The sequence below is a fragment of the Pseudochaenichthys georgianus genome, chromosome 21 (assembly GCF_902827115.2).
Source record: "Pseudochaenichthys georgianus chromosome 21, fPseGeo1.2, whole genome shotgun sequence".
Classification (NCBI taxonomy): domain Eukaryota; kingdom Metazoa; phylum Chordata; class Actinopteri; order Perciformes; family Channichthyidae; genus Pseudochaenichthys; species Pseudochaenichthys georgianus.
In genome coordinates this window covers 20,483,471-20,610,660 of record NC_047523.1, presented here as the reverse complement: position 1 = coordinate 20,610,660, position 127,190 = coordinate 20,483,471, and the positions used below count along the sequence as shown (strand labels likewise).

The following is a 127,190-nucleotide window of genomic DNA, read 5'->3' as shown; positions in this document are numbered from 1 at the left end:
CTGCTCCTATCAGGGCCAGTGCGCATCTGAGTCGGACGCGCTCCGAACTATTGGGAGACGCACGCCAAGTCTCCAACTGCTTTCTTCCGACCAGAAACACGCTGCGCTTAAGGAAGGGTGAGAAGAGATAACTTTTAACTCCTCTCGGTCTGAGGTGTTCTTGACCGAGAGCGGACCCATAACTATTTTAATTCGGGCCATGTCTTGCTAGGCTGTCACTGCATGGTTAAATGAACAAGGAGAGTATGGGGTGCAAATAGTGCCACTTGCAGTCATTTGCCCACCAGTGCCAGTGACTGTTCCATTTTACTCCTTAGCAGCCAGTGAGTGGGAGAGCATATTCATTGTGTGATTTGTGTAGTGCTTTCTTTAAATAGACGTGTCATGTGTGTAGTGATTCCCTAATAGAAGTGTCATGTGTGTAGTGATTCTCTAATAGAAGTGCCATGTGTTTGCGTTATTTGAATGCTTTGTGACATTTTACTTTTAGTTGTACCATTCATGGTCCCTCCGGCCAGCAGGGGGTGGGTAGAGCAGTAGCAGCCTGAATTGACGGGGTGGTATATAGGCACTGCATCACTTGGCCTTGTAATACATTTCCATGTGAGAAGCTTGGCTGATATGGTCCCTTACTATTTATTTAATTGCTAATAAAGATTATTGTGTTACCCGATATCTGCCTGCTCCTCGTGTGTGTGGGTCAATAGGGGGATTAAAAGAACTGGGTGCCAGCAAGTGGGCCATTACATAGAGGGCTCACTCGCGACACCTTAAATGTTGGCGTTGTCGGCAGGATCTCCCTTGCACACACGGTCAGCATGTTGGTTGAGGGTAACGAGGGAGTCGCTGGCGCTGTTAATCCAGCTCCCAATGTTGTAAATCACATTATGTTACCTTGGTACATGGGGGGGCCATGGCTTCCTATATTTGAAGGGAAAACCGGAGAGAAGGTGGGGGAATGGCGGGCAAAAATTGAAATGTTTGTACGGGCTCAGGGTCTTTCGAACGATCAGATAGTTGACTTTATCTTAAGTGCTCTGGGAGGTGAAGCTAAACGGGAAATGTTACTATTACCCCTTAGTGAGCGTGACACTTGGAAAAAAATATTAGATTGTCTGACTTCATTGTATGCGGGAAGTCAGTCACTGGCAACCCTGAGGGCTCAGTTCTATGAATGCAGGCAGGGCGCAGGGGAGGGAATGGGAACTTTCATTCTACGCTTTCGTGAGCTCTATCACAAGTGGCAAGCGAGGGAACCACCAGCTGAGGACATTGAAGATGAGCTTCTAAGGACACAGTTCATCAGGGGACTACAAGAAAGCCTGGTGAAACAAGAATTGAAACGACTTCTTCATCGCACGCCGGGAATGACTTTTCCTGCTATCTGCACCGAGGCCAAAGCGCTTGAAAGGGAGCAGGCTAAAGATGGAACTGAGACATGGGCCTGTCGCACTTATGCCCCCAGGCCTCCACAAACCCAACCACCTGCCACTCCTTTATGTTCCTTAGTACCCCCACCTGCCCAGGACAGCCAGGCATTATGGGACTCCCTGCGGGCAGAGCTCCAACAGGACCTTAAAGACCAGATGTTAACACTGGGCAAGTCTCTCATGGAAGAGATGCGTGGTCAAATTGCTAACCTCTCTCTGGGGCCTGCTGACTCAACTGTACAGAGGCAAAACCCACAAGCAGGGCCCGCATTTCAGCCTAGGCCTCGTCAACCACCCCTGGGCACAGCCAGGACTCAGTTCCAGTGGGACCCCCAAGGTCGGCCAATCTGTTTAGAGTGTGGGCAGGCGGGTCACACCCGCCGGTTCTGTTCCAGACGACGCTCTGGACCTTCGGATTTTTAGTCTCCTCGGTCGCTGCCGGGCAAGCGGTCGAGGAGGGGACCCAGACCACACCCCCAACAAAGCCTGCGTTGATTGGTACCTGCCCAGAGTTGGATGTAATTATAAGTGGTGAAAATATTCCTTGTATATTGGACACTGGTTCGCAAGTCACTCTGTTCAGTTATTCTCTGTTTCAGGAGAAGTTTGGAGAAAGATTGGTCCGAGGAGACATCCCCTGGCTCACTCTGAAGCCTGCAAATGGGCTTCACATCCCATACATTGGATATGCGCTTTTGGACTTTGAGATCAATGGGGTGAAGGTAATGGGGAAGGGTGTGGTGGTGGTTGAAGATTCCTGCCTGCAACAGGAATGTGCCTTATTGGGGATGAATGTGATTGGGGACTGTTGGCAAACTATCTTCCAGGATGGCCACCAAGGAGAGGCGGCTTTCAGGTCAACACTGCCACCTGCGGTCAGCACAGCCTGGGGAAAGGCTTTTGCTGTTTGTCGACGAGTGGGCCGGGTTGGATCCCCCACCGAACTGCAGGGGGTTGCCAACCTGCCACGTCAGTCTGCTGTGTTGGTTCCCCCAGAGACATAAATGATTATCTGGACCCAGGTGCCCCAAGCAGTTGGCACCCCAGACTGCTGTGTTATGGTGGAAAATCTCCAGAATGATGACCAGGATTGGCGGGTGGCGAGGACACTGAGCTGGGTAAGGAGTGGAAGAGTGCCGATAAGAGTGTGTAACCCCCATCCCTTCTCCATAGAGATCCCCCAGCGTCGTGCCCTGGCTACAGTGTCCCAGGTGGATCCTCAGGCTGTGAAGACCGAGGAGGAGTTGGTGTTGACCCACACAGGGCCATCTGCGGTGGAGGTAGAGGTGAGGAGTATAAGCAGCACTCCAGTCCCGAATGTTACTGTACCTCCAGATCATCCGGCCCTGGCATTGCAAGGAGAGGACCTCAACCATAACGAGCAGCAGCGGTTAAGTGATCTACTTCAGAGGTGGACCAAGGTTTTTGCAGCCAATGAAGATGATTTTGGCCACACAAGTGCAGTCTTGCATCAGATCCCTACCGGTGATGCACCTCCAATCCGACAGAGACACAGGCCAGTTCCACCAGCACTCTATGCTGAGTTACGAGCCCTACTGGAAGGTATGTTGTAAAATGGGGTTGTAAAGGAAAGTTCCAGCCCCTGGGCAGCACCTGTAGTGTTGGTAAGGAAAAAGGATGGATCGTGGCGTTTTTGTGTAGATTACCGGAAACTTAATGCCATAACTCACAAAGATGCTTTTCCTTTGCCCAGAGTCGAAGAGTCGCTCACCCACCTCAAGGAGTCAGCTTGGTACTCCACACTGGATCTGGCTAGCGGGTACTGGCAGGTTGCGGTGGACCCCCGAGACCAGGAGAAGACCGCCTTCACAACACCAGTGGGCCTCTTTCAGTTTGAGAGGATGCCGTTTGGTCTCTGCAATGCTCCAGCCACATTCCAGCGGCTCATGCAACGCTGTTTGGGAGGGCAAGTAAATGACTTTCTATTGATATACCTGGATGATATCATTGTGTATTCTCCCTGCTTTGATAGTCATCTCAGGCACCTGGAACAAGTGTTTGAGAGACTACACCAGCACGGCCTAAAACTCCAGCCCCACAAATGTCACCTGTTCAAGAAGGAAGTGAAGTACTTGGGACATGTGGTCAGCAAGAAAGGGGTGGCCACGGACCCAGAAAAAACTGCAGCTGTGCAGGAATGGCCGGTCCCCAAGACAGTCACTCAAGTCCGTTCTTTCTTGGGCTTTGCAGGCTACTACCGCCGATTCATCCCTGCCTTTTCCCGGCTGGCAGCTCCCCTGAATGTTCTGCTTCGGGGTACGGCAGGGGTTAAATCAACAACAGTTAAGTGGTCTCAAGAGTGTCAGGGTGCATTTGAGGAACTTAAGCGAACTCTATTACAGGCGCCTGTGTTGGCGTATGCAGATTTCAAATTACCCTTCCTGTTGTATACAGATGCCAGTTTGGATGGGCTGGGTGCAGTATTGTCACAGGTTCAGCAGGGGAGGGAACGAGTTATTGCATATGCCAGCCGTAGTCTAAGCCCTGGTGAAAAGAATGACCAGAACTATAGTTCTTTTAAGTTAGAGTTTCTGGCGCTATTTTGGGCAATCACAGAGAAGTTCAAACACTACTTGTGGGGCACAGAATTCACAGTGTTTACAGACAACAATCCCCTGGTACACCTGGGGACAGCCAAACTGGGGGCCGTGGAACAGAGTGTGGGCAGCCCAGCTGGCAAACTTCACCTTTTCAGTCAAGTATCGACCCGGTGTGGAAAACCGGAATGCAGATGCCTTGTCCCGGCTCCCAGGGGAAGTAGATATCAAAGCAGTCTACAACGTGCCCGGAGCTCAGGGAGGTCTAGGAGTGCAGGGTCCACCAGCTGGACAGGACTGTGATCCAGGGTCTTGGCTGGAGCGCCAACAGGGAGACCCGGAGTTGGAGAAAGTGAGACAATTGACAATTGTGTTTTGTTTCAGTAACTAGTTTTCTCCTTAAGAACTTTGTGGTCTCTGTGTATGCTGTGGATAACATTAGTGTTCACAAGAACAAGGTAAACTCCAGTGTTTTGTTTTAGTTGCTCTTCAGATTGAAGCGGCCAGTTTTATATCGACTATAGTATACTGTATGTGTGATCTCCTTTTACATATCGTTGTGTCATTTGAGTTTATTTGCTGTGTGTAGATTCAAGGGTTTTGGTTATCTTGTCAATTTGTTTGGTTATCTAGGCACAGCTGTGTGTGACTCCCTCTGGTACACTGGTATGTGTTTTCCTAATGTAGAGAGCATTGATTAATTAATAAACTACACACTGAGTCTAGATCCTGACCAAATCCTTTTTTATTGTTGATCAAATGTTTTTCAAAAATGTATTCATACACATTTAGAAAAATACAATGTACAATCACAACCAGTACAACACAAATTACAAAAAATACAGAAAAAACAAACAATAACAACAATCAGACAAGAGGACAAAACTATGGAAAAATAACCCCTCCCACCCCCAGATCCGGACCATCCTTGTATTATTGCTCTTTGAATCTATTATAGCATGCTAACAAACATGGTACTTACTTTATTTGTACAGATCTGCATGGGAGACGATGGCACGATGCAGAGCGCTGTCTGTGATTGTGCACGGGGGATGTACAAATGCAGCCACGCTGCAGCATTGGCAATATGTGCCATATCAGCTCCACAGATGTTGAGTGCCAGTGGAGGAAGCCTGGCACTTCCAAAGTAGTCCAGCCGGTGTCTCAACTTTACCAACAGTGAGAGGAGACATACAACCCACTGGCCAGAGACATCGCCACTCAGGATGTAGACTGGTTCAGGTCTGCACTGAGGGGCGCACAGTGTGGTGTGGCATGGCATGGCTTTTGTCACCTGAGCCAGAGCCGCAGCCTCAACATCAGGCCATTGTCACCGTGCCGGAGCTGGTGAAAGGGCATGGGGGTCGGGGGCTTGAGGCAATGCTTGCCTCAATGCGACTGAGCAGAGACCAGCAAGCTGCCATCCAGACAGCCACCGGAGGACAGCGGACATATCCTCAGTGGCAGTTACACAGGCAGGGCAGGTTGACAGCCAGCAAGTTTGGTGCTGTGCTGCGGTCGGGACTTTCATCCACTCCATGCGCGTCCCTCATGAAGAGGGTGCTCGGGGGGTACAACTTGGACGGAGTCATGGCTGTCAACTGGGGGGTTGTAAACGAGGCCTATCAGGTGACAGTGTTCGAGTCTGGTCTCTTTGTGAGTGAGTCAGTGTTTTGGGAGCATCCCCCGATGGACTTGTGCAGCCATCTGCCCTGCTGGAGGTGAAGTGTCCACCATCATTATACATGATGGTGTATATAGGATATATATATTTGTATACATATCTGTAAATTGTATAATTTTATTTGATTTAAAAGTCTTTTTGATCTCTCTGTCTATAAACACAAACTGAGTAAGATTGACAATAAAGTTGACTTTGAAAAATATATATATTCTTTATGAAAATAGTTGACTGTTGGAGAAATGAATCCAAATGAAATGTTGGACTGAACTACAACTACGCCTTTAAATCTCTACGGACTGTTTTTCAGTGGGATGGCAAGTTCCTATCTTTAAACATTTATTAGTTTTTTCTCAGAACAGATTTGATTTTCTGAAGTTAATTTAACTTTGGCGACCATGTAAGGTCATTATTAAAAAGGTACAATCAATTTGTTTAGGGTTGACTAAAATAATAATAAACATTTCATTTGGATAATTTACTGACAGAATAAGAAACTCAATAATGCTCTACTCACCTGTTCCTTTTTATAAAGTGAAACAGTTGAAACGATAGATTTTAGTAAACTTAAAAACAACCTTCTCCAAAAGCTATCAAGGAATATACCCAATACTTATTTTAGAACTTTATTACATATTATTTGTATATAGTTTGAATGATCCATAATTGACAGAAGCTTGTGTTTACACTGACCTGTTACTCATATATTAATGTCTTTGTAACTTCTGTAAACCACTACCTCACTAATCTCTTTCATTCATCACGGTTCAGTAAACTAAGTGATACATGAACCAGTTTAATCATTATAATAACGTAGGATTGCAACTCTTTGAAACTGTAGGTGGCTCTTAAAAGAGCCTTTGTGTTTGGGTGTGCTGGTCTCGGGTCAGTCTCAGCCCTCTCTCCGCGGATGCGGCGGGCCAGCTGGATGTCCTTGGGCATGATGGTGACCCTCTTTGCTTGGTTCATCTTACTGGGGGGCAGCTACATGGATGTCGGTGCAGTCCACAGTCATTGTGCAGTTGAAGGCAGAATGAATTTATTATTGACTCCGAATGAAGCACAACTTCATGTCATACAATACATTGACTTTATTTGTAATTGTGTAAAAAAATAAAGCATTGATTAGCAAGCAGGACCTGCAGGAACAGAGAATGGTGATGGATGGAGCTGGGAAGAGAGAAGAATAAAGAAAACAGATCAACTTTATTATCGGATATTAAAAATTCAATTTCAAAACAAGTTGCCGCTCCTACAGTTTTCTAGTGTCTAAAGATGATTTCACTTGACCTATGCAAAATATCACACTCAATACATGTGTGTCTCTGGGGGGTGCATTGTGCCTTTGATGTATATAAATAATATACCATAACCAAATACTATTACGTACAGTGGAAATCAGGTTGCCAGGGCAGGTCAGTGTGCATGTTCCTCAGGGTCTCAGCAGTTACAGGTGAGGGAAAGGAAATAAAAGAGAAAAAGGTCAGTAACAACACTTTAAAGTAACAACACTTTGAATAATTATCTCTTCTAATAATTTTCTCTCAGTAATCACTCAACTACTGCCTTTCCAACAAACAGATTGACTCACCCTTACTGTCATCACAATGAAACACGTCCAGAAGAATGTCATGCAAAGATCCCTGCATGCCTTCGACTCTCCCTGACTGCTTCCTTAGCACCCGGTGGATGGCGCAGTAGGCTACTCTTCAAATGTTTCACGAAATACTTACCATCATGACTACTCTTACTGTTTAAAATGTTGGTTTTGTAGGAGCAGACACAGTAGTGGTGGCTTAAAGCCCAGCTCTGCTCCGCGCCGTCCGTTAGATGAGCCTGGTCAGATTAATAAGAGAAGGAGTTCAAAACACCGGCATAAAAGTTATAACAATAATCTGATTTTAATGGTAAAAAGACACAATACGAAAATACAGAGTGTCCTGTAACAGAGTACTCCGGGCTCCCCGCTCCACTGCCGTGCGATACAGGTATCGGGACCAGCCAGTCAGCAACAGGGGGCCCCGTGCATGAATAAACAACAGTATATATGGACATTTTTGGGGCGGAGAGTCACTGCTTATCTTCCACTGGATTCTACTCCCTTAATTTCCCAGGTAAGGTTTCACACAAACTATTCCTTCTCAAACAATCAAACATTGTAAACAGATATATTAGTATCAAACATTGTACACAGATATATCAGTACTTGAGATTATATTGGCCCCAAAAAGAACCTTGAAAAGGACATGTGTGTGTGTGTGTGTTTGGTAAGATGAAGTGTGTGTGTGTGTGTGTGTGTGTGTGTGTGTGTGTGTGTGTGTGTGTGTGTGTGTGTGTGTGTGTGTGTGTGTGTGTGTGTGTGTGTGTGTGTGTGTGTGTGTGTGTGTGTGTGTGTGTGTGTGTGTGTGTGTGTGTGTGTGTGTGTGTGTGTGTGTGTGTGTGTGTGTGTGTGTGTGTGTGTGTGTTGATATCTTGGTCAGGGAGTGTATTGTGTGTGTCAGGGTGTCTGGGAAAGTGTATGTGTGTGTGTGTGTTGATATCTTGGTCAGGGAGTGTATTGTGTGTGTGTGTCAGGGTGTCTGGGAAAGTGTATGTAAGAAGGTTTATATATATAGGATTACTTTAAAACAGTCCCAAATAATACATGTTCACTTCAATACAGTTCAAGATAATACCTGTTTACTTTAATACAGTTTAGAACAATATCTGTTTGCTTTAGTTTACTTCATGTAATAAAATAATAACTTCATGGTAAGGCTACTAAAAGTGACAAGGCTAAGTAATGTAATGCTAACGTGCTCGCTACTCGTCGCTACTAGCTAGGTAGCTAACTTGACTATATATGTTCCATGCACAACATGTATATTACCTGATATGTCTGATCCAGCGACTCCTGGTCCTTTCATCAGACGGGAATCGATAGAACGAGCAAGTGGTATGATCACTTATGTGATTACAACCTGGTACAAAGCACACAGGCATCTTGTAAAAGTGAATTTATTTTTAGCAATCTCTTATTTATTGGAGGGAATAAATCAGTTATGAGATCTTCATCTTCTTCTTCGCTTTAATTACGAGTCGCAACCACTTGGAGCATTATCGCCTGTGACATCACTTACGCGAGCCAGAATGGGATTTGTAGTCTTTGTAGTCGCGTATTTTTCATAGTCTTATATTTCAACAGTTTTACGACAAAATGTGACTTTTTTGACATGGAACTTATTGTTTAAGATTGACAAACATCATATGTGTAGTTCGTGGCACAATTCAAACGGGATCAAAAGATACGTTTTCTCTCTCCATTGAATTCAATGTAAATTTTTCGCTTCCGGGGTCCCATGGGCCGGAAGTAGATGGGCGTGACTTCGCCTCTCTATTACGGGCACTATAGAGCACGCACAAAAGCACTCCCCACACGCAAACACACAGTACACCCACGACTGTTACAATGAAGGCTCGATAATCAGCTCACGGCATATAGGCAGGGGTAAAGTGCTATTTTTTACGAGTGGGGAGCGGACCTCACCTCCTCTAGGGGGGTCCGGGGAGATGCTCCCCCGGGACGATTTTTTTTAAATATTGAAGTTAAAAGCATCAATCTGGTGCACTTTGAGAGCAACATTAAGAGATCGATGGATACATCTCTCAACACCCAGATGAAACACAACTGTAAGCAGATGTTCTTTTTCTTTATGGATATTTTACAAATCACTCCCCTTTCAAACTGTATTCTTGTTTTACTGCCATATAGTATTTCATAACTGTTTTTCCTTTATTCTATTATTTGTTTTATAACGATAATGATCATATGAAGGTGTGCCGTGGAAATAATCTTTTGAATAATTTGTGACCAAACCGTTTGAGACCCACTGAGATAACTTAGACTAAAGTTAACTATCTAAACACTCAGAGAGTCCTTTAGCTCACCCGAGCCTCTCAATCTGAGAGGAGAGTCCTCTCCTCCAGCTTGTTGTGGAACCAACAGCTCTGTATGTCCGTTAGTGCAGCTAGCTAACCAGCTAGCTAACCAGATGCTAACACGGTCCCTGCTGCTGGCCACCGGTCCCTCTCTCTCTATCCCTCTCTCACACACACTAAATGCGCTATTTCCACACACACACACACACACACACACACACACACACACACACACACACACACACACACACACACACACACACACACACACACACACACACACACACACACACACACACACACACACACACACACACACACACACACACACACACACACACACACACACACACACACACACACACACACACAGTGTGCAGGTTAGTTACAGTAGGAAATGGGCTTCTATCATATTATCTTCTATCATTCTATAATTCATTCTTCTTTTATTTTCATTTCAGGTAGTTGTACCTTAAGAGAATTGAAGGCTGGCATCTGTAAATGCAGATAGATATAAGTACTTTATTCTTATTTTATTATCATTATCATTATTTTCTTTCTAATTAAATGAAATCAGAAAATAAGTGGTATATGATGGAAAATATGAAAGTCAATGCTTGAAGGAAAATGGACTTCGGAAATCAGTTTATTTTTTATTTACTGTTCTGTAAAAGTCTTGTCGAATGTAATGTGTTATGTTTAGTGTGGACCCCAGGAAGACTAGTTGTTGTCATGCAACAGCTAATGGGGATCCTAATAAACTCAAACTCTAATGGGCTTCGATCTACCAGGTAGCTAGCTAGCAAACGTCAGCTAACCGCTAGCTAACATAAAGAGTGACCTGTAATTCAATGCAGCAAAAATGAAGAGAAGGTGATGATTATAAATGTGTTTTATTGTATTGAGTGGTAGAAGTAAAGACATGTCTAACATATTCTTTGTTTGAACAACTTACTGAAAAGGTCTGCCACCAATGACAGACTGGTCGCGGTGATTTACACTCAGCCTACCTGCATCAGGAATGCTGTGGGTGGGAGGCAGTTGATCAAACCATTGTGAGCGAAATGGGGGGGGGGGGGTCACAATCTTTGGAAACTTAAAAACTCGCTATTAAGTGTCTATAATCAGCACAAGTTCTTTCATTGCGTATTATTAATTCGATTGAAATTACATACTTATGTTTACAGTGATATATTGGGGGGGACATATCATATTTTTCATATGATCAAAAAGTGGGGGTGCAAAAGCACACGTTTGCTCCCCCAAGGTCAATTGTGGGGATGCACCTGCTCCGCTTGCTCCATTGCTCAGGCGCCCATACCATGCAATGAATGAAGGGAGGAGTGCTCATTCTGTCAAACAGAGTAACAAGCACCTGTTTGTTTCTTTTGTGACGTTTTTTTTTAATACAGGCAATTATACTTTTGAGTCATCTACATTAACTTACTTTAGGATAATAATAAAACCATATTAATAAAAATATAGTGTTCTCTGCACCCCCCCCCCCCCCCCCAGTGCTGGGCCCTTGGAATCATCCTAACCTCCCCCCCAGCTACGCCCCTGCCCGTATGTGTGTGTGAAAGAATGTAGTAGTGTTTATGAACGTTACTTGTTCAGCAAACGTAACGTATTGAAAATGGCTAGCCGGTAGTTAGCATTGGTGGCCTAGTTAGCTTGAGCGAGCGCGAGGCGGGAGAGTAGAACTATGAGCCGGTTAAGAGCTCATGTATAGTTAATAGATAAATAAATAAGATAAAAGAGATACATAATTGATTTGGTTAATGTGACAATATTCGGTAGACATGATTATTGTTTGGATGTTGATGCAGATGTTCATTATGTTTCTGTGTTAGGATAGTGAATACGTTCAGAGAACGTAAACACACTTGAGTGCAGTGGCGAGTTGACTGGTCATTAGGGGCAGGTACAGCACACCTAGTGTCAGCAGAAAGTATTAAAAATAATGATTACAACAAAATGCAAAAAATAAATTAAAAAATATATCAAATATATTTTAAGATCATGTTTAATCATCTGATTCGTCTGTACATTGTTGTTTTAGTCTGTGTTCTTCTAATTAGTGTCTACAGTGTGTGCCTATTGAGCTGTTTAGAGCCATGTGGGACAAAACCCGATCCTGCCCCTCCCTCTCTCTGTCTAAGTGAACGGTGACTGTAAAAACTACACTGCGCATGCTCAGAATATTTTCCTATTTAATGTGTGTGGCAAAAAAATAATGACCATAGGGGCATTGAGCTGCCATTCCCACCATACATCATCTCACATAATTCAGAGCTGATTGGCTGTAAGTATGTGTGCCACGAAAAGTGTGGTGTGTGAAGAGGAGACGAGAGAGCTGCAGTGAGGCGTCCTAAAACCCGGAAGTAAGCTGCGTATGGCTTCCCTCGACAAAAAAGCAATGAGATTTCTCCATAGGATTTTAGAAAATAGCTCCAAATAAGGTCTGTGGGAAACGTAGCTGTTAGATAAATGCACGTTTTGTTGGATAATATCCACATGTCTACCCTACTTTTATAATTTTCGAATCATAAATCTATTGATTAGATTAGATTTATGATAGACTTTTGAAACTACAAGAACATAAGGTGGACTTTTACAAAAAAGTAATAGAGATTTTTGTCCAGAAGGATAGGCAAATGGACTTCAATCTTCAAGTCAAGGTAAGACTGCAATTTGATTGAAAATGGGATCTTACTAAGAGAGAACAATTCAATATTTAAATGATACAATTACCTTTTTTGGGTATCCTTTTGTTAAACTGTCTGTTTAAAATTAATTGAAGCATCAGACAAAAAAAGCTTTTGAAAATAATATTATATTTTGATTTAGGTCAAAATATAATATTTGTAAACCTGAAGAGTCAGTGCCAGTGCCTCACCAGCCATGAACCTCACTGCAGAAGCTATAGACATCTACGTTTTTTGTGCCCCACCACTTTTGTACATATAAAAACGCCACTGCTTAAGTGAAGTCACGGTGTGTGTGTGTGTGTGTGTGTGTGTGTGTGTGTGTGTGTGTGTGTGTGTGTGTGTGTGTGTGTGTGTGTGTGTGTGTGTGTGTGTGTGTGTGTGTGTGTGTGTGTGTGTGTGTGTGTGTGTGTGTGTGGCGAACTGTGATAATAAGATATATAGTTTTGCTCTTTGCAGAACAAAATAAAAGACTTACAAATTAAATGTGTAGTGGAGGGCTACTTCACTCTGTACCACGCTACATATTTTGGTAGCAGAGGATGGTTAGATCCAGCCCCACGCCCAGCCGCATAGAAGCATAGACGGACGAGCAGAGGAGGACCATGGAGGAAAAAAGGGACGAAGTAAGCAGGATACTGCTGACGCTGGAGGAGAGGGAGCTCATTTCCCTGTGTGAGCATCTAAAGTGTAACGCACCTGTTGGGGGGTTTGCCAGCAAAACAAGACGCACCCTCAACAGGTTGGTGGAGACGACGTTAGATGAAATCGAGGAGGATGAAGAGTCCGCAGAGTCGTATCAGCAGTATCTGCAGCATGTGCTGTCCTACCTGGCCTCTCTGAAGCCGACACCGGGGGAAACTGAGGCTGAGATTGTAATTCAGGAGACAAGTGAGTTAGAGAAGTTGAAAATGCAGTACCAGAAGTTACAGCAGCAGATGAAAGAGGAAATCGGGGCGTTGGAGGAAAATATCAAGCGGAAGACACAAGCAGCAGGAGGAGACACTGCGCCTGCCAGCGTGACCGCAAAGGTAGAGGACACAAGGACTGCCACCACAGCACCAATCAGACTGCCCGAGGTGACGCTGAGGTGGGAGTTCCGGATAATTGGACAGATTGGTGATGCGGGGCAAAAGGACAACGTGTCATACACAAGCCTCATCAACCAGATCGAGTCTGGACAGCGGAAAGGACATGGAGAAGTGGAGATCATTGAAGCAGTCACGTGCTGTGAGCCCAGGTCTTTATCTGCGGGAGATGTTGGAAATAAAGCGAGAGCTGACTCAGTGAATTGTTAGGCTCAGACATTTTGTTGGGAGTGGCAGCAAACCAGACTGAGATTCCTTTCATGAGCTGGGTGGAGGTAGAGTTTAGACTAGGGAATGAATCCGCCATTACAAAGCCACTTCTAGTACCTATTTTAGTGTCAAGTGACCCACACGTAGCAGCGGAGCCCATAATTGGCTACAACGTGATAGAGGAAATAACAGGAGAGGGTAGTCAGACAACAAAGACAGAGACCATCCATAATGTGTGTCAAGCCTTCCAGATAACAGTCAAGACAGCACAAGCAGTGATTCAGCTTATCCATGCCCCTATTAGTGAGGAAGATGTAGGAATGGTACACAGAGGAAAAAGAACAATCACTCTGGGCGCTGAACAGATCACCACCGTGTATGTTAATGTCAACACTGGGGCTCAGTATCATGGCCAAGACCTGCTTCTAGTCCCAAGTGAAGAGCCGACATTGCCAGAGGGGGTGGTAATAGAGGAGGGTCTAGTCAGGGTCCCCAGAAAAAGGTCAGGTTATGTACCAGTCCCCATCGCCAACACAAACAAATACAGTGTAACCCTGACTCAGCGCACTGTTGTTGGTCACCTGCAAACAGTCAAAACCGCCTATGCGGCCAGTGTTGAGCAGATAACCGGAGGAGAGGGATTCAAATCACCAACTAGCACCGCATCAGCCCCAGGTGACAACTCCAAAAAACATAAACCCGCCTGGTGGGACCCTCCGGTCGACCTTAGTCACTTAAACGAGGAGCATAAGAGGATCACAAAACAGCTGCTGAGAGAGGAGTGTCACGCGTTCGCATACGACGATGACGACATCGGCTCAATCCCCTCACTGAAACTCCACATCACGCTGCACGACACTAACCCAGTAAGAAAAACGTACATGGCAGTCCCAAAGCCACTACACCAGGAGGTGAAAGAGTATATCCAAGATTGATTGAATCGGGGCTGGATTACTCCTTCACGCTCTCCGTACGCCTCACCGGTCGTGCACGCGTACGGAAGAAGGATGGGACTTTAAGACTGTGTTGTGACTACAGAGAACTGAAAAAAAAGTCAGTCCCTGATCGCCACCCCATACCCAGAATCCAAGACATGCTGGACTCCCTCACTGGCAGCTCCTGGTTCTCTGTACTGGACCAGGGGAAGGCCTATCACCAGGGGTCCCTGGACAAGGAGAGCCAGCCCCTGACAGCTTTCATAACCCCCTGGGGTCTGTACCAGTGGGTCCGAATCCCGTTCGGGTTGAGTGCGGCGCCCGCGGAATTCCAGAGGAACATGGAAGATTGTTTGCGTGGCTTGAGAGATGAAATGTGTCAACCATATCTGGATGACAATCTGGTCCATAGCCCCAGCTTTGAGGACCACATTGAGCACCTGAGAACTGTGTTACAGAGATATCAGGGGCACGGGGTTAAACTCAGCCCCCGCAAGTGTGAGGTGTTGAAGAGGACGGTGAGATTTCTGGGACAGATGGTGTCTGGACAGGGCTACACTATGGACCCATCTGAGGTGGCTCCAGTCCAAGCGTTAAAGGAGAAAGCGCCTACAACAGTGAGAGAGCTGAGAAGAGTAATGGGATTCCTCTCATACTACCGAACATACATCCCAAACTTCTCCAGAATAGCCCAGCCTCTCTACCAGCTGCTCTCAACAACACCTGATCAAATGAACAGAGAGAGGTCAGGGCCACTACCAGGAAGAAAGGGAACCTCCCACCTAACACTCCTATACAATGGACAGATAACCACCAAAGGAGACAAGCTGGTAGAGCCTCCCCTTCTGGGGTACCCAGAGATGACCCAACCATTCGTTCTCCACACAGACGCATTCCAGGAGGGATTGGGAGCAGTACTGTATCAGAGACAGAATGGTAAGATGGTAGTTATAGGCTATGGTTCCAGGACTCTAACACCACCGGAAAAGAACTGTTATGATTCTGTTTAGTTGTATTTTTGTTGTGTGCTTTTGTGTGCTATTTCCTGTCTCACCCCTCTCTTCTCTGTTTTCCTCTGCAGGGCTGGTGTGTGACAGGGAGTTGGCTGGCTCCTCCCAGTAGCAGACGAGGCACACCTGTTTCCACTCACCTCTTTACCTGTAGATATAAAAGCCCGGTCCTCATGCCACTTCCCTGCCAGATAATTCCTCTGTGTTTCGACCCTCCGGTGTGTCTCGCTGCTCTCCTCGTTGTTTGGATTATTGTTTGGATTTTTGCCAGCCAACTTCCTGACTCCACTGCCGTATTTTTTTGTTCTCTGCTTGAATAAAGCTTTTTGTTTATCGACCATCTCTCTCCAGTCTTTTGCTTTGGGGTCCAACATTCTATAGGCCGTAACAGAATTATCTGGCCAAAGCATGGACCCCGCAGAGACTGAGAGATTGAAGCAAGCTATTTCGACACAGGGAGCTCGTGTGGGGCAGCACGAACAAGCCCTACAAAGTATCATGGAATCCCTCCACAACCTTAATACCGGTTTCACTCAACTCAGCGGCCGCTTGGACCAGTCTTTCACCCAGCTCAACACTCTGACGGCTCCAGCTCCTGCGCCACCGCCTCCAGCTCCTGAGATTCCAGTCATTCATCCCGGCCAACCCCGTGAACCATTCATCCCCACCCCTGTGAGGTATTCAGGTGATTCAGGGACATGCAGTCAGTTTCTTCACCAGTGCTCCATAGTTTTTGATCAGCAGCCTTTAACTTACTCCTCTGACAGAACTAGAGTAGCTTTCGTTAGGAGTTTGTTATCGGGTAAAGCAGCTGCATGGGCGGTAGCCATAGCCAAGAGTAACCCAGCTATCTATAACTCCTTTCCTGTGTTTGAGACCGAGATGTATCGAGTTTTTGACCACCCGCTTCAGGGTAAGGAGGCCGGTAATCGGCTCCTTTCTTTACGCCAGGGTTCTGAGTCAGTCTCCACTTACTCAATTGATTTCCGCATTCTCGCAGCAGAGAGCGGGTGGGATGAGACGGCTCTACAGATAGTTTTTTCCCGTGGATTAAACGAGGAGTTAAAGGACGAGCTAGCTGCTCGAGATGAGACTTCGTCCCTTGAGGAGTTAATTTCTTTGGCCATTCGCTTAGATAATCACCTCCGTGAGAGGCGTAGGGAGAGAACAGACAGGCAGAGATTCCCTCTCCCCTTTTCCCAACCCAAGTCACCATGTCCGCCTGGACAGTCTGCACCTCCTCACCAACGCCTGGAGCCTTTCTCCTACCGGGACCCACCCACCGTCTCCTCATCCCTAAGCCCAGAGGAGCCTATGCAGCTGGGGAGAATGAGGCTTTCACCTGCTGAACGGGAACGCCGTTTCCTCCAGAGGCTCTGCATATACTGTGGTCAGGCTGGCCACATTCGAGCCAACTGTTCCGCTCGGCCAAAAGAGCAGGCTCAGCAGCCGGGGGAGGGGCGCTGGTGAGCCATACTTCTGTCTCCCCTTCCCACGCTAATCGTCTCCAGTTAAAGGGTACGGTTTCTAGTTCTCAAGTTTCCCTTCCTCTCCAAGTCTTAGTTGATTCAGGGACTGATGAAAATTGTATTGACTCTGACCTGGTTTTCCAGTCTAATCTCCCCTCAGAACTCCTTCCCGAGCCCAAGAACATTTTTTCCCTTGATGGTAGGCTTCTTGCCCGTGTAACTCACCGTACTGCCCCAGTGTCATTGTTACTCTCAGGTAATCATCACGAGACCATTTCCCTGTATCTCATTCCCTCACCCCTTTCTCCGCTGGTGTTAGGTCTCCCCTGGCTTAAACTCCACAACCCACACATAGACTGGGCCACCTTATCCATCATCAATTGGAGTTTGTTCTGCCACTCTCACTGTTTACACTCTGCCATACCCAGCACTGTTACTTCAAAACCTGTTCCCCCCAGACCTGTTGACCTCACGTCAGTTCCCTCTGAGTATCATGACCTCCAGGAGGTTTTCAGCAAGGATCGTGCCCTGTCTCTACCACCTCATCGACCTTATGACTGTGGCATTGACTTGCTCCCCGGTGCTCCCTTGCCTTCGAGCAGACTTTATAATATCTCCAAGCCGGAGAGGGAGGCCATGGACATTATATCACTGACTCTGTTGCTACTGGTCTCATTCGCCCTTCTCGCTCTCCATTGGGGGCAGGGTTTTTTTTTGTTGACAAGAAGGATAAGACTCTACGCGCCTGTATTGATTTCAGGGGCTTGAATGACATCACTGTAAAGAATAAGTATCCTCTTCCGCTCATAGACTCAGCTTTTGGTTTCCTCCATCAAGCCACCATCTTCTCTAAGTTGGACCTCCGAAATGCCTACCACCTAGTTAGGATAAGGGAGGGAGACGAGTGGAAGACTGCGTTTAAGACGCCCCTGGGACATTTTGAATATTTAGTTATGCCTTTTGGGTTAACTAACGCCCCTGCTGTGTTTCAGACACTCATTAACGATGTCCTTCGTGATATGCTTAACAGATTTGTCTTTGTGTATCTTGATGATATCCTCATTTTCTCTCGTGACCCCCAAGAACATGTCCAACACATGAGGTTGGTGCTGCAGAGACTCCTGGAGAACAGACTTTATGTTAAGGCTGAGAAGTGTGCCTTTCATGTTTCCTCTGTTTCATTCCTGGGTTTTGTGGTGGAGAAGGGACAGGTCAGAGCCGATCCTGCCAAAGTCATGGCAGTGGCCGAATGGCCCACTCCTACAACGAGAAAGCAACTCCAAAGGTTTCTTGGTTTTGCCAACTTTTACCGCAGGTTTATTCGTGACTATAGTCGAGCAGCCGCCCCACTCACCAAGCTCACCTCAGTTAAAGTTCCCTTTGTGTGGTCATCTGAAGCTGAGGCTGCTTTTGCTATGTTGGAGTGTTTGTTTTCCTCTGCTCCTGTGTTATCTCACCCTGATTCTTCAGCCCCTTTCGTGGTCGAAGTGGATGCCTCCGACACTGGTGTAGGGGCAGTCCTCTCCCAGCGCTCAGCCTCCGACCAGAAGTTGCATCCCTGCGCCTTCTTTTCCCGCCGGCTCTCCCCGGCAGAAAGAAACTACGATGTGGGAAATCGGGAGCTTCTGGCAGTAGTCTTAGCCCTGCACGAATGGAGGCACTGGCTTGAAGGCACAACTCATCCGTTTGTGGTATGGACGGACCACAGAAACTTAGCTTATCTCCGTTCTGCTCGCAGGCTCAACTCTCGCCAGGCTCGATGGGCACTTTTTCTGGGCCGGTTCAGCTTCACCCTCACCTATCGGCCAGGCTCACGGAACATCAAGGCAGATGCCCTGTCACGTCAGTTCGCTCCTCCGGTTGAGGAGCCATCCGCAGGAACCATTCTTCCATCCTCCTGTGTGGTGGGAGTAGCCAGGTGGGAGGTTGAGAGGGTGGTCCTGGAGGCACAAGAGGACCATCCAGCTCCTGAGGGTTGTCCACCGGGTCGGCTGTTCGTTCCACCGCACGCCAGATCTTCAGTGCTCCAGTTGGGACATGATTCTAAGATAGCTTGCCATCCAGGAGCACTTCGGACTCTAGGCCTCATCCAACAACGCTTCTGGTGGCCCTCCATGTCCTCTGACGCCAAGAAGTATGTCGCCGCCTGCTCCATCTGCGCCCGCAGTAAGGCATCCCACCGCGCCCCTGCTGGTCTTCTCCGCCCTCTTCCCATTCCTCATCGGCCTTGGTCTCACATCGCCATGGACTTCGTGACGGGTCTTCCCCCATCGGAAGGAAATACAGTTATTCTGACGATTGTTGACCGCTTTTCCAAGGCCGTACACTTCGTTCCCCTACCTAAGTTACCTTCTGCTCTGGAGACTGCTACACTAATCACCCAGCATGTTTTTAGATTGCATGGCATTCCTCTGGACATTGTTTCTGACAGGGGTCCGCAATTTGCCTCTCGAGTCTGGAAAGCCTTTTGCCAGGCATTGGGGGCGTCGGCCAGTCTGTCACCAGGTTACCACCCGCAGACCAACGGCCAGACTGAGCGTGAGAATCAGGACCTGGAGGCAGCCCTTCGCTGTGTCTCTTCTCACCATCCAGTCTCCTGGGCCTCCCACCTGCCTTGGGTTGAATATGCCCACAACTCCCTGGTTTGCTCCGCCACAGGAATGTCTCCATTCATCGCTTCTGTTGGGTTCCAACCCCCTCTCTTCCCCGCCCAGGAGAGGGATGTGGCAGTCCCCTCAGTACAGGGGCATCTTCGGCAGGCCCGCAGAGTCTGGCATGAAGCTCGGGCAGCTCTCGTTCGCACTGCTGCTCGCAACCAGAGGCTTGCAGACCGCCATCGCACTCCAGCCCCGGACTACCAGCCCGGTCAGAAGGTCTGGCTGTCCTCCCGTGATCTGCCACTCCAGACTGACTCCCGCAAACTGGCACCCAGGTACATTGGCCCGTTTGTCATTGAACGGATTATTAACCCCGCTGTAGTTAGGCTCAAGCTGCCTGCTGCCTTGAATGTCCACCCATCATTTCATGTCTCACTTCTCAAACCAGTTTCCTCCAGTCCTCTGACCCCTCCGGCCGAGCCCCCTCCTCCCCCCCGGAGTATTGACAATCATCCTGCTTTCACCGTCCAGCGGTTGTTGGATGTACGAAGGCGAGGCCGGGGGTTCCAGTACTTGGTGGATTGGGAGGGGTACGGACTAGAGGAGCGTCAATGGGTCTCCCGCTCCCTGATTTTGGACCCTGCTCTCCTTAGGGACTTTTATGAGAGGTACCCGGACAGGCCTGGTAGGACGCCAAGAGGCGTCCGTTGAGTGGGGGGTACTGTTATGATTCTGTTTAGTTGTATTTTTGTTGTGTGCTTTTGTGTGCTATTTCCTGTCTCACCCCTCTCTTCTCTGTGTTCCTCTGCAGGGCTGGTGTGTGACAGGGAGTTGGCTGGCTCCTCCCAGTAGCAGACGAGGCACACCTGTTTCCACTCACCTCTTTACCTGTAGATATAAAAGCCCGGTCCTCATGCCACTTCCCTGCCAGATAATTCCTCTGTGTTTCGACCCTCCGGTGTGTCTCGCTGCTCTCCTCGTTGTTTGGATTATTGTTTGGATTTTTGCCAGCCAACTTCCTGACTCCACTGCCGTATTTTTTTGTTCTCTGCTTGAATAAAGCTTTTTGTTTATCGACCATCTCTCTCCAGTCTTTTGCTTTGGGGTCCAACATTCTATAGGCCGTAACAAGAACTATCACATGCACTCGGGAAACTTAGAGTGTTTAGCACTAAAATGGGCAATATGTGAACGGTTTCGGGATTATCTTTATCATGCCCCACACTTTGTAGTATATACAGATAACAATCCCTTAATCTATATCCTCTCAACAGCTAAGCTTAATGCTACAGGTGGGGGAGATATCCGAGTTTGACTTTTCCATTAAGTATAGGCCGGGAAAGAGTAACGCAGATGCGGATGGCCTATCCCGCATGCCATTAGACATTAATGCGTTCATGACACAGTGTACAGAGGAGGTGGGTCAGGAGGTGTTCAGTGCAGCAGTGCAGGGAGTCAGTGTGCAGGGAGACACCCCCTCGTTCTGGGTAGCAACAGTCCCCATAGAGACACTAGACTTAGTGAGAGATGCGAGTGCACACCCTTGATCCAAGTCCCTGACACCAGAACAGATACGAGACAGTCAGGAGAGAGATCCTGTCACAGGCCAAGTTCTGCATTATAAGAGGGACAATCAGCACCCGTCCAGGAGAGCTCTGAAAGCAGAACCGGCGGACGTCAGAGTATTAATGAGACAGTGGGCAAAGTTGAATGTCAATGAGGAGGGAATTCTCTTTAGGAAAGTAGGAGATACACAACAGCTTATCCTCCCAAAAGAGCATCGTCAAACAGTATTCCACGAGCTTCATAGAGAAATGGGACACCTCTGGGTCGAGAGAACTTTGAACCTCATCCAAGATTGATTCTATTGGGCCCATATGTACTCTGACATAGAACAGTTTGTCACCCAAGAGTGTGAGTGTCTCGAGGCAAAGCGACCTCACAAAGCAACCAGGGCTCCCATGACAACCATTGTCACAACACGCCCAGGTGAGCTAGTATGCATTGACTTTTTTACACTTAGAGACATGCAAACAGGGGTTTGAGTACATTCTCATTGTGATCGATCATTCACTGGTTTCGCCCAAGCCTACGCCACGAAAAACAAATCTGCTAAAACTGTTGTTAACAAACTATTCAATGAGTTTGCACTCCGCGTCGGATTTCCAGAGAGAATTCACCACGACATGGGGAGAGAGTTTGACAACCAGTTGATGGACCAACTACAGAAGAGCTGTGACGTGCGGGGGTCCCACACAACATGTTACCACCCCCAAGGCAACGGGAAGTGTGAACGGTTCAATAGAACTATCTTATCAATGCTCCGCACCCTCACAAGTGAACAGAAGGCTGATCGGACGAGCTCATTGACAAAACTGGTGCACGTGTACAACTGCACCCGCAGTGGGGTCACAGGGTTCTCTCCCTACTACTTGCTCTACAGAAGGTCACCTCGTTTGCCAGTAGACTTGCTTTTCAACCTACAGCCCAGAGAGGCAAAAGAGACTTACACTGAATATGTACAGAACTGGCAAAAACGAATGCGACAAGCCTATGAGATTGCATCCAAAACAGCGGCCCGGGAAGCTCTACAGGGCAAGAAAGGCTATGACAAAAGAGCACAAGGAGCCGACCTGCAACCTGGTGGACGGGTGCTCGTGCGTAACCTGTCAGAGAGGGGCGGCCCTGGTAAACTGCTGGGAAACTAAAGTGCATGTGGTGGTAAAGAGAAGGAGCAGTGACAGCCCGGTGTATGAAGTAGCACCAGAGGGAGGAGGTAAGAGTCACGTATTGCACAGGAACCGCCTACTCCCATGTGATAGTATGCCCTTGGGGAAACCGGAACCCGCCCCTGCAAGACAAGAGAGGAAAATACAGACACGGACAAGAACAAGACAACACCAAACTGGCAAACCAGAGGAAGATTCAGACAGCGAAAGCAGTGATGAAGTTGAGCTGGTGTGCCGTTTCCCTTACGACCAAGAACTAAGTCAGAGAGCTGCAGAGTTGAATCCAGCTGCAGATTTGAATCCAGAGGCAGAGCCATTTGCACCAGCTCTGACGATGCAAGACGGAGCTCCAGATCTGGAAGATGCAACGGTTGCTCAAGAGGAGACAGAGAGTGACAACAGAGGCATCACAGCTGATGGAGATGGTGAGAACCGCACGGCAGAGCCTGGGGAAAGTCTACAAGAGTCATCAGAGGAAGATGATCCTGACCCTCCGCCAGTGACCAGCTACCCGCAGCGACACAGGCACCGTCCCCGAAAGCTGACCTACAACGCTTTGGGTGAGCCGACGTGGGAGGAAGCGGGGGCCGAGAGTCTGCACATCGTGAGTATGTCACCAACCTGCAACCCACCGGTCATGTGGCGACCGTGGGCATCACTAGACTTTGAGGTAATGGGTTGAACTCACATTACACGAACATTACCCTAGTTCGGAGAAAATGGACTCTGAAAAGTAGAATGGAGAAATTATATGGACTGTGAAGAAGAGACAATTCCGGAAAAACATATTGCACTGATACTGTACAAAAGAAGAGACTGGTAACAGACTAAAAGCACCGAGGCCGATATGAGTTCTGTTACATTTGAGAGTTGATCTGATTGGGATCCAGAGTACGGTAACTGATGTTTAGTGGTATAGGTCTAAATGGGTCAGATACTTGGATAAATGGGTACTAATTGAATTGAATGTCAAGTGCCACTTTAAAATAAGTAATACCATGTTTTTAGTGTGAAAATTCAATGTGTGAAAAGGTACACTTTGGGTATCTGAAATGTCTGGAGACATTTATTATTGGGGGGGAGAGTGTGGTATACAGAGCCATCAGTGGGTTGATATACCTACATTATTAGTAATTACATGGTTAACATGATTGGCATTTAGTACAGCTCATGTTCAGAGTGTGATGAGAATTGTCTGTGTGTTTTCTGATAAGGAATGGTTGGTTTATTGTTTGAACATTTTCGTGTTATCTAGCCGTATGTAGTGTCTAACTCCGACCAGCAGAGGGCGCGTTCGCTACACTGTGTTGGGGACAAAGAGAAGTCTCGTGTGAATACGTAAACACACATTTGAGTGAAGTCAGGTGTGTGTGTGTGTGTGTGTGTGTGTGTGTGTGTGTGTGTGTGTGTGTGTGTGTGTGTGTGTGTGTGTGTGTGTGTGTGTGTGTGTGGCAAACTGTGATAATAAGATATATATTTTGGCTCTTTGCAGGTAAGAACGGAGAGTTGGAATTGTGTAATTGATGAGTGAATATGTTATGTGTGAGTTTATGATCCCGGTTGGACTTTATGTAGTAGTATTTATGAACGTTACTTGTTCAGCGAACGTAACGTATTGAAAATGGCTAGCCAGTAGTTAGCACTGGTGGCCTAGTTAGCTTGAGCGAGCGTGAGGCGGGAGAGTAGAACTATGAGCCGGTTAAGAGCCCGGACTGCTCGTGTATAGTTAACAGAGATGGGGTCGTTACTAAAAAAAAGTAATATATTACATATTACATATTACTTTTTAAAAAAGTAATATATTACACTACTTCGTTACTCTCTACATAAAGTAACTCGTTACTTTACTCGCAGGGCCGGCCCGCCCCTCCCCTCCCTGCAGGCAGATCACACAGACTGCTAAAGTTTCAAATGTTCTCTTTAGTTCCATTTCCATAAGACTGATCCAGATCCTGAATGTTTTCCTATCTGACCATGGCTGTCCTCTGTCTCCTGCTATCTGTATATTTTGCGCAGTCTATCTCTGCTCACGCTGTTGCATCGGCGTGTTCTCCTGCGTGTTGGCCATGTGTTGCACTGGAACCAGACACCACAAAGACTTCAGCCGAGCACGTACGAACTGCGCATGCGTGAGTGGCAATAACTCTCATTACCAGCAGGCGGCGGTAGTGTGTATTCGTCATTCAAAACAGGCAACAACCGGAAAACAGAGAAGAAAAACAGACGACGTGATATAAACAAACATCAAATAGCTGTGCGTTAGCTTCACCTTAGCATGTGTTCTTTGCAGGTGTTTGTTGAGGTTTGATTATGACTGATTTTAGTAAGTAACGAAGTAACGCGTGTCGGGGCAATGTTAGTAACTGTAGTGTGATTACTAAATTATAAAAGTAGCGCGTTACACTACTCCTACCGACAAAAGTAATATTATTACGCCCAACTATGATAGTTAATAGATAAATAAATAAGTTAAAAGAGATACATAATTGATTTGGTTAATGTGACAATATTCGGTAGACATGATTATTGTTTGGATGTTGATGCAGATGTTCATTATGTTTCTGTGTTAGGATAGTGAATACGTTCAGAGAAGGTAAACACACTTGAGTGAAGTCACGGTGTGTGTGGCGAACTGTGATAATAAGATATATATTTTTGCTCTTTGCAGAACAAAATAAAAGACTTTCAAATTAAATGTGTAGTGGAGGGCTACTTCACTCTGTACCATGCTACACGTGGATCAGGAAATACCTATACACCCTAGAAATTGGACTTGGAAAAAATACACTTTGTAAAGATCAGAAGCCATTCTGCAAATATTCAGCATTAAAACTGCACAGAATTATCCTGAATTCACCTACACCTAACTTAATTATCTATACAGTTTTAACTCATGTCTGATTTTAGTACACTTTAATTGTGTCTAGGTCATGCATGCAGTCATGGTCTATTTCTTCTGCATTTTGTCTAACCCACTTGTTACTAGTGCTACAGATCCCATTCCCTTTGCCTAAATCCAGTCTGCGCTTCTCCTGTTCTGCAGATCTGTGGAGCAATGCTGACATCCAGTGGTAGAGTTTGCTAACAACTTCCAAAAGCTTTCAGAGTCAGTTAACAGTGTTGTTGTGTGATGTGTGTGACAGTGCAGCTCCATATGTATGAGTTACACTGTGAGGCCATATCATTTACCTGTAAATGTGAAGCAGAAGCAATAAAGGCTTTACAGTTTACATTACACACACATTGAAGTCCACATTTGTATATTCATATTGCTTACCAAGTGTTGCATTAAAGTAAAATATAGCTGTTCAGTTTTACACAAGGTATTTATTCTCCACTAACCACCATTATTCTCATTGCTACAGGGCTGATGAGACTGTGTAAATCCTAAGTGTCCAACAGAGTGGCATATTTATAGCAGAAGACTATTTTGGACAAATCAAAAACTGAACAGAAGTTTAAGGAAAGAAGTTGGCTATGCTCAACTAGTCAAGCTTAGTTAAGGAACTGTATTGATCATACTGTTTGGGTAGAGGCTCTGATGATGGGATACACCAGTGTCATGATAAATATGACTCAAAGTTTTATTAGGTTTATAGTATTGCCCATGACATTTGGTGGCAGTTTATGAAAACAAAGATAAGAATTACAAATCTAGTTGGCACATTGATATGGTCTCTACTACTTGAAGAAAAGCACAGATCTGTCTCCATTTTGCAGAGTTGTAGTGAGGAGTGAACACACTCAACTTACTCTCTTATATCTGCAAAATACATTGTATCTGCACACATTTTATAATTTAAAAAAGCAAGTAATACCCAAAGCTTAGATATTATGGCTTTCTTAATGTGTGAGATAATGCTAATCAGTGGGGATAAATGTTTACACACATTTCCCAGACTTTCAAATCAAATCTTATTTCAGCTTCTTTAAAAAAATAAATATTTTTTTTCTATTTTCAAACCCTTGTTCCCTCAAAAAGCCTCCCTAGCTACTTACTGTTTATGATGAATCACATACAGTGGAACATTGTTAAGTGATGATTGTGCAAACATGAGAAGCCAGTGAAATGTACTGTATGACTCTTTATTGAGGGGAGGGCTGTGATTAGCTGCCCTTTGAATCCCTCCACAGATTGGCCGGGGCATGGACTAATGAGCTGCGGTGTCTGTCCTCGGCTGAGAGACCCCAGATTGTCTGCAGTTCCAATAGTGATTTTCAGATGGTGACCAAGCTTAAGAGAGGACGTGAATAGACCGGTGGCTCCCTCGCCTTTCTCTCTGCCAGGTTTCCAAGCAGTTCCGGCCCTGAGATGACAGAAATAATGGATGGTGCTCTGAGGGATCTGTGATGATGTTTGTTCAGTACAGGATTAGATCGACATACCAGATTCAAGATATTGACACTTTATATATCATTCTGAGGCAGGATAAGGCAGGCTTATTTGTAAATCATCTTCAACATCAAGGCCATTCAAAGTGCTTTTGGAGACAAGCTGATGAATAAAAGGTACTATTGTCATTTAATTAAATACAAGGGAATGAACAGCTGCAACACTGGGACCTTTTGACCCAAAATTATTTCAAGAGAAATACAACATAATAGGAGAATTTCATAAAGTTTATTTTTACCTTTTTGCAAATAAAAGTATTCTGATGCTGATTCTAAATATTTATATTGTTGCAGTTAAATAAATTAGGTTCATTTTCAGATTTTCTTTTTTATCTCAGGCAGAGAAAATATGGTAATTTCACCTATATTGGTCACACATGATCATACTGACCACCAGAGATGGGGTAGTTACTAAAAAAAAGTAATATATTACATATTACTTTAAAAAAAAGTAATATATTACACTACTTCGTTACTCTCTACATAAAGTAATTCGTTACTTTACTCGTTACTTTACTTGCAGGGCCGGCCCGCCCCTCCCTGCAGGCAGATCACGCAGACTGCGTTTTAAATGTTCTCTTTAGTTCAGTTTCCATTGTCGCATAAGACTGATTCAGATAGCTCCTGAATGTTTTCCTATCTGACCGTAGCTGTCCTCTGTCTCCTGCTATCTGTATATTTTGCGCAGTCTATCTCTGCTCACGCTGTTGCGTCAGCGTGTTGGCCATGTGTTGCACTGGAGCCAGACTGGAGCACACCGCAAAGACTTCAGCCGAGCACGTACGAACTGCGCATGCGTGAGTGGCAATAACTCTCCTTACCAGCAGGCGGCGGTAGTGTGTATTCGTCATTCAAGACAGGCAACAACCGGAAAACAGAGAAGAAGAACAGACTACGTGTGTGATATAAATAAACAAGAGCTATGTGCGTTAGCTTCACCTTAGCATGTGTTCTTTGCAGGTGTTTGTTGAGGTTTGATTATGACTGATTTTAGAAAGTAACGAAGTAACGCGTGTCGGGGCAATGTTAGTAACTGTAGTGTGATTACTGAATTATAAAAGTAACGCGTTACACTACTCCGTTACCGACAAAGTAATATTATTACAGTAAAGTAAAGTAAAGTAACTTTGTAACGCGTTACTTTGTAACGCGTTACACCCAACTCTGCTGACCACAGGGAATGATGCATATTGGTTGCCTAGCAACTATTATTTATGTTTTTGTTTACTCAAATAAGGTAAAACCGCAAGCAACAAACAAGTGAAGATGTTCCGGAAACCCCACACTTATTTTTCTTTCGTTGTTTTGCTCCATTTACTTCAATATAAAAAAGAAGAGAAAAACAGAGCTTTCTTCACAAATCTAAGGTTACACGGGGTGAGTAATTGATAAAAAAACTATAATTTTTTGTTTGAGGTATTATTTTATCCCAGAAGAGTGTAATTAAAGCCACAGTGGCCCCAGAGTGTATAATGGCTTAAATATGTACACAATTATATCCATCTTTAGAATTGTCCTTTGGTCCCATCCTGATACCGCGCTACATTATGTGCTGTCAAATTACAGAAGAAGAAGACCCCCTCACAGCGTCATCATTCTTGTTTGGGCTGATGGCAGCTTCAGCCTCCAGAGTTGTAAAAGGAAGATCAGGTCATCAGCTGGAGAACGATAAGGAAGAGACTATCTCTTAAGCCCTGGGGTTGGATTCCCTTCCTCTGTAGTGAGGTAGTGTCCCCAGTAAAAAGGGCAAGCGAGTAGCTTTGTTTAGCCTGCCCCATTCTAATTCCTGTGTGGCCAGTGGAGGGCTTTGAGAGAGCGAGGGAGGGAAAGAGAGCATGCGGGCCACACACCCGACCCCTTTAAGGAGCCATGGCTCCCGCTCTTAGAAATCCTAAGAAACTTCACACCTCTCTGTGGGGCCTATAAATAGGCTCCATCTGTGCCCCCGGGCTCAGTTACATTATCATTCCTTTTGGCATGGTCGGAGGGCAGGGGAGGAAGCACTGGGGATTTGAAAAAGGACAGGTGGGGGGGCGAGGAAAGAGCCAGAGTCTGAAGCCTATACTTTCTAGTCATCACATATGGCGGACTGGGTGACCTATATACTGCATTTTTCTTGTTGCAAAGGAAGTCCACTGGAGCTCCCTGTCATTCCCTAGACCAGGGGTGTCGAACTCAATTTCATTGCGGGCCGCATTAGCCTTATTGTTGCACCCAAAGGGCCAGTTGTAACTTTAAGACTATATAAATATATAATATATATAAAATAATGTATTATATTACATTATTGCCTCTGCATTGGATTATTTTCGGATAGGGTAATAACTTCATAATTAACTATGTCTGAAGGCAAAAGGCAAATAATTGCAAGTCTCTTCAGTGCGCATGTCACAAAATGAGATGCATAGTGGGACATGTAGTTTATGGGCAACATGCTTCTGTAAAGTGGCATGTAACCGCGTAATAAACGTATTATATTCTTTGCAAGCTCTTGCGGGCCACATACAATTAAGTCGCGGGCCGGATTTGCCCCCCGGACCTTGAGTTTGACACCGCTGCCCTGGACCCTTCCTCCTGACCTTACTACTCCCCACGGAGGCCAAATGACCCAGGAGCTGCAGCATCTCTGGCATCTTGCACCACATCGCACTCATCACATTATTTTTTTCCCAAGCTCCGGTTCTTCTCATTTCATTAATCATGCTTAGTCCAAGCAGACCCAGAGGTCAGGGCAGGCCATGGGTCTGTCAATCTCTACCCATGTATTTTTTCTTTCAAAGAATCTTGAATTGTACAGTTCAAAATGATTTAGTCAACATGAATGACAATGCTGAAGACTGAGGGTGTATTTGAGAGATCACAATTAAAGCATTGCCGCAAGCATGCAAAAGAGCTTCAGATCACGCCGTCATTCCTGAGAGGAGACAGTTATAGCGCCTGTCCTGAAGCAAACCCCCCTCCCCGCCAAAGGACAAAGCCAGTGGGTGAGGTGGTGACACATTAAAAGATAGTTCCAAGCATACGAATTTGCAAAAGAATATCCCTTAAAAAGACTTCCTCTCATATCAATCTATTCTTCAATCTCAAATGACACAATCCAAGAAAGCTTTTATTTCTTAGCTGATGGAATCAATTTAACGACACTCCTTTCCTTATACCATTAACATATTTTTCATCCCTGCGTGTGAGATCTTGGAGCCTTTAGCTTGCCTCTCTTCGCTGCGATATCTCTACAGAATGCTGATGCAAATGAGGTGAAATGATTTAAATAAAATGAAGTAGCTGGCTAATAATAGTGTTTTGTTTAAATGTGCCTCATTTGTTCTGCTTCCCATTACCGTTTGATGATGCCTAAACATCCCAATTTCCCCTTAGTGATCACTGATGTTTCATCTGATCTTATTCCCGTCAGGCTCAGAGTAATATGCCTGATAATGTTTGCAACACATCCTGGGGAGAGAGAAGCTGACTAAACCTTCGTGTGTGGAAGGTAATGTGGGTGTTATTACTGAGGACTGTTTGCAGAAAACAACTTTAATTCTAAAATAATCTTTCAGTAAGCTGTGTGGACTTTCTGTATACTCGTTGGCTCAACTTTAATGGAAATAATACGGCTGGCTGAGAAAATAACTAAAGAACTGTACTTCTAACAGCCCATTTTCATCAGCTGTTAGGCCAGCCTGCCCAAATAAGGAACATAGGTCAATAACTCTGACAGCTGTCATTCATAGTTTGCCCTAGTCGGCCCTAACTAGGATGATTATAGATTAGATGGACAGTATTGTCTGAGCATGGAACAACACAGACTAACCAGCCCCCTTATGTATTGTACTTAGCGTATATAAGAACACTAATTCACAATAATACAAGATTCACCCTCTCTTTAAGTCCTATTTTTGCCTTATGCTTAATTTAAACATCACTAATTAAAGCTGGCCACTGATTTTAAAGTAATGCAGGTTATGGCTATGCTCTCTTCCCATCATAAATTATTTTTGCAGCATGACATTTTGGTTTTCCGTTCAGCGTGTTGGTAAACCACATTGGTCCATACAGAAAGATCTCAAAAAGTGTTTGATGGATTGGCACAATATTTGAGATTCATGGTTCCCAGATGATGTATCCTAATCTAGTGACCTCTTCTTTTGCGTCACCATAAGATTCACATTTTTTGTTTTCAGAAGAATTATGATTTCCATGTTTTGTTTACAGCAAACATAACCACTCAGATATTCATGTTTCCCTGAGGAGTGATTATTATCACTTTGGTGATCTTCTGACTGTGCAGACCTTTATCAGGCCAGATATTTTAATATCGAAACATATATTTGCAAAAACATACAGTATAAAACAGTCTTATCTGACTCAGCTGTAGGCTGTTAAGTGATAATTAGAAAACGATAACTTGACACCGTACACTTAGCATGCTGACATTAGGGTTTAGTTCACTGCTGTACACAGCGATACAGGATAGACTTGAAGATTATTTTCTGTTTCTTTTATGTCTTCAATTTGAGTACCATTCACTCAACTTTTCTTGCAAAGACAATGAGTGTAGTTCAATCTGGAGCTTTATTTATGAATTAAAACTAAAGATAGAAAATAGAGATGCAAGTTATGACTATTTCAAAGGAGCCAGATCTAAGGCTCTTTCCTTTCTCATATTTCCAGACCGTCAATAACTGACATAGTAAACGTTACATAAGGTGGAATGTACTACTCTGTACAAACCTCATAGGGAATGTCCATCGTAAATAAAGTTACCCCACCTTGAATGCAACTGATATTTACACATTATTTTGGCATTTCACAAGTGAAATATTTAGAAAAATCAATAGTAAAACAAATGTTCATGAATATCGATGACCCCTGCACCCGTAAGCTTAATTTCACCTTCTCTTTCCTTATACAGTGGTGTTGAGCCACGGTGTTTGTTAAAATGGATCTTCACGTGGCATGTGCCCCTTTTGTGGCCTTTACTATAGCCTTAAAGCCCCTTCCCCACTTTTAGGGGCTCTGACCTCACATCTCCAGTATGGCTTTCCCAGGGGAGCTGGACACTGAAGAAAAAATAAGTAAAGGGTTACATGTTTATTCAGAAGGAGATGTTTATCTTCTCTAATGTGATACTGAGAATGAGTAACAGTACACTCCAATGTATTTGGTATTTTTAGTTGGTTCAGAAAGCAGGAGCAAACGTTATCCACACAGAGGAGAGTGACTGTTTTTACGCTTTCTGCTTTTGTCTAAGGAACTATTAATTGGCACTGGAGTTAACAATAACAGAAATACTCTTAAAACTAACTCACAAAAAACCCACCTACCTGCAATGATGCAAAATGTGAAAAAACTGAATGTGTATCATTCACACAATAAACGTAATTGTCAAACAAAGTTGATGTCTTGTTCTTTTGTTTTTCACAAGCCGACATGCTATCACATCTTAATAAAGGCCAGCTCTTCCCTTAATGCTGAATACATAAGAACTTTTTGGACTCCAGCACAGGTGCAGGGACCGGGGCAGTTTCCGTGAAGGGAAGTGAGACTTTCGAAAGGTGCGGTGGGGTGCCGGGTGAGCCCTGATGACAGCTGAGCAACCAAGGCTTTCTCTGGCTTGCCCTCACGGAGATGGGGTCAGCGAAATGGGGGGGCTGGCTGATTGGAGGGGGGGGGGGGGTGGAGGAATTCATGCAGTTCCTACGTCACCAGGCCCTGTCACTGTGGCAGCGCTCCACTACTGGCACTGGGAGACAGATATAGACAAGAATTAAGGAGACTGAATTTGCACTCTTAGCCTTGTCTGGTTTACTGGCATCAGCAGCTGAAAGCCCCTGCAGGTCTGCATCCACCTGTGCTTTTACGTCACATCCGTCTTAAGAGTGGTACAAACCAACCAATTAAACACAGGTGCTTCTCAACCCAACAAACTTTGTGAGGGACTGAAATAAACAATGACTTATTATTAGATCTGAGAGGCACCGCTACCAACCTTCCAGCCTGCTCCTTTACAGTTTCTCAAAGACAAATCGACTCTAGTTTGATCTGTTGCTTCTTTGCAGGTTTCTCTTTCAACAAACTCTCATGGTGCTCATTTCCCCCTGCCTTTTCCACACTAATATATATATTCTAAATGTGTTTCTTTCATTACTCCTTTTTTCCCAATAGCTACACCATTACATCAAATTGCAGATATTCTAGATATGCTATGCATCAGCGTATACACATTTTATTCAAATGTGACCCCCAATTCAGCCAGGCTAATATATCTTATATCTTTGGAAAGATAGTCATTGATGAGTCAAGCAGAGTGACAGTTAGAGATGAGTTACAACCACATCAGTAATAGTTTAAAAAAAAAAAGTCTAACCAGGACAGGGCAATAAACACAAATATAATATATTTCGGAGATTTTACCTACAGCATTTTGAAATTGCTTATGATTCAAGCTGCCAAATTTGAGACATGACTGCTGCAGATATAAAGATAAATTAAGTAAAGTTACACAAAGACTTAACATGTTTACAAAAAAAAGGCAAAGATTATTCATGACTAACAATGTGCCCACATTAGTTGAATAAACCCTACACTACAAATCCAGTCAGAAGTACAGTGAATCAATATAGCAAATGACAACTTGTTTTCTGTTTTGCACCCTCCTGCCTTATTTCCCATACCTTATTTCTGATCCAAATTATTTTTACCTGGCAGAAACTTGTGATTACCGGAGTCAAAAAGATATTAAGCAAAACCACAATAGTTTGGTTTAGTTTTTTCCAGGAGGCTAGGAGTGCCAATTACAGAGTTGTTCATCACGAACTATAGGCTAAAGGGCAAGCTGGGTCCAACCTTATTTGTCTTTAAACATCAACACATTTAAGCGCTAAACCATCCTCAAATAGCCGGTAATGTTTTCCGGATGGGTCCAGATCTTGCGTAATGCTGCGTAAAGCGGTGCGCAAAAGTGTAACCGGGTAAAACGCGTGTCCCCAGGTAAACTTCCACGCACTCCCCCGGTGTTCTCATGTTGATTACAGTTATGTGGCGTAAATAAACACGTTCTGGCTTCATGCCATTTACTCCATCTTTAGAGAGAACCCATCCACAGACACACCCCTTCCTTCTACCGTCCAATCCAAGCGTTAAAGAGGTCAAGAGGGGAACATAGCCCCATATATATACGCCCCAGCGGTGATTTCTTGCTTCGAGTCACCTCCAATCTTTGCTACACTCCTTGTGTTGTCATTCCAAGCAGGAATTGTCTGTACTTCAGGAACAGTGTACTTCTAATATCATCTGAAATGGCACCCAAGAAGGACGTTAAGGCACCCGCCGCCGCCGTCAAGAAGGCCGAACCTGCAAAAGCTGCAGCTGCACCGGCACCGGCACCAGAGCCGGCACCCGCACCAGCAGCACCTGCCGCTGTCGACCTGTCCGCCGTCAAGGTACAAATCACCGTGAACGCATGAGTACTGCTGTAGGGAGGGATGGAGATAGGGTGATGCTCATGAAAAGTTTGGGCTGGACTTATCCATTCAAACTCATGACTAAAGTAGACAGACTTCAGGATCCCAGGGGGATTGTTGAAAGGGGACTCAGATATGTTTTTATTATGATGTTACACAGAATGTGAGAATATGATAAAGGCAACTTTGATAATAAAGGGGTCAATGTATGTTAATGTGAATGCAAAATAATTGTTCCTCAAAGCATAGATTGTATAGTTGTGATCAAGACCTTTTATGAAATGTGGGTTTTGGTTTAATACCCATTAATTGTTATCTTGACATTACTGGCCACGTAGAAAATTATGAATGGACGCACTGAGAGACTGAGAGTAGCATCATGTTTGAGGGACCACAGATGAACAGATGACTGAAACCATGGATAGCTCACCATGGTTTAGACTCCGCCCCCAGCTCCCTGGATTGGACTAAAAGAATAGTGACTTATGTGTGATGGCCATGCAGGGAGACACCAAATGTGGACATGTTAATGTAGCTAAAGATGGACCTCCACAGATCGGGTGCCACTCTGTGAAGCTAATTTTGGCAAAGAGACAAGTTTAATCCCAGTGTGTAGACCTGATTAATTATAGAGATTAAAGCAGAATCCTGGTTGAGTTGGCCTTTTTAATAGTAGTTGTGTTGTTGATTAAATGGCATGTCACTACGCTCGCATTTTTATGTGTGATACTAATGTTTTCTTTTTGTGTTGGCGTCTAGATTGAATTTGCCGCAGATGTGATTGATGGTAAGTACATCTCAATGTACCTTTGCTACCATGTGACACTACACACAAACTCTAAAATTCATCTTCCTTTCAATCAGAATCAGAATACCTTTATTAGTCCCAAAGAGGGGAAACAATCTCCAATTGCCAATAAGGCTGAACTTAAAACAATTGTCTCTCCGTTATAGATGAACATTAGTTTAATGCCAACGTGAAACCGACTTTTTACTGAGTCTTAAAGTGTTAATGACAGATGGTTACATCAGTCTTTTTTCTGTCACATTCCTTGGCTAAAACTAATAAAAACTAAAATGATATGTCACAAATAATGGATCCCTAACATGGTGGTCTTTTAAACAAAACATATTTTTGTCTGAATGCCCTGCCCCATCTATACATTTATAAAAACCTGGAAGTCAAGTGATAGTCAGCAGTTGTCAATTAAACATTTTGAATGTAATAGTGCAAACAATATTAGTGTATGTTGTATCCTCAAAACACCCATTGATTGTGCGAATTGTCACCCTCTACAAGAGTAGTAGATTAGCTTGTTTCTGGGTTAGGGATTGGTTAGCATTTTTACTTTATCACATACTAATCATAACTGTTGAGAGCTCTGTGTAATAACCACAAATCCATTTAACCAATACCTGTGTCATTATGTAAAGTGCATAATGCCTACTGGCTGATTGTTGGTGACATCTCAAACCATAGATCTTAAATATAATTAGTGAGTTAAAGAAGTGGTTGATAGAATGGTAGGTTGTACCAAAAAAAGCGTTATATAAATATAACAAAAAAAGGTGAAATTATGTAAAATTATTTTTAAGGTACAAATCCTGTGCTATTAGGCCCGTCTGACCCTTGACGTCAAGACACCACCTGACTAGACGTGCGTCTGAGCGGCTGCCAGTTACACCGCAGTCAGCATTCCCTACTTTTACTCAGCTCCCCCACAGAGGGCCTTGCCTTTAAAAGGAGGGGGCTCATATTCTCATCTATGTTTATCAATTCCAAGGTGGTCTTTTAAAAGGGCCTACAGCACAGAGGGAGAGAGACAGAGAGAGAGAGAGGGAGGCAGCTGCAATGGAAATAGTATGGGTGGTGACAGACCTGGGCAGGAGTCAGTCCATAATACCAGCACCTAAAGAGATGTCTTGCCCTTGTTTTATGTTTCCATGGACAGTCCTGTACGCAGAGGAGTTGCCTACACCTGCTAGCATGCAACACCCAGTTATGTGAAGTGCAAACCACTGTCTCCAACTGTAGAACAAACACATACTGTACTACAGAAAATGCAGCTCTATTGATATGTATATTTAACAAAGGTAACTAAAATACAGTTGTACTGTAGCTGAAGCTGAATAGATTAAAATACCTTACAAGACATTATTTGCAAAAAAAAGACATACATGACCAACATATTGATTAGTGTAAGCCAGGCTTCTGCAATTTAATGTGAAATGCTGCTAATTTAAATGTATAACCTCAAAGATCTTGGTTCTGTTCTTTTTGGCAACACCTATTGCGATAAGTAGTACTGTGTGCGTTTGGATCCTTACGTAACGTCCACACGGTTCCGTTGCGTGCTTCAGCGGAGACGCTTCCCATTCATTTTGAATGGGGTGACGTCAAGCTTTGCCGAACTGCATTGTGGTTCCGTCGCGTCGCTTTGCGTCCGTTGTTCGCTTCGAAAGTTGAGAAAAATTCAACTTTTCAAGCGTCGACGGAAGCGCCAGCCAAACAAATCATATGCCAGTACAAGCGTGTGCTTGTGTGTTGGGGGCGGGAGATTAATGTGATTGGTTGTTGGTTGCGCCAGACAGGCCCACCGGCAAGATTCAACGCAACGGAACCGTGTGGACGCATCGTTACAGTTTTACCTGTTTGACTTCAGTCAGTTGGCAGTTTTTTTTAGATTTACGATTGTTTTTAGTATCAAATGTAGTTTTTGACGTTTTTCTTTCGGCACCTTTTATTCGCACCTAATTATTACACAATAAAAACCGTACACCCCCTTCATAAACAAGTGAGTTTAAGAGCAAGTATGTTGCCTATAAGCTCTACCTACCCTCTGTAATTAACCAACCACTGACCAATTGTGATGTTTCCCGGTAATGGACACAAAGTTCCTAATATTGAAATGCAAGGGGGAGAACGAATCACAAGGTGTAGTTTGGTTATGTACACACTCACTGCTGAACACCTTACACACAAATCAGTTAGTGAATATCAAAGGTGATGATGTCCTCTCCTCTCTGCAGACTACAGGGAGTCCTTTGGTCTGTTCGACAGGGTTGGTGACAGCAAGGTTGCCTACATCCAGATCGCTGACATCATGCGCGCCCTGGGACAGAACCCAACCAACAAGGAGGTCGCCAAGATGCTGGGAAACCCCACTCCTGAAGGTAGATACATTCAGTTTCATTTTTCAAATAAGTTTAAGTTTTTTGAGATTATGCCAGGGGTTTTCAAGTCTTCCGATTTTGAATATTCTTTGTTGAAATGTTTTTTTGTCCCATTTGTCATGTTCATTTTGATCATTTCAAGCAAAATGATAAAATGATAGTATAACTCTGTAAACTATTATATACATTCTTATTCTGACATACTACAAAAACTGCTTTTATTCTTGTTTTTGAATGAGTGTACTAGTCATTAATGGCCACACTTTGTAAAACACAACGTTTAACCAATCATTAGCTGAACAGTATGTTTAAATAGTTTGCAATTACCAGTAATGGCTCAGTTTTCATTAATCTCTGGTGCTGCAAGGGTAATTTCTTTAGAGATAAACATTAGCATCGTTATTAGGTGAAATAAATGATCTGTGGATGGAATTGGTAATGTTAAGTCCAATCAGCAGTTGTTGTTTTTTTTGCTTTTTTTAAATCAGCTCTAAAATAGGATTAAATACAAAATGACTTTAGTCATCACAAAGGAAGTTATTGCTAAAAAAAGCACAAGAGTAACAAATATAAAGTGTACATGAAGTAATACCAATACCATTTCACAATGGATTAGCAATAGGAGTAATATACAAAATAAGTTAATAAAAAAAAAGCAAAGTAATATTTCACATGATATAAATCTTTATAGTTTAAAAAGACCTATGATGCCACAGAAGTGTCTGAAATAAGGCAAATAGAGAGGGGGCAAAATGTTCACATTTGTAGAAAGAGTAGACTGTTAACAGTAGGGGGGGGGGTGGTGCCTATTGTCTACAGAGGACACATGTAGAGAATAGCTAAAAGATTATTCTTGCACTGCAGCTGTATCTTATGTAATCAGATTCCTGAATGCAATGTTGGTTCATACACTGTATGTCATAATAAAAAGAGAAGTGTACCTTTGAAGTGTGTCTCTGATCTGGTCTGTGCAGACAGGCGCTGCTGCAGGTGTAAATCTCTGTAACCTTTAAACCAAAATAGCAGAATGACGCTCACTCCTTACTGTGGCACGCTCAGAAATAGCAAATGGGATTATAAAGGACAAAGAAAGAAAAAACATTCACAGCACCTGATGAGAGGTAGCACCTGTAGCAGAAAGGTGGAGTTGAATTATTGATGGTGAAAATGTTCAGGCTGTGTCTCAAACCTGCCTGGGTTGTTCACCTCTGGATACAATGATTAATCTCTGTCTCTTTCCATGCAGACATGACCTCCAAGAGAGTAGAGTTTGAGGGCTTCCTGCCCATGATGCAGACCGTCGTCAACAACCCAAACAAGGCCGTATATGAGGACTACGTTGAGGGTCTGCGCGTGTTTGACAAGGAGGGCAACGGCACAGTGATGGGTGCTGAGCTGCGTATTGTTCTGTCAACACTGGGTGAGTCAAGGCCATGAGCACCGCTGTGTCTCTCCATGAATGTGTGTGTCACTTTGTGTGTGTGTGTGTTATTAATCCTGGTTGTCCTCTGCCTCCCCCTACAGGAGAGAAGATGACAGAGACCGAGATTGATGCTCTCATGACAGGACAGGAGGACGAGAACGGCTGTGTCAACTACGAGGGTGAGCTGCAAATACCAACTTTACTCAAATAACTGTATTTATATTATAAAAATCCCCGGCACCATTTTCATTCTTGAAGTCCAGTTAATTTTAAGAATGTCAGTCCGCTTAAGCTCTGACAAGTATCTTAAAATCTTGAGATTGTTTTATTAAAATCTTCCTGATGATGTACTCATGGGGAAATATGCTGTTGAGCTATCTTATGAGAAATATAGGATCCCAACTTGACCAACACTAGGTACTTATAGTCAGTATATCTTGACTTTTGCTGCTTTGATCTTGTCCATAATTCAAAAGAAATCTGTTTTTTATGATTCGCCTATCATTTAAAATGCTTTCAATTCCCCTAACTTAAAAATGTTGGCGTCAATTTGCACTTTCAGCAGAAATTAAGTGAATTCCAAGTATTGGAACACATGTTAATGTACTCTTATCAATATCTCAACAGTTATGTTATTCTTGGTTTTTAACGTCCTTTAAATGATTTTATTTGATAGTGTACTGATTGTTCTCCTTACTCACTTATTTCCCCTCCCCTCTGTCCTGTGTGTGCTGCCCTGGTCTCCATCTGCAGCCTTTGTCAAGCACATCATGTCTGTGTAAGGATCCTATTTGTGCAGACCCCATGGTGTCGCGACATCTTCTCGCTGTTTCTCGTACCACCTGAGGAAGCAGGGGGAACAAAGGACTATGAGATGTCATTTCCTGAAGCCTTTTGTTTTGTTCTACACATTTTTGTCCAAAGTGGTGCTTTTTTCCTCTCCTCCTCCTCCTCCCACTGTTCGGGAAGTCTTCCTTGTTCCCCCGCAAGATGTTTCTTTCCTCATATTCACAAGTCCCACTGTTTCATTGGGGATTTATATCATCAACTGTTTCAAAGTGGAGCAGTGATGGAGGGGAAGGTGGGATAATGATGACCCCCCCCCCTCTTGCCACAGTCTACTGGCTCTCTATCTGCCAGTGTAGGGACTGCTTTGGCCCAGGAGTGGCCATCAAAATCCACTCCACACCCAACCCTTCCCCTAGATCTTAACTTATTGTATCCTCTGCCACAATAAACTTTTCACAATCACCCATTGCATTTCCAAATGTCTGACTCTATTACTGTAACTAGATGCAGATGCATGTGTAAAGAATAGTTTGACTAGAGTTAGATACAAAGATTGATACAACTCTTAGGTCTGTCTGTCTGAAGCTACAGCTAATAGCGGATTAGCATAGAACATTCATTTCACTTTTAGTTGTTGAAGGTTAACTAATGAATGAGTGTTGAGTGAGCCTTAAGGGTGTTGCTAGGCAGATTTTGTATCACCTTTTGACGGAGCAAGGACGGAGGAGTCTTGCTGCCAAGAGAGGTATCGATCTTCTAATCTTCCACAGAAAAGGAAATAAGAGTAATTCCAAACTTCACTGAAACATTACAAAGAAAACAGTACTCCTGTATCACTTTTTCTCCTTTTTATTGTCATTAATTATTGTAATTGGTGTCATATCAACAAGAGAAAAACTGCGTACATCTACTAGACCTTTTAAATACATTTACAGTTGCTGTAGGGTGGAGCAGGAGGTGGGGAGGGGGCACACAGAGATGTGGTATGCAGAAAAAACACAGAAGCAAACAAACAGTCGCAGGTGAGGGCAGATATTAGGCAGGAGGCAGGATATACCACAAATGGTGTCTAAAAAAAGAAACTAGATCACCCAAACACTTTTATCCTAACAGATGTAACACGATACGAGTTCCCCGGTCGCTTTTTCTTTCTCCATGAATTGTCTTTTACATTTTCAAAATATTTTTTCTTCCACTTTCATCTCTCACATACAGTATTGCAACAAAACATCCAGATACATTAGCGTACGTCGTAAAACGGCATGGGATCTGCACCCAACGCGCACACACAGACAGATTTCAGAGTGGCTTCAACTTCTGCTCAGTCTCAGGTCGCATTTGTAGCGTCATCCTCCGTTACCCAGGCAACAGAACGTCCTCATGGTGCAACCTCAGCCTGCGTAGAAATGTGTGTACTGTTCATTCACGCAAGCTCAACATCTGCAGCTAATCATTTAAGCTGTCGAAAGCGGATTAAGCTCCAGAGTTTACCAATATTCTGATGTATAAACAGGCACCTATATTTAACTACTGAGCAGGTACAAGTGTGTGATGCTGTTCAACAGGACTGAGATGCATTCCTCAGTAACACCAAACCAGCTGTCCAACATCGTCACCAAGCATTACACCGTAAACAACTAATAACTACAAAACATGAACTTTTTTAATCTTTATCCAATAATTGAGCAAATAACTTACTAAAATCATTTTTTTGGTTACAAAATAGCCTCTTTTCATATTAGAATCAATACATGCTTGTCATAACGTGACCTAGTTCTTGCAGTAATGCGATTTTACAGGTTCATTTTATAGCCATATTGTCACTTCCTTTTCAAATGTTTTAGGACAGGTGGATGGCAAAGACCTTTGGTTTTTATACATTTTTCTATATATATTTGTTAAATATTATATTATATTGGTGGACAAGAATGACTTGCAGTAAGGATGCTTGGTTTGTTAGGGGGTTTGGCGTCCATGCACATGAACTGAGCGAGAACAACGCGTGCTGCATGGTGTGCTGGCCACATTACTTCTTATTGAATGTAGAAAAAAGGCTGTAGCTTCTTAAAAACACTGATCCAGGACCAGTAAAGCAAAAGACCTGGTCCCCCCACTTAATGGACACTGACCAGTGCTCAGACTGAACTATTCTATGCAACATCATTCAAAAAGAGAGAGGCCAACCTAATGAATCAGAAACAGCAAATATTTGTGAAATAAAGAAGACCAAAGTACAGTAGCTCCTAATTCGAGTCTCTACTTAAAGTTATGTGATGGATGTTGAAGTTGAGATGTTTAGAGGCTGTCGTTTAGCTGAAGTTGGCTTCAGGGTGGTAGGAGTGGGCAGAAAAGTTTCTGGGGATCGTGATGGAGATGCCCGGGTTGCAGAGCAAGGATCCAGAGAGCCAGTGTTCACAGACCCTGCTTGGCCAGAGCCGCAGTGACGTCCTCAGCCAGCGTGGCTAACTGCGGAGACTCCAGCACGTTGAGGCTGCCAGAGGACGAGAGCTGGCTGTCCCTGGGGCGCTGCGGGGACACCACGCCCGACAGGTCCGGCGACCGGACCACGATGTCAGCACCGTGGTCCACCCTGGCCTTGGCTTGGTCGCGAAACATCAGCTTCTGACTCTCAATCTAACAGAGGCGGGTGGTGTGATATGAGATGTGGATGGGAAAGAAGAAATATATCATTTGTGTAGAATTATTATTATGTGTGTGAGTCTCTGTGAGTCAGGTTCAATAAGTAGCACTACTCCAAAGGCTAACTTTAGAGAACTGCGCCCTTCTGTTCCAGACTTTACTCAGAGGGTTTAGCTTGTATACAGTGTTGCCTTCAGAGCTTAACTGGCCGCAACATTATGTATTGATGGCATTGTATGCTACACGTCTGCGGCTACTTTCACATGCAGATGAGGAAAACAATTGGCTTTGAAACACATTCTTTACATATATATATTAAATGCATACTTAATCTACTTAAGGTAACTGTAATGCCTATGCATCACGCATCGGTTACATGGCAGGCTATATCTAGACGTGGAGAGCACCACAATCTCTCAAATAATTAATTTCCTCTAAATCATTGATTGGATTATGAAGCTGACACTCACCGGGAGACGGGTTTCACCAGGAGTGTGTTGAGTATTATCCAGGGAACCCACCTTGGATTGGGCTTTGTCTTTGAAGTCCAACTTCACTGTCTCTATCCGCACATGACCGCCCCCTTGGGAGAAGAAAAGAAGGGTCAAATCCTTACAGAGTATTGGCATGAGATATTGAATAAGGTTCCAAAGTTCAAGGTGAAAGCAAAGTCTAGGTGGTTGGAGAGTTTGCTTGTACAAAACGTTGGTATGTTGAAACAAACACCATTTGATAAGTACATGCCTAATGATGTCATGAAAGAGCAAGCAGTGCATAAAGGATATCAAATGGAAAGACCCAAATAGACCAGTAGATGGAGCTGTAGACATTATCTGACTCCATTTACCACTTTTTCATTAATTAAAAATCCGTTTTTCAAGGGTTACCTGGCCGATGATGGATGTTGTCTAGTGAGCCACACTTGGAGGTCACGTGGCTCAGATCTATCTTCTTGTTCTGTATCATCACCTTGAAGAAGCAAAGTCAGGAGAAGGTCAGAGCTTACAGTGCACAACGAGGTCATAGACTCCCACTGAGATTAAAAGGTTCTCTCATAGTAGATCAAAATAGTATCTTCCCTTTTCTGTAATATTTCACATCGGATTCACATTACAACACAGCGGTCTAATTTCATGTAATTATCAGAAAACATAATCATGGAAGCACAAGAACATAAGACCACGGTTAAATCAAAGTACTGTGTTCTGCCGTGCAGAATAAAGATGTTTGTTAAACCAACCAAACCAAGATAGAATACAATGTGCTGTGACTGTCTTCTTGAGATACATTTGTTAATCAGAAAACCTGTCAATAATGGACAACAGTGAGAAGGCAGTACAGAACAGTTCAAAATGGCCACAGGCAGGGGGGGTAAGGATATGTATCTATGGGACACATCCTTGGGACCTGAAGAGAAAACTACAGAGGGATATCTAAGGAGTGAACCGGCTAAAGGAGCAGGAAGAGATACACCACGTCCAGAGGTTATTAACCGCAACCTGCCTGTGGTCAGCTATCACTTTCAAGTCAACAATATAGTTGATAGTCTCCTTGCTCGCAGAGCCTCAGAAGAAAGAAATGACAGTAAAAGTGTCTCACTTGTACTGATGCTGAACAGGGCAGATTGTTGATCACAATAGGAAAGCACAACAACGTGTGCACAAAGTCCACAATGCACCATAGGCTGTTCATCTACCACGAGTCCCTTACACAGGCTTAACACAGAAATGCAGCATGAGAGATGACGTGAGGTTTGTGTCAACTGCAGGTTGGCTCATCCCTTCAGCGATGGTATCTTAATGTGATGGCATTTATAATTAGTTAAACTAGTGTTAGTATAATATGAATAAAAGGTGTTTGTGGGTTTTTTTAAGCCTCGAAGGGGTGCCTCCACCCATTCTTGTTAGTGTCATTTCAGAAGGAAAATTATGTTATTGTTAAAATTCCAATTGCTCACTGGACACAAACCACTTCTGGAGAATGATGTGTCAGGTAAACAGCACCTGCACTGCTGGTCCAATGAGTGAGGGACTTAAAGGGACATTTCACCTTTAATATTTATTTCCAATCACTGTTGACGATAAAGGTTGATTACAACTTTAATATCCTCAGTGTTTGCTATATTGAGAAAGAAAGCTGAATTTTCAGCTGTCATTCTGTTGTTCCGCCCTGCATGTAGCGCTGTCATTTAAAGTGACAGTTATGAAGACGCAGGTAAGAAATAACTTATGTCCTCCTTCAGCTGGGATATCTAGTTTCTCTTCCTGCTGGTACCCTGGGCCTCTGTCAATATAGCACACACTGAGGAATTGACTGCTTCAATTGATTAAATTGACCTTCAACACTGATTAGAATTCCATATAAAAAGGTGGCACATGTTTCCTTTGACAACATAATGAAACACTGACAAACACAACACAACAGAGGAATCTGACATGAACACTGAGACAATGGACTTGCGGCACAGGACTCACGTTTCCACCTCTTGCAGAGTAGCCCCGCCTGTCCAAGGACCCACACCTAGACTGAACATGGCTATAGTCCAGTTTAACATTTGGGATGAGAACCTGCGGGCGGAGGCGAGGAGTGAGGTGGGAGAAGGCTTAGGCTTTCTGGCACTTCATTTTATTAATGTCTCTTGTTTAAATATTCTGTTCTAGACACCCGAGTTTGTCTAAGTGTAACTGAGGCATTGATATTCAATGGTTCCCCTTTTGCTCTGGACAAACAGCTTCGATAGATACCATGGCTCTAAGCTAAGAGGCCAATTAGATTCATCTCACAACCCAGGATGAGCTTCATGTCAGCCTCGTTTCTGGACATGACCTATTACTCCTAAAGAGGATCCTCTTTAATCCCGGCACACCTCCAGAAAACAATCTTACCTCCTTCAAAACACTGGATTCCATATAATGGCATATAAGGGCTATTGTGACTAAGACAACTTTATTACAGAGCTTGAGTGAGGTTGATATTTTTTGCACATCCTCTGTTCAGACTCAAGTAGATTCCATATTAACCAGTAAATATTTAAATGATTAATTGAGGGGGCGAGTATGATAAAATATGGGAGTGCTGCATTGGTAATACCTCTTACTGCAATGAGAGAAAGCAGGAGTGAGATGCAGACACAGCAGAGTTGGTACAGTACATAACACGAACGAAGAATACATTTACCCCGCAGCACAATTAAAGCAGTGGGAACAAGACTTACACACCACATACGTATTCGATACATGTTGTGTACAGAGCACTAAAGAGCTCTACAGGAGGAGAGAGAGACCATGAGGAGATACACTTGAACACTTTAAAATGCTTTGAAATTATAGTATAACACCTTACGATTAAAAAACAAAGTCTTCAATTAGAGTACAGATCTGTGTCTCAAATATGTAGCTATTTTTGTCGCTGTAAACTTTGGGACACATTTTAAGCTGGAATTAAGGTACAATAAGTGAAGAATGGTGGGCAAACCAAAATCAAAAGCCATTACCAGGGAAAGCAAAAGCTAACATTTCTAACACATTTCACTTAGTGGTAGATCAACTTCTAGTCTCTGGGAACATCCAAGATAGCAGCACCAAGACAACTAACTACCAAACAAGAGACATTACACAAGAGATATAGTATTAAAGGATTACACAGGAAACTAACCACAGCTAAAAAGATGCCATTGAACCCGCTCCAATTAAAAGCCACATTTGTTGGATGGTAAGTGACTTGCTGAGGGCATTGAGGGCAACAGACATTTGCCAGCATATGGTTTTGGTCAGCTGTAAGGCATCTTTGGTGCCAGACAGTTGGTTTATTTTGGGCTTTATGGCACTGCTCTCACAGCAAGACGATGGCTCAAATCAGATGCTGTCAAACCAGCTGCTACGTTTTTATTGGCTGCTCATGTGTATTTCAGGAGAGTATAACACTTAATAAAGAAAATGGTGACACTAAGTTTTAAAAGTGACTTTGGTTTAACAACATGCTAAGTGTGAACAGTGAGACAATGAACTACATATAACAGAATTAAACAGTAGTGGAAATATAGGTGTGTGCAGGGAAGAGACAAACTAAGGTACTATGATAGAGGACCTAGCACTGTATCCAGATCAAGGCAATGTGCTGCATGTCTCTTAGTAGGACAGAAATATACTGTGAGAACAATTCAGAATGAAATCATAGTCTTCAAACTTTGAGGGATCAAGAGGGGGAAAACCACTAGATAGACATAATGGTACATACATTGCCTCCACGGGGAGAGAGCTTCAGATTATCCTTGGAGCTGCATTGTGTCTCTATGTGAGTGAGGTCCGGCTTCTTGTTTAAAATATGACTCTATGGAGAAATACAGAGATAGTATGGGCCTCTTACATCGTGAAGGGGAATGAATGCTTATCATACCGCCACTGGAAGAAATACTTCAGAGGGACAAACAAAACATTTATATAAAAAGAGGAATGCCCTCTGTTGCTGACTAGAATTTTGATACAATAAAAAAAGCCTTTCAATCTTAGTTTGTTTACAACAGTCTCCTGCTTCACTTTGCAGAATATATTTGTAGAATATCTCAACTGAAACTTTCTAAGAAACTTGTGCCCCATGAGGAAGTGAACCAGAAAATGTGATTATCATTGTGTTCCCATCATGGTTAAGTTAAGTCTTTAGCGTGGAAATGCAGACTTTCCTAATTCTATCACATATTCTTTAAGTGCATTAATTAATACAATTGTTCATCAATTAAAATGTAGAAGTATCGTTTTGCAAAATGAAATACTTTTAAACATACCTCTTCTCATGGGGCTGACTATCATATTCATACATGATAGAGTCATGTGTGGAGGCACGATCCACCACAGATGACTATATGATATAACAACTGTCCAAACAGCTGCTGCCGTGTGAGTTGGACTTCATTAAATATAAAAAAATCAAATATCCATTAATTTTACAAAAACAAAATGAACAGAATTATTAATTTGTAAATTACTTTGGCTTTATTAAGCCTTATTACATTTGTACACTTATTCAACCAACAATTCTTTATAAAATGCATTAATTGTATTAAGTGATAAGGTTTAAAATGAAATGAAATGAGGTTATTAATTATTTAAGTGGCACACTCTATCAAACATGCAGTGTCATAATTAACAGTGCTCAGGTGTACCAGCAGGTCTTTTGTCCAGGTCACACTGTGCGCTGCTGACAGGCACAAAGTGAGGGAGACGAGGCGCAGCACGGACTTCCAGATCCACGAGACCCTGTGTGTGGCCTCTGTGAGGATATTTTGTTCCGTGTGTTTCTATGAGGACAGTAAACGGAGAGGTCAGTGACTGAGCAGTGGCTGGGCAGAGGCCTGCCAAGGGTCGGGGGGGATCTGAACTACTTTGACCACAGAGCTACAAGGCACTAATGAAGGTCAGGAGAGGAGTATCCTGCTGCCAGAATAAATCAGTTGTAAAATGGCTGGAAAGGATTCTACCATGCCTGAGCTAATAAAGGCCAATCACAATCTAGCAGAGTACTAGGAACCATTTTGTAACCGAGCCGAAAACACAGGTGCATGTCTTGTGCAAGCGTCATGGACAACAACAGCAATATACGACAGAGGATTTTTTCAGTAATATTTCAGTCGTAGGTTCAGGACAGCCGGGTTAATTGAGAGTAATACAGCAGTATCATCAGCTTATTTATTCCAACTTTCTAACTGTGTGTGCAGGAAGCTCTAAGATGATCTTACATTTCACCATTACCTTTCAAATGTTCTGCTGTCAAGGAAAAGCAAAGTACACTCCCATCCCGCCATCCTTACACAATTCATCCAGGGGCTTCAGTGCAGAGAACTCTACATGAACTACTAATATCTGTTAGCTGCAGCAGATAAGTAAAAAAAAAGGCTGCATTTTTTGGTTCATTGCATAAAAAGACTTCATGAACTTGAGTGCATCATCTCTCTGAAGTGTAGCATGGCTTGGTAACTCTTAGGGAGCTAAAATGGTCATTATATAACTTGAGAAATATCCTCTGTTCATATTTTCAAGTTAAGTTAGTAACTTATCATTCCGCTCCGAGGTGCTTTTGTCACAAACAGCTGAGTTTGGTTTTGTCTAGAGACACTCAGGACGACCGCTCTGACCAGACAGTCACCCCTGTGCTTAGACGAAAGCTGCCAACATCATTTTGTGTCTGACAGGAGACACCTACTGCCACCCAGGGGTGACACACACATACACTGTGGTGCTGCGAGTAAAGACATCAAATGTATTCTAGACAAAACACAACATTAGCTAACAACTGCAGCCAGAAAAATACTCCTCATTGAAATAAAACATTACAATTTCATGGTTTGACAAGAAACATATTGAAGTGCCAACTGTTCATAAGGCAATATTACCGTTGCTAATTTACACATCCAGAAGTTAGAGAAGCAAATTATAATTAATTTGGACATTAAATGATGGATATCTGATGGATTTATGCTGAGCTACTTTTACCAGCCAATTGCTACCTGTGCCTGTCTTGGCTCCAGAAGAAAAGTGCAAATGTATAAGAAGTACTACCTTTTAAATTCATTAGAAGCTAAATAATTCACTTAACAGATAGGATTGTTTGTGGAAATCCTGATCTGTGACATAAGAAATGTTTAAATAATTGGATAATGTGCTGCATGTATCTCATGAGGAGGTCATATTCTTACAGAACACCCTGTGTTGCAGAAAAGAGATTTGAAAAAAGAAGGGACGAAATTTGCGTCGAAAGGAGCCAGTTGAGGTGGTTCGGGCACCTAGTTAGGATGCCACCTGGGCGTCTCCCTAGGGAGGTGTTCCAGGCACATTCAGCTGGGAAGAGACCAAGGGGTAGACCTAGGACCAGGTGGAGGGATTATATCTCTTCGCTGGCCTGGGAGCGCCTTGGGATCCCCCAGTCAGAGCTGGTTGATGTCGCCAGGGAAAAGGAAGTTTGGGGCTCTCTGCTGGAACTGCTACCCCCACGACCCGACCACGGATAAGCGGGAGAAGACGGATGGATGGATGGATGGATGGGTAATTGCAGGTAAAGACAAGCACACATAATAAAATCTCCCCTCGAGAATTGGCCAACCACAGCCATTGACAAAAGCTAAAATTGAACTTGGACTACATATGCAAGGCAACCTCTTACAAATACTTAACATTGCACAACATGACAACTTTTAGCTGCATTACACCACATAATCACATCAGAAATGTGAGAATACAAGTTTATGTGGTGAGCCGTCGCCCTGTCTTCACAGCCTGCATCCTTATTTTACCACAAGACACCTCCACTGCAAAAAATACTTGCATGCTAGGAACAATACTGCAAGCCATATTGCATAGTAACTGATTATGAACCAGAACGCATGCTTGCACAAAAGCTCTACTCAGGCCGTTTCTCCTGCAGATGACAGGCAGGCATTTGGAGCATGATCCCTCCCTGTTTTGTGGCTGGCTGCACACAGCGGCGCAGAGACCTGGCAAGTCATAAAGATGTCAGGCAAACGCTTAGACTCCTAATCAGGTCTTCAGTGAAGGCTTGTAAGAGCTGATGGCTACAGACAAACTGCAGTTCTTTCACTGTTCTTCGTGTTACAGCGCTGAGTCTGTATTTCATACTGAAACACGATAGTTGTCAAACTTTGGGGTGAACCCTGTGAATGCAGATTATGTGCAGCCATGGTGAAAACAGGATTTGAAGTGCAGATTTCTGTTAGCTGAAGTGCTGTTCTCAGTTCCCAGAGCTCAGGGGGGGGAATCATACTGCTCACTGAGATGTCAAAGCCAGGTCACTTTCTTTTTTATTTAAATGTAGGGCCTCCTGTCCTTTACAGGCGCATATTTGAATCGTAAATTTGTGGTGAAATCCTTCTAAAATCTCCACCTCAGTTGTTATCCTCAGGAACTTACTGATCCGTGGATGGCAAGACCTTATTTGGAATATATTTTGATGTTTTATCTGAGGGATGTCAAAGCTGTGTTGGGCACATTTGGATCACAGGAGAGCAAAGAGGCAGAAAGGAAAAGGCTATATCAACCTCACATCATCAACATTTTTTAATTCTACTTGCTTTCTAAGACAACTACCTACTCTCATGTAGATCCATCACACACAGAGCAACATGGACAGCATGGAGACATGGGGTATTTGGTTAAAAGAAAATAATGCTACACACTTGAATCTCTTCCATCTACCCCCTGTTGTATATCAATGTGATGTTATCCAAAGTAGAGCATTTCAAAGAGTTTATAGAATTTTACTGACTTGGAAACTTGGTGGGAAACTGGCTAGTCAGCAGGATTGAAGGACTAACAGTGGAAAGAGGTTACTAAGAGAATACAACAAGACGATGAGAGTAGAGAGGTAGGAGAGAGGGGGCCATGGGAAATACATTTCTCAAGGCAGAAGAAAAGCCAGAAGACTTTAGACATAAACACTTCTAGTAATTACATTTGCATCAGAACATTTACAGATAAATTAGGTTTCATATCAATGGTATATATTCTACTGTTTGTGTCATGGCAAGTGTGTTTTCTGTTTTAATTGTCCACTTAATCCTTCACTGTTGCTTTAAGGTTCAAAGTAAGAATAAGGTTATGTTCTTGTAGAAGATAATCGCCACGTTTCTATACAGATATCTTACTTAAAACGGCACGATTATATAGTTGTAAATCAAATGTGTTATTATGGGTACCAACAAAAATAGAATAAGCAATAACCAGTATAAATAGGATTGCAACATTGCGTAGATTAAAGAAAATGCACATACAATAAAATAGGAGCTAAAGGTTTTGTGTGAAGTAAGGGAGAAGAGCGTCACCTGTCCTCCTTTGGGCTGGTACTTGATGTTCTCTGTGGAGCCAACCTTGGACTTGATGTTCTTGAAGTCAGGCACAGGCTGGTTGATGATGCGGAGCTGTTTGGGCGTGGTGGCAGGGGACTTGGGTGGGGTGCGGACCACGGCAATCTTCCTCTCTCCGGAAATCAGGCTGAGGGAGCGCGGGGTCCTGGAGGACGATGAGTAGCTGGGAGGGGTTCCTGGGGTGATGGCTGTGGAGCCAGGGGTGCGAGGGGTGGAGTGGCCACTGCGAGCTGATCGGGAGCGCACTGAATCTGTAATTGATGGAGAGGAATATAAGGATGAAGGAAATAGCTAAAGCTGCAGTATATTCAACAGAAGAAACTATGGTAACATATGTTAACTTCAAATGAGAACAAAACAGAAGGGAAGAGTCAATCATTAGTTCATCAGACGCTATGACTGTAAGCCTTTGAAAGTCACTTTTCAGACCACCAGATATACAGAATGACACTGGGAAATTCTAAATGCAGGTCACCGATTCAAATATCTTACCCATAAACAATTGAAGTCACTAGTTATTTTAGGTTAAACATAGCAATAAAGCATCATAGTGTCAGAAGTTTTAAGAATCCCTTCTACCTGTCATGCTAGGGGCTCGTCCTGTCCTGTGCTCCGCCCTCATCTCGGTTTGAAACGCTACAGGAGCAGGAAAGGAAAAGTTTAGTTAAGTGGAGGCTGAGGGTGAGAAATAAAGAAGAAAAGGAGAGTGTTGCATGCTCCAATTAATTCACCTTCACCTGTAATACGGTAAGTAGTAAATAGAACATTACAAAAAATCAATGTGACATAGAGAATGGTTAAAAGGTACTTGAGAGAGCTGGAGAATACTGCTACAGAATCGTATTGAATACTTAAAGACTTATATTCCTATTAATTTCTAGGAGAGTAGTAGATCCTACACAAGCCACCTAAATAAATTTCGAGCAAAGCAGCATAGATTATCAGAAAGAAACCCAAAGATAAAAGAGACATATGGAGGTACAGAGAGTTTTTGGCAGACTTGAGCTCTCTTTAATCAAATGCAAGAAACTACAAAAATAATAATCAGCATTGATTAAAAGAAACTACTTTTATACTGGTAGAATCCATTTGTTGTGGCTTTACTGAAGGCTGATACATGTTGCTGTTGGTTTAATCTAATACCACCTAAATACCGAGACATCGTTTAGTAAGCTGATTAGAGGATATGCAGCCTACATGTGGGTCTGCGAGGAGCCAAGGAGCCGGAGCTGGTGATGGAGGTGGAGCTCTCCTCTTGTTCATGGTGTGCACGGTGACTCAGAATGGAGGCATGCCGCGGCACAGAGGACCTCTTTTTAGGGCTCCATGACCCACCATCCTATTGGGAAACAAACACGGGGTACAAAAAGTAGATCCTTAGAGTAGTGAGGCTGTTATTTATTTTTAATGTTTTGAATCAATAGGGATAATATAGGTTTAGGTGGTCAATATCGCAGATTAAAAGTTTTTTTTAATCCAACTATGAATCTGTTTTTTTATGTCTTTTCTGGGACTCCTGCAGCTAGTGCCGCTCTACCATTCACCTACCTCTGCTATGAGTCTCTGTATTACTGTGAAGCAGTGAGGCTCTGCTGAGGCTGGGCGAGGTCTATCTAATGAGGCAGTCACTCTGGATATGGAGGCGGGGACCTTTGTTAGTGGAGAACGATGGGCATGGCCCTGAGATGGTACAAAGATGAGGCTTGGTGGGTGAGTAGAATGGCATCAAAATATACAACACAGGGTGACAAAAGAGTGGTGAAAATAACAGCGCTAAAACATGCATTATCAGTGCACAAGATCCGATTGTGGTATGAAGAATGAGATATTAGCATTGGATCATGGCTGTTTAACATTGAATTGTAGCTCATCACAACACATCATGCACATTGATTGTGAACATGCCAGTTACATTTGTTTTTTAAATGTATAAAATCAAAATGCCAAACAAAAAAACAAGTATAGACTCATGCAAGATTTCAGTTAGACTGCAAACCATGGTAACAGATGTATTGGGAGACTGTAAATAGAATATGTAAATCAGAAGTAAAATAACATGTGGGCTCAGACTGACAGAACACACTTACAGTATGCAGTAATGACATGACATTTTAGAAATGCAGATGCTATTTTATTTTAGACACAATAACTGTCATTACCATGACGGAGGAGTAGAACGGAGTCACGACCATAGCCGCTGGAGAAATGTCACAGGGTGATCCGACACCCACTCAGTAAAAAAGAAAAAGCTCTAAATGGATCTGCCTTGACTACTTGTGCACAACCCATTAAGCAAGGCAACAATAGCAGAGAATTTACAAAAAACTAAATAAATATTTTTTCATAAAACACAAAAGAAAACAGTGGTGTTCGTGCATAAATGCTATGCAGTGTTGTTCATGCGGGGGTTAGGGTTAAGATAGACAGAGTGGAGACAGCACTTGCTTAAACAGGCAGGTGTTTATCTAAAAAGATGATTAGGTTGCCCTGGAAGTCACAAGAGATAATTTGCAATAAGTTCTTAATAAATCTCAGTTCTGATGATAATTATTCTGTGTAATTAATGTGTTGTTAATTGTTTCTGCTGTAACGATGCATGAGGCAACTTGTGTATTAGTTTCACATTAGAAGAAAGGGGTAAACATTGAAATCCGTTGACTTCATAATGCATTATTAGCAATCTGTAATAGAAAAGCACTTCTTGTTGCACAGCATTCTTTTGTCTACAGATGTATTGAAGATGCAGAGTACTGTTCGTTGCTCTTGAGTAGAATGTTTGGTTTCTATCTGATTGAGGTTTATTTAATTGCCTTTCTGGAAACCTGATTGGTGATTCTGGCTGTTTGTCTTTAAAGTTTCGATGTGGTATTTCGCTGAGTGGTTTCCGAGTCAGATTTCACACCAATGTTGGGTCAATGTAGTTTACTCACCGATGCTCTGTTGCGAGACTGTCTGGCAACACTCAGAGGCTGACAACTGTCTGGTAGCGCCTCTAAGAAAGAGACAGAAACAAAACATTATTGGACACAGACAGATGTTATGACCTTCATATACTGTTTTGTATACCGTTTTCATGTCCTACTTTAAAGGATTCTGGATATAAGAGCATATTTGGGTCTCAATGTTGTATTCCCAAACCTGACATGGTGTGCTATATGAAAATCGAATGTTCTGTGGGAGCAGGTTGCTAAGGGCTCTATTCTGTAAAGATTTGGCAAGATTTCACAGAGAATGGGGGATTTTGTATTATGCAAGGCAACCCTGGAAACTAATCTAATTGGGGCAATGCAGCAGTGTACTGAGCCCTCATCACCAGTGACACAGAATCCAGCCCGTCGGGGAAAATGAAGAGCACCCTGCCTCTGGGACGGTCTACAACATAAGGTCCATAGAACAAAACCATGGATTACTAGTAGCCTGGCAACGATAGGTTGAAAAAAGCTGTAATGTAAAGCTTAAAGAGACCAGTAAGTTAACAGACGTTTGACAGGTATTTTTTATTTAGTTAAAATTATTTGAAATATTTATATAAAGTATATGTATAATAATGTAAAAGCTTACCAAGAACATATAAACAGAGGGCAGGCAATGTTAAAAGTAAGGAAAAATGCCTTTGAGTAGCTTAACTTCAGCGGAACATCTTGCTTTTGCTGACCTTGCAGTAGTGATGTAGACGAGAAGTTGGAAAGAGTTTAGTGAATCCTCAAATCCCAAACTTTTAACTGCAGGACATCATGCCCTTTAAAGAACATCAAGGATGAGCACAACACAAATGAAGGCAAATAAAAACATGTATGGCAGTACTTTTTTATTATGAAAAACAAGAAACAGGACAAAGCAAACCAAGTAACCAACAAGACAAAATGGATGCCATGATCCAAATGAAGCTGGATTTAAACTCGTGGCTATCGTGCCACCTTTCTTTTTTATCTTTTGACAGACCAAGGCAATGTGTCACCTGTGGGTCTCCTTCTTGGACAGGAGTGATGCTGGGTCTGGCGGACGGCTGGTTTCATCCCATTCCTCTTGGATGGCGATTGACTGTGTGTCTGCATTTTTTTTGTAAACTCGGTCCTTATCACAGCTATCAGAGGAATCGAGGCATTGACAAAAGCAGAGAGAGAATCATAAGCAGAGATAGAGGCTTAAACATAAAATATGTAATTCTGCAGAATAATAAAAAAAAAAGTTAGCCAACACATTTGTTGGACTATACTAAAAACAGTTGACTCAAATCACTGTCAGTGAGTTATTATAGGAGTGCAATTGTGTGCATTTGTATCGCGAAGCAATACATTCAAAGATGCTGTGTTCTTTTGGATTTACAGCAGAAAACACTATTAAGGCACATGATGTCTGGCTTTACACAGACAGGACAAAGAAACAGACCAAATACAAATATTCATTGTATAACAATCCCTGCAGATTTCGAGCAGCAAGTATCAAATATTATTTTTGTATCAATATTTATAAATAACTACTTGTTCATCTGTAAAGTTCAAGAATTCAAAAGGAATGAAAAATGGTGAGAACCTTTTTTCTTCTTGTTGTCTTCTCTCGGCACGAAGATATGCTCTTTGCGGACAAGCTTGCGTTCTGGTGTAGAGATTCGGCCTTTAGCCCGTCCGGCCTTTGGTTTGACCGGCTGTTTCTCCGCCTTTCTCTGTTGTGTCTGCTTCTCCTTGACCACAGTAGGCTTTTTGTCTGCGCTTGCCTTAGGCAAAGGCTCAAACTTTTCTGTCGCCATACTCTTATCATCATCATCTGTGGTGTAGCAAAGAAGGACATGGGAAATACAAGACAGTGTTAATGTGTTTTTATTGGAAGCAGAAGAGCAAAGGGGGAAAAAGAACACTTTGAACAGACAAACCATCAAAGAGATCTCACCTTGTGTGTCAATCCAGGAGCTGTCCAAGATGGAGTCGTCCATTGTGGTTTCATCTCTATCATAACTTTCTGTGGGTCCATCGGTGTCAATGCTTTGAGCCTCTTTCAGAGGGAAGGCAGGGGTCTCAGGAACATCTACTACTTCCTCTAGACTTGCCGCCTCCAGGTCAGCTTCTTGGGCCAACTCCACAGACTCTTCCTCTTCCTCTGAGGCTCCTGTTTCAGGTGGACCAGAGAAACGAACGCTGTGTCCCGGCTCATCTGCTTCATCGATGGTCTGGACCACAGTGATGAAATCATCTTCAACGGTGACCACTGATTCGATGGCAGCACGAGTCTCTGGGATCTCCTTTGCCACCGCTGATCCTGCGGCTACTTTCTCTATTTCAACTTCCTCCCCTTCCTTTTGCCCCTTTTTAGCATCCACAGCTTCTACTGCCACATTCTGCTTGGCTGCTTGCACCTCTGGTTGTCTTGATATATCATCAGGCGTGTCCACTGTAACCATTTGCTTTCTCTCTTCCTTGTCTTTCAGTTCCTTTTCTTTATTCTCTTTGTCTTTCTTCTCTTTAAGTTCCTTCTCTATCTTTTCCTTCTCTTCCTTCCCTTTAAGTTCCTTCTCTATCTTTTCCTTCTCTATCTTTTCCTTCTCTATCTTCTCTTTAAGTTCCTTCTCTATCTTTTCCTTCTCTATCTTTTCCTTCTCTTCCTTCTCCTTCTCTTCCTTCTCTATCTTTTCCTTCTCTATCTTTTCCTTCTCTTCCTTCTCTTTAAGTTCCTTCTCTATCTTTTCCTTCTCTTCCTTCTCTATCTTTTCCTTCTCTTCCTTCTCTTTAAGTTCCTTCTCTATCTTTTCCTTCTCTTTAAGTTCCTTCTCTATCTTGTCTTTAAATTCCTTCTCCATTATTTCTTTTTTCTCTCTCTCTTTCCTTTGTCTCTCCTCCTCCATCTTTTCCCTCTCTTCTCTTTCTTTATTCTCTCTTTCTTCTATCTCTTTTATCTCCCGTTCTCTCTGTTCTTTCTCCTTCCTTTCTTTTTCTTCCCTCAGTATCCTCTCTGATTCTTCTTTGTCTTTCCTTTCCCTTTCTTCTCTCTCTTTCATTTCCTTCTCTTTCCTTTCAGCCTCTTCCCTGATTATCCTATCTGCTTCATCTTTCTCTTCTTTCATTTTCGTCTCCGCAGCTTCCTTTTCTTGCTCTTGCCTCATTTTTCTTTCTGACTCCTCTTTCTCTTTGGTTATTCCTAACACAGGTGAAGCTGTTCTTTTAGGGGACCCATAGACTTCTCTCTGTTTAAGTTTTGATGGTGAAAGCACTGGAGAGAGCAGCTTGTCATCATCAATGTTGCTATCAACAGACGAAGCAGGTGATGTTTTTACAGGCCTAGCAATCCGGTCCTTTGCCACACCAGTCAGCTGGTACACATCTTCTGCATCCACTTCCTCATAGGCTTCCTGGTGGACCAGCTTTACTTTCTCTCGAAGCTCCTGCAGTTCCCTTTCCTCCTCCATACTAAGGGGCCTGTCCTCCATTTCTAATTTACGTATCTGCCTCTCATAGTCTGCAATCTCGGTTTCTGAGGCTGATCCCTCGCCACTGGCTTGTCGTCCGGTCTCACTCCCCGCCCTCCCGCCTTCTTCTAAAGTAACAGTGACTGTTGGTGTCACAAAGGACTCACTTGGCTGAGCCGGTGGTGTGTCGCTTACATATTTTTTGGATTGTTCATCTGCAACCTCTTTTCCCTTTTCTTCAGCAGAATGTTTTCTTTCTACTTGCTTGTGGTCTTTCTCTTTAGTGACATCAGCCATCCCTATGTCCTCCATAGACGTGTCCCTGACTGCTAACTTCCTAGCTTGCGCAGCCACTTTTTCCTCAAGGTCAGAGTGGGTGAAAGCCTGTGCAGAAACGCTTGTCGGGCCGAACAGATCTGCAGGTGATGGCATTGGGCCTGAGTATTCACTGAACACACAATAGCCCATTTCTTCTAGCTGGCTTTCACTCTTTCTGGCACTAGGACTTAGTTCTCCTGAAACCATGCTTGCTAGTGGATCATCGGCAAAGGCTTGAAAATCAGCTTGAATTGACTTTCTCCTGGTGATATCTGGTTCAGTGTTTTCTGATGCCAGCCGGGAACGGGTACCAGCGAGATCCAGCATCTCAGGCAAGTCTTGCGACATGACAGCGCCATTTTTAAAGTTGCTCTTAAGGGACTGTGGGGATTCTGGGGACTCCAGTTCAGGGCTGGGTACTGAAACTCGTTCTGTGGTCCTTGGAGGAGATGAAGAATCTGAAGTGATGGAAGCCGCAGTTTCCAATATCAGTGGAGGCAAGGGTGGAGGCTTATCCACAGAGGGTGTAGTGACTGGGAGGTAGTCTGCTGCCTCATCTAGACTTCCACTAGTGTAGGACATGATATCTGTGGCCAGTGGAGAGAAGTTCCTAGGTTTGCCCCGGCCGCTCGGATCAGTTGCTCCAATGGTAATGTTAAGTGAGTAACTCCTCTGCTCTAAGGCCAGTTTACCAGGGGAAAGCCTGCATTCATTACTCTTGTCGGGAACTATGAACAACCTACTGTCTTCTGATGTACGTTCCTTAGTTTCCGGTTTATCCTGAGCTTCAGCTAGTGTGCTGTAGCTGATCTCCGGGGGCCTGTCGTCAACTGCACTCTTCTCTTCACCAGATCTGCTCAGTTCGTAATAACCCTCGGCCTTACATTGGGAAGACTCCTCAACCTCCACAGTTGATGTTTCAAAATATGCTGACATGCCAGATCTGTCTGCAGAGTCCCTCGTTGAGACTTCTACCTGACTTTTGTCTCCCAGTGATGAGAAATCTGAGGAAGCACCGATGCTGATGATCTCCACCACTTCCACTGATGGCTGTTTCTCTGACACTGTGATTGGCTCGCCATATGTAGGCTGAAGTGTGAGTGAGCTGGCAGATTCTTTGGCTTGGTTTTGAACATTTGGAGGTACAAAGGATGGCATATCCATGGTGGGGCTCTCTGGTACAACTCGTTCCCCAGCAAAGAACCCTTGCATCTGGGGCTCAAAAGACTCCTCTGGACGTTTCTCCGACCCAATGCTGTCCGGGCTCATGGAACCACTTTTCTCGCTTCCCTGCTTGTCTGAGTCCATCTTTAAAGCTGAAAGAATATCTGTAAGTTTGCTGTTTTTATCAACAGAGAATAACAAAGCTTTGGCATGCTTTAAGTGAGATATTTATTAAGCCAGGGACTGGGAAAGCCGTTACCACAGAAACAGGCAAAGCTCTCCTTAGAAACTTACAGCACAATGATACGGCCATCGCTGAAGAAGTACGGCGAGTGTATGGGGTCCACCAAGTCACAGATGGATGATAATATGACATGGTATGTGACGGAACCGGCATGAGGAAACTGTGAGGCTGATTTATGGGGAACAATTAATGGGATGGATATTCATGCAAGTCTTCAAAACATCAAATGAAAGAAGTACAACATTTCTGTCATTCGTTCTACAATGGCTACCACAGAATGCGATTTTCACGAATTCAAATCTATCACATAGTTATAAATATATTGATAGCGAATATATCAGTACACCCAAATAGAGAAGAACCTTGTTAGTGAATGACAGAGAAATGCCATACAATGTCACTAACAGTGCCAAAAACAAACAAACGCTGATATGATAAGGAATTTGATGAAACTATATCACACTTAACACGAAACAGCCAACCATGAAATCCTCTGCATATGTACACAGGATCATGATAATAATATGAATGACCCAGGTTTAGTAAGTATGATTCATGGTTACAAAAAGTGCATAGCACTGGCATACCAGCACCAAGCCACGTGTAAACACAACAAGAAACCTGCAGGCTTATAGCCGGTGAAAAAACAGCACCGTTACATTCAGCAACACTTCACTTGATCATACCAATACAAAATGGCCGGCCCCAAAAACAACAGCAAGGAAAAATCATATCAAAGCGCAAAAATAGCTCACAATAGGGAAAAGTTAAAGTATAGGTTAAAAGAATGTGACTCTTTTCACCAACAAGCCTGTGTTGCCTTGCAGCCAGAGCGTAGTGCAGGGAGGGTAACTTGCCATTCCACTTGAATTATAATGCTTATGTTATGTGCTTATATGTTCCTTTTGACACATCTGGCATTTCTATACAGTGGACAATGCAGTAACATGCAGGCAGGGAGAGCAGAGGGCAGGACACACCTGTCTCAGGGCTCTCCCACCCCCCTGCTTCCTCCTCATCTCTGTCCACAGAACTGTCTGTAGCAGCACTAGCTGCTTCTCCCGGCTCCAGGTCTAGATCCTGGGCCTCGTCTATGGCCTCTGCCTGCTCTAAAGGCTCAGCTTGGGGGCAGTCCAGCTCAGGCTCTTCCCCGCTCCACTGCTGCTCATCAAGAGCTGCTTCGGACTCTGCTGCACTCTCCTCCTCTTCCTCCTCATCTTCCACCTCCTCCTCGTATTCAGCTGTAAGAGCCTCCATGGTCTCTTCTTCTCCAAAACAGGGTGAAAGGGGGACACATTTAGACTACAGGCAACACAGACTTGGGTTATGTGAGAACACAACTTACGATGGGACACTTTCATCTCTAGGAAAAGATGAACTAAAGTGTATGTCTGCTCACACATATAGGTATATTACACAAATAGTACAGTGTTGTGTGCAAGTCGTTTTTTATTCTGTTTGTTTGCTTTTCTACATTTAGGGCTTATTGTACCCAGTATGAAAGGAAACTAAGAAGATATTCTTTGGTTAAAGGCATGCAGAGATGTATTTCTTAATATCTGTCTTTTTTATATCAGCACTTACTGTCTCATCAAGAATCATTTTTGTAAAAGAAAACACAAATATATAGCCTACAATTATATCTTTCTCTTGCCTTCAACTCAAGTTGAGCTACCATATTTGACAACTGAGGTTGGAAAATGAAAATATAAATGAAGTCGTAATATTTCAAGGTCTAAAATTGCGCTCTTGTAGAGGCATTTCTGTTCAGAGCACTTCTGAAATCCCTAGCTCTTAAGAAAATGCAACCTTGAGGAGCTGTAGTCCATTACAGGCAAAGCAAAATGCCTCAAGATTCAGGACATTGCGCAGACCAGATTTGTTTACTGTTTAATGGTGGATAAGGGTGTGCAGCTTTGCACATTTTGAGTAAGTTCTGAATGTAACAAATATTCTGTTCAGTTGCTTTGCACCCAGACGTTTCTACATATTATAACTTTAAGCAAAACAATGTTGCTACAAGATTGTTGTCAACGGTGATTATATATATATGTTGCGGGAGGCTGGGGGAGTTAAGAATTAGTCTACAATTATGCTATTTTTTTTTTTAAATGTAAATATAATCATTGTAATGTCTTGTGTTAAAATGAATGAATGCATATGTTGGGGGGGGGAAAGACAGTTATTTTGTGTGTGTTGGGGGATTTCTGAAAGTTTTTTGTGCATGGATGTTATTAATCATGCACTGTACTGACCATTTGGACCTTATTTGAAGTCACAAGAGTAAACCTTGGTGTCAATGGGACTTACTGATGAGAGCTGTAGTGAAAGCTGTAGTGATGTTCAATGAATCCTACTTTAGAGACATCATTGCTATGTGTTGGATTTAACAGCATGGCAACCACAGGTAGCAATGACTTTGGGTGAAATCGATGAAAGAAAAAAAAATATGAAATTGCTCAGTTTTTGAGCAAACAAAAATCACAAGAACAAACAGACACCACAAGGACACACAAACACAACACACACAAGGACAGACGAACTGACGGACGAAGAGACAAACTGACGGACGGAGAGACGGGAGGGATGGAGGTCAAATCACAGAAGGAGAGGCAATAGGTGTTAAAAAGAGAAAGGAGGGAAATAGAGTGAGAAAGAGAGGAATGGAGGGGGAATGGCAAACAGGAACCATGCGTGGTTCACCTTCGATCTGTCTAAAGGCCACAGCCTGCCCTGTGGGGCGGGAGCCCGAGTGCGTCCACTCAGGGCTGAACAATGGGTGCTCATAGTACTCTTCGTCGGAGTGGTAGGGGTCGTCCTCGGGCACGGAAACTGAGATGGAGGGGGCGAGGAACTTGCACCTCTCCCGAGAATTTTGGAAACGGCGGAGAGGGCCCGCCTCCTCCTCATCCCCTACATCTACAAACAAGACAGACACAAGGAGAAGAACTGCAGGGAAATCTGGACACACGGACTGAAGAGAGAGCGAAGAGGAAGAGAGGGAGACAGGACGGAAGGACAATGAAGACGAAAACAATAGAAAATGGAGAACACACCAAAGAATGTCCATCTTAATTAATATTAAGACTCAGATTGAGGTTCTTTCAAAACTTGATAGGAATCCACCTGATCAGGGGTTTTTGCGCAAAATAACTAACAAGAAACTTTTGCACATGTTATTTTTGACTTTTGATTTTTAAACACCCATCCAAGTTTAGAAAAAAATTATTACAAAATAAAATTATTACAAAATAAAAAACTGCACCATATGTTTCTTGTTGTTGTTGTATATTTTTGCTGTTTGGCATCTATTGATGAATATTAAAAAATATAATATATATATTTTTTTTTTGAATAAGGTCCTTGGTTAGAGCTTTCAGTATAGCTATGAGACAATGCCAAACAGGAGGTCATACCAAATGAGTTCAACTGGGGCTAGCTGCCATTCTTGCATTTTCAGCAAATTACTACTTTTTATTATTACTTTTAATAGAAGTAGCCTAAATTGTATTTAAGATGGACATGTCTTAAGTGAAAGGGAGATCAATCTTGAGGTAGAAAAAAAAAAAACTAAGACAATAACAGACACATTTTAAACAAGCAACACAAATAGAGTCATCACACGGGGAGATGAAAGATGAAAATAAAGATTGATTGAGAGCAAGAGAAACACACAGGACATCAACAAGGTGACAGTGAAAAGCAACTCAAAATTCACAATGCTTTGTGGGCCAGCCATACTGTAGTAAAATGTTGCAATGTTTGAGGAAGATAACAATAATCTGCTTCACGTAAGAATGATTAAACCTTAATAAAAGACATAAAACACAGACACTAATAACAACATTTAAACTACAAATGCAGCAATAGTGGCCTAAACAAAACTCAAAGAAACCATCAGCCAATCTTATGGCTAAGTCCTTCAGTGCCTACTTGTTGAATGATGAACTCTTATACAACAACACCACAAAACACTTTACCTTAGAGCACACTATCTGTTAACAATTGCACGATACTGCCTCCTTCTATAGGACACCCCTTACGCAGTCCTTACTTCTAATACTAAAACACAATGTTACCACAACCATCTGATCATCTGGGTTTAGTGCCTGGTTGAACAATCTACTAACTCTCCTCATTATATTCTGAGCAGACATGAAGAGACAGGCCAAGTGTGAGGCAAATGGAAGAGCTTGTTACACTGTAGTACAACCATTTTGTAGCTGCAAAAGAAGTTACTACATAGCCTACAATTCCAATGTCAGAGATACAGAACCAATTAGTACAACAGTGAGAATGGTCAAAATCGAAAAGCAAAGAACATATTGTTTGAAATGTAGCCTAAGTATTTAAGAAAAACAGGTGATGCACGGCAACAAGTAAGCCGACAAAGGGACATTTATATTATTATGTATTATTTCGATAATGAAATTACAGCCAATATTTATTATGGGCTGATAATATGAAGCCAAATTGCTTTGATGTACAACCCATTGATTAACATAGAAGAGAAGAAGACTATAATGCCGCTGGTGTGAACGTTTTTCACAGCTTAACAAGAAGACAACATGATTGCAACTTTCAATACAAGTTAAAAACAAATGAACAAATCAGAATTGACGCTATCTCTTCAGGTTACATGTTATGGGGCTACAATTGTTATCTATAGCAATAAACACTAACAATACAAACAAATAATTGCAAAGAAGACTGACGGGACAATCACAAGAAAACACAACACCATGATAAGACATGCAGAACAAAATACACAACTCAACCAAAAAGACAAACAACAAGAAGTTGAAGGGTTACCTAAATTGGCTGTCATTTAAGTGTGTGGTAAGACCAGGTGTAGATGTTAGAAAGGAAAATGGAAGAAGAGGACGATAAAGAAGAGTGCACTTGTTGTCACAAGGCGGTCATGCGTGTGAGCGCTTCTTTCGTTCAGAGATAAATGACGATGACGATGAAGATACAAATTGTATCGGTTCCAGCTGTGCGATGAGGAGGAAGCAGGATTTAGGATGAAATGGATGTCTGAAAAATGGAGATAATGTTCCTGCTTTAAGCAACTCTGGTATGTAAAGACTTCTTTAGGCGACCAATGTGTGGTTTGTCTCCTATAGGGCATGTCCTGAGGGGGGGGGGTTAAAGAGCAGCCCCAGAGCCAACCAATATCAATACCCAAATGTGTTGGCCAACAAAACATCCCAAGGCTTCAGTCGGGGGAAAAGAAGGAAATCACAATCTTCTCTTTTAGAGACATACTCTCATGAACACACATTGTATTCTTGGCCTACCTTGTTCCAGAGGACCAAAGTGCTCGGCAGCAGGTGAGGGGGGAGGTGAGGGGGGCAAATTTGTAGTGTCTTCAACTTCAAAAGGTATGTGTGAGATATAGGAAGGAATAATTATTATTTTTGAAAATCTTCTTTAATAATTAAGTACATTTATTTATTTATTTCTTATCTATTCTCATTTTCTCCCAAAACAAATTATGATAATCTCTCCCCATTCTCATCCATAGTGACTGTATGCTTACCAGGACTGATATTAACTTTGTTAGTTAGCTGTCGTCCCATGATAATGTTAACTATGATCCTGACTGAACATTAAGAATATAAAATGTACAGAGCATTGTTAATAAGTGTGTGCGTCTTACCTGATGGCAGCCTTTGAGTCTCCTGCTCTCCCTTTAGTACCGCCACTGCCTCCGCAGTCACTTCCTGCACAATCCGCGCTGACACTTGCTCTGAACACAGAAAAACAGACACAAGGTTAATCAACTTCAAGATTATTGCAAGAACAAAAACATTTCAAAGAAGCAGTTAGTAGAAGGAATTTGTTTGGGACAAATCCCAAAACTCCAGTACATCAGGGAGATTATATCATCTGTCAATTTGATTCAAAACAAGCATTACAAACGTGTAATAAAAGCACTATGAGTGAGAATAGATTTTTACTTTGCTGTAGGGATGATTAGGCAGTGAGTGTTGCTATGGAAACCCAGCAACCGAGTGCAGACTAAAGATGACACCTATGGATGTTTTAGCTTCTTCCTAACAACGACATTTCTATACTTTAATTCATACTAAAACAATCCGATCTTGCCAATTCCAGTCGTATCAGCATTTTCTCAAGATTTAGTTTGACATGTAAATAAACAGACAGAAGAAGCAGAGATAGGGACAGGATATGACATGAAAGAAAGGTTCCTGGTCCAATTTGAACCATGGAAGTTATGGTGAGATAAAATCGGTTTGATACATGTGATACTGAAATGCAAAAATCCGTCTTTCAAGACTTTCTGGCTGTCTGACACGGATGGTAAAAGAAGAAAATACAGCAGAAAGTAAGCTCAAAGTGATGTCTGCCAAGAGCAAAGAGTAGGGAAATTGAAGAAAAAATGACAAAATCTGTGATAATTATGTATGCATGTGTTTTCATATAGAAATAGGACTTTTACACCATTGTTTCCCCAAAAGTGACCTTTCACTAAACTGGCCTACAATTTCTACCTTACAGCTTACATCAGGCTGCATGGATCAGTTTTAGTATTGCACGCAGGGTGAACTGTAGAGTTCTAATCAAACAAACTTTCATTTGCATATAAACAGTGGTTATGTGGGATTGGGTGGCAGTGCAATGCTTTTACTGCTGCTGCTGTTTCTTTCTATCCAACAATCGCCCACACATCGACACAAACAAGCTGGCAAGCATCCACACATGCATCTACACACACATGCACACTCTTCTTCCGGGAACACTTAACACTGCCCACTCACCTACTCAAAGCAGCTATTTCACATTTTCAAGAGCACACTGTGATATATGTCGTGTCCCACCTATTCAATGATTCCAAGCCTCTACCGGAAAATACAGCTTAAAGATCAACATCAAACGCAATCAATGGTTGTGGAATCAAGAATAAAAAATGGCTCTTATGGCTTTGCCCTGGTTTAAAATAATGCTCCAAAAATATATGAATATTTGTGTTTCCTGAGTGAGACAACGCTCGACAAATTCCTAAACATTGGGAATGACTTGCTTTCGAAAAACGAATGCATGGCACATAAATCTCAATATGAAATACAAGTGTTTTCAGGAAAAAAAATTTAATCTTCACAAAGAAAAAACATACAGAAACTATTCTTAAACTAACATTTTAGTGTGCAAAGCTAGAGTATCCAGTTGAAATGACATGACATACCTGACCAGTTTTTGGAGTATAATCTTCAAAAATAAATCTATTGTAATATAATATGTCGCATATATTAAAGTTTAAAATGGAATGAAGTAATCTAATGTGTAATGGTTCCAACTGGACTACTCCCTTTGTTGTTCTACAGTTCATTTCTGCATACGCTTTGTGAGGGTTAAATATTAAATTTTCTAGATACACAGTAAAACTGACACATTTAAAAGAAGCATCACAGGCACTGGGTCCAATAAGGCAGTCTGGCTATACAAAATATACTGCTCATTCACAAAGCAACGGCACTGTAAAAAGAAATGACCTTGTAACATTAACAAAGCTAGCCTGCGGTGATGACAACTTGTCTGGTCTGGTTGTCTCAGCATCTCTCTGACAGAATGATGTCAAATGTCAGAGCAGCCGCCTTTCATTGGCTTTGACAGAAGGTACATCCCACATGCACAAATAGCCGCATTGTTAAACAGAATCCTCTGCACATCTGCATTCATCATCTCCAGTACCAGCTTACATCCACATAGACAAACGGTCGTAATGAAGTAAACGCTTGTATTACCTGTATGACAGACAGAAGCTGAAAGCGCTCCCTCTCTGAGCGGCGACACCGACTGGAAGCCCAGAGTCAACGCTACACACCGCCAGACTGACTCGCACACACACACACTCACACAGAGCTGGACTGAGAGGGTACGGAGAGAGCAGGAGTGCCGTTTGGTATTAAACCGGCCTGCACCCGAAATGTGTAAAGCAAGTGGTTGCCATAGCAACACACTGGTGGGCCACTGATTTGGGTCCCAATGTAATTCAGATGCCAGCAACACATCCAGTTGTTTCAGTCTCTCAGTCTGCAGCCTCCAGTATAAATGGAAACAATGGCAGTGACGTAGCCGAACAATTAATCTAACAAAGCCCAGATGTTTGCCTGCTGAAATAAAACCAACATTCCGTAAATTATTTCCTATAACGTCATTGTGTTTTATATATATATTACATATCTTTTTCGGTCTTTTCTGCAACATCTTTTCCATCTTTCTCTGTCTTGAAAAAAGAATCCCTTCTTTGTTACTGTTCCCAATGTTTCTATATTTGTTTTTGGTGAAATATTTCATTATTCAAGTAAAGGGTCTTAGAATAGAAGGTGCCGTATATAACAAATTGTAAACCCCTCCGAGGGAAAGTTGTGATTCAGAAATCCTCCAACTTTGGATTTGTTCCTTTCAGTCTGTGCCTAGACACCAGAGACTCGTTTGGTCAAATCTCCTCTCTGCTGCAGCCAAACGTACGCGTTGAGGCTAATGAGATGGAGGGTCCTTATTAACAACACAAAATCTTGTCCAGTCATCTCAACAGTATGCCCAGATAATTGCCACAGCTCAGTGAAATCAGTCAATGCGATATCGCTAACATAACAGAAGGGCTTCCTCGATTCATGCAAGCCAACTACTCTCCAGAATAAGATGAACGACCCTTTGCATTCTTTCTCCTTCTATTAACTCGATCTGTTTCTCTCCGTCTCCCTCTCTTCATCTTTTTCTCTTGTCCACTTTCAGCATGGCTCGCTGGCTTTTTCAACTTTAGCCTAAAAGGAAAGTCAAGAGTGCAATTTCGTGCTTCAATAATTCCTGTTGTGTCTGAAGAGCTTTTCACAGAAAGGCTTACTGCCGCCCTGCCCTGCTCTGCTCTGGAGCTACGCTAATGTGTGCTGACATCATGCTCTGCAGGCAAGTTCTGTCACTCAGATGCTGAAACAAAAATGTCATTTTTTTATGCAGATGATTATAAAACATCTATTGATTATTGCATATAACTGTCTGTAAAAGGTGCAGGAGAGGGTAATATTGTTTTTATGTGTAGGGCAACTTTCATTTGAAACTCGTTCATTTTATTATACATCAGTGCATCGTTATGAGCAATTATTTTATAATTGGTTTTTTTCTACGTGACTATACCACACATGAAGCAGGCTGGCAACATGTTTTCGGTCTTGAGACAAATGATGCTTTGAAAGGATTTATATCAAGTCAGTTGTATTTACTGATGAGCAGGGGCGCCGCTTGCCGACAGGCAAGGCAGGCAACTGCTTGGGGCCCCGGACCAGAAGGGGGCACCCAAAGAAGGTAGATTAAGAAGGTCCACAGCAACGACAACATGAAACACCCTTTAATTTACTGCAACGACATGTCGGGAAACCCCCTGAAGGCGGCCCCATGCATAGCGCGCCGTAAAACGCTGCTTCTTATCTAGGGTTGGGAACCGAAACTCGGTTCCAGATGAGAACCGATAAGAAAATGCCGGGTACCGGGTACCCATACAAAATACACAATTTTGGTTCTGCTTAACGGTTCCTAAACGCGGTAGACCCTATATTCCACCGGGTCCGTCTGCGCCGCGGTGACCCGGTGGAATACAGCCAGGGTAAGGGAGGACTGGCCATCTGTGTCAACGGGCCGTTGGCGGCCGGCACCGCCCTTCATTTTTTTAAACGGCATCATGTAAGTTGCGGTGACAGAGGTCCACAGTTTCCCCGCAGCGAGGCTCCCCCCGCCCTCCCGTAGACAGTTCATGAGCTCAGTCACTTCATAACACCAAAGATGGATCGCGGTAAATGCTCTGAAGTGAGGCTCCACTACACTAAAAAATAAAAAGACAAGGCACAGTGTAATGCCTGTTAATAGCTTGCCACAGGCATAGCTCTGTTAAAATAAAGCACAGCTATTGTGCAATACATTTGTATTGCATGTATATTTTTTATTTGTAAAAATGTCAGTTAAAGCTTAAAAAAATAAAGATATTTTTGTTATCTAAACGTTTGACCTCTTTCTTTTGCAATTTTGGAATCGAAACGGGGAATCGATAAGAACCGGAATCGATAAGCAGCACCAGAATCGTAATCGATACATTTCAAACGATACCCATCCCTATTCTTATCTTACATTTTGTTGCCTTGCTCCGCTCCGGGAGGGGGGCTATGGGCTGTGGTGGTGATGAAAAGCTGGTTTGAGGGGCCCCCAGTGAATGTTTGCCTAGGGCCCCCACAGACTCTAGAATCACCACTGCTGATGAGGACTATAGCCGCGTTCACACCAAGTACTTTGCCGTACTTAGTTCCCAGCACTTAGTTCCCAGCACTTAGTTCCCAGCACTTAGTTCCCCTATGGAACTAAGAGCCGATCGCGTTCACACCGGAATAAGTTCCCTGGGGGTGGATTAGGCAAATGAAGCCGCTGACGTCAGTTCTTCTTCTTCTGCTTTGGGTTTACTGGCAGGCCGCAAACCACTTCACGGCGTATACTGCCGCCCGAAGTCCCCGGCCGGAAGTCCCCGGACGGAAGTCCCCGGAGTTAGGGACTGGGAGTCCCAGCAGCTTCTACTGAAGTCTTCTGAGTAAATCGCCAGAACGCCTACACCTCCTCATCTCCACCGCTCCCATGTTTTCGTTTGTGTTGCCATAAGTTAGTCTCTCTCCGTTGGTGCGCTGGGCTAATGCTAATGCTAATAATGCTAATGCGAGGATAATAAAATGGCGGCTCTACAAAACATTTCAGAGTTTTACGGGGCGTGGTTTGCAATCGCCCAGCCAATCAGAACTGTGGTACTTTTTTTCCCCAGGAAAGTACCTACTCTCAGCAGGCGCTAAAAATGGGGTGAAAAGTTCCCGGCACTTAGTTATTTTTTTGGTGTGAACGCGACATCAGGGGTACTAACGGAACTAAACGCGAAAAGTACGGGTGAAAAGTACTCGGTGTAATGAGACAGGAGTGAAAGCACAGTGCTAAATTGCTGTGATAAAACTTAGAGTAGATCATTAGCTTTCCTCTCTCGGAGAAATAAAAAATAATGTTTACTTGCTCATCAGTTTCAAGTCAATCCTTTGAAGTTTGAAGAAGGCTGTTTACAGCTCTCATATCTTTGATATGTGCTAATAAAGACCCAGAGGAACACATGAGACCATGGCTGTTGCTTATTATGTCGGCCCACTGGCTTAAAAGGTAGCCTCTCCTTTTTGTATTAGGGAGCCATGCATCTCTAAGCAATGTTCTGGACTCTGGACTCTAAATGTGCCAGATAACATAAACTAGAGATGTACATTTAAAAGAGACTTCTTTTTTAACTGAGCAGATGGTTCGACCGGCATGCTTCACGAAAAAAGTAAAAGTTATATAAAAACGAACATTAACATTTTATTATTTTAGAAAAGTAATTTGGCGCATTTCCACTGCAGGGCCATGCACGGCTTAGTACGGTATAGTTAGGCCTTGGTAGGCCAGGCTCACTTTATGCTGTATTTCCATTACAGTTTAGGAACTGGGGTAGTAACTATAGTAACGCAGTGTAGGCGGAGCCGTGACGTCATCTTCAATGCGAAACACAAAACCAACATCAGCCATTAGCGGTTAGCCCTCAGAGATCATGGCTCCTCATATCTGTTCAGAAACTAGACAAAAGTTAAACAAGTACAAACCACAGACTGTCTGTGTCATGGTGAATACAGTCGCTGGTTTATTTATGTCTGTATAGGCCGTTGTTGTGAGTGTGGACGGTCGGAGCATATACAACGTTAGCTTAGCCGATCTCCATTCAGAAAACACGCATTTTAAAAGGTTTTTCGCCTGCCGTCTGGTCTGCAGACTTGTCAAAGCATTAATTCATGGTTTTTACTAACCGGTATCAGTATGTTGTTACTTTGGCATCATTTTGAAACGTGTATTACAATTAAATCACGGTCAAATAAGTTCATTTTGTTGTAGTTGCCAGCGATTCTCTCACTAGTTTAGCATACTCAGCCCGGTTGTTGGACCGGAAAGATTTAGATTTTGGAGAGCCAGAAAAACTGTGAAAAAGTACCCGCTAGCCGGAGCTACCCCTAGTAGAAACGCAACCAAAAACGGGCCGGGCACGGCATGCTTAAACTGTGCTGTAGTGGAAATGCGCCATTAGTGTCATCCCAATTTGAGGGTCATTATGTGATTTCAGTATAATATAAATATAATGGATGTGTGTGAGGAGAAGAGTCTGAATTATCTGAATCTTCTCCTCACACCCTTTCGGTCACATAAATTTGATCAAGTATGAATGATACTAAATAATTAGCGATAGACATTGAAGGAATAAAGAGGGTCAAATGTCAATGAGCAGCGAAACTTGAAAATACTGTAATCAGCCTTCAAACCGGTGTCAGGTTAAGCTTTAATAACGGGGAGATGGGAGGTTAATTTGGCTCCTGTCATCGCATGCTAAACGTTCTTGTCTGTGGTAAGATACAACAAAAAAATAGCCCTGGCAAACTAAATTATAGGGGAGCCGTTTCCATGGTAACACCATTGGTACGTTAATGTTCTCGTCTCCCGGGTGTGAGTGAGGGAGGGCCGGAAGGGTAAGGGGGTAGAGAGAAAGATTTTTTGTGTAATTATAGCACTCTTAATAACAGTATGCAATTCTAGTGAGGACTCCGAGTGCTGCAAACCCACGCACAAGAAGAGACAGGACAAACACACACACACACACACAAAAAGAAACAACTATCATACACACACATACAACCATATCACATAACATATTAACACTGTCAAAAGTCATAGACAATGCTTACACATGAATGTGCAATCTTTAACACACACACACACACCATATGATTCATGGAAGGAACACATACACAAACACATTCTAACAGTATGTGTACACACTCATTCATAAACAAAAGCCCATCTTACACACATTTACAAATTAAACGCAGACATATTCCTGTTGGTTTGGACTTCTTTCCAGAATCAAACTGTGAGCCAAGCTTGCCATGATTGATACAAACTACAGTACTACTACATAACTTTAAAGCATGGTATGTTTAGTCTTGTACATAATGGACCAAATTTACATGAGAAAAGTTAAAAGTTACACGTTTTGTTTAATTTGTAATGTAATGTAAAACTTAGACTTGACATTTTTACAAATAGGTGAGGGCTCATCTGTTTTACTTTTTATGTACGAAATGGGCTAAGGAAATTATATGACTAAGAGTAAATACCTTTTCCTCATCAAAACAAACCCTAAAAAAACATCAATGCTAATTTGCAAAATGTTGTTCTTCAGCGATTACAATTCCACACTAACAAACCCCATCACGTCCTCTTATTTTAGCAATCCGATAATGCAGTCAGATTCCAGTTAACGCTAGGGGTGTAACGGTTCACAAACATTTAGGTTCGGTACGTACCTCGGTTTTTAGGTCACGGTTCGGTTCGGTACGTTTTCGGTACAGCAGAAAAAATTATCACTTTTTTAATTATTATTAAACTGTGAATAATGTATTCACTCAAATAAATACAAAATATAATAAAATAAATATTAAGGTGCAGCTTTTCGATTAACTGAAATAATCTGTATTTGAACTGTACTGTACTAGTACCTAAGCAGCCTTAATTTGGCCTCCAGTGAGACTGTAAGGAATCTTGGTGTTATATTTGATCAGGATTTATCCTTTAACGCCATACATAAAATCAATTTCAAGGACCGCCTACTTCCATCTACGTAACATTGCAAAAATCAGGCATATCTTGCCTCAAAACGATGCAGAGAAACTAGTCCATGCATTTGTTACTTCTAGGCTGGATTATTGTAACTCTTTATTATCAGGGAGTACCAAGAAGTCAATCAAGTCGCTTCAGCTGATTCAAAATGCTGCGGCTCGTGTACTAACCAGAGTTAGGAAAAGGGACCACATTACTCCTGTTCTGGCTGCCTTACACTGGCTCCCTATAGAACACAGGATAGAATTTAAAATTCTTCTTCTCGCCTACAAAGCCCTTAATGGGCAGGCGCCATCTTACCTTACCCTGCGTTCCAAGAATGCAGGGTTGTTGGTTGTTCCTAGAATCTTTAAAAGTACAATGGGAGCCAGAGCCTTTTCTTATCAAGCTCCACATTTGTGGAATCAGCTTCCAGTTTGTGTTCGGGCGGCAGACACCCTATCCGTTTTTAAGAGTGTGCTTAAGACCTTCCTTTTTGATAAAGCTTATAGTTAGGGCTGATTAGATTCAGCCCCTAGTTTTGCTGATATAGGCTTAGTTTGTCGGGGGACATCTTACTTCTTCCTTCTCTCTGTCTATACCCGTGTACACTCATGTTCCGATTAACCCAGCTTCCCCAAATGTCTTTCTTTTTGGTGTCTATATACGCTGGGATCCGGAGTCATGGATGATCCTGCGGTCCTGTGTCCTGGATCGCGAGCGCTGGATCTTGAGTCGTGGCTGTGGTCCTGGATCATAGGTCCTGGATGGATATCCTCGTGGATTCATCTTCCTATTATACACACATGCATTTCCAAACATTTGGACTACCTATGTTGCAAATGTATTATCTTTTCAATTTACACACGGCATCTATTGCACGTCTGTCCGTCCTGGGAGAGGGATCCCTCCTCTGTTGCTCTCCCTGAGGTTTCTCCCATTTCTCCCTTTAAACTGGGTTTTCTTTGGAAGTTTTTCCTTGTACGATGTGAGGGTCTAAGGACAGAGGGTGTCGTATTGTCATACTGATATTCTGTACACACTGTGAAGACCACTGAGACAAATGTAACATTTGTGATATTGGGCTATATAAATAAACATTGATTGATTGATTGACAGAGGTAGTAGCAGATACAGCCAGGTAGCGCTTTGCTAACATGGCAACATAAGGATATTTGGTGTTTGTAATAGCTTTGGCTCGGTCTGAACTTTTTGCGAGTGGTGGGAGATGGGTCTGGATGCAGACCGCAGCAAGGAGGCGGATCGTATAGGGGCGGATCGTATAGGGGCGTCTCCTAACTTTTTTTATCCAATAGAATAATGACACTCAGCAGAAATACATACTGTAGGTGGCAGTAATGCAATTTAAGGGATTCCAGCTGCTTTTATAAATCCTCGCAGAAGAAGTCATTCGTTCTAGTGATGGGAATTCCGGCTCTTCTTGGTGAGCCGGATCATTTGGCTCGGCTCACCAAGAAGAGCCGGCTCTTTCGGCTCCCAAAGGGCTCTTCAGTTTACCACATATTATACCTTTTAATTAAATCAAATGTAGCCCTGTTTTGACTAATGATTTATATGTGTACACACATATATCACTTACATTATTCAATACATCCTTTGTACTGAAGTATTCAAAAGTAACAATTACATGTTTAATATAAATTATTTGCTGTGGCCAATTGTTTTCATTGCATTTACAGACCCGTGTAACTCTCTGATACCACCCAATGAATGCATTGACTTGCTTGTAGAACCACGCTACACAAAACAGATAGCAACACCTATACAAACTATTTAAAAAAAGGGGCTACTGTATCAACCTATATAAAGTATATAAATATAGTTTTTCTCCCTGCAGGAGAGGGGAGCGTGCTTTGAGATCAGCTGCTAGGCTGCAGCGGGGAGAAGAGGGGGACAAAAAGAGATCTCCGTCCTCCGTGTTTTATTCTTATAGAAGTAAGAAGAGAAGTAATGGGGCAGAAACCCTCCTTTTTACGCAGCGGTCCAGACATAGACATCAAACGGCGACACATATTCAGTTGCCAGTTACTTTTGGCATTAGGGCAGGGATATCTAGATACTTTCCAAGGTTTGACATAATGAATTGTGCTACTTTTAAAGCAAGCAATGATGTTTTCAAATCTGTAATCAAAAAGCTCCTCAAAAACACTATAGAAGCAGTTCCTGCCATTGTTACGTTAGTTCAAACAGTAACAACGGACTACTTTTCTTAGCGGATGCATGTCAATTTAAATCAATACATAAAACAATTTTTTAAATCAATAAAATCTTTTTCTAAATCCATAAAAGCATTTCAATTATTATTGGGAGTCATGTCGTTACTTTGTTGAGAATGTGGTCATGTGTAATAAGCGGGATAATGTCCACATTGTACATTGCATAATGTGCCTTCATGCCGATCTAGATCCCTCCGCAAAAACAAAACAAAAAACGGCTCGTTCGCGGGCGAGAGCCGGCTCCCGTCGTTCACTATAGGATCCGCCCCTATACGATCCGCCTCCTTGCTGCGGTCTGCAGCCAGACTCTATTGAGTGGTGGAGGCTTAAATGCTAGTGGGAGTTGGGTTTGCACTTCAGTCTTTTGATACCGGTGATATTCACGTTCGGGTGATGCCTTTTCAAATGAGTGTGCAAGTTTGATGTATTGCAAGCCGCGTAACCAATTTTAGTTGAACAATGCCGACAAATAGCTTTGGTTCGGTCCACCTGTCTTTGTCCGTCATCCTTGCACGTAACTGCGAAACCAAAATGTTCCCAAACCGGAGACTTCAATGATGCTGGAGGATTTTCGAGCTCAACTTTATCTGCGTTCGCCATTTCGACAGTTCCTCAAATTACTGACTACATTTGAACGCATCCCTCTGACCAGCTCTCGTCCAATGAAATGACTTGCTCGCTCTATGACGCGTTGAACACAATGTGAGCAAATTACTCTGAATGCTGCGACGCAGCACCTGAGATTACTTCCAAGAAGTTGTTCACGTTCTCAATTTTTTACGTTTAACGTTATATTCGTTCGGTACACTTCGGTACACACGTGTACCGTTACACCCCTAGTTAACGCACTAGAACTTACTGTAACATTAAAGTGAATAATCTAAATACTTTAAACAGATCTTACCTGCGGTTATAGCGGGGGCCCCACTGAGCTCCCCATTGAAGCCATTCTCTCGGGTGGAGTAGGGGCCTGTGGCCATTTGGGTCCCACCAGGCTGGCAGGTCCTGTAGGCAGAGTAGCCATTGGCTCCATGGTTGCCGGCGGCCTCCTGCCCCCCTGATGGGTCCCACTGGGGGGCACCATCCTCTGGCTTTCGACTGTCTGCCATGCTGGTGCTAGCTAGCAGCAGGGAAGAATGGGCACGGGGTGGGGTCTCTCCTTCTGGCTGAGAGACATGAAGGGATGGAGGGAGGAAGGGAGGAAGCATTATTAACTGCAATATTAGCAATGTATCATAGAGGAGAATGAACAGTGTGCAGACCAGAGGACACACTGCATCAGTCACATTCTCAAATCTCCTTTTCGTCAGTCATAATCCCTGCGGCTGCTCCATGAAGCTCCACTGTCAACAATTCTGAAAGAGCATCAGCGCTTGTGTGAGTCTGTGTGTAGGTGGTTGTGTGAAATACTGTCCTTGGGTGTTATTGAGCAGGTGACAGCCACTGGATTAAACCCTATTGATTTGTGTGTGTATGTAATGACTCATATAGCCAGTTTCCCAGGTGAAAATCACCAGTTGTGGAAAATGAACAGTGCAGACCTTGGATTTGTGTGACTCATGCAAGGTTACAGGGATCTGAGGTGGGCTTTGATCAATCTGACAAGATCCAGTTCGGCATTGGACAAATAGCTTGAATCATGTAGCCTTCATCATTTCTGATAATCTATATATAAACACATATTTAAACAAGAACAACACACACTTGAAACACTTCAAAAGGAAGAAGGGCATTATGATCTTAACAATATGTATTTCTAGTCCTCACCATAACCTGAGGTGTACATGACATCCCCCCTGAGAGCCGATGATTGACCAGAACAGCATGGGGAAAAGATCAAGCAGAGGCAAAGGGGGGGGGAAATGGATTGATCGACCCACATAATCACCTGAGGCAGGAACGGTCAGTAAGATTCAATGATCTCTTGGGCCATATTTAGCAGTAGGTGGGGGGAACCAGATGAATGGGTTTGATGTAGGGTTAGATCGATACACAAGGTTTTGTACTTGAAGTCCTTAACTCGCACTCTGCTACTCTTCTGTGGGTAATTAATACGCCTGGCTATTTTGATTGATATTCCACTTTCTTCCAATTCATTGACATGTATATTAGGACATAATGCTTGTTCGAGGTAGTATTGGCCTTCAAACATCAAATGAATACAATCTTGATGTCAAAGGACGTAAATGGAGATTAACAAAGGTCTGAGAGAGAAAAAGAGAACTGTGAGCCTGCATGCAGACCATAACAAAGAAAATGTTTCGCAGGTGGGTTGTAAAGGGTAAATGGACTGTACTTATATAGCGCTTTATCCAGTCTTTAAGACCCCTCAAAGCACTTTACATACTACATGTCGTTCACCCATTCATACAGAGCAGTGTACCTAACTCTAGGAACAAACACACATTCACACACCGTTGGCCATGCCATCGGGAGCAACTCAGGGATAAGTATCTTGCCCAAGGATACATCGACATGTTGACTGCATGGGCTGGGATCGAACCCACAACCTTCTGATTGAAAGACGACGGCACTACCTCGCAGCCACAGTCGCCCGATGTAGCGAGGGTACTTTAAACATGTACTGCTGTGTAGTTGTGCATAAGGGAATGTGAGAAGGAGTGGTTTGTAATTGAGCTCTGCGGTCCTCAGAGACTGAAGGGTAGTCTGCTGGAAAAAACAAGAGTCAATAACTGTGGCCTGGAACTGAGGAGCTGCTACAGTGAGCACCAGCTACAGCATTCACAATGCACTCAATACTACTGCTCCCTGTCTGCACAGTGAGAGAAAAGAATAGAATAAAGACCAAAAAGGAGAGGAGGAGGAAATACATATGGCAAATAATTGGTCCAACTGATATGTTGACCTAAAGGTGGCACTGAAAAAGAGTCAGGGGATCACACAAATGTATACAAATCTCCTTGTCTGGAACATCAAAGTATTTCTAAAAGTTTAAAGTCAAATGGATGTTAAGATATTTTGATCAAAAACTAAAAAGTAAATTTTATGTTGATTGAGGAGAAGTCAGAGGGATCACCATGAATCCAATCGTTTTTTCTATGATTCAGTGACCAACAGAATTACATGGCCATCCCAAATACCATGCCATCAGCATGGCTGCAAACAGACAATGCCTCAACATGTAATATCCCTAGGCTATCATTTAAAAGTGTTACAATATGCTTTGATATAATTAAAAGTTCTACAAAAAAAACTATACATTTAAGCTCCATGAGAAACAACATGTTGAAGCATGTCGGGTAGTCAATGAAGGGCAACGTTAACGGACAGATCCGTAGGGTTACATCACACAGAAAGGTTGATAACCCCTGAAATAGAATCCCATAAGAATAGAGCACAGTGGGGAAGAATAGCATTAAACAGAGAGAAATAATAAAAAAAGAACTGAGGAGAATATGTCACGGCTCTAAGCCCCCTGCAGCCTAAATGGATCAAAGTCAGGAGTCAATGGAGCTTTGCATGAGTCAGCGCTGAGGGGAACATCAGTGAGAGAAAAAAATGCTTTTCCAGAGACACACAGCTCACAGCACCAGCATCCTCATAAAATGCTCACTCTCTCTCCCTCTATCCGAAAGCCACAGCAGTATATTCGGCATTGACTCTTAACTGTCACTTTGCACCACCATGTCCCTGCCTGAAGAGCACTCTCAATATTAACAGGGTCATACAACTCAGAGATGAGACTGTTGTCCTAAAGCTGTGTCTCACTGATGTCTGTCTGATGATGAAGGTCACTTTGAGCCCGGTGGCTGATATCCAGACGCGATCATTCTGACAGGTGGCCAGGCCCAAGGTGTCAGCTAAGGGGTGGGGGCCCGTTGAGCAGATGTGAGCAGCATTTTTAAGTGTACAATCTGTATTCTGTTTATGAACAATGAAAATACTACGTTTGAATGAAACAGCACCACCTGCCGGGTTAAAGCCTGATGGAAGACAATAGGGGCCATTGCTATTATGAAAAGTCAGCAAACTGGGATTAGAGATTGGAGAGGCATTAGGCAACATTATCATGTGAAACCACGCCCCCATCACATCAAACAAACTGGGGCTGCAATGTAGTACAGTGTCTCATTACAGATTAACATGCCTTGCAATTCCCCTTATTCAAAGCTAAATACAGGTTTAGGGTACGATGCAAAAATGTCAAGGAGGCCAAATAACGAGGAGAGAACCACTGAGAAGAATAGAGTGGACAGAGAAAGGATGAGTTATTTCAGAGAAGACATTGAGACAAGCAGACAGCAGAAATTCGTATATCACAGGATAGTAGGCAATCTAAGTATATTGTCCAGGTAATATACTATCCTCAAGGCATTGTGTCCAGTTGGAGTGAGACTGTATGAGATGGCGATTTGATAGAGTCAGACGTTGAGTGTCTCAGTAGACAGCAGGTCTGTTGCATTTGGCAAAAAGCTTGTGGCCCTTTGTCAGAGGGAGGGTTGATGATGCTGATACGCTCTCTCTCTCTGTGCCCAGGAAGAATGGAGATGAATAGTGAGCAGGCTCCGCACACTGCTGCTAGATATTTTGGATAGCGACTAATTAAGGTATTACAGTAGAGTCAAACAGATCTACACTTCAAAGAAAATCTCAACACTACAACTATTGATTTGTTTCCATTTATTAGTAATCCATTTTGAAACCAAAGTACATTATAATGGATTGAAACTGCACTTTCTCTCAATGGATTTGTGTCAGCTACCTACATATTAACCTTTAAATTCAGTGCTTTCAACATTGGCTTATCAAAGTACTGACTGAGCAACATGTACTTATGAGTTCAAACAGGGATTTCTTTGTTTACTTTTGTTTTACTCTGCACTTTAATAATTCTTAACACAAAATGTGTATGCCTTTATGCAGTTTATGTGGCAGCCGCAAACTGTTACATCTCCTGAAAAGTGCTACGAGTTACGAGTGCACAGAAGGCCCATAAACATCTCTGCTCCTTCTCACCTATTGCAAATTGGCAAATTGATTATTTCAGAAGAATTAATCAGTTGTGACGAACTTCACTTTCCAACACACTGTTGCTGTGAGAATAAATAATCCACTAAGTATGTTTTTATTTTTAAATGTAAGGCTCTATTGCAGTATTTCTGGGAAAACACCTTTTTGAATCAGAAAACTTCTGATGTTGCGTTAGGGGGCAATTTCATCACTTTGTTCTCAGAATAGACCACTCAGGACACTTTTCCTCCCCCGACTGTCTTGCTAAATGTGGCTCTAGAGGTGGAATAAATACACACCACAGAACAACATGAAATGAGCTTCATAAGGACTTCCACATTGAGACAAATCTATACGTTAACGCTGTAACTGTCCGGTTTAACCACAGTTATTGATGTCCACTAGGTATAATACCTTGCTGAAGGGCACCTTGACAGCAATTGCAAAGGGAGGGGAAAGCGCAACTCTATTACTTTTTTCAACTATATTTTCCAGTGAGGCACAATCCATAGGAAATACGTGATGCTGAATCAAAAGGAAGAACATGTATTGGCAAGGACACACTCTTTTCGGTAGAGTCACAAGAGAGCACAAACTTCACATAGTCATTCCAATCACCTCAAAATAGCAGATGAGCTGTCGGACTCATACTAGCCTTTTTTTTATGTTTCAGCCAGACTGCAACATTTAACATTTCATTTGGAACTGGCCTTGCTCTTTAGACTCGTCACATACTGTAGCAGAAAGACCTTGGTGAAGTGCATTTGCATGTTTTTGCAAAGGTTACAAGTTTATATTTATAATTCTGCCATTGCTTCTATATTACCAGCCCACTGTCAAAAATAAGCGCTTTGCTGAAAGAGAACTAAATAACAAAAAGGTCTAAAGCTATTAGCCCTTTAAGCCAGATTAAAAGTACAACAATAACACATTGGTAATTACAACTTCTCATAACCGTTTCTTGAATATGCAGACTGAGAGAGGCTGATGTGTTTGGTAAGTTTGTGTCAAAGTCACAGCTCACTGACTGAACCCAGTGTTTTCTGGTAATTCTGTTGTTGCATTCCAGATTTGTAGAGTTTGGGAGGTTTTATAGGCGAACATGAATGATCTCAACTCAACAAATTATCAAGCAAGAGCTCACAGATATCAATGGATTGAAGGCTAATTACAGGCTGCTCCTACACAACATCTGACAGCAAACATAGCAATTAGCTAAATCCAATGATGCCATCATACAGCAATCAAAAGTTTTCTGAAGATTAACTTGCCTGTTCTGAAAACACTCTTCAGTCAATCAGTTTAGTTTCATTTGTTTCAAACCAATTTCTCCCCTGTCAATTAAAGAGTGTCACAATGTGAGTCCAGCTTAAAGAGATGAAGCAGGACTGATAAACTGTCTGTGACTACATCAGCCATAGACACTCTGCACAGACAAGGTAATCACAGAGCTAATTAAGAAGTCCATTTGTCATGTCCCTGGCTCTTATCGGCTTCTTCTCCTCTTCTTTTGTCTGACTTCACTGCATGCTTTCACCTATAAATCTTCCTCCCACCTGTTATTATGTCTTCCCTCTTCACCTTCCTCTGCCTCTTCCCATCACTGTTCTTCCTCCTACACACTCCTCCTCTACTCCCCCTCCTCCACCTCCTCCTCCACCTTTCATCAGGCTACAGCCTTCTCTTCGTTCTGCTCTCACTCCTACGATCTGAGCACTTTCACACACCACCATCTCCCTGTGAGTGTGTGAGTGTGAGTGTGTGTGTGTCACACAGATGCTGCATTGCGGGGCTCTCCTCATAGGGCCGTCTCACTGCAGGAGCTAGGGAACAGAAGAGGAGTTTTGGGATGCAAGATATAGTTCCTTTAAGTGTGTGTGTGTTTGTGTAAAAGAATGCCTCTTAGCAGCTTTAAACCAGGTATTATGTAATTAGTTCTAGATGGGCCTTTAAAAGCCTATAACCGTATAAGAACGGTAAACAACGGTCAACAACTCCCTCAACAGCCCATAGTTGAAAGCATGGGAGAACCACCCAGCCTGGGTGAGGTGCTGGATGCCATTAAGAATATGAAAAACAACAAGGCTGCTGGGCCCGACGGCATCCCAGCAGAAGTCCTGAAGAAAGGCGGACCCGATCTTCTTAAGCACATCCATGCCCTGCTTCTCAAAATCTGGGAAGAAGAGGAAATCCCTGCACAGCTTAGGGATGCCTTAATTGTCTCCATATTTAAGAAGGGAGACAGGGCAGACTGCGGAAATTACCGTGGAATTTCTCTCTTGTCCACCATAGGGAAGGCCTAGCTCGGGTGTTGGCCAACAGACTCACCCCCCTGTCAGAAAGCATCCTTCCTGAGTCTCAGAGTGGATTTCGCCCAAACAGAGACACTACAGACATGATTTTCACTACTTGCCAACTGCAAGAAAAATGCCGGAAACAAAATCAACCATTATACATGGCCTTCATCGACCTCACCAAAGCCTTCGACTCAGCGAACCGTCAGGCCCTCTGGCTGGTACTGGCAAAGATTGGTTGCCCAGAAAAATACATCCGGGTACTGAGACTGCTGCATGACAATATGTCAGCCATGGTACTCAGTGGCAGTGGAGACGAAACTGAACCCTTCCGGGTTGACACAGGAGTCAAACAGGGATGTGTCATCGCTCCAACGCTATTCTCCATCTTTGTTGCTACTATCCTACATCTCACAAGCAAGCATCTGCCCCAGGGAGTCAACATCATGTAAAGAACTGACGGCCAACTCCTCAACATCAACTGTTTCAGGGCTAAAGGTCAAACCACCACCATATCGATCATGGAGCTGCAGTATGCGGACGACAACTCCCTTGTAGCCCTCTCGGAAGAGGACCTACAGAGTATCCTATCAGCCTTTGCGAAAGCATACAAACAGCTTGGTCTCGCCATCAACATAAAAAAGACCCAAATCCTCCACCAACCACCACCAAACAGCAGTACGTCTGTCCTACCCCCAAACATCTCCATTGACAACATCAGACTGGAAAATGTGGACTACTTCCCAAGGCTAAGGAAGAGAGTCTTTGAGAACCGTGACCTCCAAGCAAAGACCAAAATCTTGGTCTATAAAGCTGTGGTGCTCCCCACTCTTCTGTATGGATCAGAGGCCTGGACCACATACAGCAGGCACTTAAAGGCACTTGAAAAAAAGATGTTGAGCGGCATAAAATAATGCCTCTTAGCAGCTTTAAACCAGGTATTATGTAATTAGTTCTAGATGGGCCTTTAAAAGCCTATAACCGTATAAGAATGGGGAGAACACAACAAGACACCGCTTTCTTCCCGCTTAAAGGATCTATATTTCCAAAAGAACAGTGGCTGACTTTCACACCAAAGACTGTGGTCTGCATCATGTCTCTTACCTAGAGCTAGTTTCTTTTAACCATGACCCTGATCTTTCATGATCCCTTTGTAGCTAACCTTTATCTAGTCAAGGAAGGCTCACTGAGAGCCTGGCTCTTTTTGGCAGGGATCTACACCACTGTTCATTACAATTTTCTTTACTACATAGGGATAAGGATAAATTAAGAATTTATGTATCTCATATGTTAAAATAGTGATTTAAACGAATATGTTTCTCCTGTTATCTACAAAAACGTATGTAAATCAGTCACAAAACCAAAAAGCTTCTTGCACAAGTTGCCTCAGTTGTAAGGCCTCCTATTAACTTGTTTTTTGTACATGTTCTGACCCAAATGTGCCATTTCTGTCCAGTCTTTTCAGTCTATTCTATCATGTTTTTGTGCAGTCTTGTTAATATGATTTTGCGTGAAAGTAATTGGAAGCATCAGCTACTGACCCTCACCAATACAGCACACAGACGTTGGCAGGCACGTATCAAAACCCTCTTATCCAGCACCCATCACTACCCTCCTTACCTGGAACTCTGTCTTTGTTTAAGTGCGGGAAACAAAGAGAAGCCATGAAAGCGTGACTGCCTTTCAGCAGGCCTTGGTGCTGATCGTCTCACTAAAGCAGCTCTTGTCTTCCCACTCAGTGCCCACTTCCCACTCACAGCTCTTAGCAGCCTGCACTCACATGTACATCCACCCACACAGCCATTTCATCTGCGGCCATTCTTTCTGTGTGTCTCTCTTGTTGCAAATGTTTCTGACAGGTATTCACCACATTTCAAATGTTAGGATCAATTAATGTGGTTCTAAACGGGCTTTCAATATATGGCGCATGAGGTTTTGGCTGGTTTTTGGCTTCATGTATTCATGCACAGCGAGACGCCAAAGCAATCCTGGTGCACTTTTATGGATTATGTATTTATTATAATATCGCCAACATTGATTTTGGATGCTCCTGTGGTCAGAACCACATGTTATTCCTAGAATATCTTGTTTGTACAGTTAGGGAGTGTTTGACAGTACATCAATATATTGTGTAGAAACACATCAGGAGGATAGACCTTTCTGAAACTGTCAGTGTAAACGCTGAAGCTCTACATTCACCTTGCAAGTGATGTCAAGGAGTACTATAGTGTTCATTGAAAAAAGAAACAGTACTATCAACATCATGGATAAGCATTTCAAACAGCTTGTGTCGTTCATTTTAATTGAATCATTTGATCAGTGATTTTGCTTAAAAGACTCATACACATTTGGCAACACATATGGCATGTTGCCTTGGTTACCTGATCAGGTGGTCAGGGACTTGAAGTCAAGCTGGATGTAAAGAATCCTCTCTCCAAATCTCAAGGGGTTGACGTCAAGATGAGTACTGAGGAATACCGAAATTCAAGGAGGGACAGCCTCCTAGTCAAACCTGGAAAAGAGGAAAATGCCAATCAAGTTATTATAATTTTTTCAAAGAAACCCAAAAGTTGATAAAAAAAAGCAGCTGATCATTCAGACATTTTTGACAATTTCAGATAAGTGTAAGGAATATTATGAAGTGTATTAGTTTGATATGCTTTGAGAAGCTACATAGATGAGGCAGAACAGAACATTACAACACAGTGTTACTCAACAGCACCACGAACTACAACCTTTCAGATAAATAAACACCTCTCAAAAACAAAACTTGAACATTTTGATCTTCATGAGGGTAGGATTTAGTGATTGGCTGTATTTATTTAAACGTGTTGAAACCAATAAACTGGCAGCTGAGAATAAAGGACACAAGAAACAATCATCTGTTGCATGAGGTACTGTTTGTTCAGTGTGTGCACTGATCCCAGATGGATGCATGGTGATTTATTGTTTTTGAATCATCAAAAAAACAGGCACAACAAAATTACCAAAAATCATCGAAAGTGTTCCTGATTTATATAACAAGATCTACCAACCTACAACACATCAAACTACAGCCTAAAACAATATATAGCTGAACAAAGCTAGTGTTGAATAAACTGCATATTGTCATTTATGTCAATCTTTATTTTCTCTATTTAGATACATGCTGAAGCTCTATATATATGTTTTTCATCACAGTTACCAATAGTTTACTCTCAGTCTCAGGATCTGTATCTTAATAATAACGTTTTAGCTAATATACAATTTATCTTTATTGGCAGAGAGCATAAGCGCTGATGATGGTTTCAGCTTTTCCAAAGGACCAAAGCCGAGTGAGTCAGCAGCACCACAAGCCTTTTCTTTACTGTATAACAAAAAAGTGGTTATACTCTTATCCACAAGGCAAAGAGGGAGATCTGGAGGGGAAATTTAAAAGAATGCTTGCACCACTGGGTTGCTAATATACTTGATTAATACAGTGGAGCAGAAGCCTAATATTCAGACTGAACCGCCATTTTCTTTCATTTCATCATTTAATGTTGTTTCTCTGAGATGAGGGGGGGTTTAAAACCAAGCTAGTGTAGCACATTTGTCTGCAGCAAGATGTACATAGCATCATTTAAAAAAAGTCTACTAGTATCTATATCAGGTGTTATCTTGACTATTAACCTTTTATTTGAGATTTGTTGTGTTTTCAAGATATTTTTCAAGACTTGTTAATTTGAACAATGATTCTAACTTATGAACATGGCATCATCTAACAACAGATATGGCGGTGTATCTAATTAAAAAAAACAGTTTTAAACGCGGAAACCAAGCGGCAAACTCTGGGGAACAGCCGGGAAGCCAATACGGAAGTGCCACACACTGCAGTTCATACATGGGCCGCTAGGGACTGGCTGCAGAAAGGAGCAATTTCCATAGACCCCCATGTTAAAATGCCCAACTTTACAGCAGAAAAAAACATGTTTCTACCCATGGATGCAATAAATATTATTATCGATATAGTTAGATTCTACCTTCATGATTATGAATCTGTGAGTGAATTGTTTTCTAACACGACCCTTTTATTTATATTAGGTCTTAACGTTTTTGCATAAATTAGGGCGTGGTCACGTTGATGGACACGTACATGCCTCACTGTCAGCTAACAGAAACTTGTCCACTCTGCTAGGCTACAACCATAGAGGCTACAACGTTAGTTAGTCATAGTACTGTACTTGACCCTTTAGCTTTAGCCGTGTTCGTGGTGATTGTGCCTTTTAGGGAATAATATTGTTACAAATACCAGACAATTAAAATGTCGTGCTGTGGCTTGAATGTACTAACAGAACTTCCAAGAAGTCTAAAATGATAATATTATACATGTTAACCCCGTTCGCAGGTGTTTGTGTGCTTGGTAGCTTAGCTTGTTACTTATTAGCCAGCTAAGGACGTAACCCTTTATGCATACATATACATTTTAGTTTATGATTCAGCCTTGGGTAAGACTTTTGTAGTCTATGGCTATGATGCCCATAATGCTAAACGGGAGCAAATGTTAATAGGGGACCCAATTATCCCAGTGGTGGCCGTCGGAGCTAACGGAGCCGCAGGGGGCTAGCTCCAGCCGGCGTCCCGGAGCTAGCCCACTGCGGCTCCGTTAGGTCCGGGCGGTGGAGTCCGTCTTTTCTCAACGTGTGAATGACAAGCATTAAGAATAACAAAATATAGCTAATTCTCTTGCAGATTGTCTCATTTGATTATGAATGTAACGTTTATATAGGGGAACTACACTGTTAGCAGTAACTTGGTATGCATGTATTTCATGTTAGCTTAGCTTCTTAGCCTGAGCTAGCTCTGTTTACTTCCAGTTCGGAGGCAGCAGGTCCCGCCTCGGCTCCGCCTCTTTGCCCTTATTTGGAGCAGGCGGGATTAGACTCTGACGTCACAGTCGAGCCGTTAGTGGCCGACTCCGCCTACTAAGGGCTTCACCGCAACTCTGCAGAATCCTATGGGTGACGTCACAGACACTAGGTCCATTTATATATACAGTCTATGGTGGCAACACAGTATTTTTCTTGGATAAACATTTCTGACAAATGATGAAAGAATAACTATATTTTAAATGCAAACAAATTGGGTATATGAAGATTTTACTCAACTTTTCTCTAGTTTCAAGAACCATCTTAACTCAGTCCAGTCTGTGCTACATTACAGAGAAAAGAAAGCAGAGGGCCAGTAATGAATGCAATGCCAGCCTGTGGCAAAGAGAGCCAAAGCCTCAGAGCTTCGAAACTAACAATGTTTACAGAAGCTGAGATGCATTATCGTTATTTGCCTTGGTTCGACAACAACTGAGGGTCACAAGTGAGTCATACATCGGACAGCAACTTTGGACAGGCCTGTATGCTCTCTGTGTTAATATGTAGCCTGGTACCCACACAGCTCTTTACAGCAGGAGACAACACACCCTCGGGCAGAGAAACATCTCTCACCTTAGTTTGATGGTATATGTTACTCTATGGTGCATTCACCTCTCTGTCTTTATTTGTTTAATCACTTTTAGGTCTCTCTAGAAAAAAAAGTTGTTTAGTGGAAAAAATACAGTAGCTACATCATTTTTATGAGACTATAAACATTTGTGGCATGAAAAAGTCATAACATTTAATCACCCATTACAAATGTACAGAATAGCCTGAACATTGATAACAAATCTGCATAAAGAGTACCTGTTAAATCTCATTGTGAGACATGATGCACTACTGCACTACATGATCAACCTATGTAACTTCAATTATGTATGGTCAAGAGTTTCCAATAAAAATGCAAATTAAGTGCCCTGAAGCGAAATGACTCTGAATTATTAGAAAGAGGGGAAAAAAACGTTGCTGGGTGACTTCATTTGATACAAATGTGGAGTGTGCTGGCACAACTGCAGAAAGCAGAGAGAAACCACAAGCCGGTGTAATGAATTTCTGGAGCCGTGGCCAGTCACTGGCAGACTCACTCCCCAATTTCTCAGATTAGGTTGAATGTTATTTTTGTTTCCTTAATCATTAAAAAATATCTAGTAGACTAAGAATTATGTGAGTGTTCAGTTGAATAAAATAGATCTGAGAATATGAAAACCTACATATGTTTTAATGGCAGGCAAGTGAATCCTTTCTGGATTTTATATTACCAGATAAATAGCTGGGAAATGTGACAATTGGAGTTAGGGTCTTGGTGTACATGGGGACACCTGGTTGTGCATTGTCACTTATACACTAAATGATTTATTGTATCCACAAAACATATAAACATGTATGTTGGGTAACACTTTATATTAAGGTACACTTAACATGCACATTAGCAGCATATTGGCTCTTTATTAGTCATTATAAAACACTTATTAATGCCTTATTCTACATGACCATATTCTATAAGTAATAAGACATTAGTTGAACGTTTTTCCTCACTGCGTCACTGCGGTTCTTGATATAGAGAAACGCAGTGACGCGTCCTAAAACCCGGAAGTAAACTTCTTCCGGTTCCTTCGTCAAAAACCAATGCAAAATCTCCATAGGATTTTGGAAAATAGCTCTAAATAAGGTCTGTGGTTGACACACATTTAAGAGAGGGATCACGTTTTGTTCAGCCGGATAATCTCCACATGTCAACCCTTCTTTTATAATTTTTGAATCATAAATCTAGTCGCCAGAAGCTAAATGCTAACGTTATGCTATAAACGGACTACAAGCTAGTACAGCAGCAGGGTCGCACGACTTCAACGTTACGCCAACTTAAGATCGTTTCAACTGACTTGCACTGAAACTGCACTTTGAACACTTTAAATATATTATTAACATTTTAAACTGTATACCATGTTTATCTAGGCCCTTTTTGTTTTGTTTAATGTATACATGTCACACTGTGGGTAACGATATTTCTGGATGTATAACACATGTAGAATTTTTGACAATAAAGCTGACTTTGACTTTCGCGCGCTTGCATATTTTAACAAAGCTTTTCATTTGAGCCACACTGAATTTAACTAGAAGTCATGGCTGTGTCAATTACCAGTCTGATATCGTTTTACAAAGATGACAAGAAGTGTAGATAGAGCAGAGAACCACTACAAGTCAGGACACATACAACAGTGCAGCCTAGATGAAGGTGTGCTTACCGGTGTTGTCAGGGCTAGCATGAGGGACAAGGTTTATAGTGTCGGTGAGTAGTGATAGCAAGAGTACCGTTAACCTAGAGTTAATTTATTCATATTAGTGACATTAATTCCCATCAACAAATCCATTTTATGTGTCACATGAAATCTTTATTACAAATATTACACACCAGAAAACACAGAAATATCCATGAAATAAACATACAGTATAGGCTATAAACAATTGAAGGGATAATTGGGAAGGCATTACAAATGTAAATATATTTTAAATAATAAAACAATCCCACCACCACAGGTATCTACAGGAGACGAGGGAATTCTCTCCACAAAATGTGAATGCTCACGTGGAGAATGGAAATGCAGTCATGCGGCTGCATTAGCCATCTTTGCCATCCACAATTTCAGCTGCACTGACACCCCCTGTCAGTGGAAGAAGCCAAAGGCAGCTAAACGTACGCAATCAGTGGAGGAGCTATTTCCTCCAACCAATAACTAATTCAACCCGCTGACAAGAGAGCCCACCTCCGAAGATCGTGACTGGCTGAGGGACAGACTCGGGGGCAGGTTCTCAGGAATTTCTTGGCTTCTCTCCCCCGAGCCAGAAGAGGAACACTACAGCTTGGAAACACTTACTGTTCCTGAAATTATCAAATCTGTTGGGCATTAGGGACCTGAGGCAATTGTGGCAAGCATGGCATTGTCTGAGGAGCAACAGAGGGCAATTCAGGTGGCTACCACTGGTCAGCGAACCAACCCAAACTGGCATTTGTTCAGGAAAGGAAGGTTGACTGCCAGCAACTTTGGAGCTGTCCTGAGGTCAAAGCGTGTGACTGCTTCCCTTATTGCCAGGGTGCTAGGGCAACAACAGGCCCTTGATGGTGTTTTGTCTGTACAGTGGGGGACTATGAATGAATGTGAGGGCGTCAGGGCATTCACCACTGCAACCCAGATGCAGGTCCATGAGTCAGGTTTGTGGCTCTCCCAATCAGGAGTGTTGGGGGCATCTCCAGATGGTCTGGTAGGGTCTTCCGCTGTGCTGGAGGTAAAGTGTCCCTATGGAGCCAGGGAAATGACAATTAGTGAAGCATTGCAAATCAAGGGCTTCTGTGTCAGTAAGGAAGGAGTAACATTCAGCCTGCGTGAGGAACAACCTTACTGGCACCAAGTGCAAGGGCAGCTTCACCTCACTGCAAGAAAGAAGAAGAAATTAAGAAATTGTGAATCGTTTTTAATTTACATTTACTCGCCTTTGCAATGTTGTGGTTGTTAGAGTGTTAGGTTTCCTGTCAGCTCGTCTGTTGGGAAGATATAAAATATTAGTTTCATGGAAGTCACACCGTCACATATAAGAGCATTAACACATACAGTACATAGGCTAAAACAAAAACATCTAAAGATATAACCTTGCACTTTGATAAGTCTCGTGAACATTTTCACTATTTTGACATTTTTATAGATCAAAATTGAACTAAAGAAATAAAGGTTGATTAATCCATATTGAAAATAGGTGTCAGCTGCTACACTAATTATAATAGTTATATTTCTTAATTAATTAAGATAAGATGTGATCCCAATTTGGGAAATGTTTGTGTTGCAGCAGCATAACAAGAAAAACAAAATATAAGTTATTATATATACAAAAGTATGTGAGGGATGGAATATTAAATTGAATATAAATGTAAAATGTACATGTGATTTTACGTCCAAGAGAAGCTATGGAGCAGAGAGTTCTCTGCCAGGCAGAGGTTATTTGATATTAGTTCAATATGTCAAACTGATTTCCCTGACTACAATCTTTAGTTACATGGTGAAACGTTATGCTGCTTGTACTAATTAGACTTATCATATAAGCCACACAGGTTTTAATAGGATGTATTCATTATCTTTACTTATGTTGCGGTCTTTTCAGCAGCGCCATCTCTAAAACGTCGATACAGTCACTACCCATCATTTAAATTTCACAGTGACATGGACAAAAATGTAACGTCAGCTTACCTCATGGCACGAATCCAGACTCTCCTTTGGAAAACATTGTCCGGGAAACGATAGAACGAGCACGTTTCATGCGAAGGCCTGTGGCTGCAACCCGGAGCAAAGCAACAAACCATTGCGTAGCTAACTAGTAGCGCTAGCTTTAGCTAACGTTAGCCAACGAAACGAACTGCCGAGTAAAATTGGAAAACACTGGTAATTAATTGTTCTATAATTTGTAAAACTACAGTGTTAAAAACGACAATTTCAAAAATACAGATTCTAATGGTCAGATATAGATATACAGATACTACAGATACTAAAGATAGGCAGGTACTTGCTTTCAAGCAGAACACAGGGGAAAACAAACTTAGCGGGAGTGTTTACGTGTTCGGCGTAATGACGTACAACGGCCTCGACAATTTCTGTAGTCCTATTCAGCCACTCGGTAACAACCATCGTTTTTCAGACACGTAAACTCTTCAAAAATCACCAGTGGGGTCACTGCTGATGTATTTAATGTCGTAGAACAAAACGTGATCCGTCTCTTCAATTTGTGTCAACCACAGACCTTATTTCGAGCTATTTTCCAAAACCCTATGGAGAAAATGCATTGCTTTTTGACGAAGGAACCGGAAGTGCTAAAAATGCTAACTTACTTCCGGGTTTTAGGACGCATCACTGCGGTTCTCTATAATCCGTCCACACAACAGCTTCAAAAAAAGCTTGGAGCTGGGCGTGTCTGAAGCTTGACCAACAACCTTCAGAAGCCTTACGGCCCGTCCACACTACAGCTTCGACAGCTTCAAAAACGGTTTCCAAGGCGTCTGCCCATTCACTTTGAATGGGGTGACGTCACTTTTCGCCGAACTGCATTGTGGGAAGCAGAGCGGAGCTTTCCTGGCGTTTCAGGCTGCAAAAGTTGAGCAATGTTCAACTTTTGAAGCTTCTGAAGCTTTCGGTGGAAGCGTCAGCCAATCAAATCATATGCCAGTACAAGCTCTAGCCAATCAAACCGCTGCATGTGTGTCAGGGGCGGGAGATTCATGTGATTGGTTGTTGGTCGAGCTTCAGACACGCCCAGCTCCAAGCTTCAGACACGCCCAGCTCCAAGCTTTTTTTGAAGCTGTAGTGTGGACGGGCCGTTACACTTACACTGTAAGGATTAGTAACATGTATTGTGTTTATGTGGTGACATTTGGAGATGTTTAAACTCAATGACAAAATGCGTTAGCATTCCAGCTAGTGTTAGCATCATGGTTAGCATACACGCTAGCGTTAGCATACATGCTAGCGTTAGCCATACTAGCCTGTAGCATATACATGCTTATTGCACAATTAACATTAGCTATAGTTACCTTGTTTACACTTAGCGGTCCTATGTGTTAATCTGTGTATGTTACACTTGCGTGTATGAGATCATTAAGTGCCTTGTAACTTCTTCTTTTTTATAGTTTATTAACTCCGTTTGAATGTCAGTGGACAGCAAATAAGTCAATAAGGGAGCATGGCTGCTCATTCCCAGGCTCTCAAAAGAGTTTGGCTGGCTGTTTATTTTATGTTCACACTGAGACAGTACAACACATAGAGAGAACAGTACACCTATTGTGTAAGTACATACAAGCAGCTCACACAGTATGATCACAAATACATAAAATCTATGTTTAATTAAATCAGTATTAAAAAGTACAGGCTGCATATGTGTTCTCAGCCTTGGAGAAACTTGAAATGTTTTGGTATGTGTCTGAACCTCTCTTTAGTGGTTCATTAGTAAAACAGATATTTCAACGTCTGCCTACTTTGTTCATGTACTGTTGAGGTTAATTTCAGTAGTTGTGTGCTATAATGTATTTACAAAGTGTGAAGAGGAGACAACTTTAGAATAGGGAACCTGTTCAGGTCAATTACAGTCAAATTACTAGCTTATTGGATATGAACAACAATTCACTTTATAATAGGGAACCTATTCTAGATATAAATACCTAATTAGAGTCAAACTACTAGCTTATTGGTTATGAACAAGACTTCACTTTAAAATAGGGAACATATTCTGAGATAGAAATACAAAATGTTGAATTATTTAGACACCATTAACACTTATAGTTTCATGTCTTGTTACCTAAGAATAGATCATATTTGTTAAGAGTTATTATGGGAGAATTACTATTCTTGTGGTCCTACTACCTTATTAGGCCCATATTGAGCAGAGCATATTAAGACCAAAACTCATGGACAACAACTTCCTTACTTGCAATAAATAAGCACTAATTAACCTCTTAAGCCCTGAGCCTGTTTTTCAGGTTTCAGGCTCGAAATTGCCACTAACACAACAAAGACTATATCTTCACTTCTAAAAGGGGTAAATTAATAATATTTTCTCTCAAAGCAAGGTTACATCTGTGAGTTGGATGTAGAAGTGTCAGAATCAATATAGATGTTTTTATTTTAAAGTAAATTCAGATGGAACATAGTAAAAACATGTAAATTCTAATGTCCGCCTAAAAACACCCGATTACTTATAGTGAAAACCACCCTTGAATGATGGGTTAGTAGACTAAAAGCTTTAAGAATCCAAACTATAACATATAATAATTACCCTGTGTCAAGATTTATGCAAAAAAAATAGAAATTTGACCTTTTTAGAGAGGTTTAGAAAAATAAAGTCCAGGCGGACTCACCTCTGGGTAATTTGGAAACCATCAGTTCCATTTGACCTTTTTCACTGTAAAAATCATTTTATTACTTTGAATTTTCACTATAGGTATTCATTCCATCCAAATACAACTGTTGTGAAAAAAAATAAAAAAAAATAAAAAATACAAAACATACTCTGTTATCCTCTTAGGCCCCACGTTTCGGGGCCGAAATCGCGTCATTTGCAGGAAACAACGTCTAAGGAACCTTAATATTTAATAAACTATGAATATGTTCTATCCATATAACGGGAAAAAACTCATTTAACTGATATTTTTCTTTTTTTTTCTTCCAAAAAAACAACAACACAATGCTAACAGTGAGCCTCTGAATTAGCCCCGAGCGAAAAATGCTAACCTATTACTGCACCGAAACTCACTCCTAGCTCCCTTATTACTTATCCTAGCTGCACATCCAACACATCGTTTATGATCGTAAAGACACAGAATCTAACGGTGCCCACCTCAACACTGAAAGATACAAACTCGCGACGTTATCAACAAAAACGTACATCAAAACAGGTGGCGCTAGGTAGCCCACAACATGGCTTACCTTCGTCTTCATCTTTGTCTGGTCTAAACTGGTCTTCAATGGCATTAAAACGATAACAACGATGATGTAGTTAATCCATAGGTTAATATCCAATGTGACTGTGTCCCCTTTAAAATGTTCTGATAATCTATAAGCAATAAAACTGCAATTCCGTTATCTGCTGTCCGCTCTGTGCTCCGTGCGCTCTGGGTCCTGCAATTCCTGCTTCCTTACGTAGTAAACAATAAGTAAAGTCTGCTGCGTAAGGTGCTTACGCTGGTTGGCATTCTTTATACTTTACGCAGGACCATATCTCTGGAACCCATTGGTCGATTTGGGTGATTTACACCTTTTTCTCAACCATTACATCCAATAGAATCGATGGGCAGTTCCCAAATCCACGTAAACATTACCATTGCGGACATAATAGATAACCAAACGAAGCATATCTGAAAGTACAAGCCCGGACGGCAAAACTTTATACCCAGTATATTGCCATAAATATGTTGATGGATTATCAGTAAACATTTCTACGTGACACAAAGACATTGGATTAACCTTGAGCGGCGTTTTTATTCCGTTGAACACAACTTTTGATCACAAATCAAAAAAGGCAAGACGTAATTATTGTAATATTTTTGAAACCGGATGTTGTTTACTTTCTCTTTTCTGGCTGATAGCTCCAGGAATTCGGGGTCGTACAGTGATGAGATTACATGTGTGGAATCTGTGGAGTCTCAGCTTTAATCGGATATCTTGTTTGTGCAGTTACGATAAGTAATAAGGGCATTTCTACCGTGAGTGCTGTGCAAAAGTCCGTTAGCATTAGTTGGTTAGCATTTTTTCGCTCCATGCTAATTCAAAGGCTTGGTATTACTCTTGTGTTTCTTTTAGCTAAAAATGGTTCATATTGTCAGTTAGCTGAGTTTCTTACCGTTAAAAGGGTATGGAACATTAATAGTTTCATAAATGTTAAGAAGCCCTGAGACATAGTCTCGTAAAAAAACGGTGGGAGGGGTCCACTGGGGGGACCCTCGGGCTTAAGATGTTTTAATGGGTTATTGAGGAAAAACTCTCAACTAATGGCTTATTACTTGTAGAATATGGTCATGTAGAATAATGCATTAATAAGTGTTTTATAATGACTATTAAAGAGCCAATATACTGCTAATATGCATGTTAATTATCAACTAGTTGATGGTTAATTTGTGTACCTTAATATAAAGTGTTACCGTATTTTTATTTAAAGAAGAGTTGATGATTAATTTGTGTACCTTAATATAAAGAGTATATATTCAGAGTATAATGTCACCATTTAACTTGAAACTGTGGATCCTACAAAATAAATTGACCTGCACACAGGTGTAGATTATACATGTCACATTTCACGACACATTGGCACAGGAAGACAGTTGGTAGAGTCTGCAAATACCTACAGTAATACAAAGAGCACCTAGCGTAAATGTGTCAAATGGTCCTGTGTCAAACAGATGTGACTGTAGTTTCTTTTAAGATAAGCATTATTATCATTATGTCATACATAGAAGTGCCGACATATCTAGCAATATTAGCGTTGGACTTTTGATCAGATTTTGAATAGATTTTGATCATTTGATAACAATGACTTCAGCACTGATTGGCATTTTCTGCCACAGTTCTGGTAAGTCTGTTGTTGACATGTTTTTTTTATAAAAATAGAAAACCAATTATCATCAGCTGATATTGATCCTAAATAGTTTATTTAGATGTCTCTTAAAAGGCCGATCAGATGATCTAAAGACGATGGAGTTACTGTAGATGAGAAGACTGAGTCTACTGGTAGCACGTATGTCTGCTAAATATTAACCTGTTAAGCCCCAAGGTCCCCCGCCGGCGGGTACCCTTGTTTTTTTTTCTCACGACACTGTGTCTCAGGGAACTTCATATTTAAGAACCTATTAACGGGAATAATCTCAGCTAACTGACGATACAAACCATTTTTACCAAAACAAAACACAAGTCTCATAAGAAGCATCTAAATGACCCCTGAGCGAAAAATGCTAACCTATTACTGCACCGATAATCACTCCTAGCTCCCTTATTACTTATCCTAGGTGGACATCCAACACATCGTTTATGATCGCAAGGAGACACAGAATCTAACGGTGCCCACCTCAACACTGAAAGATACAAACTTGCGACATATCAACAAAAACGTACATCAAAAGCCCACAACGCTAACATGGCTTACCTTCGTCTTTGTCTGGTCTAAACTAGTCTTCAATGGAATTAAAACGATAAAAGACGATGGTGTAGTTAATCTATAGGTTAATCCAATACATGTCTGTGTCACTTTGAATGATTTCTGATAATCCATGAGAAATAAATCTGCTTTTCGGTTTTGAGATGTCAGACCTAGAGACAGCTTCACTCTGGAGCAAAACTGTGTGTGCGAAGCCCCCACCTTTTCGTTTTGCCATGTGTGTGTGTGGGGAGATTCCCCTTCTATTCTATTGGCTCTAACAGGCAGAAAGAGATGTCACATGTCAAAATCGAAGAAGGGGGGCCAGAGATAAGGAAAATCCACCCAAATGGCCCCAGAAGAGGTTTTTTTTGCTAAATCTGTCTAAAAAGGTCAAATATCACTTGTTTTGCATCAATCTTCATACAGGGTACTTATTATATGTTGTACTTTGGATTCCTAAAGCTTTTAGTCTACTAACCCATCATCCTTTCAGTCATCCTTTCCAACTTTAAAAAAGATCTGGGAAAAGATCTGGGAAAAGTACTTAGGGATACAGAAACTACTTGGCTGAATATCTGTGAAAGAACACATTTTCCATTCACAAGCAATAAAATCAAAGAAGCAAATTTTAAATTTCTCAACACATTTTACCTCACACCCATAAAGATGCATACAATTTCCAAAGAAAACAATTCAAAATGTCCGAGATGTAAAGTAAAAGAAGGAACATTTATGCATCTGTTTTGGGACTGTGATCTCTTGAAACATTTCTGGGATTCGATTCATGCGCTCACAAAAGCCGGCAGGGAAAAAAAAAAGCAGGCATCGAAATGAGCCAAAATCCATGTTTTTTCCTGTTAAATGACATGCCAAACTTTAAACTGAACCCCAAACATTACAGAATACTAATCACAATAACATACTTTTACTCTGGAAGAATGAACGTCCTCCAACATTTAAACTTTTCATTGATCAGATAACACATTTTTTCCCTCTGGAGAAAATGACATTGGAAAAATATAATCGTGGACATATCTTTCAAGCTCTGTGGTTGCCATTGTTTTCTTATTTGGAAAATATATCTGAGATATGACCAGTGATGGAATGGTGCACTCTGTGGCTATTTTTCCTGACGGCCGGACTAGTTGTGTTGTCATTGTCTATATTGTCGCTGTATTGTATAATTAATTGTATAATTATTTGATTGTTTTACTTTGATATGGGTTTATTTTTATTTTTCCCATTTTATGTTTATTTTCATGGCTCTGTTGCTTAAGTTATATTGATAAGCATTATTTTTTTTGCGCGTGGAGGGAGGGAGGGGGGAGTGTAGTGAGTGTACTGTGGTACTGTGATATTACAATATAAATGAAATGGCATCGATTACTGTACACCAGAGGTGGGACCAAGTCATTGTTTTGCAAGTCCAAGTCAAGTCTCAAGTCTTTGCGCTCAAGTCCGAGTCAAGTCTCAAGTCTTTGCGCTCAAGTCCAAGTCAAGTCTCAAGTCAGGTTGGGCAAGTTCAAGTCAAGTCCAAGTCCTAAACGTTGACAAAACGAGTCATAAACAAGTCATTATGTGTTTTTCACCAAATGTAATGACATTGATCAACAGAATAATACTTAATAATCAAACTGCTCTTTATTAGTCACATTAATAATTTAATAATCCATTTTCTCTCTGCTGGTAAAGTAACGTGTTTTTTTTTATTTTAAGAGGGATCAGTAAGGTAAGGCTACAGTGGCGGTTTGATTCAGAAGGAGTTTAATGTATAAAATCCCTGATGTTGAGGTGACAGAATGTCACTGTGTACAACATGTTATAAGGGACCCACTATCTATCTTTATGCAAGGGATAATGTGCAGCCAGGCGGTCTCTATGGGGAAGAGAACACCGGCATCTAGATCCCTCTGCAGGTGGTACTTTAACTATATTTTGATGCTAATACTTTTGTACTTTTACTTGTAACATTTTGAATGCAGGACTTTTTATTGTAACCGAGTATTCCTACACTCTGGTACTTTTGTACTCAAGTACAAGATCTGAAATTCTCCCACCTCTGACAGTTACCAAAATAAAGGTAACCAAAAAAGGTTATTTTCATTTTACAAATCCTGCACTCAGCTTTGCTTTCTCCAATATCATTGAAATGCAGCCAGATGCCGCTTCTTTTTTCGGTTTTTGCTCATTTCTTGACTTTTTCCGACGCACTTGCATTTAAATCCGTCTCCCCGTCGCTATGTGCAGCTCGCCTGTACCACTACACCTGCTGTGCCCCTCACCCTTCTTTCACATAATGGTATGATCCTAATGTGTCCTCGCATATGATTGGCCGCATGGTGGCCCAGCTAAATAAAGTCCCGCCCCTGCCTGCAAGGATTCTCAGCAAGAGTAGGAGCGGCTGAAGATTCTGCTCTCCCCAACGGGAGTCTGCTCTTCTAACGGCAGCTCGCGATCGGCGTGTTGGAGACCTCTGAATTAAATGATCAAGTCACCTCAAGTCAGAAGGCTCAAGTCCAAGTCAAGTCCCGAGTCATTGGTGTTCAAGTCCAAGTCGAGTCGCAAGTGTTTTGTGATTTTGTCAAGTCGAGTCTCAAGTCATCAAATTGGTGACTCGAGTCTGATTCGAGTCCAAGTCATGTGACTCGAGTCCACACCTCTGCTGTACACTATAATGAAATAAAAAGACTTGTGAAAAAAACAAAAAAAACATCTATATTGATTCTGACTGTTCTACATCCAACTCACAGGTTTATCATTACTTTGAGAAAAAATATTATTAATTTAACCCTTTTAGAAGGGAAGATATGGTCCTTTGTTCTGGGAATGTCATTTTCGAGCCTGAAACCTGAAAAACAGGCTCACTGGAAGGCGTGGCTTTCAGTCTTTCTGAAAAGCTAAGCTAACTATCTAGTCACTGTAGCTTCATATTTAAAAGACAGACAGGAGAGATCTCTTCTAACTCTCAGCAAGGAAGTACATTAAAATAACATTAAAACTTAATAAGGAGACACTATTTCAATGCTATCTTAATCAAGTCCAGGGGCGCTGTAAGGGGGTGAAAAGTTAGGACGATTCTAAGGGCCCGTGACTGACAGGGGCCCCAAAAATTGTAGAACATTAAGAAAAAATGTTTAAGTAACCTTTCATCAATCATCAATAATTAACATTAATATAACATCATTGATAATGTACTCACTAAACTTACGATTCATTTCACTTTTTTTTCCGCAAAGTTAATTATCCAAAGCATCGAACACCCCCCTCTATTTACATGTAATGGTTTGGTTCTGTCTCCAAACACTGTGCAGCATCGCATTTTCTAGCAGAGTGAGCGCATGTGAGGCAGGGATGTGAGTACTTACGTGTGTATGATGTCTCAACGACTAACAAAGTCAGGCTTTCAAAAAAGAAAAGAAAGGAGAGAAAGACAAGAGAGTTTTGCTCTGATTTAGCACCACCATCAGGCCTTTTCATTTCCATTTCCGTTTTGTTGTCCATTTACACTTTAATACCCACTTATTTTATAGTTGGTATGTATATTTAATTAGAAAACCTGCTGCTTATGTTATATGTTATAAATGATAATATTGGTGTGAATGTTCACTTTATTTTAATTTAAGAGGTCATGTATATTTAAGTTATACTTATTTTGATTTATGAATGTTCCATTCAAAAATGTTATTAAAAAGGCATGTACACCATAAAAGATGACTATTGAGGTCTATTGTCAGGAATGTTAGTGTTATATCAAATAGTGAATTCTACTGCAGCAGAATGTTGAAGTAGAATTTGCAGTCTGCACAGTGTTATATTTTCACAGCTCAGTGTCAGTAAATATAGTGCAGTTAGTATTGGACTACAACAGGCATCCTCAAAGTACGGACTCCGGTCCGGATCCGGACCGAACCACAACTGTCTCTGGACTCTGAGCAAATTATACTTTTAATATGTATTATCTGTATTATCGGTGTTATCTGCGAGACATCGCCACAACGCAACGAGTCAAAATTATCCGCTATGTCCATAGACTGCAAACAGCGCTCATCGGACATTTATGAGAGAAAGTCTCTAATGTCCGAGTGCAAGTGAATGCAGCACAAGATGCACGTCATGTAACCCCTCCCCTGGTCCTGGCGCGAGCATGGACATGATTGGCGGCGATTTCATTTGAACGGGACGGCCCAAACGAGAAGCATTCGGACCCAAGCACTGAAGGAATGAGGTATTTGCGGTCTACACTGACAGAGAAGAGACTGTCAGTTTGGCTGTACTCAGCATTGAATCAAAACGCACTAAAGCTGTTGATCTTAATACGTTTGTGAGGCGTTTTGCTGAACAAAATGGTAATCGCCGCATTCAGCTGCAATAGACGTCAACTTGATGCTCTGCTCACGGATGAGCATACAAAACTATTAAGATGATGACCTTACGTGTGTAAATATATTTTTTTCTTTGAGGGGGTCTGCCCCCAAAAAACTGTTTTAAGTCCTGAGAAAGTCAAATAAGACGGTGTGTAAAACTACACTGCCCAGCCAAAAAAAAGTAACCACTTTGATTTAACTAGGCCAGTAGTTAAGGACTTTCCACTGGATAATAACTGAAGTATAAAAGAATGCATGACTGAAGTGATGGAGACCATGTTGAAGGCAAACAAAAAGAGGAAATAAATCAAGCAAATCCCCCTCTCAGATTCCACAGCAACCAGAAGAACATAAATACTGGCTGGTGATTTGATTAATCAGCTTTGTGATGGAATAAAAAATGCACAGTGCATTTCCTTAGCTGTGGATGAGTCCACTGACACCGCTGACATTGCTCAGTTGCTGGTGTTTGTGAGTTTTTATGATGAGGCAAAGGGGGAGTTTGTTGAAAATGTGTTGGGCCTGAGGAACCTCAGTGGACACAAGGGGGCAAGACATTTATAAAGCAATAATGGGAATGCTGAATGAAAAAGAGTGCAGCTGCCTTTATTCATAACTGTGCAGCTCTTACACTGCGACTCTGAGGGATCAAGCACAGACACAATAACAATGAAAACTGCTGCATACAGATTATTTTTGTTTTTGCAACCTCGTGTTAAGAATCTTGTTGCAATTGTTTAAAAGTTTGAATGACCGTAATAAATGGACCTTTGTCTTATTGAAACATTTATTTTGGACCTTTAAGATTTGTATTTGAGTACCCCTGGACTACAAGATACCTGTACAGGTAGAGTTATTTAAAGCATAAATGAGTCGATAGGGTTCTGGAGGTGTGGTTACAGCAATTGTGCTTGGTTTTCGTGGCCAGTGCCTGGTGTTGGGGCCCAATGTGATATATTTTCATGGGGCCCAAAATCCCTAGCGGTGCCCCTGATCAAGTCTTGGGGAGTCATGAATAGCATTCCAAGACCTTATGTCCGGCAAATGTGTGAATAACAATTCTCCACATGACTAAAACAGACAGGACATTGATTGGCGACCAGCAATTAAAACAAGACACAAACCGATGAAAAGTTTGCAAAGGAGAGTAGGGCTGCAACAAACGACTAATTTGATAGTCGATTAATCTATCGATTAATGAAACGATTAATCGACTATTCGGACTATTATGCCTTGCACAATTTCTCAAGCGCTCTTATTTAGCCATCAACTTTTAGATGTAGCTTGAGGTTGTTTTAGGCATGTGGAAACTAACAATGAAGACAATAAAGATGAATACTTGATTAAAAAATACATATTATTAAATTAACTAAGCAAATTGTTTACAAAATGAACATTGCTTTTCATTTAAATTAAATAAATAATATTTCAGATCAAAAGAAACAACAGTGTTTTAGCAAATAATAAATAATGTGATAACAGAACTGTGAACAGAATAGCTGAAACTTTAACAAACTAACTAATTCAGTTTCCTCAAATCATTACCCCATGTTTGTATAATTGAGTTAGCTCTGTGTGTTGCTGCTAGCATACATAACACCTGACGTGAAAACGTTACTCGTGGACGGGGCTACAGAGCTGCTAGAAAGACAGTGGAACCCGGTGCATTCCTCCGTCTGGATGTGGAGCACTTTTGCTAAATGTTTAGACAAACTGCTCGTGTTACCGCCCTTACATGCTAAACACTTATTGCACTTTGCAACGAGCATCGAGACGGGTACAGTTTAACCACACCTCGGAGCGGCGTTCTCTCCGCCACCTCCGCAGTGTGTTGCTGCATGTAGCAGCCGCGTGTGTGTAAACTGCCCCGCCCCCTCCCACACAGACCAGGGAGAGAGATCTCGTCTGATCGAAAATACATCATAGACGCATTTGTTTGTCTTTTTACATATTATAAACGAGCAGGCCACACTAAGACTGCGATATAATGTTTTTGTATCAATAATACATGACATATATTTTTTAAATGTCTCCAGTACCGATAACGTTGTAGCTTAACGGCGCGTAAAACGCACGTGATGACGTCACCAACGAATCGACGACTGAATTAGTTGGCAACTAATTTGGTAATCGATTTTAATCGATTAAGTCGATTAGTTGTTGCACCCCTAAAGGAGAGGTGGTCAAGAAGGGAGAGAGAAGGAAAGAGGATGAAAGGCTAGTCCAAGGAGTGTGGGGGGTGGGGGGGTTTTGGCCATTACATCACTGCTGCAGTGGCTGACAACATGAACATTACTAACTCTCTCGCTGTCTCTACAGTCTAAAGGTAATGCCATCCAACAGCTTACGTCTCACTTTCTTCGGCTTTGCTTTTGTGTATCAAAAATAAAATAAATTTTTGCGTGAAATCCAAGTATGACCTCATACAGATTTTTTTTTAGGAATAGTATATTTTTCTGATAAGATGCTCCAACTCCACCTCCAAATGGAAGGCTCTATGAGATTTGAACACATGTTATTGTACATGATTTACGTTTATTTTTGTAATCATTCAGAATTTCTTGATAGCATTTGAAACCCTCACACTGCTCACATTTCTAATGCAGTAATGTTGAATAAGCTAACACATCCTCTGATGTTTTCATTACTCAAGGAAAATACAATGATCAATAATAAATTGCACATTTAGGCTGTTATTTTGTATGTGCACACATATATTTTCTTCACTGTACACCCTCCAAAACAAGATCACGGTTTCTAGTTTCAAGTTGCTGGGAAAATGTGTATTTTCAGGTCATAAAGTAAATATAATTTCTTGAAGGCTAAAATGTAAACAAAGGGAAAAATACCCGGGTCAGGTTCTTTACTGGTTCAACCACCTCCATCTCACATAAGGGCTTAGGAGTAAGGAAAGGCTGAACAAACATGAGAAGGTCAAACTGATCTGACGGGAGATGCCACAGACAATATCCCTCATGAGGACAGCGAGGGGAAACAGACCGAGGAAGGCTAACATGTTATCACATCAGATGACTTATTCTGTTTGAATGTACCCATTGCCATATACGTATAAACTGCACCCTGTTACTTCATGCTGAATGTTGCTGTGAATGTGTTTAAAATAAAAAGGGGAAAGAGCGGTGGGGGTTACAGATAAGCCCCAAGAAAGAGCGTCAATGTCCATAGTGTCCGCAACATAGAATTACCACGACCGAATCAGTCCCATGATGCATGTGGACACAAGAATACAAATTCCTATTGACTCGCATGGATAGAGACACAAATATATGCATAATCAGCTATTTCCCAGTATGATAAATGTAATATGCCTAATTTCTTATCATTAGGTCCTAAAGTGGTCAATTCCAAAAATATTGGAGTAGAGAATTATTTTCCTCGACATAGAGAACTGCTGTTCATGTGAAGGAGGCAAGATCGAGAGGTCGGTAGGTGGGGTTGAAGTTAATACTAGTGGGCAGAACATTCAGGTCATACACAAGCCATTTTGCTTCATGCGCTACTGAGCAAATTTCCTAGAAATGATCAGAAAACCGCCTTCAACAATGTATTCTGTTCTCTTTATACATCTATGGGTACAAAGGAGCTGAATGATCAATATCTAAATGTAGAATATTTGAGACATCAGTGTGAAAGACTGCAAGTGAATACTGTCACCTGTAGTCAGTTAGGACTATCTAAAAAGTCAATTAAATATGAGCAGTCTCATTGATGTACTGTCAGTGATGAGGAAGCTGCTTAGAGCAGGGATCCTCAACAGTTATGGCACAAAGACTGAGTTCGTATTGACAATAGGGCTGAATGATATATCGTGTCATGGCGATAACCGCGATGCGCGATATTCACACCGCAGGGACGTGCGGTTTTATTCAATTTTTAAAAAAAATGCACTTTAGCACAGAATTCAAAATAAAGATACCCTTATTACTTATCGAAACTGCACATACAATATATCCGATTAAAGCTGAGACTCCACAGATTATTTAAGTATAGTAGCATCACTAAGCGATCCGATGTCGCGACAGGGGAAGCAAACACAGACATCACAACACGTACCTTTACGGAGCTTTTACGGGAGATCGTCTCACCGTAGCTGTCAATCTGATCAAAAGACGTGTTCAATGGCATTAAAACGAGAAAAAACGCGGCTGAATCGGTTGATCCATAGGTTAATAATGTATCTGTGGCTTTGAAGCAATTGTTTATAATCCATAATTCCATTTTTATGTAACAATCGGAGCACAAAAGTTAGCTGCTAATGGTAGCCACCAGAGTGTATGCAACTTCCGGTTTTGGCTACGCGTCACTCTCACTCCTTATTTGTTCATGTGTTGGTGTGTGTAGAACTTTCCCTCGATTCCATTGGCTCTAGCGGTTATAAAGAGATTTCATTCGTCAAAATCGACCAAGGGGGGCCAGAGATATGGAAAATCCACCCAAATGACCCCAGAAGTGGGTTTTTTTGCTAAATCTCTCTAAAAAGGTCAAATGTCACTTTTTTTGCATCAATCTTGATACAGGGTACTTATTATATGTTGTACTTTGGATTCCTAAAGCTTTTAGTCTACTAACCCATCATCCAAGGGTAGTTTTCACTATAAGTAAACAAGAGTCTTTGGACGGACACAATAATTTACAGTTTTTTTACTATGTTCAATCTGAATTTTCTTTCAAATAAAAAACATCTATATTGATTCTGACTTTTCTACATCCAACTCACAGGTTTATAATTACTTTGAGAGAAAAGATTATTAATTTAACCCTTTTAGAAGGGAAGATATGGTCATTTGTTCTGGGAATGTCATTTTCGAGCCTGAGACCTGAAAAACAGGCTCAGTGCTTAAGTAGGTGAATCAACTCAAACACGTCATGTTACAATTATTTTGCTACTTGCTACAAAAGGAAAACTTGCGCGGCTCTCATGTCAGGGGTACTTGAGTGAGTGACAGGCTCTGCATGCACAGCAAACCACCAATCACAATAATTCTTGATCAGATCACAGCAGGCCCCGCCCCGCTAGTTTGCAGACCATCAAAACACCGGTAAAAAATGAGCGAGGCACAGGAGGACAATACCTTCATCCGGTTAAATATAGTTAAAAAAAACGCAATATATATCGCAGGGGGAAAAAAATCGCAATGTCAGTTTTTTTCAATATCGTGCAGCCCTAATTGACAATATTGTTGTGCAGCTGCCAATGCTTGTAGGTTGAGGTGCGTGGGGGAGAATAATTGACATCAAATGTTATAAAAAACCACTCTCTATGCCTGTATATATTATATGAATGATTATATAAATTATTCAAGGTTAAAGTATACATTGATATTGTATGTTAACATATTAAGATGTAAAAAGAAAAGAAAAAAATGTCAAAAAAAGGGAGAAGGGGTTGGATTAAATAAGTGTAAACTTCTTCCGACCCCTTTTCGGACGTGTAATTAGCTAAAGCTTTGTTGTTTATTGATATCAGACAATGATACTACAGATTATTCAATTATTATTAAATATTTCGTTTTGTTATTGCATTCATTTGTATAGTACTGTATCATGTCTGTATCATCTTTTGTTTCATTTGTATTTTCTTTGGTTTTACACGCTCGAAAAAAGAAAAAAAAACTAAATTGTAAGGACTTTTATCTTCCTTACCTCCTCCAAAGACACTCTTGAGCAATCAAGGTTGTTTTTGTTCTTTTTATTTTACCAAGTCTTAAAGGTGGCGTAGGTCATTTTGGAGAAACCAGCTCGAGTGAGCTAGAATTTGAAAATACACAGCCGGAAAAAATCTGCCACTTCCTTAGAGAGCCCCTCCTCCAACACACACGAACGTGCACATGACCAATGAGGGGACAAGATACGTTTGTGCACAGATGGAAGGCTGACAGGCAGGTAGGCCATCCAGTTATTTTAGCCGGGCTGGCTCAGATGATTGGTCGTGCTTTTTACAGTACTACGGCTTCCACAGATGACATTTCTTTATGGATTTTTTGTCAAAGCACTTCAGATATTCATTGCTATCGGGATGTTAAGAGCATTCCATGCAATATAACAAAAAGTGTATCTCGAGGCGGTTTCTCAAACTTACCTACCCCACCTTTAATGACCTATACAAGCTAATACTTTTTTTGCAACTGTATCCTTTTCAAATAAGTGAATGAAGAGTTGGTACACAGTGAAATCAGATGATTCCAATTATACATGTTTGATGCTGATGTGTTGACTTCATAGAAAATGTGTGTAAATTGCATCTGTCAAGATGCAAGCGTAGTAGGAATTTGAAGATTATGGCCTCTTTAGATAGATAAGGTAATGTCGTCTACCCATAGTCATTATTCCCTAACCAAGCCTGATTTTGCTCCTTTACACAAAAGGATCAAATGGCAAAACATCTGAAGTTATTTTGTACTTTCCCCTAATAATAATAATAATAATAATAATAATAATTTGTCACTTCTAATTAACAGAGGTGACCAGACATTGGACAAAGAGGATTCATATTCTACAGTGTCTCAAATAGAGAGGATATCGCGGCTTTCCACTCTACCCCTGAACCATGTGAAAGTGAAACTGCTAAACAAAATGACTGTCTGGGGGTGTCTAGACATTCATGTCTCACACACACATGCACGCACAAACCCCCAATAAACCCTGCTGTTTCCACATAAATACACACACTTAACAAAAAATGACTATACCAATTTAAAATATAAATCCCCATACTCTGTGTCTTGAATGATTCATATTAACATACAAACAAACATACGGTTACACGCAAACACACATTAGTCAGGCTGACAAGGTGACAGGGAGAGATGGATAAGCAGGTAGGTCGAGCGAGTTACATCTGTTTCACTGTCCTTCTGTAAAATTACAATTGTATCGGTATGACAGCGGCACGGTGACGCAGCATCTTTGCAGCAGAACCCAAAGGCATATGCAGGAAAGAGAGAAGGGTGGGGGGTGGAGGATGAGATGACAAAACAAAAGCGATAGGGCGGGGGGAGATATTGAGAGACTCACCTGGCTAGATGGGATGTTGTCAACGGCTCAGAAGAAAGGCTAACATCCGAGACCTGAAAGGGTGAGAGAGGACAAGCGGGAAGAACAGTAGTGAGGGGGGTGGAGAGAGAGAGAGGGAGAGAGATTAGATTTGGCTGGCAGGTGGCACCTTGGTTAACACACACACACCCACACACAAACATGGTCTGTATATCTTTGAGACAGATGGAAAGGAAGGGGTGGAGGGCAAGTTGAGAGCAGCTAAGGAGGAAGAGTAGGTCTCAAAGCGGTTTCCAATCAGTAGCGGATCTAAAGGAAGGCCAGTGCTATCACACAGCTGGAAACCGCAGAGTCGGGAAACACACAGAGTAAGACATGAAGTGGCAACAAGAAAGGAAGAGCTCACAGTGTGTGTGACGTGTGTGTGCGTGCGTGCGTGTGTATTTATGATGTACTCACGAAACTTACGATTCATTTCACTTTTTTTGTTCGAAAAGTTAATTATCCAAAGCCTCTGTACACCCCCCTCTATTAACATGTAATGGTTTGGTCCTGTCTCCATACGCTGTGCAGCACCGCATTTTCTAGCAGAGTGAGAGCATGTGAGGCAGGGATGTCTCAACGACTAACAAAGTCAGGCTTTCAAAAAAGAAAAGAAAGGAGAGAAAGACAAGAGAGAGCGACAGTATGTCACCCAGTTTTGCTCTGATTTAGCACCACCATCAGGCCTTTTCATTTCCATTTCCGTTTTGTTGCCCATTTACATTTTAATACCCGCTTATTTTGTAGTTGGTAGCCTATGTATATTTAATTAGAAAATCTGCTGCTTATGTTATTTTTGTTGTGATAGCATTTTATAAATGATAATATTGGTGTTAATGTTCACTGTCAGGAATGTTAGTGTTATATCAAATAGTGAATTATACTGCAGCAGAATGTTGCAGTAGAATTTGCAGTCTGCACAGTGTTATATTTTCACAGCTCAGTCTCAGTAAATACTGTGCAGTTAGTATTGGACTACAAGATACCTGTACAGGTAGTTATTTAAAGCATAAATGAGTCGGTTGGGTTCTGGAGGTGTGGTTACAGCAATTGTGCTTGGTTTGCGTGGCCTGTGCCTGGTGGTGGGGCCCAATGTGATATATTTTCATGGGGCCCAAAATCCCTGGCGGTGCCCCTGCTTGTAGAAATGGCCACTGCCTAACCAAAAAGGCCACAAGGATAAATACTCCACCCTCAAAAAACAAATGCATAGACAGACACACAAGCTGTCCATTTTCTTTCATGTCAATCAGACCACTTAAGACACAAGTGTTCACTACTGTGCTGTGATCATCCAGCCTCAAAGGAGTATCAAATACCCTGCAGTGTCTCTGTGTCCAACATGTATTTAAACTGCCTGGTTTCTCTATTCACACAAACACGCCTTCTTCTTTCTGTTTCTTTATTTATCAAAAAGCCATGTCAGTCTTAGCAAAACATGTTGTCTACTTTCCCATTTATGCTGAATTGTGTACCCCTAAAACTAAGGAAAGGTTAATAGGGTTAGATACAATGCCACATAGGGCCAGCAGGGGGGAGCATATTAAAAAGTCCACCAGACACTTACGGTCTTAGGTATGCACATAAAGCATGAATTAACTCTAGCCATTACACTGCTGCTTTAAAGAGAACATTTGAAATATAAACATATCGTGTCTGTTGTAACATGCAGTGATATTTATTCACCTCAATTGTTGCTCAGTGTTTAAGGCTGCGGCCACACGAGGACGAATTCGGCCGTTTGCGTTACTGTTTAGTGTCATATAGACCGTTCGGCCACACGAGGACGACCGAATACGGCACTAAACGACTGAGGAAACGATAACGGGTCCCAAGGTGGATAGAAAGGCATACGCCACTCTCTGGGGGGTCAAACGGCTCCGTATGTGCGCCCTATCCGAACATTTTTAGATCACTGATAGTGATTGCGCAATAGCCCCGCCTCTCCCTACCTCTTCTGCTCACCTCCGCTTACCCCGCGCCATTGCTGAAGTGTTTCGCCACCAACAACAACAACAATGGCGGATCGCAGAGTTGCTATCGTGCTCCGGACGCTATTGACCATGCTACAGTTGTTTGTGCAACATCTACAGCAATAATGATGAGGCAATAGCCCCGCCTCTCCCCACCTCTGCTGCTCACCCCCGCGTCAAAGTAAACTGCACCCTGAATTCAGATTATTTATCTTTCTCTCACGAGTGAAGTCTAATCTGACAGGACGGAGACACGCAGCTCTGCTCACCTGCAGCTCCTCCCGCTGCAGCAAAACACACACTTCAAGTCAGATCATCACCCTTAGCTATTTTAATTACCTCTCAAACTGCCTAAACTAGTTAGTATTATTATATTATATAGAGTCGTTATTCATTTGTTTTAAAGCTCAATAAATAACAAAGAAGACCTTTGACCGACACTTTTATAATTTTGTCCGGAAGATTTAAACTTTAATACACGTTGACTGGCGAAAAACTCTGCCCGGTTCCCTCGGCCCCCACCGCGGAGAATAAACAGAAGGGCAACCATGACAACCATGCTTCTTCGCTGCTTTTGTGGAGGAAGTTACAGCGCCACGTACAGGCTCCTGCATATGTACTGCAGCTTCTCCAGCGGTTGGAGCTAAACGGAGCGGTCTCGTGTGGACAGACACTATCCGGATAACTATTGCGTGTGGACGGAAGCTTGTTTGCGATTGCGTTTACGTTAATCCTATGCGTTTAGCCGTTTTCGTCCTCGTGTGGCCGCAGTCTAAGATAAAGGCCATAGACTTGACTGTCTTTCTTCAAATATAATGAAACTAGATGGTCCTTTGCTAGTAGTGCTCAAAGCACCAACAAGTACTCATTGTCAGTGCTTGTTCCACAGCTTCATCAGACTAAAGCCACTCTGCATCTGATCAAAACAACGACATCTTTTCAGGAACACAACAATTCCTAAGGCTTTGCACAGAGTCTGTCTAAATTCTCATCATCATTTAAAATGTCAACTCAATGTAATGTCTTGCTGTCGTAAGACCACACTATTCGTATAGCTACATAACCAACAACCTATATTGTTTGTGATACAGAACAAACATACATTCAGATAACAGAACACGTGTTTATGCCTATTTGGTTGCCCTTTGCAGTTCACTTCTGATCCATTAAACCTTACAAGTCACCTGACACCTCAGCGGGCTGCCTGGCTCAGCTTCCTGCCTGCCCTGCTGTTATAAACAAGAACTATTTTGTATGTGATTAAATGATTTTTGACAAAGGCGCTGGATTCCTCACATTACATAGAGCCTGATTAACCACTAAACCAATGAGATATTGAATCTGACAGATATTGCTTTATTGGTAAAAACGTGTAATGAAATCTCACAAGGGTGCAAGATGTCTGAATATTAATTAATATGAAGTTCAATCGGTTAATTGTCTCGTCTATAAGAGTATGCAAAAGGAAACCCACCCCCAAATGACAAAACCATTTGCACAAATTGCTCCGTTATTTTGGGTGACTGTCTTGTTGCCCCAACAGCTCAGCGGTGCTCTTTACTTGCCTGATTTGGACCGAAAACAACCAAAACAATGTAGGAAAGGCTGTAATCCTTTTTGTATCCGGGCATTACTGAATATAAGACTTATAGTAGTACAATTTAAAACTAGAAGTTTGGTCTAAGGTGACCAAGCTTGGTTGTTGTGGTGTGTTACCGAAACACAATTATCACATTAGCACTGGTATCAAACAATCTTAAATGATACAGTTGGGGATAGTTCAACTGTAATTGGAAAGAAAGAGGAAAACCTTTTTGACTTTTTAAGGAAGATGTAAAATGTCATATTTCTTTTAATCCAGCGAGTATCAGCTGAAACTTTCATGAAGTAAAAGGTAAGAGTCCGCCCCACTCATGACTTCAGACACACACAGACCAGTGCTGCACTAAGTGGGGATAACCAGGTGTCAGGGCAAGCTCTACTGTTTGTCTTGTGTCCTACTTCTTTTCAATAAGTCCCCAAAGTGAACATTGTATAACTGAAATTGCAGCCATATTTATCCTTCTTCAACTGTACTTCTGCCTCTGTTGTACAGTATGTGTGTTTATATGTCACTTCTTTGGAACAGTGAGGCACAAGAAGCCAGATGGTTGGGTCCTCCAAGGCCTCTGTGGTCCGTTCTGAACCCACATCAGTCTCTATTCAGCTGGGGGAGGGGTTGAGTGATGCTTCCCTGAACTGCTCAGCTGAAGCATAAACAACAAGATAATATGTGTATCCGTTTAAATTACATGCTGGTTAAATGAATGTTTAATCTTGCATTTTGATGTAATAACTTAAAAATGAAGCTAAGTCTGAACGATCAGGAGGGTTTATCTATGTTGCAATAGGCAAGATGCAGTTTGAGTTATTGCGACATTAATTTGAACTACAGCGCAGGTTTCCATCCATCATTATCACACTGTTCAAAACCTTAAACATTCTACCTTGAATGGATATTTGTTTTTGTGTTTTAATTCAGGTGTTGTCTCATGTAAGGCAGTTTGATTGTTTATATGGGGGTTCGAAATAATAAAGATATCTGGGTCTGTATATCTTGGTCCATAAAAGGCCTAATTTAGCATCAACTGCCCTAGTTCAACATTCTGTCCTATATTCTTATATCATTAATTAACCCTTGAATCCAAGAACAAGAATGAATCCAGAGCAAAAAGCTTAAGACTGATGCAAAGAATGGTGTCGATACAAAAGTCATTGGCCTTTCAAATCAGCCTCATGAAAGGAAAAAAAACATCTCACCATTCAAAAGGACACTTGTGTTAATAGTGAAACATTATGTTTTATCGCAGTAAATACGGCATCTTATCCAAACTGTGAATGTATATGTTTTGGAGAGGTTTTTGAAACCTCCTGTTTCCACCACAGATACCAAAATAACCCCTGATTTCCATTAATAAATGGAAACAGAGAAAAGGAAATTGACTGGGGGATTAGAAAGGAGAGAGAGAGTAAAAACCCTGAACACAACCTCTTTTACTCCAAATTATGGAGGCCTATTTTCTCTCCCTGTTCTATTCCTGTTTAATGCATTTCGTTTCTTTACTGTGTTTAAAAAAAAGAGAGAAAAAATAGTAATAACGAAGGCTTTACAGAGAATAAATGACCTTGCTCGAATTCCGATTTTCTTTCTCTCTTCCTCCTCTATTTGCCTTTGTCACCGCTGTTATTATCTCTTCCTTTGTCTCTGTCTTCCTGCCTTAGCAGCATTTCTCAACAGCCATGGTGAAAAAGAAGCCGCCATATGTATCATCACATGAGAAGCTCGCCCCGTCAGCGTCAGACGTTGTACAGCTTCAGATGGCGGTGCTCTTTACAACAGAGCAAGCGTTTTCACAGCTTCTTTATGAGTTAGCGTGGGCTGTAATATAAACAGCACCACTTAATTATACTACCAGCAGGAAAATCAACATTCGCCATTCTGTGATCTCGCACATAACTACAGTATAGTACAGTCAGTGCACACGCATATTCACAACGGCTCACTAGCAGACACATATGGACAGCTTGTGTTTGTGATGTGTAGGTGGTTGCAGCTTTACTGCCATTGTTAAATCCGTGGCAAAAAACATATTTTATTACTGTTCACATTACACTTCTTTTTTTTTTTTAAATGCTTACGATAACAAAAACATGTTGTCACTTATGTACAGCCTTAATGTGTCCTCTGACCTACATATAGTACAGTCGAGATATTATTAGCACTAAAACCTAATTGAGAAAACTGTGCTGACACAGTAGTCCAATATTGTGTTTAGTGATCCTACGTTAAATATCATATGGGACTGAGTGCAAACCAGTTTTATGGACCTCTAGAGTAGTGTTTGAATGCGTCTTTATCATTACCATCAGTGGTGAAACTCAAACAGAGAGCAACACAACCACTGCTGAAATAACAACAGCAGGCAGGTCTTTTGGCAACACCTCAATGTAAACCTTGGGATGAGAACACACATTTTCTGGTCACCATTTTGTATTTTATATTGTTTTAAATTACCCATTAATATAAGAATATAGTCATTTATATTAAGTGTATCTCATTATTCACAATATTGATGAGTGTAGAGCATTACACGTGGACAAACTAAATGTAATTTCAATTGAAATTTGGAGCTATCATGGCAGAATATCTGTTCTTGTATACAACATGTTGTCTTTAACCCCCATCATTGGCCATGCACTTATACTTTAGCACGGCACAGTCCTTATATTCAGCATTATTTCGCCATGCTGTTGTATAATTCAGGATATCCTGCTTTATATTGTGTCTAAAGCCCTCCAATAGTGTTTTATTGTCAGTTTATAGATTTTATATATTCGCGGTCCACTAATTTTCTTTTTTAATTCTATTTTGAGATGTTAAAATTCTAGTATTGTTTATTTCTACTAATTTGCAACTTTACTCTATGTGCAATGCCTTGTTTTGTTTTGTTGTTTTTTATGCTGCTGCAACGCACAAAAAAATCCCAATTTGGGATCAATAAAGTACCTCTTATCTTAAACAAACACTTCTTCGTGAATATGAAATAAATCCTATTAACCTTCTCACATTTTCTAAATATTTGGTCATTTGACAAAATGAGAAGCATTAGTGTAAATAATAAAATGAAGGTGACTGGATTCTGTTTAGCTGCTTTGGCTACAGAGTGGTGGTATTCAACCTGCTCCATCATTCTCCCATGATTGTCTATCATACGAAACACTCAAAATTTGACAAAATTAACACAAAATACACAACTTCCATGCTGCTCCTGGTGCGTCTTTTGACACTAGGGTTGAAAGAAACCATACATCATGTAATGTTGAGCAATGAATAATCCTATCCGTCTCAATCTAAAGTAGGCCTTTCTGATGCATGAACAATGCTGGCAAAGCATTCAGTGTCTCTGTCTGTCTGTAGAGGGTGTGTATGTTAAAGGAAAAGATACACTATCGATCGTATTCATATCCGAGCTGATGCATCATACAGAAACATTAACTGGAGTCTAATGTGCGTCTGTGTGTTCATGAGTATGTGCGTGAAAATAATTGTGTATTTGTAAGGAGCTGGCGGCTCGAGGGAGTGGGGATGGTTGCTGTGGGCGGTGATGAGAAGCCGCTCAGTTTCCACAGCAACACTCTAACTCAGTCAGTCTCCATGGCAACTGATAACAGCATTAGCTGATTCAGCCTTAGTGAAGGTTCATACCACAGGGAAGAAAATGGATTTTTTTACAGAAATGGCTCGTTGGTGGAGATGCGGAGTGGGGACTCCTGGGAGACATTAGCAAACAATCCAGGTCCTAAAGGCATGGACCAAATGTGTCGCGATAAAGTGAAACACGACCCACGACTGAAAATATTTTTGACCAAACATAAATTATCAATATGTAATTTAAGAGCCCATTGTCAGTTTATCTGCGGGAAATGAACGAAGGTTCGGACCAAAATCTACAAACTATACAGAGTAATGTTAACCTTAGACGCCCTTATGAGTGAACATATCTTTAGAAGGGACACTGGTGAAGACAATCAGGTGAAATAACAAGCATTTGGGTCCAAGCACAGCCTTCATCCAACACGTTCTGCTTTAAAAAAAGAATTCAATAAGCAGTGATCAAAGACACTGAGCATTAAATACATGGTGCAGCACCTTTACCCCTGTAATTTGAAACATCATCCAATTAGCCCAAACACAAAGATCATCAAGTAAATACAATAACTTGACCTTGGTTTTAATTCTCCCTCAATGTCACCATAGGTTTCATCGGATAGAAAACAAGAAGCTGGAACTGGGCGGTACGGAAATAGGATTAAATTAGGCAAATGAGGGAAAAGCAGGAATGGTGGCACAGCAAAAGAGGACATTAGTGACAATCATCTAATTAAATGTTTAATTCATTACTGTGAGTACTTTGAATTACATTAAAAGCTTAGCTAATGTTTACCTCCTTTTCATGTCCAAAAGCAAACAATAAACAAAACAAAAAACTGTATTAGAGTCAAAATATAAATTCCATACATAGCTCAAAGTTCAATACGTTGTGTTCTAACACACATTTCATGTTTTGCTCTAAATGACATGGACAAGGTTTTCAGAAAACAATGGATGTTGATGACTCAGCTGAGGACCCCCCCCCCCCCCCTCTTCCCCTTAATGAGCCAGAGTGGGAATGCCTTGCAGAGCTCATATAATTACTGTTGTTTAATCATTTGGCATCATGTATCAGTATTGGTTTTCCAGTAGGGGAAACAACTCAACGTTGTCTCCGCTGCTAATAAAAATGACGTTGTCAACTGGTCAGTCATCTTGAGTTGTTGCTTTCCTTCTAACTTTGTACATGTAAAACAAATGCAAACCATCCAATAGTGAGCAATAATTATTGTCATTATCTCCACATCCCAGTTGAATTACTAGGGGCCAGGTTGCCATGGAAGCAAAAGGGATGGCTGAGCAAACACACAGTTGGTGGTACTGTATATATGAATATACACAGAGCAGAAAACAATGAGAGGGAGCATGATCATGCTGATCTATCCTTGCATTTTTCAGGCAATACCCTGCAACAAATAACTACATATACAGGAAAAGGAAAGAGCAGACAGGTTGTAAACACTTCCTTCTCCAGGATTCCTTTATCCCTCTCATCATCCATCCAGCCCCTGCTGATGAAAACAAGAGATATGAATGTAAACCCATGTGACGCAACACAGCAGAACACCGCAATGAGCAAATCACAGAGAAGGCGTGCCTGCTGACAGGGGAGGGGGCACATGGTATGGACACTACAAAAGAACAGCAAGCGTTACTGTGCGGGTGTACGATAGGTGTGGTTGACTTAACGGCTTCCAGTGGGGAAAGCTACAAGTCGTGATAATAAATTATTTCAGCAGCTGTTGGAAGCCTTTGTTGTTGGTCAGACCACTAGGATCAAAATGGACCATGCGTCAGGATGGATGTGAACTTCTTCCAGTTGATCCCACATCATTAATTAGAACGGCTTTCTTATTTTCTTAGCGATGAAACATGGTGACAATACAAAGGATTTTGCAGGTTTAATTTTAACATCTTATTTTCTTACATTTACCCAATGTAATCCTTTTCCATATCTTTAAATTCCCTCCAAGATATATCCTACCTTCAAAAGGCAATTGTGAGTGCGAGGGTGTGTGTGTGATCTGCTTGTACATTAATCCTGTTCCCCTGGTGTAATCCTGTAATTTCCCATGTACACTTAATCATATATAAACTAGCTCTAAATACTTAATAATCTTAGTAATTTAATTACCATTGTATTGCCAGCACTGGTCTGTGTGCAGGTTCTTTTGTATCCCCGTTCACATTGTGTTAAGACAGGTGAAAGTCAGTAGGGGCAAATGAATGACTGGGTTATACTGTTTTTATATGAACATTTATGAAAATGTCATGACCAAGCCCTTCAACCATTTGTTGTGCAGCTCTACTTACACAGTATTTTGCATTGTTATGCCGCATAATGAAGTGACCCGAGTGTTGTGTTTCATTATTAAAATAACAACAAATAAACATTTTTTATATCACCATATTTTATTCAATATGCTCCTTAGATATATATTTATTTTATTATTTTCTCCTTATAGCTTTGTGAAACACCTTGAGATTACGTTGTTTTTTAAGTGTGCTTTATAAATCAAATGTATTATTATTAGAGACAGTAACATGATGTAAGGGATCATGTCCAGCTACCTTTAATTTGATCTATTTGATTATGTAGGATGGTGGATATAGCAATGAGCATGATGGGACAATGCCAGCACCACTTTTGCACAAATCCCTTTTCTGGGAATACACATGACTTAATCTCATGGCATTCTACTTTCTTTGGTTGGCTGGAGTGCACTTCGGAAGGTGGTGTAGTCAGCACAGTGTCTCTATGATCTCCTTTCAGATGTCATAATCTAGAGGTTGCTGCTGCTTATAACTATATATATTTTTTTAAATAACTTTGTTTACAGCGGCAACTCCATTTGCATTTAAGCATACTGTAAGTACAGTGAGGTGATTATTTTGTGTGAGGTAGGGCATGATTAAAATAGGGATTGGGAAGAGCAGATGGTCAAAGATTAAAATCTAAAAGAAAGAGCTGCTAAAGATTATCCCCCCCTAAAGAGTCAACCAACAGGTCATCTTAGAAAGTGCCACTGTGGTATGACAGTGTGGATTAGAGCAACAAATGTTTTCAGCCTCTGAATTATAGAGATTACCTGTTTTTTTTTTCAGTTTTATAGCAGAGTAAAGGTATCGTTTTTGGACTGACAAAACAAGACATTTAAATTATATTCGACTTTAAAGAAGGACTGGGCGTTTTTTCAATAAATCTGAAAAATAAACGGCAGATACATTTCAAATGAAATCATTTTTGTTGCAGCTGTAGTGTGGATCCTGCTCTAAACAGGAATTGGTCTGTCAGGAAAAGGAAGTCTAATGTAACACATGCGATGACACTCAGCATTCAAAAGGGTTCAGCAACTATCTGATTGTTACATCATCTAGTCATCTATTCTAATGCCAAGGGATGTCTGTGTATTTGTGCATACAGTATGCAAGTATGAATGTGTGTGGGTCTGCTTGAGTGTAGGCAAGAGTGTTTATGACATAACTATAAGACAGACGACATGCCTCTCCAAAGACGACTGCTGAAAAGATGAAACGCAACACTTCAAAACCTCGATGGAATAATTCATGTTCCTTTCTTGTGTTAAACTTGTAAACTGTACGCACTGAATTTCCACAGAGCCCACAACAAGAAGTGCAGATCACACACACTACAAAGCGTCTGGTGACACTTCCTTGTGGTGGGAAAACTGGGGAAGCCAGCAAGGCAGGCAATGAAAATCTGAATGTAGATATCGACTAGGGACAAATGACGCAGCATTTTATTGATTCATTTATTTTTGTAGCTTCACTGCATTTATAATAAAGCATTTAGCTTGATTTAAATCATATCTCTGGTATAAAAAACATGTTTGATTTATTATTTTCTTCAAAACGTAGACTATGAGTACCCTCACTTTTTCAGGTGACATTGACCCTAGAATCGAGACTATACATAATCCTCATCTCATTTGTTTTACAACTACACAGCTGACATTATGATCATCTAGAATAGAGCATAGTGACATTTCATTTACCCCCTGTTGTTTCCCATGTGACTAAATGCCTCTGTCTAACTCTGGAGGGAATACATTGACTTTTAAAATACCATAGGCGCATCTTGGGCTTAGAATTGAATATCATGTTTTAAGTAGACCTACTTTATCTAAATGCAGGTGTGAAAAGCTTTCATCTCCTGCCTGGTGTGTGTTGCAGACCTTGGAGGGTGTTACCGTCAACCTCCGTGCTCCATGAAGACAAGCCATTAAGAGGAGTAGGATGGAAGGATGAGCCGTGATATTAAAGCATTTCAATAAAGTGATGCAAAAGCAATTATCCAGCCAGGGGCTGTAAACAAAGAGATTTATGTAACCCAATGTTTCTTCAGATCAAAACTGTAAAGATGTCATAAAACACCACACCAAATGAAATACCAGACAAAAAGTGCAGCCCACAACAGTACATCTGAGAGGCCTAATACAGTTCCAGTTAATTCTGCTGGGTCCTGCCTGAAAGCCGATCAGGGACCTCTGGGAAACTCTTTTCCATTTAGCTCTGTCATAGATTATTACACTTTGATTGACAAGATCTCTCGGACGGCAGCTGTACTGTGCTATCAGATTGTGAGGCCTGTCATTAGTGCATAATGAATTCCTGATGGAGCGAAATGCAGAAAAGGCTTGGGGAAATGTGTGATCAGCCACTGATATTTATTTCATTTTTAAAACTGAACTGGTGGGTGGTTGGAATTTGATGGGCACTGGGTGGGAAGATGGCTGTCTTTGGATCAACTCACAGGGTTTGGGTTACCTGATAATGAGCCTGGTGAGTCCTATATTTTGCACTGCTCACACACTTAAGAATACCATGGAGGATTGGTTTAATACCGTTTATTGTTGGCATATAAAAGTTAACGGTAAGAGTTGTTGAAATATCCAGAAGAGGCCCGTAATCTTAGTTGTTTCTAACATTTTGAGCCTCTTCCCATATGTGGTGTGGTGTGGTGTGTGAGGCTAATATAGATCTTTTTTCTGGCTGACATTGGTCTTTTTAATTCAACAAAATAAATGGTCTGTCTCTGAAGAATGTGAGCCACACAACTTATTTCCTAAATGGGCAGATAGAGACAGAAAGCCGGGTAAAGCAGACTTTTTCTCAAGTGAGTTGGGGAACAGTGGAAATACCTAACCAAAATGGCTTGGTGAGTTTTAATGCAGTTTGTTTCACGGATGTATTTTCCATTTAATATGTAAAAGATGCAAGTTAGTCCTGTTCCTGAGATTTGGTTCCCAGTACTGCATTTCTCCAACTAACAGGCCATTTAACTGCATTTCTATGTGTACATAGAAATCTATGTACACAGACTCTCTTCATGGAGCTTGTAAAAAGGCATTCGGCAAAATTGAGGAACATACTTGTTCAACAGAACCGGTTGAAGCAGGCTCAAAAAAACTAAATTAAAGCACAATGTCATGAAATATATCCGGAGATTGATTAAACATCACACATAAGATCTCTAGAAGAATGACAGATGTTTTCCTATTTTCTGTTAACAGTCTTATATGTAACAGAATCATACAAAACTGTAAATGATACCCACACAAAAGAATACTCTCCCACACACAGACTCAGTGGTAGTGCACAGTAACACTGAACACATACACACAGAACAACCACCTTGATGCAAGACACATGCATACTTTCCTAGAGAAGAGGTGAGGAGAGGAGAAACAACATTATAGATCGGTGAGCTATGACTCACCCTTGTGTTTTTCTTGGTTCAGCCCACACATGTTTTTCTATGAGCTTTATCGGTGTGCTGTTGGGAGCAGAGATTGTGGCTCTAATGTAATCATTGCATCCTATAAACCCCTCACTTATGTTTCATGTATGAATTGTGATGGCACTGCAAAAAGGTCACACACCCAAGTATAAACATGAAGGTGTCTGTGTCAAGGTGGGTTGCGTATATCGCCACAGACCCTTAAAAACACCTAGTAGTAATCCTGATTAACATTTGTTCCGGGAACAGGGAAGCTGAGCCTCAACCGCAGGGAAAGAGAGTGTGGCGAAAGTGCAGGGAGGTAGGGTGCAGTTCATCTTATGACCAGAGATGCGAGTCAGCTTCACCTATGGACTTTCCAAGCTGACTAGACCTAATAGCCCCAAACAGCAGCATTTAAAAAAAAATACGATTTAGGTACATCCTGTACCCTCAAATGTTTTCAAATCCTCACTGAAGACTCACTTCTTCTCTCAGGCCTTCTAGTCAGAGCTGAGTACGACTCCTGACATTTCCCTGTGTTTTGTTTTTATATTTGCTGCTTATTATTATTATTGTCTTTTGTTGTTATTGTAGTAGTAAGTGTTTTTATTACATGTACAGCACTTTGGCTCAACCAAAAACATTTTTTAAATGTGCTATATAAATAAAACCTGATTTGATTTGATCCCTATGTTAAGTTATTAGTGAAAAAACGACTACTTAAAGTTACATTCCTTTAGAATGTACAGTAGTTTCTGTGTAACTGCATTTTCAATCTCTGAAAGTAAGTCTCGCTCTGTCAAGCTCATACTTTAGACAACTTCCTTTTAACCCACATCAATGAAGAGGTTCACTCATGGAGGTTCAGCAGTACTTCAAATAGAAGTGGTCTCTCCTGAACGGTCAGCTGTCAGGAAGATGGATAGGCTCTGTGTATTTGGACGACTGTGGGTTTGATGTCGGTTGATCTCAACCTCCCACAAACTAAAAGTCAATAAGCTGGAGGCCAACTGTCCCTCAGGGGAAATAAACATCCAAATTAAAGAACAGAAGCCAAACAAGTCACTTAAAAACGGGTCATATCACTGTGCTGTGCACCAGTGGACAAAGTCCATATCCATCAGCTGGAGGTCAGGGGAGGTCAGCCATACCAGTTCTGGACCATAGCCAAACATGGAAATGACTTAGCTTAGACTTGTCAGTGTGCTGTAACTCCCAGAAAGGACTAAAGAACAAAACAACTGAAGTCAGCTTTCTTCAGGCCATCAGTATTTTACAGGTGATCAAGGATTACTACACACCTTTTATCATCTTTAATGATGGAACACCCATCAGAAAATAAATGACGGTAAAGGTGCAAAACGTCTCATAGGTAAAATATGAAAGTTGAAAGGTTGTCTATTCAATGGAGATAGAAAGGCTGTTGTGGATACTTCAAAGCTTCTCTCTAAAAGTTGCCATTCAAGCTAAAATGCTCCTTTAATGGTCAATAATGTCAAATGAGTGTGCTTGAATCCAACATTTATGAACAAATGAAGATAAATATAAGGCTAAACTAATACAATTAATTTAGTATTTAACTATGTATAGAATAGTACAGTGGTAGGATGTAAAAGGAATGTATGATCCAAACATTTCCAATAACTCAAGAAGATTCTAAGGCCATCTAAAAATGCATATGTTGTTATTTATACATTTGTCAACACAATTTATTTAACAAAATATCATATTTCATACTTGAATAGCGTTTAGAAAAGTTTAGAGAATACTTTACCCTGTTTCCTGCTCAATGCACATTAAGGGATGCAAGCATTTCTAGGCTATAAACAAAGCGATCAAGCATGAATCTAACAAAACTTACAAAGATATATTCATTAAAGAATGTTGAATGAAAAAATAACTAGTACTCGTCACAATTTGATGAATCACTTTGTTCAAGGATTTAGTGTGTGTGTGATGTTGAAAAACATTCAAACTTCATTCAAAAATCTCAATGAATGACATTCAGTGAAGCCCGTATAGATTGGGGAAACAGTTTAGTGCATTCTTTCAAAAGAGCGAGCCAGGCATCACCATATCTTGAACCCATCACATGTGAATTTAATTTTCAACACTGAGTAACACCGAACCCATGAATATGATGTAATGTTAAATCCTTTATGACAATCAGTCTTTTACGAGACTACATTTTCTAACAGCTGTGAGCTGCCGTGCCCTGGAGCGCATAACTGAATCTACCAGCTAATGGTTACTCTTCTGTAACTGTCCATAATCTAACAAAGTAACCGTCTCAATACCTGTTTATTATGAATCAACATGTTAGACACAATGTTAAGAACATACTCGAAAAAATGTATTACTGTTTACTGTACTGCATACTGGCCATTGAGCCTGACCTTACTGTATCTTTGTTGGAGGCATTAAACTGTAACCATGTAGGTATCCTTGGCCCTCTGCCCTCCACCATAAAACTGAATACAAGCAGCCAGCTACTGTAAAAGGCCAAGCACTTTCAACAACATGCTAGTTGTTATGGCCCCTGTACAGTCTGTGTTAGCCTTGGAAAGAGAGGTCGCCACCAAGTGCAACGACAAGGGAGTTAATTGTTTACAGTAACTATGACTATTTGGATAAACATTTTGTGAAGTAAAAATATTAAACAAGCCATAGTTTCAGATGGTCTGATGATGATTTGCTGGGTTTTAAATTATTTTTAGACATTGGAGACCAAACAGTAACATGTCATTCAGTAGATCAATACAATTATTGTTTGTTGCAGCACTAGTCGACACGTAAAGAGAATAAAGCATAGGCGCTTATTTTCACTACTTCATAAGCAGGTTGACCAATGGGCTAATATCCCCAAAACCTGGAATACTGCACTTAGAAAGAGAGAGAGGGAGATATTGGCAGCTAGTTGGCAGACATGCCAGGTTGAGTATGTGTTGAAGCTGCAGCCAAGGCTCCCACCAAGTGTCTCTTCTCTCAAACAAAGAGCTGTTCTCACATCCTCGGTCTCTCACACAAACACACACAGAGTATTACCTCAATCATTGAATGTGACAAGCTGGGACTGTGTGTGTGCGTGCGTGCGTGCGTGCGTGCGTGCGTGCGTGCGTGCGTGTGTGTGTGTGTGTGTGTGTGTGTGTGTGTGTGTGTGCGCGTGCTCACTCAGGCTGACTAAGTATCTTTGTAGGAATCAGGATTAGGTTGCTCACCAACACAAGGCTTATGTAAAGCTGACCTACAGTATGTTGCACCGCACAGTGTACTGGCCTGCTGCAGTGCTACCTGTTCACTCTGACAGCACACTGTAATCAACATAATGAATAATAACTTGATAAATGTTTCCCTGACACAATGATCCAAGGTATGATGTAGTAGTCATATTTTACATGATTTCTTTGTAACCCTGGACCCAGCCAGTATTTCCTGCAGTAGGTCTTAAACCCTGCCACAAGGCTCCTAACTAGCACCAACAAAATAGTCTATTACTTTCAAAGCTCTGATTTAGAATCAATAAATGTTTCTTCCCATTTATTTTTCCTAATGTAGTCCTACTACAAAATATTTCCTTTGGAATTGATAAAAAACACTAGGAGAAAAGGAAGGCACTGAAAAAGACAGCACCTCACCACACAGCGCTCTGGAAAATCTTCTGATTCCTCTCCCTGATATTTGACTGAGCCTTTCAATTTAACCTCTTAATGTCGACACAAACCAGAGGCAGTGATTTGTCAGCTAAAGTATGCACCACCACCCATGTATCACCTTGACATCTGCCCTTTCAGCAGACGACTCTGCATCTGATTAATATTTAGTTTTAATCAAATACAAATGTGAAAATCAACTATTCTATATTCTATGTGCTTTCAAAGGGATTTTTAGGATGATATTCCAAAAAATCCCTTTGAAAGAGAATAGGAACGTTGATAAAAAGAGCGGTAAGCACCTTTTTATCTCTAAACTCTTTCTTATACACAATCTGTAAACTCAAAATCCAGATAGAAATAAGAAATAACCCTTATAGGAGTGATTTTGGCCTACATACACACGCCAAGTCATAGAGTTGCAAGAGGCCACTGTTAATGGACATTAGAGGTTTAACTTAATCACCTATGGATGGTGAGAAACATAGGCTACAGAATGCTATGTTAAGCATGTATATGTAGATCGCAGACAAATAACGTCAAGACAAAGCAGAAGATATTTTTCGATCTACAGAGATGAATCTCTATTGTTTGCTGCTAGTCTCTACTTTGTCCTTCCATAAAATCGAGATACTGTAGATGCATGCATTAGAGTTAGACCAATAATCATGTCATAGCTGAATCTGCGCCTGTAGCTAACACTTACAGTAGGCCAAACGCAGACCTTGGTGAAATGATAGATGCCGATAGACGACCAGCCAGGAATATGAGCCCACTCCCTCGGTGAGGAGGGGCTTCAAGCTGCTTGCCTGACCATGACTCAATGCACTTCAGCCTCATCCTGAATGCATAATGTGTTTAAATGTATCTGCACACACTGTAGGCAAGTGGACATGACAGAGTAAAATCAATAGCCAGCCCCTTTATGTAAATGTATTGAATCGAAGCCTACATGCACTGAAGACGACATAGATCATGTTTAAACTCTCTAATATATAACCATTCAGTATGAGGTAAAAGAGCTCTGAGGTGTAACAGCCCAGACGGCTTTAGCTGCATTTGCTGTGTTGGCTTTATTCAAATAAAATCAAATAGACCTCATCAATTGCAAGAGAAAATGTGATTTCCTTACATAAAAGAAAGGTTATGATGACAACATGCACATATTGGGTTTTAAATTGTGTAATCAGTCAGAGCAGCCAATATGACTCAGCACCTGTATTTGCCACCCTCTCTCTTTCTCTCTCATTAAGCAGACTTGATCAGATTTCAAATCACCATTATATTTAAAAATGTGCATATTCTCAACATCTTTTTCAGAATCACATCATGTAATATATTTCCATAGGGTTCTATAGGCGTAGTAGGCTATAGCTTGGAAGTCCTGCACTGCCACCGCAGCAAGGCAAGTTCCCGCAGTGACCGCAATAGGTAGATCCTTTATGTGGCACCATGCAGATTGTATCCTTTCAACCACTCATTTTAACATTTAATTGCGTAATAAACCGATAATATCTAAAAAAAATCAATTACCCATATGTGCTTCTTAGATCTGTTGCTCAGCTGTGATTTCATAACAGACCAAATTCCGGAGCACTGCTTATCTAACCATGGCTTTAAACACAAAAATTACACAGAAAAGACTCATAAAAACCCAGATCCAGTCCTCCTGTAGACAAACAATGCGTCCTTTCTCCATCCACACAGAGAGGGGCACCCCATCATTTCAGCTTGAATGCTTTCAAGGATTAAAATGGTCACAGTCGGGTGAAAATGCTCCCTCTGACCGACAACATCACAATCGTTTGTTGATGCATTGCCCTCATACTATTGTTTTACCAAGCTGTTAGGAAAATAAAGAAGTGTGATTTCTTACCTGTTAGGCGCAGTGTCTTTCAGTGCAACTCCGGGTCTGTCGGACACAGGGGCTCCGCAGGCTGCATTTACCGTAATGGAGGTAGTAGTCACGCCGTTACATTATTACTTTGCGCTTGTAATTACGGTGTTGTGCTTCACCCGTTTTCTTGAAATAGTAGAAAAATACACAAACATTCTGTAAATAAATGTAATCGAAGAGAATTAAATGCAATTGTAATAATGTTAATGTAACTCAAAAGGCAATTGTAAAGTTAATATTTGGCTGACTCACTACTCACCTGGGCAGCAGAGCCAGCTAGCTTAAGGTAGGGAGTAGGGACACACCAAGCTGACACCAAATAACTCACACAGACGGACCCGACCGT

At 41.7% G+C, this 127,190-nt stretch overlaps 2 protein-coding genes across 9 annotated transcripts; one reads left to right on the top strand and one right to left on the bottom strand.

Moving 5' to 3' along the window:
* The first annotated feature begins 33,919 nt into the window (after window positions 1-33,919).
* myl1 (myosin, light chain 1, alkali; skeletal, fast) lies at window positions 33,920-40,045 on the top strand. Its single transcript, XM_034109421.2, has 6 exons — window positions 33,920-34,167; window positions 34,948-34,975; window positions 37,219-37,362; window positions 38,609-38,782; window positions 38,887-38,964; window positions 39,539-40,045. Exons 1-6 carry the CDS (start codon window positions 34,024-34,026, stop codon window positions 39,565-39,567), a joined length of 597 nt encoding a protein of 198 aa, XP_033965312.1. The 5' UTR covers window positions 33,920-34,023; the 3' UTR covers window positions 39,568-40,045.
* map2 (microtubule-associated protein 2) lies at window positions 39,621-126,894 on the bottom strand. 8 transcript variants are annotated; one of them, XM_034109569.2, is made up of 18 exons: window positions 126,824-126,894; window positions 108,370-108,422; window positions 84,806-84,936; window positions 76,064-76,325; window positions 64,869-64,958; window positions 64,507-64,581; window positions 61,910-62,125; window positions 60,187-60,474; window positions 55,971-59,114; window positions 55,617-55,847; window positions 55,042-55,167; window positions 54,014-54,075; window positions 52,281-52,422; window positions 51,663-51,719; window positions 51,042-51,334; window positions 43,102-43,183; window positions 42,685-42,797; window positions 39,621-42,208 (listed from the first exon to the last, which is right to left on the bottom strand). In XM_034109569.2, exons 4-18 carry the CDS (start codon window positions 76,266-76,268, stop codon window positions 41,987-41,989), a joined length of 5,346 nt encoding a protein of 1,781 aa, XP_033965460.1. In that variant the 5' UTR covers window positions 76,269-76,325; window positions 84,806-84,936; window positions 108,370-108,422; window positions 126,824-126,894; the 3' UTR covers window positions 39,621-41,986. The 8 variants fall into 8 exon arrangements, with proteins under 8 accessions (XP_033965460.1, XP_071063196.1, XP_071063195.1 ...); XM_071207095.1 differs by having other exon boundaries at window positions 42,736-42,797; XM_071207094.1 differs by having other exon boundaries at window positions 60,187-60,471.
* Between the last annotated feature and the right edge of the window lie 296 nt (window positions 126,895-127,190).

Coding starts and splice junctions, on each gene's coding strand:
- myl1 (XM_034109421.2), top strand. CDS start 34,024: ATGGCACCCAAGAAGGACGTTAAGGCACCCGCCGCCGCCGTCAAGAAG. Junction 34,976..37,218: donor TGCCGCAGATGTGATTGATG/GTAAGTACATCT, acceptor TCCTCTCTGCAG/ACTACAGGGAGTCCTTTGGT. Junction 37,363..38,608: donor GGGAAACCCCACTCCTGAAG/GTAGATACATTC, acceptor CTTTCCATGCAG/ACATGACCTCCAAGAGAGTA.
- map2 (XM_034109569.2), bottom strand. CDS start 76,268: ATGGCAGACAGTCGAAAGCCAGAGGATGGTGCCCCCCAGTGGGACCCA. Junction 64,959..76,063: donor GGCCCCCGCTATAACCGCAG/GTAAGATCTGTT, acceptor TTCTGTGTTCAG/AGCAAGTGTCAGCGCGGATT. Junction 60,475..61,909: donor GGCCTTTAGACAGATCGAAG/GTGAACCACGCA, acceptor CCTGTTTTGGAG/AAGAAGAGACCATGGAGGCT.